The sequence below is a fragment of the Mobula birostris genome, chromosome 2 (genome assembly GCF_030028105.1).
Source record: "Mobula birostris isolate sMobBir1 chromosome 2, sMobBir1.hap1, whole genome shotgun sequence".
Classification (NCBI taxonomy): domain Eukaryota; kingdom Metazoa; phylum Chordata; class Chondrichthyes; order Myliobatiformes; family Myliobatidae; genus Mobula; species Mobula birostris.
Window position 1 is genome coordinate 26,734,417 of NC_092371.1, and position 144,179 is coordinate 26,878,595.

Here is a 144,179-nt window from a genome sequence, read left to right on the forward strand (position 1 = left end):
ATGGTGTTACAGCTGCAGGGAAAGAGCAGTGCAGGCAGATAATAAGGTACAAGGCCATGATGAGGTAGAGTATAAATCTAGACTCCATCTTATTACACAAGGAGTCTATTCAATAAATGTTATAACAGCAGAACAGAAGATGTCCTTGAATCTAGTGTTATATATTTCCAGCCTTTTGTATCTTCTGCCTAACTGGACAGGAGAGAAAAACTAGGGTGGGAGGGATCTTTGGTGACTCTACCAGGTCAATGAGAAATATAGACAGAGCCCATGGAGGAGATCAGCTTGGAGCAATGCCTGTGTCTGGACTGGAATTGGTTACAGATACAGCAACCTGCTAGATTTTCTTTTGTCCTCATCATTCCATAGACTGTCACCTCATTTCTACCCGATCCTCATGATCCTAGGATAGGTCTGAATTAATTGCCATGGAATATTCCATTCGATCAGCCAGTGCCTCAAAAATTGCCCTTTGTAGAAAGGATTCTTCAAGCACCTTTAACTGCAAGTCCATCAGGCAGTAGGCAGCGCAGGAAGCATTCTATCTAAATGCATAGAGGCTTGGTATGGCAACAGCTCTGTCCATGACCGCAGAGCATTGTGGACACAGCTCAGCACATCATGAAAACCAGCCTGTCCTCCATGCACTCTCTTGCTAGTTCTCACTGCCTTGGTAAAGCAGCCAGCATAAACAAAGACCTCAGCCACCCCAGACATTCTTTCTTCACCCCCCTTCCATCAAGGCAGGAGATACAAAAACCTGAAAACTTGTACCACTAGTTTGTAGGACAGCTTCTACCATGCTGCCATAAGACTAGTAAATAGCTCCTTAGTACCATAAGATGGACTGTTGCGCTCACAGTCCACCTCATTATGAGCTTCCACCTTACTGTTTGCATACATTGTTATACTTTAATCTGCATTGTTCTGTTCTACCTCAATGCACAGTGTAATGACCTGATCTGTATTAACAGTAAGGAAGAAACCCAGTGTCTATAGGTGAGACACATCAAAGTTGCTGGTGAATGCAGCAGGCCCGGCAGCATCTCTAGGAAGAGGTACAGTCGACGTTTCAGGCTGAGACCCTTTGTCAGGACTAACTGAAGGAAGAGTTAGTAAGAGATTTGAAAGTGGGAGGGGGAGGGGGAGATCCAAAATGATAGGAGGAGACAGGAGGGGGAGGGATGGAGCTAAGAGCTGGACAGGTGATTGGCAAAGGGGATATGAGAGGATCATGGGACAGGAGGCCCAGGGAGAAAGACAAGGGGGGGGACCCAGAGGATGGGCAAGGGGTATAGTCAGACGGACAGAGGGAGAAAAAGGAGAGTGAGAGAAAGAATGTGTGTATAAAAATAAATAACGGATGGGGTACGAGGGGGAGGTGGGGCATTAGCGGAAGTTTGAGAAGTCAATGTTCATGCCATCAGGTTGGAGGCTACCCAGACGGAATATAAGATGTTGGACAGAACTGAAGCACGATGTCAAGCCCAGTTCTACGGGGATTTCAGACCCGAACCCATCTCCCCGGACACACCTCAGAGTCACTCCCTCGATCCAGTCTGACATTGCGGGACCCTTTGCTCTCCTAACTAGGGTCGCGGAGTCCGAGTCATTCCAGGATGGGCAGGAGTACCAGTCGTGTGTTCATCGCCATCATGCAGCAGAGGTAGGTTGGTGATGTTTGCATCAGGGAGCTCGCCGCCTGTGCAATGAAGTTTCAATGTAACTGATTCCACTAGACCATATCCTAATTAATTATTGAAATGAACATACACTATTCAAAGCGGTCTGATAATGATATGGTTAATTCTGTAATAAAGTATTTTAAAAAAATGAATCGTATCGAGTCTATATATATATTATTGATATATTTCAAGTATTTTATATAAAATGTATTTTTTATATTTAATAAAGGATTAAATGTCAGGCAGCTGATGAACATTCAAGGTGATTTCTCATAGGCTTAAATGGTGTAAAGGAATGTATTTGGACAATCTAAACAACCGGAACAAGAGTGTAACTTTCGATGTTTTCGCCGATTCCAGTGGGCGCAGGAGACGGAAGCTTGGCGATCTGAGTTATGCCGGAGGTTAGGCCGGGTGGGGTGACTCACCGCCCGGCAGCCGCGGCCCGTCAACTGAGAGCCTGAAGATTGCCGTTAGTTTAAAGCCGAGCGCCAGCTCGTACCCATCGAATTATTAGGAGCTCGGTAAGAATAACAGGGAAATAATTGATAAAGTAACTGCAGCAATCGTTTTCGCTAAGACCCGTTGCACGTTCATTTGTGCATCAAATTCAACTGAGTAATTGACTGTTCATTTGGTCACTCCTCAAGCTAGGCGCGATTTGTCATGGACCTGCTGTAAAGCGGTCAAAATATATTGTATACAGAAAGACTAACGCGAATTTTAATGCAAAACAATTCTGCACCAGCATAACATGAGGATTCAATAGGAATGCGTGGTTAATGTTTAATATGTGCGGCCAAAATATAAATCTAGTAAATAGTTCCATTCAATTGGTATAAAGGAATGGAACAACTTATGTAAAGTGAATAATTATACATGAATGTAACATAGAAGCAGAAATTTCTGGAAATGTTCGGAAGGTTGGTTGGGCAGCATTCGCGGAGAGGAAGAATAGTTGATATTTCAGATCGATCACCTCTCAAGAGAAATGAAAAGCCGTGAGTTGAAATGTGACCCTGTTTGTTTCTTCACGGGTGCTGTCAGACCCGCTGAGTGTTCTCCACGCTTATTATAGGTGTTTCAGGGTGGCAGCAACTGCTGCTGTTTGCTTTTTGATTATACCGCGACACAGAATTATAACTACGAAGTAAGTATCATGTACAATTATTTACACCCAATTAATTAATGCAATTTTAAACACTACATGAAACGAGTTTATGTTAAACATGATTGATTTAATTCTTACCAAATTTCAAATATATTTAAATGTAATTAATTACACACTACATATTTAATACTATTAATATACGCGGTTAATTAAATCATTACAAATAGATATTCAAGTGTAATCTAAAATTATTAAACGTTGCTCATAATGAAACAATTATAATATTAAAATATAAAAATAATGTATATTTTAATATCAATTATAGTACATTTTGTGCCACCAATTTAGTTAATAAATGTAATTTGTTTTCCAATACTGATTGAATTATAATTTCATTGCCATCCTGCAGGCTGCGCGATTAATGCGCTGTGCTTAATCGGCCCGTGGTTCTAATGTGTAGTTAATTGTTTGCACGTTTGCAAGGACAGGCATTTTAGTTGAATGGATTCGTTTGAAGCCTCAATTTTGCTTTGACCCAGATTTCCTAATAATGGGATTGTCGCTCTTCGCAAGAATTAGCTTGTAACCGCGCTCAAATTCCACAGAATTGTCATCTGCGGTCAGATAAGTATTCGACTCGGGAGTTTCAACAGATACTGCAAGCAACCGCACCGCTGGGCTCAGGGATTTACAGGAGGCAGGTTCCCGGGAGCGTTTCAGGTGTTATCAAATGACAGGAGATGAACAAATTGCCCACACTACCGTATGAGCGGACAGGTCTGTCTGACCTGCTAAGTGTTTCCAGCATTTTCCGTTCTCAATTCAAAACCCTGTCCGCTAAGCAAGAAGCGACGTTTTCACCGCATCCATTATATTCAACATTATTTATATTTATTCATTATCACGGCACAAGCATAATTATGAATTGCCCTCCTTCGTTAACGCAATTACACCACCAATTAATGATCAACACTATTATATTTCCAATTTACATATGAGTGGTCAAATGCAATTAATTTAACCCGTTTTGCTATCAAATTCATTAAATATATTTTTGGACGTTGTTTAAAAGTTATTTGAAGAACGAAAAAAGTTGTAGAGGCGACTCGGCGATTCTGTGATTTATCCATGCATTTCTGTACCACTGGTTGCGGAGGTAGTGTACATTGGAAATATGTACAGTATCTCGGTCTTTCGCCAAACTCAAGCCTTCGTCACGCAGATTGTTCCATTAAATCCAAGCCGCCCGCGGGTTACAGTAGCAGCACACATAAAAGTTGCTGGTGAACGCGGCAGGCCAGGCAGCATCTCTAGGAAGAGGTACAGTCGACGTTTCGGGCCGACGACGTTAGTCCTGACGAAGGGTCTCGGCCCGAAACGTCGACTGTACCTCTTCCTAGAGATGCTGCCGGGCCTGCTGCGTTCACCAGCAACTTTGATGTGTGTTGCTTGAAATTCCAGCATCTGCAGATTTCCTCGTGTTTACAGTAGCAGCTGGTATTTTTGTGAATAAAACACATACGGCATAGAGTTAGTACGTAATATGCAAAATAATGTGATTGTGCTCGTGTGTGTAAACGAAGTGTGCGTGATAGAGACTACTAAAATTCAGTACTTCTTATTTACTCATAAGTAAATAACTGACATTCCTACGGTCATGGGATAACTCAGCGCCCAAACCCCCCCCCCCCCGACAAATCTCCACTAACGTTTCGGTGATGTTACCGTCCCGCTGAGTTTCTCAGACATTTTCGGCTTTTATTCCAGTTTACATCACAACAGAAGTTATTTTCTAAAACCTTTGTACAGTTCAGTCTCCAGGCTGAGAAACTGCTTCTCTGCTCCTTAGTGGTCAGAGTCCGCGAAGGTTGTTGGCCCAGGTGTGGCTCGTTCGTTCTCAGCGTTCTGACCCGAATTTACCCCATTCTGACAGACCGAACCCGAGTCCTCCATCGCCGGGACTGGGCGGCAGGAGGGTGACCACTCACTGCCTGGATTGACACAAATGCCCCCCGCGAGCAACACTCATGGTGGTCTCCATCATTCCATGGACGGCCAGTTCAGAAAGTGACCCCAGTAATGCATAGGACGGGTCTGATTTGATAGCGGTGGGATGTTCTATCCGATTGGACTACTTGCGCTTTGTGAAAAACGTTTCTGCAGACAAATTTGACCATAATCCACCAGGAAGTGGTCGGCATTGAATTCATCCTGTCAGACTGCATACCGGCTTGATCCAAGGAAGTTCGGGGTCATCTCACGGTGCGAGAGGGAACAATGATCTGAGAACCTCTCTCATATTTACCGTGGCGCGTTTTCAACCTGGTTATGTTGTTGTTGTTCGTCCTTCGTAGTCGAAGATGACCATGGCTTCAAAGTCAAATGGGAGATTGGTGGCTGTGGGTCCGGAGGTGACTGATGAGGCCAATCCGAGCCCTGAAGGCTCGCCCACATGTGGGACACAAGTGGGTGGGTGCTGTCGTGGCAGTGGATGCTGTTCGGGCCTTGCGCACAGCACGCTTTCGTTGCGCCTCGATAATACCTGGTTATACAGTATCTTGTATCCGTTTCCTTCCTACGGGCTTGGGTGCTCAGCTTGGGTTCAAATGTCGTGCCACTCAAAGGCAGCCTTCCACAGAAAGACCGGAGCCACTGCTGTAGCTTATTATTATTTTTATATAGTTCAGAAAATTACCTTTTGTGCATGATAAAATATATACAAAAAGAAAAAAAACTGTGCAGATGGTCAGTACAGTACGTGGTGTAAATTTAAAGAGAGAGAGGGAAAAAACGCAAACGAATATAGCACCACCGCCACGACGTGGCCCCCTAAGGTGCCACACCTTTCATTATACGAGGGGCTTCCTGACCCTCCGTGTACGGTAGCAGAAGGAGCCCACACTGTGATCCTGCCGACAGAGTCAGCAAAGCCCAGCAGGCTTGAACGGGCGGCGATTCCAGTGACCCGGTTAGAAATTGATGCTTGCAAAGTGCCCAGAGGGTTGTGCGGAATAAGAGGTAGAAGTGGTGAGTGTAGCAGAAAGTATCAGTTATCTCAATCACTCCATTATGTAAGTTCAGAAACTTCCATAATGGTGTGAATGGAAGTAAATAGGCGGGCAACCGAGAGATTGGAGTAACGGGGCAACAAAGCTACCAAAAGCAGGAAATACTCGGCATGTCGGGCGGCATCTGGAGAGAAAAGTTCCAGGCTTGACACGACAGCTGCGGATGCTGAAACTCCGGAGCAACACTTGCCGCGCTGGAGAAACTCAGCGGGTCAGGCAGCAGCCATGGAGAGTACACATTCTGTGTCGAAATCCTTGGGCCCGAAAGGTCAACTGTCCATGTTACTCCATAGATGCTGCCTGACCCGCTGAGTTCCTCCAGCATTTTGTGTGCGTTGCTCAAAGTTTCATGTTAATCATTTCTGCCGTGAGTTTAATTATCTGACACATGGGCTATTCTCTCTCTATCATACTTGCTCCGGTATTCTCTGTTTTATGATTCCAGTACGGGTGTTGATGGGTGAGAGACTGCTAGAATTTTGATGACAAGACCGAGAGGAGAAAATCCTGAGGCCGACAGTACAACAGTTAAACCGAGAGACAAAAATAACCGGTTGAAGTCAGAGGCCCAAACCCGAGAGCAGCACAGCGGAGCTCGGAGATGGAAATACTACAGGGAGCGATTAAAGACTCCCTCTAACTTGAAATATTTCCCTTTCCGCGGAGGCAGCGTGACCCGCTGAGTGAGTGGGGGAGACCCTCAGACCCGTCACGTCGTGGCAATGGTGCTATATTCGTTTGTATTTTTCCCTTCCTTTAAATTTTTTTTATTTTCAAGTTACTACAGGTGATAAGTTCAGGGAAAAGTCTGCAGAGCGGCAACAAAGTGGGGACAGAGATTGACTTCCTTACAGAAAGCTATGCCACGGATCAATGTTTGACCGAAACAGTACTTGGCTCTATTGAACGTGACACGCATCCCTCGCCACCCGCCTCCAACTTTTCTCCCCCCACCCCTCGAAAGGCTCCCGCGGCAGTCGGCTCTCTGTACATGTTACTGCTTTGATAGAGGACGTATTGAGTTGAATTAGTGCGCATTCCGCCAGGAATCTGTTAGCGTGTCCCAAACAAAGGTAGACGATAGCCTCCTTAGCGGACAATCAATGGAGCCTGCATGACAACAGGCAGAAACAAAAGGGTGAGCAACAGGAGAGAGGAGCCACGTCTGTGGGCTTGGAGCCTGGCGTCTCTCCCCTCCTCTTTCTTTCAGGTAAATGACTGAGGTGCGTCTAGCGTAGGTGCGCAGGCGCGGGCCGCCACAATTCCAGTCCGGCGGGGCTGGAAGAGGCAAAATACCTTTGGCAGTCGTTCGGGCCGGGCTCCCAGCATGTCGCTGATGGGGAAAGTGGGCGGCTGGCAGGTATGTGGTCTCAGGCCGGCAACCCCCGTTCGAGTGGTAGAGTAAGGGGCGTTGGGGATGGTCTAGACGCCAGCTGCGCGTTTCAGGGGAGGGCTGAGGGGAGGGATTCCTGACAACTTCACCCTCCTCACCCGCCCCCAGCCCACAGTTCGGGGCAGAGGGCTCATTATTCCAAGAGGAGCGGAGGACCTTGAGAACGGGAGGGAAATGAGGAGGACACTGCCCGGAATCTGGTGGGGTGCAGCGGCCTCGCAACCATATATCCTTGGGGTTGGTCGCCCCTCACACACTAACATCTCCCCCCCCCCGCGAACCCTTCCCCCTTCTCGTTTCCACACGCCAGCTCACGGGAAAGAGGGATGCCCTTCATCTCCGGATACCGAGACTTGCCGACATCCCACGAGCGGCCATCCCCCCATACGGGACAGCTCGCTTTGGAAAGCACCGGCGGTTTCTCGGCCTGCGCTCCCCAGCGCCTCCTGCCGCGCGCGGATCGTAGTTTTGGCAGCCCGGTGAGGGGAGGGAGGAGAAGTTCCTCCGCTTTCCCTCCAGTGGCGGGACAAGGGGAGGGCGTGCGATTAAATAGAGTCCCGGTGCCTGCAACACGCTTATTTAAAACGAATTTAGAAGTAACGAAGTATTGATAAAAAGCAACCAGTTTCCACGGACTAGCAGCTTAGCTAGGGGTTTACCGCTGCCTTACCAAGGGTTAGCCTGCAAGCACTCAAATAATCAGCAAAATGATTACTGTACCTGTAAACGTACCGTGATGTTACTTTAGTTCATGGTGTTAGCTCTACGCCTGGATGTTCAGACAGATTGGGGCTGTGAGTGTACAGGGTTAATTGATGACACACTATTAATAGTTTTAGGGATCATTTGCGCTCAGTGTCGAAGTAACCCATTAATATAAAGCGCGTGTATGTCAGTGTGTGTGGAGGAGGACTGGATGTACTGGGACAGGACTGAAATATTCGCCGATGTGATACTGAGATTTTTGTGTAGTCATACAGCTCAGAAACAGGCCCTTCGGTCCTCCACGTCTCTACTGACCGTTAAGTACCCATCTATAAGTATTCCCATTCAGCGGCGCTCTATCTGTCGTCAGGTTCTTGGTCCGGGTATTTCTTAAATACAGTGAGAGTACCTACCTCCACCGCCAAGCTGTGAGTCCTTACAGTTCCATTTCGCCGTTAGTTGGATTGTTACTATCCGGAGACATGAACAGGTGATAAAGTCTGAGGCTGCGCTACCCCGCAGCAGTGGTGAGGATTATGCGCGGGGGTGGGGTGGGGGGGGGAGAACATTTTCATGCAGTTTAAAGTTAAAGGTGGACGATCGGACAGGTGTGATTGTGGTGGACAGACAGCTACACGAAAGTGAGATCCCATATTATGTAATAATCCGATGTGGCTGGATCTTGCATCGGTTGGCGCACAGTTTTGGTGACGGGGATAATTTAGTGCTTTTGCTTATTGCAGGAGGTGACGGTGCGGCTGGCGGGCAATCTCCTCCTTTATCGCTTAAAAATAGGATCAGGCTTGATTAAAAAAAAAATTCCGATTAAAAAGCACCAGATGACGGAGGTCTGGATTTCAGTCTTCTCGGCGGGGGTCCAGTTATAGTCAAAGCTTTAACTGCCCAAGTTATTTCGTTAGCAGCTAATGAGGATGAATTTAATGAGTTATTGGGAGAGCCGTGATGTTCACGAGGAGTAGTTTAAATTGCAGCATTTCAAAAGGGGCAGAGACTGGAAGGAGATAGGGCGCTTTTCCTGTGTTGTGTTGTGGTTTATGTCACTGCAGCCTGCAGGGTAATCTTGAAAGACGACAGGGCAGAGGAGGAAATTATTCGTTAAATACCGATCCGAAGAACCATCTGTAGAAGCGGCAGAGAAAATCCAACTTTTGCTTCTATATTTGCGGTTGCTGCCTAAACTGTACAGAGTTAACCCAATCACGAACCGCGTGATTTCAGTTCGGCGCATCTGACTCCTTGGTGAATACTGTAAAATACAGTAAATGTAGGAGCGGCGCGTCGCGGTTGTAAATGTAGGGACCGTTTAAACAACCCTTGCAGAAAGTTGGCACCTCCTTAAAATGCAGGATAATTGTGAAGGGTTCGGCGAGAATTTATTTTGTAGGATTCACTTTTGGGGTGGTTCAAGGAGATTCGACAGTAATTTTCAAAAGGATATCGGATAGATATTTGAAAAAAGAGACATTTGCAGGAGGAAAATTCACGCGGATATAGGGCGTTATGGACTGTTTCTTTCAAATAACCCCAAAGGCAAGATGATCTGAATTCTCTCTTCTGCAATGAAATAGGTACAAAGGAATTACCGGGCACTTAGTCTTCAAGTTTGCTGTCTCTTTACTGAATCGATCGTTCTGTTTTCCTGACGCTTGTTAATAAGAGAAAATAGATCTATATCAATCCCAGCCTTCAAGCATTAGGTTGACCAAAAGTTAAATGCGGCAAACACTTGACAATCTGCTGGCGAGCTCGCTTGCCAGGCACTTCCAGTACCTTCGTTTTTTTTAAATTTCCGATTTCAGTGTCTGCAGTTTTTAATTCTCAAGGAAGTCGACTGCAGGTTGGGGAAAGGATTCCATCCACTGTTTTGTGAGCAGCCTAACTCTTACGTTAACTTCCTGTCCTCTTTATTCATTTTTTTTCCCAATCATTTGAAACGCCTTAGTTACATCACGCTTCATTTTTCGGCACTGGAGAGAATTTGAACGGCTCTGTAGATCTTAGTCTCGGTAGCCCCAGTATCAAATGCCCCAGCGACCCCCCGCTTGTGTCTGGTACCCATTAAGGAACGCGGTGCTCCAGGTATGTAAAAGGGACACATCTTTCTCACCTTTACTACACGGTTGTCCTGAGGCATATTCCATTATTCCTTTCAAATTATTATTATGACTGCCCGGTGGCTTTCAGTGACTTCTGTTACAGAGGGAAATCTCGCATACCAGGGCTTCCCCACGTTTGCCCGCTCTCTGGGGAGCGAGTAGATCCCCTCGCTGACATTGATAGTCTTGTCCCCGCTTCGGAGTAAGGCAGACACAATATGGATTAATTTGCGGTTCATATTAAAAAGTAAATGAGTCGCGTTTATTAGAGAGAAGGCTGATGCAGTAGAATTGGTTTAATCAATGAGAAGGAATTACAATCCCCGTTCAGACTCCGGTGTAGATAATCTCCCACACTTTAGTAGTTTCATTTACACTGAAGTAACCTTGAGAAATTAACTGGGCGATGGTTGATTTTCCATTGAGTCAGTAACAACGTTCTCAGGTTTGTGTTGAGATGTGCTATTGCGATTCCAGAAGAATCCGAACACCCCTCCCACTAGAAATCCCTTTCATGTTCATTGTAGTCGGTGCAACGCAGAGGCCGCGACTGTACTGGGCAGTTATGCCGACGTGACCAGGAAACTCGAAAGAAGTAAATTTATTATCAACGTACATATATGCCACCATAAACAACCCTGAGATTCATTTTCTAGCCGGCATTCACAATAGAATCAATGAAAGACCACACCGTCAAGATGGACAAACATCAATGTGCAAAACATAAACCGTGAAAATACAAAAACATGATAAGAATAACAAATAAACAATAAATATCGAGAACATGAGATGAGGAGCCCTTGAAGTTCAAGATAGCGCTGGTGAAAAAGGACGACTCTTTGCCGGAAACTAGCGGTCATTTATATGGCCTCCAAACTCTAAGCTAATCTTATCAAAAGGATGGATGGCTTCGCTAATTTCATTCTCCAGATAGCTGCTTTGAAATTCGTGGCTGTTTTCTTGCACTTTTGATGCGATTCCTAGCCGGGGCAATGCCGCTCGTTAATGGCTCAGTTTATAATGCACTCCGAACATTATCCAGGAAAGTCTCACCCTGGAGGAGGCATCCGGCACAGTCTGCATTTACCATCCGCTGATCCTTCCCTGGATACACGTCTCCGGGTTCTTGAACACTGGCAGTGTCATGTATTTTATTTCTGCACAATTCTCCTTCTACAGTCACCATTCACCCCCTTTAAAGCGCAAAAAGTTAGCAACACAGAGCCTGTATGGGTAACCGCAGAGTAGTGAGATCGCGGTATGTAAAACACAGAACAGCACAGTATAAAATAGATAATTGGGTTTCCTGCCATACAGTCGGGGAATATAATACTGATACAAAACAATATAAAGCGATGTCATTTATTTCAGGTATATAAAGCAGAATAATATCATGCATGGAAACATAGCGCGGTATTATAGAATACTGTATAACAGTACAAACAATGCGTGGTGTAACTCTGTGTAATGTTGTATTGTCTCATACAATTTAATGCGGTAGATGATAGCATCGTATAATAAAAGTAAACACAATACAGTCTAATTCAAGAGATATTTTACAAAATGTATAACATATAGATAATTGTAATAGGAAAATATAGAATGCAATGTATTGAAATACAATGTAAACATGGACAATGTAATAGACCATAGTCCACAATTAATACGATACAGCACAGGGCGTGAGATAATATTACCCATTGTAATTACTACAATGATCAGAGTTCCAGTGTTTCCGACGCGTTTCCTAATTGAAGCCACTCCGCTCTAGTGTAGTTCGGAACATTGTTTCAGGGAAGCTGAGCATAAAGTGTCCGAAGACGGGAGAGTTCTGCTGAAACGCTGAAAATCGATGGGCGGATCCAAAACAGTTTTGTGCATGTGTGTTTTTTTTAAATTTTTAATATTGTTTGCGGCAAATTCTTACGTTAAACGGTCGTTGAATTAAGTGCGTTTTCGGTCAGTATTTAAACTAAAATTAAGTATTTGGAAGACACAATACAAAAGGGAGGAACCTGATTACATCTCCAGTTGTAGATCCAGGAGCGATAGTTTCAGTTTCTCTTGCAGTAGAATTCGCCATATCCCAGCAACAGAACAAAAGCGTTGGACATTAAACATAGGGCTGTTTATTATGACAAGAATCTTTATATAAATAATCATACAAGAAAAAATAAATGTAGTAAGCGACTAACAAATTAACACAGCGAATTCTAGGAGATGCTGTTTCAACATTTCAGAATCTTACCGCCGCCGGACTCTCAACGTGAACGAATATGGATGGGCTATTTTAATATCAACAGATATTATTGTTTAATATCAACAGTTCGAGCCTTTGGTTTGACAGCCAGAATAGGCTGGAAGGTGGGAGTTGCGGACGGAAAGGCCGAACATTTGTTACACGGTATTCCCGACTGCGGCGAGGCTCCTCATTGCGAACACCTTATTACAAAACATGTGAAACGATGAGGCGGAGCTGTTCCACTGGTTACTTCCCGCCAAGGAGAAGGGGTTCGGAAATTGATTCCTGCTGAGTATTTCCAAATTGCCAACATCCTCTCATTCAGCAACCCTCCATGACAAGAGGATGCTAAGAGGTGAAGTCTGTTGTCTAGTACTGAGATCGGGGACAGACTCTCTGCGATCACTTTACCATTATTTGGAGTGACAGTTGAGTAATCCGCTCACCGGCTGCAAGAGCCTGTCTCAAATGGGACTGGCGGCGAGCTCCGCCCCACGGCTGCCTGCAGAGGCGCCCGGAGACAACGGCAGATCCCCGCGGGGTATCTGCAGCGGCGGAGCCGGTCGAGAATGAAGCTTCTTGCTGGCGGACGATGTGCCCGGGCGAGATGGGGGTCACACCTGACAGGCAGCCCCCGACTGCGTACCACTCCAACACCGCAGCAGCGCGTCACATCAGGCGCGGGCGGCCAATGGCACGCCTCCTTTCCACCGGACCAATTTGATTGGTCGGGTTGGAGGGGGTGTAATCGGCGTCACTGGCACCCTGCGTCACCCAGGGGGGCGGAGCGCAGCGCCGGCTTCCGCCCGCTGAACTACATACTCATTGTAGTGCGAGCCAGAGCTCATTGACTGTTAGAGGGAGAACAGCCGACGGCTGGCGGTGGGAAATTTCACGTCACCTAGCGCTCGGTTTGGCTTGCCTTGCCAGGCTGGGCTTCTCCTGAGTCCAGTCCACCGCGCAACGAACATGCTGTGGAAACTAGCCGATAACGTCAAGTATGAAGAGGACTGCGAGGTGAGGGAGGGAGACTCACTGCAGGCTGTGGGGTTTTCGCTAAGGATATTTGGAGATAACTTATGCCCCTAGTGCTGTAAAAAATGCTGGTGAAATTTCTTGTCCCGATTCGCCGCGAAATTGGATTGATTGCCCTCTGGTTGAGTACTGCAACCAGGGGTAGTTTGAGCTGTCGACTGTAGTTTTTTAAAGTATGTTCCTTCATCTCTGTACTAATTCACGTTTTCTTAAGACTTTTGTGGTTTACAGAAGTCCTGTGTAGTTATAATTTTTGAGCCTGTTTGCACGGTTTCAGATATCATTTCCAGAGGTCAGGTTGGAATAGTTCCGTGATGGGGATTAATGTTTCCAACAAATGAAACTATAAGTGGCCATTGACGTACCGGGCTAGTAAAGTTCTTCTTAAACCGACTCGAAAGCTGGCGAGGGGAACCGGGGGCCTGAGTGTTGTAGACAGCCCTCCAGGGAGCGGGAGTTCACCAAGTAAGGCCAAGTAGCCGACCACCCAGCGTGAAGGGGCCTGAGGGTAACCACCTGGGTGATACCGACAAGCTAACGTAGCGGGACAGGACAGGAAGTGAAGAGAGTGAGCCAGCGGTAACCCCGCTCGTCCCCCGGAGATCGGAAGGCGCTTCATTGATACCGAGCACTGGAGAAACCGCATATGCTGATCTGATAAAACACCCGGAGAGCGAGAAGGGCTCGCCGGGTTGAACAGCGTCCGTGGAGGCAAGAGGTGCAAGCTGGCATTTAGAGTGAAGATTCTGCCTCCAAAGGTGCTGCCCGACTCATCAGCTCTCAGAGGCGTTGAATCCTATCACTGCATTACACACCATAGGTTAGCAGTTATTTTAGTTCTAGCTTCTCACAATCCCTGCTGGACAAACCACGCTCTTCCCGCAAACAAGAGAAAATCTGCGGAATCTGGAAATCCAGGCAACACACACAACGCTGGAGGAACTTAGCAGGCCAGGCAGCATCTATGTTAAACAGTGTGGTCCACGTTTCGGGCCGAGTTGCTGAATTTGTTTTTTTTTGTGTCCCAGGAAATCGTCCAATTGGTTATAACTATTTTTGTTACTTTGACGTGATATGCAATTGAAATTATGCAAACTCGCTCTCCCCTCGCCCGAAAACTGGGGGCTCGAAGTGGCTGTGTTTGCTCTCTTCATGTTCATCCTCATCTGAAAGCCCCGTCCAGGTGCCCGACGGGAGACTTGGTGGTGGGGTGACGCGGAGCGGTGAAGTCGGCGTCACGCCTCGCCTCCATTGTAATCCCCTGGGCGTCATTCACCGATGGCCTGGCGGACTGCGGGTATTGTCGGGTTCCGAGCGCTCCATCCTGCTCGGCAGCTCCAACAATATTCCTCCAGCGCACTGTCTCTTCGCAACCATGTGCGGCTGAACGGCTGCTATCCAGTCGCAACTGGGCTCTGTTCTAATTCCACGTATTGTAACCGTACACAAAATGTTTTTCTCTTCCCCCCCCCCCACGCCTCCAAATGCTTAAATCGACCCACGTAGGATTCATAGAACATTACTGTACAGGGTTAATCAACCCACGCCGACCTATTATAAATTTAATCCAACCCTTCCGTTCCTCCTAGCCCTCCGGTTTTCTGGCATCGCTATGCCACTCTAAACGTTTACTAAACGCCCTTAGAATATCAACCACCCCTGCCCCTGGCAGCGTGTTCCACGTACACTGACACTCTCCCATACTTTTGTCCAATCGCCTTAAAATTATGCCCCCTTATATCGGTCATTTCAGCCGTGGGGAAACAGGTCTCCACTCGATCTATACCTCTGATCTCGTGAAATCGCTTTTCGTCCTTTTGAATGTCTACAACTCCTTTATCACACTGTATCCGGTTTACAATTCTGGAGAAATTTTACAAATGTTTTTAATCATGATTCAAATGAAAACTTGCAATGGTATCTGGGCAGTGATTTACCTTCAGAAAATTTCATTTCAGCGTAAAATTCAGTAACTACAGCAATGTCGCTGGTTATTGCCTATTACTGTAATTCGCTTTTGATATTGGATTATTGGTTGCAGAAAGTGATCTATCCGTTCTTGTTAGATATAGTTCGCATTTGTGAAATTATTGAAGGTGGTGTCTATTAGAATCAAAATCGTTGAGCATAAAACAGGCTGTTCATGTTCAGCCCAAGTTGTTCACATCAACCAAAGAACATTGAATAACAAAGAGATTATTGTCTTATAGTAGATAATTTAATTGAAATACCTTTAACTCCAGTATTATAGTTCTGAACGTCGACAGGAGAGGGAATCGAGCGTGCTCATCTTGGGTATGGGTGGTTAGGAGTTTTTAAAAAAAATTGGATACTTAATTCTCGGAAAATGGCAGTCTTTCCTATTTCTGCTGTACCTCCCACAGACTTCGCTTTAATTCCCATTCCCATCTGCGAGCGATATTTTGATCTGGGAATGGAATTAAAGATAACTGCGCATTTTAAGTGATAAAGTTGTATTTAAAGTGAGTGCAAACCTCGCGGATGCCCAAATGTAGTCGAGCACAAAAAGAATGTGCGCAGTTAAGTCAGGATGCTGGAAAGCCTAGCAGATCAGGCAATATCTGCGTGTAGAGATTTCGGGCTAATGACTTTTAATTGCGATGCCCTTTACGGTCTGTCTGTTCGTGTACTAGGGTTCAGATGGGCAGTAACCTGAACGTTTTGTCTCTTCAGGACCAACACGACGGGAGCAGTACCGGCACGCCCCGACTGCCACAGCTCGGGGCAGTCACACAGCACCTGTACTCCTCAGCGCCTCCCCTGTCTCACACCCCCAGCTCCGACTTCCAGCCGCCCTACTTCCCCCCTCCGTATCAGCCCCTAACCTACACCCAGTCCTCGGAGCACTACTCTCACCTGAGCGACCCCTACTCCCTCAATGTGCTGCACCACCATCACCACCAGCAGCAGCAGCCGCCGTCGCAGTCGGGTTGGCCGGGCCGCCAGGGTCAGGAGACGGCGCTTGCTCATCACCAGCGGGTAGGGGCGGCCGCGCAGCTCTCGGCACTGGAGCCCAGGAGGGAGATCCGCCGCCCAGACATCCACATCCCGGGCAATCATCATCTGGACTCTGCGCTGGCTGAAAACATCAACATGCAGGAGGTCGTTCACACTATGGAGGAAGTACCGGTAAGAGCAGTCTTCATTTAATTTAGCCGTTTAAGAAACAAGCTCAGTGAGGCATTTTCCTTATTTATTCCAGCGCCTCCAAACCTCCAGGAACAGAAATGGTTCTAGATTTGGATGTAGGGGGCTTGTATTTCTTGGTGAGATCAGTCTGATGTCAATTAAGAGAGAGCAGGGCAGTCGGCCATTCACTGTTGAATTAGAATATTAGATGACAGGCTGTCAGCCCTAGCTGTTAATTAAACGGGCCTCATGCACCAATGGAAAACACATTTTACACGGGAATAGTTTATTTTCACCCGGGTGGATTATTAAATACTAATGTTTACTAATCACTTCTGCTTATCCTCTCAGCGCATCATTACAATTGAAAGTACTCTTGGGGAATGAGTTAAATCTAATTTAATTTGGCAAACTTTATCGCTGCGTAGGAGCCGATCTTCCCCTCTTAACCAATGCTAAAGTGGAATTATTTTCGCGGGTGTAAACGAGTAATTTGTCCACCTCTGACTGGGAAGTATTGTGTGTCTGTGTGTGTACCAAAAGGTTAGTTCTTTGCCTGCTAGGAGAGCTACTACTCTTCTGCCATTCCTGCAGGGGTTGGGATTTTGTGGGGAAATGAGCGGTGGGAAATCACTGGGATTATACGTTATACATCCTATTTGTAAATTGTTTTATGACCCAATTAAGGTATTGTTTACTCTGTTATTTACCTTCATTTCAGGCCTTCATAATATAAATATCACTATGACACGCCTATATTTCCCCAGAATATATTTTCTCTTGCAAATATTTAATTTTTTTAAAAACAAATTGACGTTCACATTTTGCATCGTCATTTTGAGGTTTCGAATGTCCTTCCTCGTTCAAATATATTTGACATTTTAAAAAGTACATTTTTTGTCACTGACAAGTGGGCCCAGTGATCCCTCTTACGCTCGATTCGATGTAATATTCTGATAACTGGAAAAAGTTGAGTGCTAAGGGGGAAGGTCTTGTTAAATCAACGGCGGCCAGCAGCATGTTGGACGCTGACATACACCGGGGTTTTGCAGCGCGGAGACGGCTTAAATGGTGATTTTGTTTGTTTGTTTGTTTCAGCACGCTGACGACTCCAGCATACTCGTACAGGACCACGGAGTAATCAGAAAAGGTAAGGACTACCTTCTGCGGAGTCGCTTCCCACCCGTTCATTCCTAGTTTCCGGACTGGCGGCCCTGTCGGCCTGTAAAGCTCCAGTCATTTCCTGAGCGGTTCCTAGGCAGTGTTAATGCGACATTTACAGCATGAGGAAAATCCGATCGGATGCGGGAAAGAATCTAACTTCTCTGAATTTGCCTCCCAACGAGGTTATTATAAAGCCTTTTACATTAAACCGACTTTTTATAGTACAGTTCGACTGTGCTCTTTCCGAAAGATGGAAATAGACCTCAGAAATGAAGCATTTTAGATAAAGCACCCTCACAGCGCCAGTGACCTGGGTTCGATCGCGACCTGGGATCGTGTCTGTGGACTTTGTGTACGTTTTCTCTGTAGCCGCGCGAGTTTCTTCCATGTCCCAAAGACGTTTAACTGATCTCTGTAAATTCCCCTTGGGGTTGAGGAGCCTTTCACCAGAGGGTCTGGAATTGATAGATGTGTCGGCATAGTCGGGGAGGACGTGTAAGTGATCACTTTTAAGCAATGTTTGAGCAGAGTTGTGGAGCTGCACTGTGTGACAGGATCAGAGGTTTTGCTGGCTTTTATCCACCCCCTCCGCACCCCCCTCCTACCACGCTGATTTCCTTTCAATGTGATGTAGGCATCTGAGTTTGCATGGTTTGACCTGTTGGCGTATAGGTCTTTATTAGGAGTCTGGTTGGGGGTATGATAATTCTATTCGAGTTTGCTGGCTTTTAATTGAACTGGCAATGACAGTGCGCAGAGCTTAGTACTTGTCTCTGGGAAACCGGAGTTTTTTAGTTAGTTCTTCGGACACAGGACGGGAGTTAGTGTGAAACCGGTGTTACTCCCTTTTGGATGAGCCTAAAAACCACTGGCTTTAACAGGGCAATACTGAGAGCAAGCCTAGAGGAGAAAGGATGTAAAACTGGCACTTCTGAGTCTTACTGACTGGGAGTATAGGTTGGCACGTCGGTAGCATAGTGGTTAGCTCAACGCTTTACAGTATCAGCGACTCGGGTTCTATCCCCGTTGTTGGCGGTAAGGAGTTTGTATGTTTTCCCCGTGATCCGCATGGGTTTCCTGGCTGTTCCGTTTTCCTCTCAAGTTCCAAAGACCTGGTAGATTAACTGGTCATTGGTCCCGTGATTAGGCAATGATTGAATTCAGGGATTGCTAGGTGATGCAGTTTGAGGGCTGGAAGTCCTATTCTGCACTATTTCAATAAATAATTTGGTTCAAAGTGATTAAACTGTGATCAGTTACTCTCCCAGCCAACCTTGGTATATGGAGTTGTAAACATTTTCTGATGAAATATTTAGAAACTAGTGTTTAACCTGAAATGGCAAACAAGTACTTTGCCTAAAGTCTTACTAGTATAAAGATATTGCTGCAGCTTAATCTGTTGTCAGCCAGGTTTATTATCACTGGGGTGTGTTGTGAAATTTGTTTTTTTTTTCCTCAGCAATACACTGAAAGACACAAATTATGAAAAATTACTACAAATAGTGTAAAGAATGGGATAGTGCTTGGTTAACTCCACCTAGTGCGTGTATTTAAAGAGTAATTTAATCTGAAAGACTAATTATATGACAATATTGATGGCTTCAAACGGTGTCTCGATCTAATCAAGTTGCTGCCCCTGGGCTGAAGCCCGAAGACTGGAAGCCTGCCCTGGAGTTGAAATCTGTAAGTGTGGGTGAGATGGAGGAAAGGCACTTGTTTTGTTGTTGTTTTTATTGCATTTGTGTTGAGTCATTCTGCTGAGCATTGTGGATATGCTATGTTGGCACCAGCATGTGTGGTGACACTTCGCGGGCAACCCCAGCACATCCTTCTGTGTGTTGGTCGTTAATGCAAATGATACTGTATCTTTTGTACATATGATAAATCTGACTTCTGCTCCTATTTTATGGATGCTTGTATGACATATAGCTCCAGGGTTGTGCTCCCAATGGTTTTTTTTACCTTTTTTAGTAGGGGTTCTTTTTCTTTCAAAAAAATATTCTTTATTTTTTCTTATTATTGATATATTGCTTAGCTTTGTTAATCAGTCATTTGCTAATTTAATTCATTGGTACATATTGACATATTGACTTCATTACCTTAATGTATTTTTGTTGATCTTTAATAATTAATAAAAAAATTTTTAAATGACTTCTGCTATAAAACCAATGGGTGAATTGTACTTCAGTTTAATGCTGGTGTTGATAGGAACAGGGCTCTGCTTGAGCAGTTAATTTCAGCCAATTTAGGAAAGTTCCAAAGTGCGTTCCTGGAACTCATTACTTTGCTACTGTCGGGCAGAGTTTGTGTTCAGTTTACAATCCTTGCTACCATATTCCTCTGCTGATGATGGCATCAGCAGAATAGGAGTGAATGCTTTATTAAAATTAACTGGTTTAATTGGTGACATAGAATATAAGAACCGGGATAATATGTTGCAACTTTACAAACACTGGTTAGTCCGTATTTGGTTTTGGTCGCTGCTCTAAAGGAAGAGTGTGGTTGTGCCAGAGAGAATGTGGTGGAGGTTCAAGATGTTGACTGGACTGGAGGACTTCAGTTGTGGGGAGAGATTAGATGGTCTGCTCTTCTGTTCCCTGGAGCAACAAAGTCAGAGTTTGGTCTTGACAGATGGATAGTAGGCTATAGAGTTCTGAAAACTTTTTCCCTAGTGTAAAAGTATCAAAAATGAGAGGTGATAATTCAAGGTGGGAGGTAGGAGTCTTTACATGGATCTTGGGGGTATGATTTTGAGAGATTTGTATCTGGAACATGCCGTCAGGGAAGGTTGTAGAACCAGATATAATTACTGCATTTAAGAGGAATTTAGTTGGGATTTAAATGGGCAAAGCATAGGATGGTATGGTCCTTATGCAGGCGGATGGGATTAGAGTCAATGGGTAAACAGGGTGTCATAGTCACGGCGGGCTGAAAGCCTTGTTTCTGTGCTGTATAACTCTGGGAGCTTCATAAATGGACGGCTTTTGTGAGACCAAGGTGTGAGTGAGCATAAAGCAGTCACCTGATGTGATAATGAGTCAATACTCCATGTAATCATGCTCCCTCCCTCGTATCTTCCCCTCATGGGAGAGGTTCCTACTAACCCAGGTTAAAGTAAGCACGCCAATACATGGAGGGATTTGGAAACATAACTAAAGCAAGGACATTACACAAACAATAGCAGTGGTGGCTAACATTGTCTTCCAGAGGTGAGACTGGTGAGTGACACTGTCCTAGAAGTGACTCTGACCATTGTTGTTGTTATTTGTTTTGGGCTCCTGGGTAGTTTAAAGGATTGTAGATAATTTTGTGGTTCACAATGTCAGCCCCCACCTGGTCAGATCCCATTCACAATTTTGTGCTCTAGTAATGATTCTTCAATGGAACTACACTGAGCCAAATTGACATCTGCCAAGAAGTTCAATGACACTATTTTCAGAGGCAGTGTATAATGTAGTAATGCAAACATATTGCACATTTAGTGCCACTGACTGGGAAGAAATCACACTTTTCGATGCATTTTTAAAATTCTTGGCACCCACGACTAGTGCAGGCTGTCGGATTCCACTGATGTAACATGCTGCGTTGAGGTACCGTTGAAAATAACAGAATTGCGTTGTTCTCCTGGAAGTTAATTGCATTTGTATAATTATCTGCCTCAAAAGACAGAAGGAGTGGAGGGAGGCATTCTGGGAGCTCTGATGTCATCTCGGGACAGGATGAGAAAGGTGGTTCTGTTTCTGAACCCGTCAGTGTGTCTCCATCTCCATCCAGACAGGATGCCTGGCGCTGGGGGGAAAGCACATTTGGCAGGAATAGACTGCTCGGGGGAATCTTTAAATTGCAATGCTTTTGAAATTTTAATAGCTACCTTTGAACATTCTGCATCATTGGTGCTCTAAATCCGGGTGGAAACATATTGTGGAGTAACTTCTTCCTTGAGCTGGTGTGCTGATGACTGCTTAACCACACCAGCACATTTGCAGTCATCTTTCTCCTACACAGAGGACCTCTGCATACAGCTTGAGTCTTTTCTCCATATCTGGCAGTTGTGACAGTAATTCGGTCTGATACTCAGCAAGCAGTGCTTTGGTCTTGTGTTGCAATCTAAACCTAACATTTCCAAATCTGAAACAAAAGAAAATATGCAGATGCTTGCTGTTCCAACTCTGTTAAGCTTTGGATTAAAATCAAAATCAGCTTTTCATAGTAATCTGTCTGTCAGAGGTATTTCTTGTCATCAAAGTTTCATTTTCAAGTTTAACAGCATTCCATGGTCATTGCATCTCTGTAGGCCTCAAAGTTTTTGTAATAGTCTCAGATCTTTGCTTCAGGACTCTTCCAAAACCAAACATTACCAAAATTAGCTGCAGTGATTGGGGTCCTTTCAATCCTCTTGCTTAATTTGTGTTGGAGGAACTTGGCACTTGACTAGACGATGCTGCTGCGGAATTTTGCACCCTAAATGGTGTACACTTTAGCATTTTTACAAAAAGTATGAAAAGTGTTAAATGTAATTTAAATATGCAAATGCATGGCAGAACCTTTAAAAATTGCAGGCTAGCTCCATGAGGATGGAAGCCCATAAGCCATAGGAACAGAATTAGGCCATTCAGTCTATTAAGTCTGCTCTGCCATTCTTTTATATTATTCTTCTCAACCCTGTTCTCCTGGTACCTTTGACACCCTTAGTAATCACCCTTACTGATCAAAGATTAACCTCTGCTTTAAATATACCCAATGGCTTGGTCTCCACAACCGTCTGTGGCAGTGAATTCCACAGGTTCACCAGCCTCTGGCTAAAGAAATTCCTCCTCATCTCTTCTGAAGGGACATGTGTATTCTGAGGTTGTGCCAACTGGCCCTAAACTCACCTACTACAGGAAATATCTGCAATAGTTGGCAAGGCTAGAATTGTTCATCTTTGGCATCTAGGTGAATGTGTCGTATACCCTTTTTTTGGGCCTGGTATGATGTGCGAGGTCATTGTTGCCACAGCAGTTGTGTCCTCTTGTTGGATCCATGGTTCCTTCAGCTCATTCCTTAGTGTATGAAATGCGTTGGGTTTACTGCCCTGTTGCAAGTAATTCACTTCTTTCTCTCGACTTGTCTTAACATGTCATGGAACACTTGGGTGTGGTGTTTCAATATTCAACAGTCCCTTAAATAGTCTTAAAGTCATTGCCTGTCTCATTTTACTCTGATACCTAAAGCTGATGGCTGGACAATTCTTTCTATCCAGCAGTTGTTGTATAGTCCTGCTATTAATTTTGAAATGTTCAGTCTGCCATTTTACACTTGAATATTGTCTGACGGGGAGACTAGTTTGGTCAAAACTTTGCATTCTTGCTTTAGGTACTGCCGAAGTATAAATGCATTGCATTGTTAATTTAAAGCAGTTGTCAAGCACCATCTTAATGTAACACTACAAGTCACCGCTATGGATGGGTTTGATATCACTGATGACGAAGTCTTATTTCTGTTCTTGTTTTGTCATCTATTGCTCAATGTTTGTGCACAGTGTTGTTTACTGTGGAACATTGATGCAGAGCTGTTGTTCCTTCTGCGTATTTCACATCTTCCCACAGATTGGAGGACATCTCTATTTTGCAAAACTTTCTCTCCCCCTTCCCTTCGCCCTTCTTCCGCCCCCCCCACCCCCCAACTCTCACCACCTCATTAGTTCCATCTTGCTCAAGTCTTTGCACTTTCTTTACTGTTGTCTTGGAATTTGCCTAGACTATCCTGTTGTTAACTATCAGACTGTCAGTCTTTTCAATTGCCACAACCCAAAGTATCTTACCAGCTTTTAGCAGCTTGAAACAGTTTCCTGTGGTGTGTTCTAACCATCAAGCATGCTTTTCGACCAATCCTTGTACATCTCATTTTATCCTCCCCACGCTTCCAAACACGTGGTCCTGGGGCATTCCTCCGGAATTAAGGCATTGAGCCAAGCGAGGTTTTGCAGTGGTTCCCAGTGTTGGCCTTGTAACACCATGCACTGATCTCCGTGTGCCTGTGTGTCTGCCTCTCTTCTCTCTGCTAGTGAAGCTTAAAACAGTCACTACCACTAGGTGTCAATATCTCCTTAAAGAGGAGGCATGCCCTGTATAGTAAGAAATCGTATCAATATTTCACTAAGAAATCAAAATGCTGCAGGTTAATGCAGTGATTACATGAATTTATTGAAGTGTTGCTTGATTAAATCAAGTGTCAACCAACTCTAAAAGCAATCCAAATGTGGTTCAGAATGGAACATCTCCACTCCTGATGTATTTGGGAGCCAGACACTATTCAAACATCACCTTTGCTCCTTTGGCATCGAATTTCACACCGCTCTGCCCCTGTCCGTTTGAGTAACAGTTCCCTACAGTAAGCGGATTAATCAGCTTCTGGACGAGGGGCATGAGCAGTTGTATTTATGGCTGTGTCTCCTGCACATTTGCTGATGCGTACTTTGTGCTGACGCCACAGAATGAAGCAGTTAATACTTGAATAAAAGCTGGGAAGTTTCCTGGTTAATGTTGGCTGGGATCTAACTTGCAGTATTGATCTGAAAACTGATTGTTGGGTTATCACCCAGTGACTGTAATCCAGATTTTTTTGAATGAGAAAATAATTTAATGTAAACTCAATTTCTTTCCGCTTGCTCATGCGTCTGGCTCATAATTTTTGCCAACTTTCCTGGGGGGATAAATGCAGGATTCCTGTCTTCAATTGTCACCTAGTGACCTCTGTTATGAAACGTATGGTGCGTGGCTGCTCTTCAGAACAAGGGTAATACTCTGCTGTAGCAAATTTATTGAAAATACTGGCACATAGAACAATACAGCATTGTACAGATCTTTGGCCCACAATGTTCTGCTGACCTTTTAACCTTCTCCAAGGTCAATCTAACACTTCCCAGCCACATGGGCACCTGATTGAAAGAGAAATGGATGGCTATTTGAGATGCCTCCTAAATGTCGCTATTGAATCAGCCTCTACCATCACCCCTGGTAGGGAGTTCTATGCACCCACTACACTCTGACTTTTAATAAAAAAAAATTCTGATATTCCCTCTTTACCTTCATACAAGCACCTTAAATGTTTGCCCTTTTGTATTAGCTGTTTCCATTCTGGGGGGGGGGTGCGGGGTCAGGGGAGGCACTGGCTGTTGACTCTCTCTATGACTCTTACCATACTACACCACTCGTCCCTCTTACTGCAAAGAGAACAGCCCCAGCTTGCCCAATCTTTCCTCGTATTCACCTGGATATGTTGACGAAACTTTAGAGAAACTTTAGACAGTGGCAATAAAGGCTTGGATTGTTTCTAAATGGGGAGAAATTTGAAAAATTAGAGGTGCAAAGGGACTTGGGAGTTCTTGAGCAGGATTCCCTAAAGTTGAACAAGTTGAGTTGGAGGTAAGGAAGGCAAATGCAATGTTAGCATTCATTTTGAGAAGACTACAATCAAGGAGTAAGGATGTCGTGCTGAGGCTTTGTATGGCAGTGGTCAGACTGCACTTGGAGTATTGTGAGCAGATTTAAGCCCCTTATCTAAATGCCATTCAGTACTCAAAAAGCTTCTCCAATCCAAATCCTGGCAGCATTCAGTTAAATCTCCCCTGCAACCTCTCTAAAGCCTCCACTTTGCTCCCACAATAAGTCCACTAGAACTGGACACAAAGGGCATGTCCCGGATAGCTAGAGACCTTAATGATGGATGCCACCTTCTTGAGGTTCTGCCTTTTGTTCGTGAAGAGGGGAAGGTTTGTATAATGCCTCAGGTGTGGCCGACCCTAAGTTTTATAGAGCTGCACCATTTCCCCCAACTAATGAAGGACAATGCACCCCTGTACGCCGCCTTAACCATCCTGTCAACTTGTGTGGTAGCTGCGTGATTTTTAGAGGTGGACCTTGACCATTCTCTCCTCCACACTGCTAAGGTGCCCACAGGTTAGAGCTTGGAGATGGTAGGGGAGGGGACAACCCTTAACAGTTAAATCCTAATATCAAAGTATCTGAATCCATTGTATCTTGAGTCTTTAGGGAAAGGAGCACTGTTCTGAAAATGTCCTTTGGGACAACTTGACCGAGGGTTGTGCTTGTGGTGGGAGAGAGTGTTAAGGAGATGCACTGGGACGTGGCCTGGATTTGAGCATTTTGTTTGTGGGGGGAGATCGGATGGGTTGGTTTTGTTATCCCTGGGGTGCGAAGGGTAACTGGACATGAGGTGCAAAGGTCGGTCAGATGATTTTTCCCATGGTAGAGATATCAAAAACCGGAGGTATAATGTAAGTGGACAGAGTTTAGGAGGATTTGAAGGGTAAGATTTTTATATGAATAGTGACTAATACCTGAACATGCTACCAGGGAGAATGAAGTGGGATACAATTTGTGTTAAAGATACATTTAGAAAGACACTTAAATAGGCAAGGTATTGAAGGATCTAATGTGAGCTAGTGAGGTTGGCACAAGTGAACAAAATGATCCACAAGGATTTGATGGGCTGAAGGGCCTGAATCTGCAGACAATTTCATCACCATTCATGGACAGTCCACGGAGGGGAGGCTGGTCTCCACGATGTGCTGAACAGCATCCACATCTCTCAGCAGTTTTGTGCGGTCACAGGCCGAGCAGCTGTCATACTGTCACGCGCGTACATAGAATGCTTTAAGTTGTGCATCTATGAACACTGAGGATCGATGAGGACAGGACAAACTTCTGTAGCCATCTGAGGAAGTAGAGGTGCTTGTGTTTTCTTATTGGCCTTCAGTAAGCAGCAGTGGCCTGTCTGCAGAGGGACAATGGGTTCTGACCAGTACAAATATTTTCTCTATTCCTAGTATTTATTTTTGAACTTAATTTTATCAGGTTTGATGTCAAAATTAACATCTCGTCATCTTCAATCACTTCAGGCAGGAATGTTTCAGTAAGATCGGCCCTCATCCCAAACTGGAACAGGCCCTGCATTTTATTGAAAATGAAACCACTCCTCTGCTTCCCTTTGTCATTTGATTAATTTAAATTTGTGTGGTCTAGTGATTTCCACCGTGAAGGTGTCACTTTATTTCTCCTTTGATCATTATTTTGAACAGATTTTAGATCTCCATCCTTTTCTCTCCCTTCACATAACTGCTTCCTCAGCTCCAGAACTGTTTGAAAATCCCCTGAAGCCCAAGCTTCCTCACTAAGTTTGAACCATTTAGATTTGATTTTATTTTTTTGGCTCCAAACTGAATCACCTCACACTTAGAAGGACAGCATGGAAATATGCCTTTCAGTCCACTGAGTCAATACTAACCCTCCCAACCACACATTTACACATCCTGTTTTATGCTGCTCACAATCCCATCAACCTCCCACTCCCCTCAGATTCTACCACTCACCAAAACTCTCGGGCTACTAAGCTCCCTATCTGCATGTGGGTTTAACTAGACTCTGGATCACAGGAGAATGAGAAGGGATCTTGGGTTTACAACGTTGAGGGGTACAGATAGGATAAATGGATGCACCTTGTGTCAGCCTTCTATTTCTACCCCTATATTAATCAAGATTTAAGTTTTGTTCGAGGTAAGACTTTGAAATGTTACCTTTTTATCAGGAGCAGCTTCTTCCCCTCTGCCATCAGATTTTTGAACGACTCATGAACATTACCTCGCTGTTCCACTTTTGCTCTTTTTTTTTGTTTTGTAACTTGTAGTAATTTTTTAAATGTCTTGCACTGCTGCCATTTTTTTAAAAAAAAGCAAATTTCATGGCGTATGTCAATAACAATAAATCCAATCCTGATTCTTCCTCACTTGAACCCTAACCATCTGAACACTAACTAGGGATTGGTTGCAGGACCTAGCTAAACGTACACTCTGATATATTCCTGAGTCAGCCTCATTGGCAAGATTAGATTATTAGATTGAGGACACACAGTTCTCTTTTATTGTCATTTAGTAATGCATGCATTACAAAATGATACAATGTTTTTCCAGAATGATATCACGGAAACACATGACTTAAAAACTAACATAAACCACATAATTATAACATATAGTTACAACAGTGCAAAATAATACCGTAATTTGATAAAAACAGATCATGGCAGGGTAAAAGTCTCAAAGTCACTCGCAAGTCCCATCATCTCACACAGACGGTAAACCTCCAGCGCCGCCAACTTGCCGATGCAGCACACTGGAAACATCTGACCACAGTCCGACTCCGAGTCCGTCTGAAAACTCCGAGCCTCCGACCACCTCTCCGACACCGAGCACATCTCTGCCAAGTGCCTTGACCCCGACCCTGGCAATAGGCAAAGCCGAGGATTTGGGGCCTTCGTCTCCAGAGATTCTTGATCACGCAGTAGCAGTAGCAGTGAAGCAGGCATTTCAGAAGTTACTCCAGGTGTTCCTCTGTGCTTCTCACGGCTGTCTCCATCAAATCCGGATTGTGCACGGCCCCCTAGTTAACACATAAACACTATAGAGAGCCCCATAAACACTACACAAGCTAGTAACATTGTTTTATCTGCCTGCCCAGGTCTATCAAAGCCAAAGCCTGCATTCCTTCCCCCTTTGGGATTAATTAATGTGCAGCAGAACTAATTGTGACTTATTAAAAACACAAGAAGCAGCATATGGAACTTTGTTCACTGGCCTTCTGATCCAAGTTTAATGGAGATGGTGTCTTTTTACATTAACACTTTCAGTTCTAATTCTTTTGCCCTCCATTTTTCAGATTGATGTTAAAACTCCCAACATGTGGCATCCTCTCTTATTTCCCGTTCAATGTTTGTGTCAGTGTGTGGAGATCAGTGAAGCTTTGACCAGTTGTGGAGTTGCATTTGTCTCTTTTATTATGTCTAGTTTGGTCACCAACACCCAAGTAAAGTAGAATGACTCTCTGGTCTCTGATGGATTTGTTCAAGAATGAGGTTAGTTTATCTCAGCTTGATGGTTCTGCCCTTCCAAGGTGTGTCTGTAGGGCCCAATCTGACTGGCCACTCCAAATCTGTTGGGGCTGAAGAATCCTCTATAAAGAGCCACAGCTCAGACAGGAGGTCCAGATGGTGGAGTTGTATACTTCCACTGTTGGTTTCATTGTGCAGATTTGAGGTGCTTTGTGCTTTCTTGGATGTGGCTGCTCTGTTCTTGGCATTCGAGGACCAGCGACTGCAAAAAAAATTTACACAAAAAATTCTATGGATGCTGGAAATCTTGAGCAACACAAAATGTTGGAGGAAGTGAAAAGCTGACATTTCAATGAAAGTTCCGGTCCCAAAATTCCAACTGTTCATTTCCCTCAATAGATGTTGCCTGACATGCTGAGATCCATTGATTCTGCATATGTTCAAGGAGATTTTAGAACATCCTTGTAATTTTTTTTCTGTCTGCCTGGTAATTTCTAACCACAGTGCTTGTTTTGGGAGTTTGGAGAAGAGAGACACTTATTGGGACTGTCTTGAGTGTAGGATCTGGTCCCAGTGTTGGCCTGAGAGATCACTGATGTTAGATTGCTTATCTTTCCAGTGGGCCTAAAGGGTTTTCTATAGAGCATAAACATGGGCCCTTTAGCCCATGATATTGTGCTGACCTCTTCACCCACTCTAAAAATCATTCTAATGCTTCCCACCCATGTGCCTGTTTAAGAATCTCTTAAATGTCGCCAACGTATTTGCTTCTGCCACCACCCCGGCAGCACATTCCATGAACACACCACTTTTTTTAAAAAAAGGAAAACTACCTCTGACATCCCCCTCATACATTTGTCTAATCACTTTAAGAGTATGCTCTCTCATGGTAGCCATTTACGTCCAGGAAAAAGACACTGGCTGTCCAATCTATCATGCCTTTTATCTTGTACACCTCTGTCAAATTACTTCTCTTTGGAGTGAAGGAGGATGGGAAAAGCCTTAGCTCGTTCAACCCACCCTCATAAGACATGCTTTCTAATCCAGGTAAATCTCTTCTGCATCCTCCTGAAAGCTTCTGCGTCCTTCCTACAACGAAACGACCGGTACTGAACACAATACTTGAAGTGCAGTCGAATATGCGAATCATAGAACTGCAATATTACCTCACTGCTCTTGAAATCAATTCTCTGACAAATACGCCTCATGCAATATGCCTTCGTAACTGCCCTACCAACTTGTGCAGCAATCTTAAGGGAGTTTTATGTGTGGAGCTCTGGAGTTCTGAAATGGCTGCTCTAGATTGTTCCTATGTTTAAGCCATTAGGAAGTGAGAGCATCATCTCTACAGTAGACTGTGAGCTGAGTTTAAGATTGGTCTTTCCCTGAGTTGACCAAAGGTTTTGAGGATGCACGGGGGGGGTGGGTGGTGGCGGGTGGGAAGTGTAGCATCTTTGTTCTTCAATGTATATATTCGTATTAGATCATCCTCGTGTTGCTCTTATAGAGAAATGGCTGCACAGTGATCAGGACTGGCTGATCAATATTCTGGGTTATATATTCCAAACGAACAAGTCAATAGGGGGGAGGATTAGTCTCATTGATCAAGGTAGGTACCGGAGCAATGTTGTGTCTGATATAAAGGGAATAGACAGCCATGTAGAATTGGTTTCAGTCAAAAAAAAAAGCAGTAAAGAAGACAGGTGGAAGTAGTCAATAGGCTCCTTGATAGAGTGAAGTGTAGCTGAGGGAGCATGAGATGCATCTGAAGGGGACTGCCATATTCATAGGAGAAATTTAGCAACAGAATGATTGGATAAACTAAGCGGGCAAGTGGAATATGGAACAGGACAGCACAGGACTGACCCCTCGGCCTAGGATATTGTGCTTGACTAACTAAACTTGCAATTAAATGCCCTAACTAAAGTTATCACTTCAACCTGCACCATGTTGATATCCCTCTGTTATCTGTGCATTCATGTGCCTGTCTAAGAGTGTCTTGAACATATCTATTGTATTTGCTTCCATCACCGCCCTGGGCAGTGCATTCCAGACAACCTACCATTCTTCAGAAAGAAACTTTGCCCTGCACATCTTTGAACTGATCCCCTCTTAAATGCTGGTCTTCTAGTATTAGACATTTCAACCCTGGGGAAAAGGATATCACCTGTATCTATGTCTCTCATAATCTTAAGAGACCATTTTAGGTCTCTACTGTGCTTCTGCTACTCCAGATGAAACAGCTCAAGCTTGTCTGATCTCTCATAGAACATGCACTCCCTCACCCTGGTGAATCCCTTCTGCATCCTCTTCAAAGCCTCCACATCCTCCCTATAATGGGGCAAACAGAAATGAATGCAATATTCCAGCTGTGACCTAACAGGAGTATTATTATCCTGCAACATAAGTGCAAGTGCATTGTAGAGGTATTTTGTGGTGTTATTCAAGGATTGCTGCTTAGAAAAGTATGTTACAGAAACCTGGTTTAAATTTGGTTATGAGTAATAGAGAAAGGTGTGTGGCTAAGTACAGCTCCAACACCATATTCAAGTTTGCTGACGACACCACTGTTGTGGGCTGCATCAAAGAGAGTGATGATTCAGCATACAGGAAGGAGATTGAAAATTTGGCTGAGTGGTGTCACAACAACCTCCCACTCGATGTCAGCAAGACCAAGGAACTGATTGTAGATTTCAGGAGAGGCAAACCAGAGGTCCATGAGCCAGTACTCAGCGGACGATCAGGGGTGGAGAGGGTTAGTAATGTTAAATTCCCGGGTGGCACTGTCTGATATGATGGGACCTGTCCTGGACCCATCGTATAAATGTAATTGCAAAAAAATGCACAACGATGCCTCTACTTCCTTAGGAGTCTGTGGAGAGTTGGCACGTCATCAAAAACCTTGACAAACTTCAATAGATGTGTGGTGGAAAGTGTATTGACTGGCTGCATTACGACCTGGTTTGGAAACACCAATGCTTATAAAAGGTGGTGGATTTGGCTCAGTACATCATGGGTAAAACCCTCCTAACCGTTGAGCACACCTACACAAAACACTGTCATAGGAAAGCAACATCCATCATCAAAGGTCCTCACCATGCTCTTTTCTTGCTGCTTCCATCAGGTAGGAGGTACAGGTGCCTCAGGACTCACACCATCAGGTTCAAGAACAGTTACCACCCACAACCATCAGGCTCTTGAACGAAAGGGGATAACTACACCTATCTATTGTGATGTTCCCACAACCAGTGATCTCACTATAGGGACTCTTTATCTTGTTATTTCACATCTCATTATTTATTTCTAGTTATTTTCATTTGCATTTGCAGTTTGTTGTCTTTGCTCTTCATTGATCCTGTTTACAGTTCCTGTTCTATGGATTTGCTGAGTATGCCCACAGGGAAAAGCATCTCAGCGTTGTATATGGTGACATGTATGTACTCTGATAACTTTACTTTGAACTTTGAATAGGGTCCTGAGGTTAAAGATCCTGTAAGAGATAGTGACCACAATAAGATAATTATAGATTTGTTTGAAGCTGAGCACCGCAAGATCAAAACCACTGTTTTAACTTCAGTAAGGGAAATTATACTGGTATGAAGGTGGAGTTGTCTTAGATGGAATGGATAAAGTAAGCTAAGTGATTGTTCAATAGATAAACAGTGATAAATATCCAAATCATAGGTCTAAAAGACTTGGAAACATCTATGGAGGGAAATGGTCGGTTATTTCGGACAGAGATGCTTCATAGATGTTGCCTGACCTGCTGAGTTCCTTCAGCACTTGCGTGTGTTGCTCAACATTTCCAACATCTGTGGAATCTCTTGTTTCCTTTATAAAGTGGAAATTATAGAACACAGGAACAGATCCTTTGGTCCATAATTTTGTGCCAAATCAATTATATTAGTCATCAAATAGCCAACTAAACTAATCCCTTCTGTCTGCACAACGTCCATATCCTTCTGTTTTCCTCATATTCATGTCTGTCTAAAAGCCTCTTAAAATTCCTTAATATATCTGCCTCTACCATCACCCCAGGCAGTGCATTCCGGGCACCACCATTCTGTGTAAAAGATCTTGCTCCTCACATGTCCTTTGAACTTATCCCCTCTCACCTTAAATGCATGCCCTTTGGTATTAGACATTTTACCACTGGGGAAAAAGATTGTCTGTCTGTCTACATTATGCCCCTCATAATCTACCTTTGCCTCCACTGCTCCAAGTTTGTCCAATCTCTCTCCTCGTAGAACATACCCTCTAATCCAAGTAGCATTCTGGTAAACCATTTCTGCACCGCCTTAAGCCTCAACATCCCTCCTGTAATCGGGCAACCAGAACTGTATGCGATACTCCAGAAGCAGCCTAACAAGAGCTTTATGAAGCTGGAGCATAACTTGCATTTGAACTCATTGCCTCGACAAATAAAGGCAAACATGCCATATACTTTGTTAACCACTCTATTAATCTGTGTAGCCTTTTTCAGGGAGCTGTGAACTTGGACCTCAAGATCCCTCTGCTTATCAACACTGTTAAGGGTCTTGCTTTAACAGTATACTGTCTCTTTACATTTGACCTACCAAGGTGCAATTCTTCACATTTGTCTGTGTTAAACTCCATCTGCCATTTCTCTGCCCGTATCTACAAATTATCTATATCCTGCTGTATTCTCTGTCAATCTTCTATGCTATCCGCAATCCCGCCAACCTTTGTATCATCTGCAAATTTACTAACCCATATTTGAACTTGCTAATCGTATTTGATTAAAATTGTTCTCAATTATTGAGAGAATTGATAAAGGGGAGCCTGTAGATGTGTGTTTAGATTTCCAGAAGGCATTTGACAAGGTGCCACAAAAGGCTGATGCATAAATTAAGAGACTAAAGTATTGGCATGGGCTGAAAACTAGCTATCACTAGAATTTTTTTTAAATTAAGATTTTAAGATTAGCTGTGTTTGTCACATGTACATTGAAACACAGTCAAATGTGTCTTTTGCATCAATGACCAACACACAGAAAATGTGCTAGGGGCAGCCTACAAGTGTCGCCATGCTTCCAGTGCTAACGTGGGGTGCCCACAGTTTACTAACCTGTAAGTCTTTGGATTGTGGGAGGAAACCAAAGTACCTGGACCAAACCCATGCAACCATGAGGTGAACATACAAACTCCTTACAGACTGACAAGAGTTGAACCCTGATCTTTCAGTGCCTGAAAAATGCTATGCTCCATACTGCAGTTGGAATCAATGAGTCCTTTTCAGGCTGGAGAGATGTAGCAAGTGGCATATCTGAGAAGTTGTCTCTTGAACCCCAATTGTTACATACATCAGTAACTGAGGAATGAAGCATAGGGTTTACAAGTTTAATGAATATAGGTAGAAGGGCATTTTGTGAGGCCATTGAGAGCCTGCAAAAGGACTGAGACAGATTTGCATGATTTGACTAAGAAGCAGGCAAATGGGGTTTAAGGTGGGGAAGTGTTGCATTATGCACTTAAGTAGGAAAAACAAAAAGACTGTAAATGTGTGAAGTTCAGAGGTATCGAGGTGGATGTAGGAGAATGATGAGATTTTGTATTTGTGCAGGATTTTGTTGAGGCCTCATCTGAAAAACAATGCTTTAGGTCCCTTAGCCAAAAGGGGACAGTGGCATTGGATGTAGTCCAGATAAGACTCACCAGGCTAATTCCTGGTAATGGAGGGTTGTCCTATTTTGAGAAGCTAGACAGTTTAGTTCTGTATTCATAATAGATTAGAAAAATGGGGGATGACCTTATCCAAACCTATGAGATCCTAAGGCAACTTGACAAGATAGATGTTGAGATTTTTATTAGAGACTACTAAATAAGAGGCTTATTTAAAATATTTAGAACGGTTTATTCAGGTCTGAATGCTGACAAGCAGAAGACTGGTTGACATAGATTATATGGGCTTCTGTGCTGTAGTGTTGTCTCTTTGATCTCTATTGAATGGTGGTGTAGGCTAGAAGAGCTTGGTGACCTACACCTCCTATTTTCTACTGTTTTGATTGTGGTCTACTCATAAACCAGAGACAAGGAGTCAACGGGAAGGAAGTAAACTCAAAACTAATTGGGAGTGGGGGGAGAACCAATGTAATTGAGTGTAGAAATCGGCTTTCTAGGGTGGTGTGGTAGGAATAGCCAGTACTGATATACAGTTGCAAATCAGGATAACTTGCAGAAAATAATATTTTATTCAGTGTGTTCCTCCCATTTATGTCCTGTTAATGCAATACCAAAGTGTATCCATCTGTTAAAGAGGGCCATTTCCTAGCACCATATGATGTCTCTAACAGCACATTAAGGCTACGTCCACAATACACTGGATAGTTTTGACCTTCCGTCCACACTGAAACGGCGTTTTCATCCCCTGAAAACGGAGCTTTTCTAAAACACTCTCCAGAGTGTGTAAATTTGAAACCGATTGTTTGGCGTTGGGGTAAACGGAGATATCTGAAAACGTTGTCATAACAACAACACAACAACATGCTTTTCCTGCTTGGTCCTGTGCAAGCACTGCCGGACGGCTATTATAACGCGCAGTCGGTGTGAACGGTGTGAGAGTTAAATTGTAAAGTGAGCTTTTTTGACTAGATCCCCTAAGTTGATTGAGTTTATCTTTAAAAATATTAATGTCAGAGATACTGTGCAGGTCTGGCGGCAGGAGATTCCACTCTGTTGTTGATCTTGGGTAGGGGACGGCTTCATGCGTGTGTTGTTTACTTTATTGTCTACGTTAATAGTTTGTTTGGAGTTAAACATCTCCACTGCTTTGCTGACTTTGTAGTCATTTGTAACTCTCAGAAACAGCTCGACTTCATTGTCTGTCTAAACGAAGAAGTCCGGTCTGGTTTTTCCAGCGGAGGTTTTCTTTGTATTCCTTGAAGATGTTGTTGAAAACTTTCTTTTGCTGTTGTTGGTACTCTAGTTTTTGACCAATGGAAATAGCACAACGCCGCGGCGGAAACATAAATATTATATCCGTTTCCTCTTCACTTGTTTTCTGTAGATGTGTCTGCGCATGCCCAGTAGGAGTAGATTCGCCCAAACATCCGTTTTAGTGTGGACAGAGATATTGTGAAAAACGTGTAGAGTGGACGCCTGTTGTTTTTACTCGAAACTGGCGTTTTCTAGCCTAAGAGTGCAGGTCATCTCATGAAGGCTGTATTTGCTCTTAGCGCCTTGTTAAAGTGCAATTTAACTTGAGCTTCTGCACTATCAAAGCTTTGCAAAGCAAATCTTGTGACATGGTTCTAAGTCCAAATGTACTTCATGGCTGTGTTTGGCTGTTGGCTATCAAACCACTTTGAAGGGATGTTAGAGGCCTCAGTGAGTTTATATAATTGACTTGTAACAATATTGTTTTTTGTTGTTGGATCTAGCCGTTATTTGTGGACGCCTGTTTAAAAATGACGATCAGACCCTTTTCCAAACTCTTCATGCTTCATTAATTCTGAATACCTGATACTGTACATCACCGTGTGACAGTCAGGTTAATGTGAACACCTTTGCTGTTCATCTTGTGGACAGTGTCACAGTAAGATGAGCCCCAATGTAATAAGTATGGTGTGCTTGGGAGGGACAGATGGTTTGGGGCCTGTAATCTCCAAAACTTTTCACTGCTGGATTCCCCCTCTTGATGTGGGTTCTTTTGTTACCTAACCAATTAAACAGTAACTCTATGCTGCTAAACACTGGGCGGATTTTATTTTCCCTTTACCACTTATCCATGGCTTTGCAATAGGAGATGTCGTTGAGGTGATTGAATCAGAAGCAGGTTTATTATCAATGTCTAATATAACATGAAGTTTGTTTTGTACAGCAGCACAGTGCAAAGACCTACAAAATTACTATAAGATACTAAAAATAAATTGTACAAAAGGGAAATAGTGAGGTAGTGTACATGGACTGCTCAAAATTGTCAGAGGGAAAGAAACTCTTCCTAAGACATTGAGTGTGGATCTGCCTCCCTCCCAATGAGAGGGCATGTGCCAGGTGGTGAAAGTCCCTAATGCCGCTACCTTTAGGCACCAACTTTTGAAGATGTCCTTGATGGCATGGATGGTTGCACCTATGATGGGGTTGACTGTATCTACAACCCTTGGCAGCCTCTTTAATCCTGCACATTGGAGCACCCACACCAGACAGTGGTGCAGACGGTCAGAAACTCCAGACAGCATTCAGCAATGCAGATTCAAATGTTGGTGTCTATCTTCTCAGAGCACGGCTCCCTGTGGGATTTCCATCTGGTTTTAATCGTGACTCCTGGGTTGTCAGTGTGGAGTTGCATGATATCCCTGTGACTGTAGGTTTCCTTCCTTTGCTAAATTTCCTCCAATATCCTGAAGGCATGTCAGTTGGTCAGTTGTTCAGTTAATTGCCATCCAGTGCACAGGTGGGTGGTATAATGGGAACTGAGGGGAATGCAGGGATAGTGAAATATTAGCCTCTGCCTAGCATTTTGTTAGCAAATATTCAGTTGCTGGAGAACAAGATTGAGAACCTAAGGGCAAAATTGCTGTATTGGAGGGAAATGAGGAATTGCTGCATTCTGTTTCATGGAGACATGTCTTGCTCCTGACATGCTGAATGCATCAATAAGATCCAAAAGCTTCTCAATGTACAGGATGGACCGAACTGCTGATTTGGAGAAGGCAGAAGTTATTGGGGGGGGGGGGGGGGTGGTCTTTGTTTCATGATAAACACTTTGTAGTGCTCAGACTGGCAATTCTGTCATATTCTTGTCCCCCCCACCCCCCACCCTGGAATGTCTGATGATTAAGTGCTGACCATTCTACTTATCAAGATGAGAATTCTCCATGACTACAGTTTACATACTGCCAAAAACAAGATATTGTTTGTTGATGACAGCCTTCAAGAAACAATCCAACTTGACTCATTTCAAATCATAGTTGGGGACTTCGATCAGGTTTGTTTGAAGAAATCCCTGCCTAATTATCAGCATATAACCTGCAGCACCAGGGCTCCCAACGTACTGGATCACTGCTATTGAACGAGAAGGAATACCTACTGTTCTATGCCCAGACCGCATTTTGGGAGATCTGATTACATGTCTCTCCTTCTACCTACGTAAAGACAAAGGCTTCAGAGAAGGACCACAAAGAGGTGGTTGCAGGAGGCAGAGGAGCAGCTGTGGGGTTGCTTCAACTTGGACTGGGTCGTGTTCAAGGACTCCGAGGATCTGAATGAATACACCACTGTTATCATTGACTTCATAAAAACAGTCAATGACAAGCCGAGTGTGTCCCCATAAAGTCATTGTCTTCCCCAGCCAGAAGCACGGAATAAACCATGAGGTTGGCAATCTGCTGAGGGTCAGATCAGTGGCATTTGGATCTGGTAACCTAGAGATACAAAAGGTCCAGGCATGATCTCTAGAAAGCCATCTCACAGGTGAAGTAGCAACTCTGGACCAAAATTGAGCTGCTGAAGGGCGTTCAATAGCTTTGGTGGGACTTGAATGCTGTCACCACTTACAAAGTGAAGCCAAGTGACACAGATGAAAACAAAACAAAGCTTTGTTCCCGGCATTTTGTGCTTGCTTTGACCATATTAATGTGGAGAAATCTTCACGAACTCCCACAGCCCATGACCCTGTAATTTCTATCCTTGAGGGTGATGTGAGGGCATCCTTCAGGAGGGTGAAACTACTGAAAGCATTTGGCCCAGGTGGGATTCCTAAGACTTGTGCTGATCAAATGGCTGGAATGTTCACTGATATCTTTAACCTCTCACTTTGGCAGTTTGAGATACCGACTGGCTTCATGCAGCCTTCAATTATACCAGTGGCTGAGAAGAATCTGGTAACCTGCCTCAGTGACTATTGTTCAGTTGCACTTGCATTCACTGTGAAGTGTTTTGAGAGGTTGGTGTTGAAACATCAACTCTTGTCTGAGAAGTGAATTGGCACAACAGGTGCCATTTCATTGGCTGTTCACTCAACCCTAGAACATCTGGGCAGCATACATGCATACATCAGAATGCTTTTTATCGATTGCAACTTGGCATTGAATACCATTGTTCCCTCAAAACTAATGAATACGCTTCAAGACCTTGTCCTCAATATATCCTTGTGCAATTGGATCCTCTATTTTCTCACTCGCAGACCCCAGTCAGTTTAGATTGGCAACAACAATCTCCATCGGCACAGGTGCACCACAAGGCTGTGTGCTCAGGCTCCCATGCTATTCACTTTATACTTATGATTGTGAGGCTAAGCACACACAGCTCCATTGCCATATTCAAGTTTTCTGCCAACACCACTGTCGTTAGTAGAATCAAAGGTGGTGACAAATCAGCATATGGGAGGGAGATTGAAAATCTGGCTGAGCGGAGCCGCAACAACGATCTCTCACTGAATGTCAGCAAGACCAAGGAGCAGATTATTGACTTCAGGAGGAGGAAATGAGGGGTCTATGAGCCGGTCCTCATTGGGTATCAGAGGACAAGAGGATCAGCAAATTTAAATTTCTTGGTGTTATTTCAGAGGATCCGTCCTGGGCCCAGCAGGTAAGTACAATTATAAAGAATGCATGACAGCACATCTACTTCTTTAGAAGTTTGCAAAGATTCAGATGACATCTAAAACTTTGACAAACTTCTATAGATGTGTGGTGGAGAGTATATTGACTGGTTGCGTTGTGGCCTGGTATGGAAACATTAATGCCCTTGAACAGAACTTCCTACAAAAAGTGGATATGGCCCAGTCCATCAAAGGAACCCCCTCCTTCCCCACCACCCTCTTCCACCATTGAGCATACCTACAAGGAGTGCTCCATCTGGGACCCCCAGTACCCAGGTCATGCTCTCTTTTCACTGCTACCATCAGGAAGAAGGTACAGGAGCCTTATGTCCACACTACTAGGTTCAAGAACAGTTATAACCTCCCAACCATCAAGCCCTTGAACCAGAGGGGATAAATTGACTCAACTCCACTTGCCCCATCACTGAACTATTCCCATGGAGAAGACTTTATCTCATGTTCTTGATAGTTTTTATTTATTTTTCTTTTGAATTTGCAGTTGACTCTTGCATCATGGGTTGTCCATCCTGTTGGTTGGATCTTTGATTCTATTGTTCCTTGGGTTTACTGAGTATGCCTGTAAGAAAAGAATCTCAGGGTTGTATATGGTGACATATGTTTACTTTGAACTTAATTGTCTGTGCAGTCTTGGTGGGACAAGTATTTCTCTATGGCTTGGGCTGTGTCTATCTGCTTAAAACAGAAAGGCTGGATGTGCATGTTTCCCTCCTCTGTTCCCTGATCATTTAGGCATATTCCCTACTTTTCTTCCCTCTCTTGTCTGCCAAGAAGTGATACCACCAGCTGCAACTACAACTTTGCCCTGTATTCACTGAGCCACCATATTGATCCAGTAGGCTGGATGCTAACTGGTAGTGGTGGGGAGGAAGGAATTTGTTAGATTTCTATGCCCCAGAGGAGCATCGCGCTCTTTCAAAACTGGTTAAGGATGGCTGTCTGGATTGTGTGACTAGGCAGAACTTTCCCAGTGCAGTAATTGTGGTGAGTTTCTCATTGAGAACACCTTGTTTTGTAAGTGGTGTAGTTATTTAACACTTTGTATATGCAGCCTAATTAACTCCAACCATCTTCATAGATAGTTATCTTGGCTGTGAAATTGGTGACTTTTTCACACACCAGTAATTTGGTAGTTTGAGACCTTGGGAACTTGCAACCCTTATTAAAACTTGTCATGCAGTAGGTTTTCATGGGTTTGGATAATATTGTTCACAGAGTGCTCATGAATTCCATGCCTCAATAGAGAAATACATGCTTATACAGAGGTTAACATTTTAACCCAGGAAGGGAGCATTTTAGCTCTTTGCTATGTATTTTCACCTGAGAGTACATAACTCGTTTTCAATGCTTGTGATAATTTTTTCCCCATATTTTTGTAAGACATTGGAGGGAATTTGATCTATCAAATCTATACTGGCTCTTAGAGTTTTGAGTGATATGTCTTTATCATGCTGTATGTCAATTTTTACATTTCCTGTAGAACAATTTATTACCATATTCATTTTTCTATGAGATAGAAGGCCATTCTGCCCATTTAGTCCTTGCTAGCTCTGAGTATTCTCATCAGTCCCATTCCCAGAGTTCTCTCTCTCCCCTGCTCCCCAGTTCAAACACAGAAGTGCTAATTTGCTGCAAGCAACTGTCTTGAAGTTTTGAAAGAGGCTAGATAAATGCTATGAGCATTTTCTGATTTGTTGATTTGCTTTTGATTGATTGATTAATACAAAGACTATAATAGCAATAGATTTGTGCTGAGATGTGAATAGTGTTTACAGGAATGATAGCCGGAGGTTAGCATCCCAGTTATTTCAATAAGGTCCATTTTTTTAAAAAGGCTTTATTGTAGATGTTCAGTGAGCTTTTCATTTGCACCTCGTTATGAAATTTTTCCTAAAATTCTTTGAATTGTGACTGCACTCTCTTTGCTTTGTTCTGGATAGTGTTTCTTCCCACTAACCCTATCAAACTTAATTACTTTAAAAGTCCTCTTCAAAGTTTGTTGACTCTACCTGAGAAATAGAATATCACCAACTCAATCCTTCCTGAGAGCTAATCCTCATATTCAGAGAAACAGCTTTGTATGTCCTTGCTGCAGTTTCTTCCAGACTTTATTATTTTTGTAGCAAAGAAGATGGAATTGTATGCAATCTCTAATGTGTGATCCAACTTGTATTCCAGTATAGTTACATTACTGGCAGCTACCTAGCATCGTGGAAAATTTACCTTTATATCTGTTTCATTAACAAAAAGTCAAATTGAATGCGGGAATTACTGACTGGTCAATCTTCTGTCAATCACGTGCAAAGTGATGGAAATCGGACATCACCCAGGTGGGTTGTCACCAGGACTATTGCCGCCTCATCATGTACTTTATCCAAATGTGGTGCAAAGAACTGAATCCCATAGGTGAGGGCACAGTGTCTGTCCTTGACCATGGTGGCATCAAATGCTGTAGCTGGTAAAACTGGGGTCAAAGCGTATCAAGAGGAAACTGTTCTAGTTGTACTTCGTACAAAGCAAGAAGACTCTGCTTGTGGCAGATCATTTATCCTGGGCCACAGAGTCATGTCCCATGTCCCAACCACTTTCAGCTATCTCATCAACCTACCATTTCTCCAACAGCAAGTTCAAACTGTGGATGTTTGCGAACAAGTACAAAATATTCATGTCCTTTGTCAGCTCCTCGGCAAACAAGGCAACCCATGTCTGCATATAGTAAAATCCAGAGTGATATTCAGACGTGGGCTGATTCGTGTTACAAAAGTGCCACAGTGACCACCTCCAAAAAGAGTCCTATCTCCTACCTTTGACATTCAATGTCATTCCTGTCGTCGACTATCATGAATTCCATTGGACCAGTCACCATTTTTATGTAGCTATTTATAAATACAGTATGGTTTCTGGTTCAAGTCCATCTTGCTTGGTTACAACCATGTGAAGAATTGATCTACCAACCCATAAGTCTTGAATGTGGGAGGAAACTGGAGCACCCGGAGGAAATCTGTGCAGTCACAGGGAGAACATACAAACTCCTCACAGGCTGTGGTGGAGTTGAACCTGGTCACTGGCGCTGGAATAATGTTCTGCTGATCTCTACGTTACTGTGTTGATAATATGGTGGCTACAGAATGGGCCTGAAGTTGAGTATCCTGTGGCAAGTAGTTGCTTTCCTGCACCCACCTGCCTTTCCACCATGTACAAGATAGAAATGTGGCCGAATACATTCCACTTCCCTGGATGGGAGCAGCTCCACCATTCGAGAAGCTCACACCATCCAGGGCATGAAGCCCGACCTCCCAGCACGATCGGAAATGTTCACTCATAGCATGCTGTGGCCGAGGTCTGTTTTGTTTGTAAAATTTGATCTGCCATTTCTAAACCGTCGTTCCCAAAGCTACAGCCTCTCCCAGCAGCAATGTTGATGGCCATGTGTACATGGACACATCACCACCCACAACACCCTTGCATTGCCAGTCCTTTGTCCAGGCTCTAAATGCTCGTACCCTTTACTGTGGCACTCAGGGATTTGAAGATATTTGTATATGAAGGAACCGTCCAAAGGGATGAATTACTTGGCTGATAATGCGAGTAGAGCATTATGTACACTTGCTGTAATTGAGTTTTTTGTTTATTTATCATGTATTGTTGCCATAAATTTCATAATGCTGGTGATACTAAACCTGATTCTGTTATTCCTGAGTAAGGTGTAGTATGTAAATCCTACTCTCTGGTGTCTCACTTGGGAGTTAGTATGCTGTCCCAGTAATGCAATATTAAACTGTGTCCTATGGGCCAGCCTGGACTCTAACTCTGTATGGAGAAGAACAAGGAGCTCCTTGTATGCTGCCTAATGCTCCTCTTGGACCCAGAAATGTGTAGGAGGAATGTTGGACACTTGACCTCAAAGCTCCTTTAATCTTGTGGAGGAGACAGTTTATTGATATTCCTTTTACCTAGGACACTGAGGAGCAGAGCAGGTGGCAGTTTTCAGAAAGTTGCAAAAACAACAGGGTTGTCATGGGTGACTTCAACTTCCCTAAATTGATTGGTGTAAAAATGTAAAGGTTTAGATGGGACAGGATTTAAGTTTGCCAAGAGTGGATTCCTGGTGCACCAGAGGGGAGGCCATACTTCATGTAGTACAGTACTAGGCAATGAACCTGGTCAGGTGACAGATCTCTCAGTAGGTGAGAATTTCAGAGGTGGTGAAGCACGCCTCCCTGACCTTTAGCATAGCAATGGATAAGGATAGAAACAGACAGTATAGGATTTAATTGGGAAGATGAATTATGATCCCTTTGAGGCAGGGAAAGGCATGGTTGACCAGAAAGGTGGAACATCTAGTCAAGAGGAAGAAGGAAGCATACTTTGGTTCAGGAAGCAAAAAGGAAGCCATTTAGCCCTTTGAATCTGTAGCATCTCTCTCGATCTCATTTGTATTCTTCCTATTTCTTGGTCTTGCGTGCTCGTTAGCTTCTCAGCAACTTGTATCAGGGGTATGTCCAGTATAATATATGCAGCCCCATTAACCTACCAGCTTGGGATCTGAGCAATCCCAGACAGCTGGAAGGGTGAACCTTCACCTACTCAATGCCCAAGGTCAGGATGGAGGAGACACGAGTCAGGAACAACTGGGTTGACCCTACACTGGTGAAAATATTGACTGTTTGCTATTAGTGGTAATTTAGCGGTGATTGCTATTAGTGGTAATTTAGCGGTGAACAGGCAACTTTGAGGAAGGGGAGAGTGGGGCGGGGGGAAAGCAGCTTAAGGTACATAAACATTCTTCACAACTTGTACCTTCTGGCATTGTCCAGACTCGCGTTGAGATCCGCAGTGTTTCTTTTCCCACTCTGTAGCTTGGATTGGGCTGTGAAGATGAAGACACTCAGCCCAAAGCTGGGAGAGTAGGGTTGCCTTGTTCCCTTTCACCCCTGCCCTGGAAGAGTCCCTGTCCTAACACCTTACCTGATCCAGCTGACAGGGAGCTGTTCGTGTTTGCTCAGCCGCTGCCCAAAATAGCCACAGGCAGTCCACTTCCACCAGTGTCAGGAGGTTTCTACCCCTGGATCTGCTGTAACAACACACGTGCACATGTACCCCCATAATGCAACATGCCATTTAAACTTTTACCTGTGTTCCAACACTCAAAGTTGTGCTGCATTTAATTTTTTAGGGTTTGTTCTCTTGGACCATTGACAGGATGCTGAGCTGAGAAATGGCAGATGGAAAATTGTGAAGTGAGTTGCTGTGAAAGGTCACATTGGAAGGCAGAGTACAGGGCTGAAAGCAGGATACTTAGTGTGAAGAAACCGGGATCTTGGGGCTCCTGCACAAGCTGATAGGGTTGTTGAGGTGTATTGCATGTTGGCCTTTAAGGTAATAGATGGTTAGACCACACTTGGAATATTGTGTTCTGTTCTGGTTGTTTTGTTATAGGAATGATGTAGTTACTTTAGCGAGGGTGCAGAGAAGATTTACCAGGAAAGCTGCCTGGATTAGAGAACTTGTCTTATAAGGATAGGTTGCGTGAGCTAGGGCTTTTCTCTGGAGCAAAGATAGAGGTGAGAGGTATCTTGGTAGAGGTTCACAAGCTAAGAGGCATAGATTGAATAGTGTGGAGATGTTTTCCAAGAGTGGAAGTGATTTGATACAAAGTGGCACAATTTTAAGATCATTGGAGGAAAGTATAGAGGGGATGATAAAGTTATATTTTTAAACAGAATCGTGGGGTTGTGGAATGCCCTGGCAGTAACTGGTGCTAGAGGCAGATAAATTCAGGAAAGTCTTAGATGCATAGATGGAAAAGTGGAAGGCTATGTAGGAGAGAAGTGTTAGGTTAATCTAAGAGTAGGTTAAAAGGTCAACACAACATGGGTGGAAGGGCCTGTACTGTTCTGTTGTTCTATGTACTCCTGGTTTTGTCTTTGACCATATGCTGGCAATGTGTAAAAGTGCACAGCTTTTCATTGTCTGCCCATCTGAATTTTGAGTGTTCTTTGACTAACCTGGCCTTCACTCTTCTCCCTTCCCAAGGACCGGTGACAATACCCAGGGGCATGGCACTTTCGGCACTCTCATATCAGAAGGACAGTCTGATCGGTGGCGTCACAAACCTCAATGAGGTGTTTTGCTCAGTCCCCGGCCGGCTCTCCCTCCTCAGCTCCACATCAAAGTACAAGGTGACGGTGGCCGAGGTTCAGAGACGCCTCGCCCCCCCTGAGTGTCTCAACGCCTCCCTTCTCGGGGGTGTTCTGCGAAGGTGAGTGGGCGTCAATGGTTAATTCATTCCTGTGTCCTGTTGGCGGGGGGCGGGGGGGTGAACTACTTCAAAACTGAGGAATGCAACAGTACAAATGGGTATGGGCACGCATGAATGGTGCTGTGACATATCAAGTGAATGTGTGACACTGAGTCAGTGAGCTGGCTTTGGAATGCAGTGGGTGATATGTGAAGAAAAGTTTCTTATCTTTCCTTTCCAGTCCTGATGAAGGGCCTCAGCCCACATCGGAACGGCCAGCATGGTACTGCAGTGGTTAGCGTAATGCTGTCACAACACCAGCGATCTGTGTTCAATTCTGCTGCTGTCTGTGTAAGGTTTGTATGTGTGGGTTTCCTCCAGGTGCTCCAGTTTCCTCCCACACTCCAAGGACGTACGGGTTAGCAGGTTAATTGGTTAACCTGATTGGTTACTATGGGCGTTAGTGGGCGGCATGGGCCTAAGCAGCCTGTTACTATGCTGTATCTTTAAATAAATCCTTAAATAATCTTTAAATAACCTGCTGAGTGCCTCTGTGCACCACTCTTTGACTAATGTGCTCAATAGTCTGTGACATTTGACAGGCTTTGCTCCCATCTGTAACCTGGACTACTGCCTGTACCGCAGGGCAGTGTCAGTCTGGATTCTAAGGACTTAACTGTAGGAGCTGAACTTGTGGACCCTGTTTGACTATTTTGCCTTGTAATATGTCAAGCAGCAGGGGTTTTGTGGTATCTGCAGAAAAAAAGACGATTATTTTTTAATTTTAGAGTTACAACATGGTAACAAGCTTAATGAGCACGTGCCACCCAACTAGCCTACTAACCCGTATGTCTCTGGAAGGTGGGGGAAAACTGCAGCACCCAGAGGAAAGCCCTGCCATGGGGGGGGGGGGGGGGAAATATACAAACTCCACAAGCAGCGGCAGGAAGTGACCCCCCCCCCCACACCCCCAGTTGCCTATGCTTTAATGGCATTATATTAACTGCTCTGTTATCATGCCTCTCAAATGAGAGCTTTCTGCTCTTTGTAAAATGTTGTTCTTTGTGTTGGGGTGACGGGTCTCAATTTAACATGGTTCCAGGAGTGGTAACCACTAATGGGTGAATGTGTTGACCCTTGCCGGAGCGTGGGAGGGGATCTGAATGCAGGCAAGAGCAGAAAGGGGGAGTTATTAAGAGGATGTTAATTCAAAATTGTCTTAAATGGAGGGATGGCTTTGGATCGGGAAATCGGGTTGTACAAGCAGTTCGGCGGAGGTGTGACATTGCGTCACGGTCGGACCCCTCTACCTGTAACCCCACCACAGGATGCAGTATAACAGCAGAAGTAATAGACCCTATTAAAGGTGTGGTGATGTGTGTAGATTGAAAAACTGCAATGGACTGAGGAGCTTATGAAGGGTTTTTGCTAGTTTTTTTGGGTCAGCATTCTCCAGAACCAACCAGATAACGAGCTATACTTGGTCTTGTATTGTGCAGTGGGAAAGGAAATTGGCCATTGGGGGTCAATGATGCATTAGTTTAATCTTCCACTGTTCTCTAGATTGGACAAGATTCCATTAGATTGGAAGGAGCAAAGTGAACTCCGTTATTCAAGTAAGGTTGATGATGGAGAAACAGCAGTTAGCTCAGTATTCATCTGGGGGGGGGTGAAATGTTAGAGACAATTATTAAAAGTTGTAATAAAGTACTGGGAAAACTAAAGGTAACTGGGCCAAGTCAACACGGTTTAGTGGAAGGGGTGTCACATTTGACCAGTTCATTAATTCTTTGAAGACATAACGTGCTGTGGATAAATGAGAATGTCTTGATGTGCTGGGATTTCCAGATGCATTGATAAGTTGGAGCCTCAGAATTGTTGTGGAGAAATTAAAGATGGGGGTGCCGGAGGTGATGGAATGTGATGAGCATGTGAAATAGAGAAGCAGGTTGAAGGAGCTCAGGGGCTGCAGCCTCTAATTCAGACATTCTGAGAACCACTGTCAGACCATAGTGAATGGGAAAGGGGTCAGCAAAAACGAGCTAAGGAGGTGCTTAGTGTCAGAGGGTGGTGGGCAAAGGATAATTGTGGCAGGGGGTGATGGTAGTGTGAATGATAGAAATCAAGGGTTTAAGATGAGGGCCCTGAGCAAATGCCACTGTGAGTTAGCCTGGGTGAAGGAGATTTGAAGTGAGTCCAGGTATTTGTAGAAGATGGGAGTGTTTTTGACAATCACACCCAGGTGCTCGGATAAAGGTTTCATCAGCAGATCGGGTGGGCGTGGGGTGGATATAGTTGGTTAGTTTTTGAGAGTGGGAGTAGTGATGTGTGGTTAGAAACACGCCCGAGTTCTTTATAAAACCATTTTGCTGACAGTCCGGTAAACTTCAGCTGCTTGCCAGTGAGAGGGACAGAATCTGGGAACTGGTGGAGTCCAAAACAATAGTTTCAGTTGTTCCAATGTTTGCTTGGCTGCAGTTTAAACAGCTTTGGGACTGGGTGTTGGGCAAGCAGCCTGACAGGGTCGGACTGGTTGATCGAAGGGTGAATTAGTTGGACCTGGTTCACCACACTTGGGAGGCTGTACTGCCACTATTTCTGGCCCATTGAGTCCATCGATCATTGAGCACATGTCAACACTAATCGTGTCATTTCCCGCATTCCCATTGACTCCCTCCAGACAACCACTCAACTACACATGAGGCACAATCTACAGTGACCAGTTATCTGACCAACCTCTGGTTGGGAGACAGTCAGCCTGGATCATAGATTAGCCTTTCTCCTCCTCGTTAATCAACACAAGCACACCTCAAGGATGTGTGCTTGGCCTGCTGCTTTACTCTCTGTACAGCCACGACTGTGTGGCTATGCATACGTGAGCACCATCTGTAAATTTGGTGGCACAACTGCTGTTAGCAGAATCTCAGATGGTGACGAGGAAGCGTACAGGAGTGAGAATGGCTGGTTGAGTGGTTTTGCACTCAACACGAGCAAGACCAAGAAACTGATCATGAGCTTCAGGAAGGGGAAGTCAAGGAAACGCACACCAATCCTCAAAGGGTCTGCAATGGAAAGGAGGAGCAGTTTCAAGTTTCTGGGTGTCAGCATCTTCATAGATCTAACCTAGATCCAAACTGTGGATGCATTTTATGCTCTTTTATTTGGAGTTTGAGGCAATTCTGTATACAACCAAACATCCTAGCTAATTTCTACGCTTGTGTAGTGAAAATCCGGTTACATTGCTGTCTGCTGTGGAAGGGACAATGCACGGGATCAGAAAAAGCTGCAGAGGATTGTAAACTCAGCCAGCTCCATCATGGGCCCTGGTTCTCCCCACTGTTGAGGACATCTTCAATAGGCGATGCCTCAAGATGATGGCATCCATCATTAGGGACCCTCACCATCTTGGAAATGCCTCTTCTCATTGCTACCATCAAGGAGAAGATCAGGAGTCTGAAGACACTCAAATGTTTTAGGAGCAGCTTCTTCCCCTCTGCCATCAGATTTCAGAACAGACCATGACCACTATTTTTATTTATTTATTACTGTAACTTAGTAATTTTTTTGTGCCTTGCACTGTACTGTTCCAATCAATGAGAAGAGATTGGAGGTGTGGGTTGTAGAGGCGCCCTGCCCTATATATTTTAAAACAAAAGGCACACCAAGTCAGGATGTTGGGAATGGTGAGGGTGGAGTGTCTTGGGAGGAGTGTGGGACAACTAGCAGAGGGGTGTCGGGTTGGGGGCGTGTGGGTGCAGACGTCAGTCCTGAGACACGAGGCAAAGTAATCTGATTCCAAACAATTGATTTATTAATAGTTATCGAAGGCCTCTCTGGTCCTTCCTGCTCCCTCCCCTCCCTTTCCCCTTTTTCCCAACCATGATTCCCCACTCCCTAACCCCTTTTCACTCGCAGTTCATGATAGAGACCCATATCAGAACCAGCTTCTTCATCCCTCGTGACATGAAATTTGTTTTTTTTTTGTGACAGTATTGTGCAATAGATAAAATTACAGTACTATACAGGTGGTGGTACAGGAGCCTCAGGACTCTCACCACTAGCTTCAGGAAGTTATTACTTCTCAACCATCAGTCTTTGAACTACCAGAGGGAAGAACATCGCTCGCTCCATCTCTGAACTGTTCGCATAACCTATGAACTCACTTTCAATGACTCTTCATCTCATGTTCTCATTATTTATTAATTACTATTTCTTTCTTTCTTTCTCTTTGTATGTGCAGCTTGTGTCTTTTGCACACTGGTTGAACACCCAGGTTGGTGCGTTCTCATTGATTCTGTTATGGTTATTATTCCATTATGGATTTATTGAGTATGCCCACAGGAAATTGAATCTCAGGGTTGTATATGGTGACATGTACTTTGATAATAAATTTACTTTGAACTTTATTCTTGAAGTGTGCTCTTTAAATGGGCTGTTAGCAAATTTCAGAAATTTCCAGCAGGTGGCTGCTGTTTTTTTTAAATCACTAAAGTCTTGCTCTTGATGGGGATTTAACGCAGTCTCCAATACAGGAATATAAATAAGTGCTGAAAAGGCAAGGTTAGTTCCATCAACAAAACCAATCTAAGCAAATCATTCACTGTTGTCACTGGCTCAAATCCCAAGGGTCACAATCTAAGCATAATATAGCTGGATTTGGAGATTATCTTTTGTGTTGCAAGAGGCATTCCCGAGGAAGTTTGATGAACAACACAATTACAGATGTGTTTGAATAGCAGATCAATGTTGGCAGGGGTAGTTAAAGTATATGAGAAGGCAGTAGGTTGGGCTGATATGCAAGCGTGATAGGCCTTGTCCTGTTTTTTTTTGAATTCCTATGCTCTTAGTCACTACCAGTCAGAGTGGTTTATTTCAATAGAACACTTTTCTTATGAGGCTTGTCTGGTATTTCACAAAGCTGACACAGCAGCCAAAAAGTGTGAATTGAATTAGCAGCTCTTCATATTTTGGGGTGGAGGGGGAAGGGTGGAATGTTGCTGAGGATTACTGGAAGTTGCAATAATCCTCAGCTACATAAAACTGAGATGTTGGAGAGTGGGTCCGTGTGGAGCAAGTGCATACAGTGCACAGTTAGCTCGGTTGCTCTGTTGTGTGTGTGTGTGTGTGTGTGTGTGTGTGTGTGTGTGTATACCTGTTTTTGCCCAAGTGGGCCACCTGGAAGGAGGCTGAAGGTGTGACCAAAGTGTAAATACACACTGTATGGTTTTGCTCAGAAAGAGAACTTTGCCAAAGTTGTGGAAGTCAAGGGTAACTGGGATACCTATCTGAACTGTAGTTTTAAACAGTCACTCCCAAACCCACAGCCTCTGCCAGCTGAAGGTAGATGGTGGTAGTGCCAGCAAAGCTGGCAGTACCCCCATGATCACCCAGGTGGGAGAGGAGCAGTGTGCATTCTACAATCTTTCGCTTCTCTTTGACACAGCAATAGTTTCAAAGAACTGGATTGCTCCCAGTGACATCAGTGTTCTGTAAGAAGGGAGGGGAAAAATCTGGGAAACAGTCCGGTCCTTTAAACATCTGTGGTAGGAACAATTAATCAGGAAGTGAAATGCAAATAACCTGGGGAAGACTAATCAGAATCAGATTTATTATCTGACAAATGCTATGAAATTTGTTATGCTGCAGCAGTGCAGAGACATATATATTAACATATTGCTCTAAGTTGCAATAAGAAATGTATAAAATAGATATAAATATAAGTAAATTAGTAAATGCAAGTGGACTTTTCCAACTGAGGCTGGGTGAGACTCTAATTAGAGGTTATGGGTTAATGGTGAAAGGGGAAATATTTAAGTGGAACCTGAAGGTTAACTTCACTCGGGGTGGTGAGAGTGTGGTACGAGCTGCCAGTGGATGCAGGCTCGATTTAAGAAGTTTGGATAGGTACATGGATGGGAGAGGTAGGGAAGGCGATGGGCCAGATGCAGGACGATGAAACTGGAGAATAGTTTGACATGGTTTAGATGGTCCAAATAGCCTGTTTTTGTGCTGTAATGTTCTATGACTCTAGTGCAGAAAGAACATCAAAGCAGTGAGGTAGTGTTCACGGACTCGTGGACCATTCATGGGTCCCTGACTAAATAGGCATGGAATTGAGAATAAATCTTAGCATCTTCTTGGTGCCCTTTGTGCATAGGTCAGCTGCTGGGTAGTAAGGAGAAAGCTACTTGGGTGGAGGGATCGGCACTTGGAAACCCTGTGGTGCTGGAGACGTCAGTCTCAGTGCATTAACTTTGCATAAAGCCAGGGGACTTCCGTGTGCTGTGCTAGTGCAGGGCTTGAGGAGGAAAGCTAGTAAAGTTTGGGCTGAGGATTAGGAAGGGTTAATGTTATGGAATGGGAGGAATCTATATATGGGCTGAGGATGAGATGTGATTGGTGGGGAGGCAGGTTGTTGGAAGCCTTGATTTGGGTAGCTGGGGTTAGATTAGATGAGTGATGGAGAGAAGCTGAAAGGGAAGACGTAACTTCCTGGGCCGAGTTGTCAAGACTGGATTAAGACCAGTTTAGGGAGATTCTAATTCACATAACTAGTGAAAACAGCAGCACCACAGAACCTGATTGGTTGGCATATGCCTTGTGAGGTATGGGTTGGATGAAAGTGACCTCCGTAATAATGCTTAAAGCAAGGGTTGCTCTGAGAAGGAAATCATTCCACCACGTCTGATGAAAGCAAGTGCAATGGGCAGGAAATGTCTGAGCAATTTGATACTACCCAGAAAACTACCTCAAAACATGTAGCCCATGGAGTGCTGCATAAAGTTGTCTGAAATTCTGACTCGTTAATGACGAGGTGACGTTAAGCAGATGGACTTCTGATTGTATTTTATGGAACAAAAATATCAACTTGTTGCCTGTCATACATAATGAACAGCATTAGCCTGAAGGCCGAGCAAACCGAGTGACAAATAGCCATTGTGCTTTAATAACAGTTCAAAGAGACTGCTGCTTTTGAAGGCGAGAAGTTGGGTTGGTGCAGTTGGCACAATTTTGAAACCTGTAAATAATGTGAAACTTGTAAATAAAGAAGAGTAGGAAGATTATAAAAGGAAGATTGTATAATATTGCAACCTCCTGTTGGCATTGGCACATGAAATGCAATAGAAGGGCCTGGGTTAATGCTTTGATTGGACAAATGAAAAAGGACATGTGGGTTGCAGCAACCATTTAGGCCAGCACGGTACAGCAGTGGTTAGCACAACACTTTGCAGTACAGGTGACCAGAGTTCAATTCCCATCACGGCCTCTAAGGAGTTTGTACCATCTCCCTATGACCGGTTTCCTCCCACAGTGCAAAGGTTAATTGATCATTGTAATTGTCCCATGATTAGGCAAGGATTAAATCGGGATTGCTGGACAGCATGGCTCGAAGGGTCTGACTCTGCACTGTAGCTTTATAAATAAATAAATTCCAGGATCACTGGACTCAAAGTTACTTTTCCCCCAAGCTGTCAGGCTGATCACCTCCACCCCTCTCCTCTATGTACAGGTCACCTAATGTCACTTGAAGTACATACAATCAGTCTGCATACTGATTAGAACAGTTACTTGTACATTGTGTTTTATAGGATTGCTTTTCTATTTGTGTTCTTTATACTTTATTGTGCTTGTTATGCTGCATCGGAACCAGAATAACAATCATTTCGTTCCCCTATACATAAGTGTACTGAAGAATGACAATAACATCTTGAGTAGGCAAAGTGGAGTTTGTCCTCTGAACAAAGATAGGGTGTTGAATAAAAGAACCTGATTGGCATAGGAATGAGAGAAAATGTAAAGAAATTGCAATAACTTAATAGGATTTGGAATGGGGCCCGGCTAATAAAAGATCATTGATAAAAAGAGAGAAGTGTTGAAAGGCAGGGGAAATGGGATGAATTAATCTCTGAAGGAACTTCCTTAAAGTTTACATATGGCAGGATCTGTTGTTTTGGTTTAAACTTCATTTTCTATCTTGATAATTTGAGAGGACCAAAATGTTCTCTGAAACAACCCTGTCATGTCTTCATTTAGAAGTAACTGGCCTGAGGAAGGGAATGGATTCTGGCCAGGGCTTGTGAATTATTATGGGAGAAAGGTCATGTGCAGCAGTGATCTGTAGGGTCAAAGGGTCTGATTCTGTGCTGTAAAATTCCCCCGAGCAGTCTGGGTTGCATAAAGATCCTGAGGCGTTTCAAGTGGGCTCAACATAGAGGGCAATAGGTAAAGCCTAGATAGTTCTAAGGTAGGGACATGTTCAGCACGGCTTTGTGGGCCAAAGGGCCTGTATTGTGCTGTATGTTTTCTATGTTTCTAACCAGTCTGTTACAGACAGAATCTCCCCAGGTCGGTATCACAAAATCCCTTACCATGTGAACTTTTGTTGATCGGTTGCCCATTGTTCTGGGAAAATGTGATGCTCTTGAGCTTTCATCAGAAAAGTAGTGACCGTTCTGCTGGGGTGGCCATTGCTTTGACTGTTTTGGTTAGTGTTTGTGGTCCTGGGTAGATATGAAAAGATACAATCAATGCATGTGGGGTTAGTGCAAAAGATAGTGGTACGGTAAAGATCAGCCGTGATCTTGCTGCGAGGGCAGGCATGAGGGGCTGAGTGGCCTCCTGGCTCTTACATTTTTATTCTGTCGTTCCTTATTACTTGTGCATTGACAGCGCTCAGATTTCGTTGCTAATCCGCTATAACGTGTGTAAATGTGGATATAGATTGAACATGAAACAATTTGGGGCCCTTTGGCTCATAATGTTGTGCGAACCTTTTAACTGACTCAAAGATCAGTATAACACTTCCCTCTCACATAGCCCTCCATATTTCTTTCATCCGTGTGCTTATCTTAAGAGTCACTTCAATGCCTCTAATATATCTGCCTCTATCACCATCCCTGGCAGTGCATTGCAGGCACCCACCACTCTTGCTTACAAGAAACTGGCATCTCCCCTAAACTTTCCTCCACTCACCTTAAAACGATGCCCTCTGGTACTAGCCATTGTTGTCCTGGGGGAAAACACCTTAAAAGTTGCCTCTCGTCCTCCTTTACTATGAAGAGAAAAGCCCGAGCTAGTGATTAACCATTTTTTGAAGATCCTCCTATTATTCTACAAGGCAAGTGTGAGCAGAGATAGAGGACACGAGCTGATCTTGGGGCTATCGTTGGGTCTGGTTTCATGAGTAGAATGTGTTGCTTTGTGATAAGGCTGTCAGCTGCTAGTTTTGGTCATTCCCTCTATCATGGGTTTACTGAGCCCAGCTTTTGGTGAGGTGGACTGGCAGCATAGTGGCATGTCCTGAGCCCCACAGGGCAGAAGGGGGACAGTCCAAGCTCACCTCTTGTGAAATGGCACAAACTTTGTGGCATTCAGAAATAAACCTACAAAATTGCTTTACCTGCAGAGCGAAGTCAAAAAATGGAGGAAGGTCATTACGGGAAAGGCTTGACAAGATTGGTTTAAACCTTCCTGCTGGGAGACGAAAAGCAGCCAATGTGACCCTACTGACTTCTCTTGTGGAAGGTACGTCGGTCTCATTATACTTACTTGGGAATTGAACGCCTGGGCAATATCTCTGCTCTGAGGTGAGCCCATTTCCCAGGATCTTCCTTGGGAACGTTCCTGACTAAACACTGACCCGGACAGAGCTCGTATTCATATAGAACACGGAACAGTACAGCAGAATACAGGCCCTTTGGCTCACAGGGTTGTGGTGATCCTTTTAACCTACTCTAATATAAATCTAACTCTTTCCTCCCACATAGCCTTCCATTTTTCGTGTGCCTGTCTCTACCATCACTCCTGGCAGTGTGTTCCATGCACCCATCTCTGTAAAATAAAAACACTCCTGACATTCCTCACCACCGCCCCCCCCACCCCCCCATATTTTCCTCCAAACACTTTAAAGTAATGCCCTCCCTTACTGGCCGTTTCCGCTCGGGGGTGGGGGGGGGATGCTGTCAATTCTATCAATGCCTGTTATACACCTTTATCAGGACACTTCTTATTCTTTGCTTCAAAGAGAAAAGCGCTAACTCAACATATCCTTAAGTAATAATCTCAATCTAGGCAACATCCTAGTAAATGTCTGTTGCACCGTTGCACCTTCTCTAAAGCTTCCATATCTTTCCTGTAATGTGACCGGAACTGAGCACAACACTCCAAGTATGGTCGAACCAAACTTTTGTAGAGCTGAACGTTACTTCACGGCTCTCGAACTCAATCCCCGATTAGTGAAGGCCAACACACCATGTGCCAACTTAACCAAGGTGATACACCTGAGGGTTGTGGACCACAAAATCCTTCTGCTCCTCCACACTGTTAAGAATCTTGTATACCTTTATCAAAATGTTCCGTCATTCTCCTGTGCTCCAGAGAATAAAGTCCGAACCTATTCGACATTTCCCTGCAACTCGGGTCTTCAAGAGCCGGCAACATCTCTGTACTCTTATGGATATTTTTCCTGTAGGCAGGTGACCAGAACTGCACATAATACTCTAAATTTGGCCTCAGCAACATCTTGCATAACCTTACCATAACATTCCCAACTCCTGTATTCAATACTCTGATTTATGAAAGCGCTCTTTACAAACCTATCTATCTGTGACACCACTTTTGGGGAATTAAAGATCTGTACTACTACACCCTATATCCTATAGACCTACACCCAAGTCTAGGATCTGCCTGTTGCCAATTCGATGTAATACTTTGCCCCTAGGGGAAGCTGTGCACCTCGCCCGTGACTTTGGTTACGTCTGTGAGACCGAGTTCCCCGCGAAAGCAGCGGCAGAGTACCTGACCCGACAACACATAGACCGGAATGAAATCGCCAGCCGGAAAAGCATGCTCCTTGCGGCCAAGTAAGTTTTGCCTCTTGAGATGGTGGGCAGAAATGGGACATGAGGTTTGAAACGTCTGAACGATTAAATTAGAACAACCTTTTCTGACACCTGTGTGCTGGCTGAGTGGAAGTACTATGGTGAGGAAATGGTGCTCAAAGGGAATATCAGTGATGCTTGCCAACATTTTGAGAATGGGCTGAGGGGACCGTAATTCGTTTGGATTCATCCTGAGCAGGAGATGCCTGGGTAAATATTCACATTGATGGGTGGGTCCTGGATCAGCCTAGCTGTGGTGAAGGTAGTTCTGGAGTGCAGGCCTTCAGCATCGGTCTAGTTCTATAGTCTTTGCTGTATCTAGTGCTCTCAAGTATTTCTTGATATTATGAAAACTGAACTAAATTGGTTGAAGACTGGCTTCTGTGATGATGGGGATCTCGAGGAGATCGAGATGGATCATCCACTCAGTACTTGCTGCTGAACATGTTTACGAATGCTTCAGCCCCGTTTCTCGCACCGGCACTCAGGTGCTGGGCCTAGGACAGACCCTCTGAAATGATAACGGCGAGGAATTGAAAATTGCTGACCCTTTCTACCTCCCTGCCCTCGTCGGGGGATCGGTCATGGACGTCCGGCTTCCTTCTCCTGAAATTAATAATCAGCACCTTGGTCTTGCTGATGTTGAGTGAGATTTTCAATTTCCCTCCTATATGGATTTGTCACCCTTTGATTCAGCCAATGACAGCGGTATCCTCAGCAAACTTGAATATGGCATCGGAGCTATACTTCGCCACAGTCAGAAGTGTAAAACAAGTGGAGCAGGGGTCTAAGCACACAGCCTTGTGATGCACCTGTGCTGATGGTGGTTTGGCGGAGATGTTGTTCCCAATTTGAGCTGACTGGGGTCTGCAAGTGAGGAAATCACGGATTCAGTTGCACAAGGAGGTGTTGAGACCAAGGTCTTTGAAGCATATTAGTTCTGAAGGGATGATAGTATTGAATGCCAAGCTGTAGTCGATAAAGAGCATCCTGATTTATGCATCTTTGTTGTCTAGATATTCCAGGATTGAGTGAAGACCCAGTGAAATGGCATCTATGGTTGTCCTGTTGTGATGGTGGGCAAATTGAAATTGATCAGTGACCAACCTCTCGAAGCACTTCATCTCAGTGGCTGTAAGTGCTACTGGATGATGGTCATTGAGGCTGGTTCTTCTTAATCACCAATATAACTGAATACTGCTTGAAGCAGGTGGGTACCTCAGACTGCAAAAGCCAGAGGTTAAAGGTAACAGTGAACGTTCCAGCCAGTTCATCAGCACAGGTCTTTGGTACAGCCAGCTGGACTGCCTTCCATGGGTTCACCCTCCTGAAGAATGCTCTCGTGTCGCCCTCAAAGATGGAAATAGCAGGATCATTGGGGGCTGTAGGAGTTCGTGAAGGCTCCTTCATGTTTTGATGGTCAAGGCAAGCATAGAAGGCATTGAGCTCATCTGGGAGTAAAACCTGGTCACCTATGTTGCCTGGTTTCACTTTGTAGGAGATGATGGCATTCAAGTCCTGTCACAGCTGTTGAGCATCCTTCATTGATTGAAATTTGGTCCAGAATTGCCACTTCACATGTGAGGTGGTTATGGTTTTTTTTTTTTTTTTTTTTGGGAGATCATACCTAGGCATCTTGTATTTTACTTGGTTGTCAGACCTGAATGCAACTGACCTGGCTCTCGGTAGGTTGTGGATCTGATAGTATATCCAGGGCTTCTGGTTGGGGGAGACCCTGAATTATTTTGTGGGGACACACTTGTCTGTGACTCTATTTGTAAAGTCTATGACAACCATGGTGTATTCATTCACATCCTCTGAGATCTTGAATGTGGCCTAGTCCACTGTCTTGAAGCAATCCCATAGCTGCTCCTCTGCGTCCCACAGCTGCCTCTTAGTTTTCCTTGTGTCTGGAGTCGTGCTCTTTAGCCTCTGCCTGTTTGCTGGTAGGAGGAGGATAGCCAGACCATATTTCCTGAAATGCAGTCTAGAGGCGGGATTCCTAATCGCAGTGGTCAAGTACTGCATGTTGGGGCCCCTTGTGCTGGAGGTGACATGTTGGAGAACTCCCTTGGTAAGTAGAATGGTCAGCACTTCATCCTAAGATGTTCCAGATTGGGAGAACAAACATATGAATGAGAGGGAAAAGCAGCTGATAAGAACAGGTATGTTAGCAGAAAACCAGTATGGCTTCAGAAAGGAAAGTTGTGTTTTCCTAAAATGGTGTATTTCTATGAAGAGGTAACTAAAATTTATGATAATAGAGTAGTTTATATCATTTACTTGGATTTTCACAAGGCTTTTGACAAGGTACTTCACAAGAAGTTAATAATCAAATTACAGGAGGTAGAGATTCAGGGTAAGGTGTGAATGGGTGCAGAATTGGCTCAAAAACAATGAGTTATGCTGAGAGAGGTACAGTTGACGTTTTGGGCCGAGAGCCTTCATCAGGATTTCCTTGTGTTTGAGTTATAGTGAGAGGATCATTTTCATACCTAGAAGATGTTAAAAGAGGGGTTCCACAGGGATCAGTTTTAGGGCCACTGCTGTTTTTAATTTATGTTAACAATACAAGTGCATAATAAATAAACTAGTAAAGTTTGCCGATGACACAAAATTAGGGGGATGGGCTGATAACATTCAGGCAGCAAAATCAATACAGTTCGATCTAAACAAAATCAGATGTGGGTAAATGGCAGACGAAATTTATTGTGAGTAAAAGTAAACTATTACATAGAAAATGGAAATATTAATATAAATATACGGGGGGGGTGTCTTGACTTGGAAAGTGCACTGTATGAGAAGGATTTGGCATTCTGGTAGACTCATCACCATCACATCTAGACAATGCACAGACGCAATTTGGAAGGCTAATGGAAAGTTGGGCTCTATAATGTGCTCAGTGACATTCAAGTCCAGAGACATTCTGCTTAAGCTGTATATTGCACCTGTGAGGCCACACCTTGGGTACTGTGTACAATTATGGTCTTCATATTTTGTGAGGGATCTGAAGGCACTGGAGCGTGTTCAGAGAAGGACAACTGGACTCATTCCAGGTCTGCAGGGTATGGACTATGAAGAAAGATTGAAAGACTTACATCTTTCTTAGCTCAAGTAGATGTAGAATGAGAGGAGACATGATAAAGTGTATGTGAAGAGCAAGAATCGTGTGAGAACAGGACCAATCAGGTATGATAGTGGAAATGTGTGCATGGAGTCAGAGGAGGTACTTCATGAATATTTTGCTTCAGTATTCACCAGGAAAAAAGACTTTGGCAATTATGGGAATGACTAACAGAGGACTGAAACACTTGAGCATAAAGACATTAAGAAAGAGGATGTGCTGGAGCTTTTGAAAAGTATTAAGTTAGATAAATTGCCGGGACTGGACAAGATATACTCCAAGTTACTGTGGGAAGTGAGGGAGGAGATTGCTGAGCCTCTTGAGATCTTTTCATCATCAATAGAGATGGGAGAAGTACCGGAGGATTGGAAGGTTGCAAATGTTGTTCCCTTGTTCAAGAAAGGGAGTAGAGATAACCAGGAAATTATAGACCAATGAGTCTGACTTCAGTGATGGGCCAACTGTTGAAGATCCTGAGGGGCAGAACTTGCGAGCATTTGGAGAGGCATAATGTGATTATGGATAGTCAGCAAGGCTTTGTCAAGGGCAGCTCATGCCTTACAAGCCTGATTGAATTCTTTGAGGATGTAACAAAACGCATTGAAGGTAGAGCAGTAGATGTAGTGTATATGGATTTCAGTAAGGCATTTGATAAGGTTCCCCATGCTAGACTCCTTTAGAAAGTAAGGAGGCATGGGATCCAGGGAGACCTTGCTTTGTGGATCCAGAACTGGCTTGCCCACAGAAGGCAAAAGGTGGTTGTAGATGTTCGTATTCTGTGTGGAGGTCGGTGGCATTTGGTATGTTGACCTTCATCAACCATGGGATTGAGTTCAAGACCCGTGAGGTAATGTTACAGCTATGTAAGACCTTGGTCAGGCTCCACCAGGAGTCCTGTGCTCAGTTCTGGTCACCTCACTACAGGAAGGATGTGGATACTATAGAGAGAGTGCAGAGGAGATTTACAAGGATGTTGCCTGGATTGGATGGCATACCTTATGAGAACAGGTTGAGTGAACTTGGCCTTTTCCCCTTGGACCGATGGAGGACGAGAGGTGACCTGATAGAGGTGTACAAGATGATGAGGGGCATTGATCATGTGGATAGCCAGAGGCTTTTCCTTTGGGCTGAAATGGCTAACACAAGGAGCATAGTTTTAAGGTGCTTGAAAATGGGTACTGACGGGATGTCTGGAGTAAGTTTTTGACACGGTGGGTGCGTGGAATGCACTGCCGGCGGCGGTGGTGGAAGTTGATTCAATAGGGTCTTTTAAGAGCCTCTTAGATAGGTACATGGAGCTTAGGGAGGTAGAGGCTTTGAAATTCTCGGCAGTTTCTAGAGTAGGTTACATGGTTGGCACAACACTGTGGGCCAAAGGGCCTGTAATGTGCTGTAGATTTCTATGTTCTATGTGTAAGTAAGGTGGGTGCCAGCTGCTACCTCAAAATTAATCCATCAGTGAGGACACGGGGCCATCGGTGGAGACAGGTTAAAGGGAGAATTCAGACTAACATCAGGACGCACTTTACATGGCGAATTGTGGACACATGGATAAAAACTACCTAGCTCTGTAGTTGAGAGTGCCCTAGAGACTTTAAAATCTAAAGTCAATAATTATTTCAACACTATGTGAATAGGAATTTGGCAAGCAACACACATCCTGACGAAGGGTCTCGGCCTGAAACGTCGTCTGCACCTCTTCCTAGAGATGCTGCCTGGCCTGCTGCGTTCACCAGCAACTTTGATGTGTGTTGCTTGAATTTCCAGCATCTGCAGAATTCCTGTTGTTTAGGAATTTGGCAAGCTTTGTTAGGCTGAATGGCCTGTTCTTATCAAAAAAAAAAAAATTCTAATGTTTTAAAAACCATTATGTCTAAGCTCTACGAAGATTTTATCATGAAACACTGATCCCCAATTTTTGCCTTCTCTAAATTGGTCCAGTCCTTCCGGTGTTTTGAGAATCCCTTGGGTCTTACTGATGTATCTAGTATGTCTGAGATGAGCCATGTCTCTGTGAAACACAAGGCAACAATTCCCCATTTCCCTCCGATGCAGCAAATGTGTTCTTGGACCCTCGGTCTTGTTCTCCAGTGATTGTACATTGAATGAATTAACAATTGTCCCTTTCTTTTCTGTTTGCAGGCAAATCTTTAAAGAGTTCATGGACATGTTGACTCAGGATCGGTCGCCCCTGGGAAATGCCCGGCCTAGTCCAATCCTGGATCCTGAAATCCAGAGCTGCCTGACCCACTTCAGCCTCATCACGCATGGCTTCGGGAGCCCTGCCATATGCGCTGCCATGTCCTCGCTGCAGAATTACCTGAACGAAGCGGTGAAGGCCTTGGACAAAGTGTATATGGCCAACAGTGGCCAGAACTCCCAGGACAACAACCCAAATAAAACTGTGGACAAAGATGAAAAGCACAGGAAATGAGCTGCTGGCCCTGAATCCATGAATTTTTAACCCTCCTCTCCCCTTCTTTGTCTCTGGGACAACCTGAACTTCCTCAAACCAGCAACAGCAATGGCACCCAATAGCCAAAGGGCTGGACTAAACTCCTGCTAATTTTGATTTGCAGGGCTGCAGATATGCACTATGCCTCCACGATCAACCATTTTATTCATGCTCCAGGTATCAAATCCGTTTGGCACCTCCAACATCATGTGACTCTGCGCAGGAGGTCACTTTTGCTGGGGTAACTGTCAATGAAACAGCCATGCTTCCATTGCCAGAAGTTTATTGAAGGCCTCAGCCCTAAGGTATATTCTACTTGAGCACCTCTCCCAAAGCAGGGTCAGTTGCATTGTACCCCTAAGCACTGACTCCAAGCTTCTTCCCCAACTGTGATTCCAGCTTTGTTGTATGTGTTGGTGAATCTGCAGGGGGAGAAGAGAAGAAGCTACTGCCCTATGATGAAGCCATAAATTTAGTTTTTAGGGCCCTTTTACTTGCACTGTACCTGGCAAAGCTGTCTCCCAGTAACTTTGCTGACTTTTCCCAGATAGTAATAAGCAGAGCGACTCTCAGCTTCGCTAACATCAGGGACAATGAGACGGAGCCCTCGAAGAAGATGGGAAGACGTGCCTAAATGGTGTCACATTGTTGGAAGAGGGCATGTAGTCACAGGATCTTGCCGTGATGCCCGTGGTTAGAAGCTGTCCTGTCTGTCTGTGGGTCTAAAGCCCAGAAAGCTGACATGAACAGTTTGCTGGACATTAGCATCTTGGGCTGGGCCACATGTTTATTTGCTAACACACAGGGGCTCCCCAACATGCTTTACTTAAGATATAGGTTGTGTTCAAAAACACTTGGAGGAAAGCAGAATGATGTTTCATGCTCTCCATTTACTGCTAGTTGACTTTTGGTACCCTGAGCACTGGAGACCAAGCAGATTGAACTTTTTTGAGCAGTTCAATGCCAGCTCCTATTATAGACTGAATCCGCAGCCCATTCAGGTCAGGAAGGAGGGTTTTCTAGTCTTCAGTACTTTCTTGGATCTCTTCTCATTGCACCCCACTGGGTTTAATCAGTCCCTTTGGACAGCTTACTTGGTGGGCTCTAATCAGGGACTTGCAATTTAACTGCGCTCTGAGCACATTTCCAATGCCCATCATTTGGGTGCTGTGTAAATGTGAACTCTCTTCACTTCCATCCAGTTACAAAGTCATTCTCAGTTGGACTCCTTTTGGAACAGACCAAATCCATTCCTTACAACAAAATTTAATGATCTGTTTTGAAAGCTCTGCCAAGGCCAGGGTGGGAAGTGTACATGTATCGGCAGGGTAGCTCAATGTGCAGCGCTGCCAGCGACTCCGTTATTAACAAAGCTTAAGTTCCATTGCTCACATTGTAAGGTAGGTTCAATCTTTTTAATTGACTCTTGTTCCACAGGTGGAGCAGGCTTGGAATTATTTTAAAACAAAGTCAGCATGTTTGAGCATGAAAATACAGATGAAATTATTGAGAAGTACTTGAGAGGGGTGTTAACCTACTTGCATAAACTGGTTAGGGCAGTCTGGTTAATATATCTAGCTGAGGAATACAATGCAATCATGTATAAGTATATTTTCCTGCAGTTTTATAATGTGAGTAACTAATTTTCGTAGTAATTTCTGAGGCTGCCACTAAATCTTAAATTTCGGCTATTAAACCTGATCTCGCAGAGCTGAGAGAACAGCTACACAGCTCAGTGCTGCTGCTAACACAGTCTGGAAGGAGATGGTAGCCAAATGTCCTCCTGCTTGCTGCTTGTGTGAAAAGGAGATGTTGAACTGGGACTGGATTGAAGCTTTGTCTAAAATTTCTGTTTTGATGGAGCTGACTTTAAAGGGATTAACACCTCTGAGCCAAAGACCAAGCATCTGAAAGTATCTCAGGAAGAGCCTCTCCAGTTTGGTTTTGATTCTGGCTAACAATGATCTTCCAGGCTTATAATGACCATTGCAATGGCGATGCCCACAGTCCAGGCTTGTGGTGCTCAAAAGCAAGTCAGATGCACCTGCCTCTGCGCTGATCAAAGTGGTGACCGACCTGTGACAATTCTGACAAGTCTACAGGTGGAAGTCTGCTCAACTCTGCTACTGACCTTGCCGGATGATCTTGCGTGCCCTCTGGATTGTCAGCTAAACATTTGTTGTCTGGAGGCCAAACTCTGCCCAGTTACAAACCTACTTGAAAATTGGGTATCGACACACTCGTATTTTAAGAGAGTCTTTAATCAGTCTTTGGGAGAGTTTCCTTTACAGGGTAAAAAGGGAACAGTGTTTTGAATGTACATATTTATTTATGTGTAATTTAATGGGTAATGTAAATATGGTGCAACTTTGAAACCTTTTTTAAGAAAAGCTCGTTTACCTCTTGTAAATAGGGTTTAGTCTTCCCATTTTCCTGTTATTATGGAGAAGTGTTTCCCTGGTAATGGGTAAGCTAGGATATAACTCCTTTCGTGTTCCTGCACAGTTACAAGAAGAAACACAAAACAGGGTATTAATGTCTGCTTGAATGTGTGTTCTTCCTCAAAACTCACCTGACTCTTCTGGCGGTTGGGAGGGGTGGGGGGTTGTGGAGAAAGCAATAATTATTCTTGGTGTGAGTTGTAAGGTACTTTCTGTAAATCCAGTGGGTCAGTTTTCTTAAAACTTTTGTCAGTGAATTTTAAACGGATGGATGTCTAGATGCAGCTTCTGAAGTGTGGATTTGGTGTCTCAGTTCTGTAATATAATGTCAAATGAGAAAGAATAAAGATAATATTCTGAATTTAAACCAGTGTCTGCTCACCTGTCTGGCCTTTCCTTCTGTAATTTGGGACTGAGAATTGGGTCAAATCAAAGACCAGTGGGGGCACATGTGAGTTTGATCCCAGCTCTCATGTTGACCCAGCTGCTGTTTCTTTTGAAGGACAGTGGGGTAAATGGAAACTCAATGGCCACTCCAAAATTAAACCCTTGAGCTTCTGGTGATCCTTAGCCTCCCACTAGTTAAGTTTCTGCTTGGAAGCGAATACAGTTAATGTGGTCTAGGAAGGTCTTGACTTTGGGAAGCATGCGTGTGAGACCTGTTCAGGATTTCTTGCATGTTTTATCTATTGCAAAGTTGCAGGGGTGGATATTGCAAAGTTGCAGGGGTGGGCCTCATTGACCCTGGTATTCTTGTTGCCTTCTCAGCAGAGCAGGTTAAAGTTTGGAACACCACATAGCTGACGTTTCTGATTAAAATTACACGTACTTCCAAAGTAATTCTTGAACCTCCAGGCTTCTGTACCTCATGCCTATTGGTAGCCATGAGAAGACGGCGTAGCCTGGATGGTGGGGATCTGTGGCTGTGCCTACTGTAGATTCTACCAATGGTGGGAAGGGGTAGTAACTCCAGATAAATCAATTAAGGCCAGTTTCATTGATCTTTAGGGCAGTACATTCACAGCAACTTCCAATCATTTTGAAATTGCTCCAGGTAAGACTCCAGCTATGATTCAAACCCAGGGCTGGCTCTTGCTTTAAGTGTAGTAACTTAACGCTCTGACCGCAGTTGGTGCAAAACCCTGCTGCCCTTGAAAGTGGTTAAGCTGTTTCAGTCACAAGGTGAATGCATTCCAAGGGATTTTGACCGAAATGCTGAAGCAACAGATTTCAGTTTTGGTTAATAATGATTCATTGAATGTTCATGGTGAGGAGTTTTTTGGTAAACACCTTGCTATGATGCAATGTTGACCTTGCATCAAGATGAGATGAGCAGTTCAATGCAAGGTGAACATTTATAACTATCTGGACTGTATTTCTGGCAACATTTATGGACCACTATCAGATTGTTGAACGGTCAATGAACCCATGAACATTACCCCACTATTTTGCTCTGTTTGCACCACTTATACTATAAATTACTTTAAGATGTATGAAAATTAAATATTTTTATATATTGCACTGTACTGCAGCAGCAAAATAACACATTTCAAGATGTATATCAGTGACAGTAAATCTGATTCTGATATCAATATTTCTTGAGTTACAGTATTAGCTAGATAAACACGCAACATGCTGGAGGAACTCAGAGGGCCAGGCAGCATCTATGAAAAAGAGTACATTCAATGTTTCAGCCTGAAATGTCGACTGTTGGGTCCTCCTGAAGGGTTCTGGCCTGAAACGTCGACGACTATTTTCCATAGTTGCTGCCTGGTCTGAGTTCCTCCAACATTTTGTGTGTGTTGCTTGGATTTCCAGCATCTGCAGATTTTTTCGTTTGTATTATTTAGATCATTGTTGTTTTCCATTTGGACCTTCCAGTGACCCTTTTATTTCTTTACTTGTCTTGTTATTGCTCTTTCACCTTCACTTCCACCCTGCTTTTCATCTCTCCTACCTTCCATCAAGTTGGCAAATCTCATTCATTTCCTATGTCCCTTCTCTGAGTTTACACCTAAAAATCCATGTTTTTCTCTTTTTTTGAAGCATTTGTGTGTTTCTAACTTTTTTTAAAATACAAATTAGCCTTTTTTGAACGGGCAAAACCCTATCCTCTTCCTCTTTTCATGGGAATGTTGGCAAAATGTGGTGTGCATTTCCTTCAGTTTAGAAGGTTTGCTAATAGATCTAATCACAATGTTTTAAAATTTGGATAACAGATTTATTTCTTCTGACATTAGTAGTCTTAAAATTCATGACATTTCACACAATGCAGGACCCAGAATTTACCAATTAGTAGACATTGGCTGTCTTCACTGCTTGCTTGCCTGCCTGCAGGTCTTGCCTTGAGTAGTCAGTCTCTCCCTTTATCAGAATGAAGTTTATTATTAACAACACAGGTTGTGATATTTGTTGCAGCAGTGCATTGCAAGACATAATGAACTTGCTATGTAACAATAAAAAGTGCAAAAGAAGGTGGTATCCATCATTCAAGACTCCTGCCATCTGGGACATACCCTCTTCTCATTACTACCATTGGGGAGGAGGTATAGGAACATGAAAACTACATCAATATTTCAGAATGGCTGCTTCTGCTCTGGTCAGTGAACACTACTTCATTACTCTTCATTATTTATCATTTTCCTTTTCATTCTAGCTTGTTTGCCTTGAACTGTACTGCTACTGTAAAACAAATTTCATGATATTGGTCAGTGGTAATAAATCTGATTCTGGGGTTAGTGTTTATGGACTGTGAAGAGGGCATGTCCAGATGGGGAGGGTCTCTATGATGGATGCTGCCTCATTCAGGTGTTGCCTTTTGAAGACTTCCTTGATGGTGGAGAGGGTTGTGCCCATGAGTGGAGTTAGCGGAGTCCACCACCACTCTTCAGCCTCTTATGATCCTGCACATTGGAGGCTTGGTGCCAGGCGAATGTAGGATCCTATGCATGTGAACCCTCTAAAGTGGTGGGGACTTGGACTTCCCACCCACAAGAAAGCTGGACAGCTTTGATTGCCAGCTAAGCCAAGCCCACAGCAAACCTGGCTGTCCCCAGACTTGGATTGCAAAGGATTGTCAGAAATAAACATTTGAAGACTATTAAAATTGTTCAATATTTACATTTTTAAAATTCATAAAGAAGAAATTTAGCATTATCCAATTTCTTAATTTTCTGAAGATTGATCTGGTTCCTCACTAGACCACCACATATTTTCTAGCAGGGATTATTGTGTTGAAATCACAAGCAGGAATGTTGTTCAACCTTTGCTCCTTACCCAGGGTAGTAATGCTGTCCTTTTGCTCTTCCATCTGGCACCTGCGCAAACCACAGAAATGCTAAAAGGTTTAGGACTGCATGAACTAAAGATGAGACTTGGCCTTTTGAATCGCTGTGAGCCAATGGCTCTGTTTAGAATCGGGGCAGCATTCCCTCCTCTCCAACCCCTCCCATCCCTGCTCCAGTTCCCTCCATCCATAAGGTGACCAGATGGCATGGAAGCTGCTTAACTCTTCGAATGTAACTAATTTACAAAGCTCAATGGGAGGCAAAGCCACAACCAGATCAGCAGGAAATGTGGCCTTGTGGTTTGGGAGTGACCTCCTGTGTGGGAAATGATATCACTCACTAAATGTCTGAACAGACTGGGCCTCTTCCTCTAGAAGGGGCTGACAGGGAGGCTTGGATGAACTCCTGAAAATACTGAGAAATCAGATGTACAAAAGATACTTCTACTTGAAGGATAAGCAAAATGAGAGACAATAAACATAAGGGTTGATCTATTATTGAGTTAATGAAGATATGATTAGAATATGGAGCTAGCTACCACACTGCACTTGAAAAACTAATTTTCCAGCACAGATGTTTCAAACTTGTGTGGGCTTTTTGTGATCTCGCCTGGGGACCACTGCTTTCTCTAATCTATATTAATGACTTGGATGTGCAGGGCACTATTTCGAAGCTGCTGTGGAGACAAAACTTAACAAAGTTGTGAAATATGAAAAGAATTTGTGGATTTGCAGGAAGGTGGTGGATGAAATCTAATGTGGAGGAAATATGAAGTGTAATATCTTTTGTTGGAAGAACAAGAGGCAATATAAACTAGAGCGCACAACTCTAAAAGGGATACAAGAACAGATCTGGAGATGTACAGTATGTTGGAGGGCGGGTCGAGAAATTGGTTTTAAAAGGGCATCTTGGTCTTGAGTACATTTTTTAAGATAAAATTTTTAAATAAATAAGCAAACAGTGCAATATCTTTATTATTGCATTTATAGTTAATGATTCCTGTGATGTCCTATTGTATCTCTTAAAACTAATAGTGCTGTGGCCCCCTGGGGTGGTACACTATGACAATAATTGAGGGACTTCCTCGTCCAACCCAGCCCCCCCCCCCCCAAAATTAGCGGAAGAGGCCTATGCTGTGGTTCTTCCGCACTGGGCCCTTGCAGTGATTGCACCAAGCATCAGTGCATCCTTCAGCAGGTACACCTGAAGCCTGGAACAGGCCAGTCGGCAGTGTTCTTCCACAGATGTCTCGATGTGCTGGCAGATCAACAAGTTTCAAGCTGACCGAAGGGCATCTTTTGCAGTGCTGACGATCTGCCAGCAGCACCTGACGTCCGTCTGTGTCCCTGGGGACAGCCCATAGATCAGACAGTCCTTTATAGAATAGGTGAAAAGGAAGCAATAGAAAATGTATGGCACAATACAGGCCCTTCGGCCCACAATGCTGTGCCGAACACGATGAAAATACTGGCTGAACTACAGAGCAATAACTGTCCATTTCTGTGTGTTACATTTTGGGACAGATATGAAGGTTTTAGGGTGCAGAAGTGGTCAATTGAAATGAGGTTAGATTGGGGAAAAACTGGGTCTTTTTTGCACTGGACACAGGTTATGAGGAAACCCAATACTGGCTGTTACAATCTGATAGATTAAATAGAGTGAAGCTATTTCTATTGATGAGGTATCAAGAACTAAAAGAAAGAATGGAGGCGATTAGCTAAAACAAGCAAGAGGAAGTACTCTTTTATGGAGCAAATGGTTAAAATCAGGGATTGTAGCACCAAAAACTTTCTTTCTGATTATATCTGACTATGAGGAATGTTTGAAAGCTACTTAAAGTTGCTCAATCCCTATATTTTTAAAGTTAAACATTTTCAGTACTACCCAATTTCAAGGTTCAAATTTATTTATCGTGTATAGGTATCCGTTAGTCTCATGAGACCATGGATTTGCGCCTTGGAAGGTTTCCAGGGCGCAGGCCTGGGCAAGGTTGTGTGAAAGACCAGCAGCTGCCCATTCTGCAAGTCTCCCCTCTCCATGCCACCGATGTTGTCCAAGGGAAGGGCATTAGGACCCATACAGCTTGGCACCGGTGTTGTTGCAGAGCAATGTGTGGTTAAGTGCCTTGCTCAAGGACATACACACTGCCTCAGCCAAGGCTCAAACTAGTGACCTTCAAATCACTAGATGAACGCCTTAACCACTTGGCCATATCATGTGTGCATCAAGATGTGCAGTGAGATGTGTCATTCACGCTAAGAGCCAACAAACCTGAGGGTGTGCTGGGGACATCCACACATTCTGGTGACAACAGAGCTTACCCACAATGCTCAGCACGACAAATGGGAACACAATAGGCAACAAAAAAAACAACACAATTTAGCCCTTAAGTGTATGAATGGAATGACGTTAAAGTACTGTGGGAAAGTGCGGAGAAGTAGAGCTAACTGGGTTTGAGCTAAGTGAGTTTGGATTCAATGGGCTGAATGGCCTCTCCCAGAGCTGTAACTACTCCGTGATTACCAATGACAAGTCCTGACTCCCCACCATCCACAGGGCACAAACTTGGACGTGCAGCAGTTCCTTAGATGAATGCACTTGAGGGCTTGGAAATTCATCGTCCCTCCCTCCATCACCAGTTTATTATCGATGGAGTATTGACCATTGACAAAATATGCAATTCAGTTCACTACAGTTTTGACAGCATCCCAAAGGACAAGATAATCCAGTGTATGTGCGCATGCAGGTTTTGCCTGCAGTCACACACGATTCCCACTTGGAGATGTATCTCATGGTGGATCGGTATCCTGCAACTTTTTATCCCAGGGCACGTGGCAGTGTCGTCACTACAAAGACTAAAGGTGGCTCCCCACCATTGTTTCTCGTCAACTAACTGAAAGAAACATTGCCCATTCCACTACGTTTCCAGCCATACATTCCTCGTATTGCTAATCATGTCTGCCTAACCCTAACTAGGCAGAACCAACTCATCATCCAAAGGTTTATTTGTTATCAAGGAAAGGAGAACACCATTGGGATCCAGTAGAGAGAGAAGCTGATATGTTTCTATCTTTGGTTTGGCTGAGGGAAGCTTGGGGCTTGAGATCTGAAAACGTTGATGGAGTTTCTCAAGAGGCAGAATGGGAGGGTGCAAATATCTTGGACTGATGTACGGTATAGGGAGATTACAGAGGTGGGGGCTCACTATTTCAGAGGGAGCTGTAAGCAATGCATGGGAATTTGAAAATTGATGCTTTTATTTATGGGGAGTGGGGAGAATGAGAGATATCTATGGTAGGAGAGGTGAGGAAACATAAACATTAGATCACAGGCAGCTGAGTCTGATTACTTCAAGTTTTCAAGAGTTGGACTAGTGAAACTGGCTGGGAGTACATCATATTGGTCTAATTATGGAGTGCAAGAAGACAGAAGGTTTATGAGCAAGTGACTTGCGGACATGATGGAGTGGTAGAGCAGATTAAACGGCCAAATGGCCTAATTATGCTTTTTTTGTGTCTTATGGTCGTATAGCAGAAGTGCGTTAGATTTTAATGACACAGCCATGTAACCTGAAGCTCATATTTAAGTCAAACGTTATAATGGGTTTCAAATATTCCATTTGGAGTTGCTAGGGACTGCTGCATGTCAGAGCAAAGATAAGGCCTCCGCTTGAGCTAAATTTGGTTGAAGAAATAACCTGCTCGTCCATTGCAGGATTTCAGACAAGTAATGTACCAAATTAGTGATGTTGGAGGGAATGGGTGGAGTTGGTGGTGAGGTGAAGCTTGCTTGCAGACACTGGTAGGTTCCTGGGTATATGGTTCCAGAAGGCAAAATTCCTGATCGTCAGAAAGATTCTGCTCAATTAGTATCTACTCTGCTTTCTAGGTAGTGTGAATGAATCAGCTGCCCTGCCCCAGGCAGAACATATGTTACATCGCCAGATCCCTTGGCAGCTGTCTGTTGGTAATGACAGCGTACGTTTCCCTAGATCAGGCGCCAGCTGAGTGTGGGAAGGAACTGGAAGTGTAAGTGAGAGGGTGAAGGAGAGAGGCACACATACATTAAAACTCTGAGATGGCCATGCAATCCAGGATTTATGGACTTTATGTTTTTGTGCGAATGGGTGTCAGTGAATTAGCAGCTTGCTTTCTGTGTTGGTGATACTGCGTGGAATTAAACCGTAGAGAGTTGCAGAGGAGAGCTGTAATTCACCAGCACCCATTTTATACTCCCAGGAAAAGTATAGTCCAGTGCACAGAGTCAAGAACAAAGATCTCAGCTGAATTTGCAACAAATGATTTGTAATGGTTGGAAAATGGAAATAAAGAGTAACCAGACTATCCTTTCACAATGTCTATGAACACATTATGATGAACATGTGTATCTGTGTGTGTCTGTAAATGTATGAGGATTTACATGCACCAATCTAGTGTAGTAGTGTGTTACTGCTGTCTGTGGTTGTCTGTCTTTGTTCAGGCATTTCTAAATACAACATAGTGTGTGTGTGCACCTGTCTATGCGTCTGTTTGTGTTTGTACATGTGTGTGTGTCTGTATGTAGCTTGTGTGTGTGTGTCCCTGTGTATGTATGTTTGTGTTCGTGATTGTATTTGCATTTGTGTGTGTGTGTGTGTGTGCACATTTGTGTTTGTGGGTGTGTTTGCATGTGTGTGTGTGTGCCTGTGCATGAGTGTCTGTGTTGGTACATGTGAGTGTGTTCGTGTGTTCGCGCAGTGCATGTGTATGAGTGTGTTTGCATCTGTATGAGTGTGTTTGCATCTATGTGAGTGTGTGTGTGTGCACCTATATGTATCTGTATCTGTGTGTGGATGTTTCTGCATGACTACATGTGTATGTGTGTGTGCATGTGTGTATAAGTGTGTGCCTCTGTGCATGTATATGTGTGTATGAGACTGAAGTGGACTTTACAACACCATTATCCACCTGCCTTGATCTGTAATGAACATCCTACCACAGATACTCCGTGCCTCCTCCTCCTTCATTCTGCTTGTCATTGCCACTGCCTCAGTTGAAGACTTCAATGTTTGACCTCTTGAGCATGCTCCTTCTGTCAGTTCCATGGCTAATCTTTCATCATCTACACCCTCCTGCTGTCATCTCTTCATCATATAGTGTCCAAGGACCTCTTGACCTTGGCCTCGCCTTGACAAAATTGGGCTTCCACTGCCTTGGGGGAGAGAAATTTCCAAATAGCCATAACCCTCCAAGTGAGGACATTTCTCCACACTGCGGTCCCAGGCGGCTGGAGCCTGATCCTGACTCTATGCTGACTGGTTCGAGACGCTCCCATAGGGGATACCACCCTCAGCACCCACCATACCAATTCCCATCAGAATCTAAAGTTCAAGGTTCAAAGTAAATTTATCGTTAAATATGTGTATGTCTCTATATTCTACCTTGGGATTCATTTTCTTGCAATCATTTACCATAGGACAGAGAAATATAACAGAATCAATAAAGTTCGAATGATAAACAACCGCTGTGCAAAAAAGCACTCTAAACTTCAGCCAGAGTGGGCTAATACCATTCATGGGATGATCCTCTTATTCCCGGAAACAAATTAGAGAATAAAACAAAGCAGATTATAAATGTATGCTTTTGCTTCTGAACATATGTGTCTGCTAGATCTGCACTCAGATGTGAATGAATACTGGGCCAAGCATACAGTGTCAGCTTTATTTCTAACTCAAGTCTGACTATCTCACTGAGTTCCGGGCCCATGTGCAGTGTCTTTGTCTGTTACCCTGGAGATCAGTCTGAGGGAATGAACAGGCTTGTGGACAGGCCCGGAGAACACATTTGCTCCAAATGCCCTCTACAAATTTGCCGATGACACCACTGTTGTTGGCGGAATTTCAGGTGGTGATGAAGAGACGTACAGGAGTGAGATCGATCAGCTGGTTGAGTGATGTTGCAACAACAACCTGTGCTGCACTCAACAGCAACAAGACCAGGGAATTGACTGTGGGCTTCAGGAAGGGGAAGTTGGGAGAACACACACCAGTTCTCATCGAGGGATCAGAGGTGGAGAGGGTGAGCAGCTTCAAGTTCCTGGTCATTAAAATCTCAGAGGACCTATCATATTAATGCAATCATGAAGAAGGTATACCAGGGGCTGCATTTCACTAAAAGTCTGAGGAGATTTGGTATGTCACCAAATGTTTACAGATATACCATGGAGATAATTCTGACCACCTACAGAAGGTTGTAGGCTCTGCCAGATCCATCGTAGGTACGTCCCACAATCTTCAAAAGGTGGTACCTCAAGAAGGCAGCATCCATGATTAAGGAGCCTTATCACTCTTCTCATTGCTACTATCAGGGAGGACGTACAGAGTCCTAGAAATCTACATTCAATGTTTTAGGAACAGCTTCTTCCCTCCCGCTAACAGATTTCTGATTAGTCCATGAACACTATTTCACTATTCTTTTTTTACACTATTTATCTATTTGTAATTTATAGTTCTTTTATATATAATGCATGATTCTGCTGTCACAATACTACAAATTTCATGACATATATCTGTCAGTGATAGAAACCTGATTCTGATTCTGATAGGGTGGGTTGTTTCCCATAGCGAGCTGGCTGCTACCAACTCTCCAGTACTAGGCTGAGGCCTTTCTGTCCTTCCCCCAATGCTGTCACCATCTGTCTGTTCCCACTGTCTGCCTGCTCCCTCCAGACGCCATCCTTTATCTACATGTTAATGCCACTCCCTGTCCTTCTTTCCCCTGACTTCCATTTCACGTCTCTCCAATCTCCCTCACACACCCTATCCCCAACAGAGTTCGGGGATGGAATTCTTTCTAGAGTAATTCAACTATAAAGAGCACAGAAAAGATATATCAGCATGTTGCCTGGACGACGAGGAGAGACTGCGTGGACCAGGGTTCATTCCTTGGGAGGTAGGTGACTGAGGGATGAACTGATAGAGGCGTATAAGATCATAAGGGGCATGGCCAAAAGACACAGTCGTTTTCCCTGGGAGGCACTGCTAAAAACAAGAGGAGGTTTAAGATCAGAGCCGAGAGATTTAAGCAGGACATTAGGGGCAGCTGCTTACACAAAGGGTGGTCTACATTTGAATGAGCTGCCAATAAGAGTGGTTGAGCCAGGCACATTAGCTAGATTTAGAAATCATATCGATAACTACATGGATAGGAGAGGTTTAGAAGGCTAAGGGCCAAATACAGGCAGATGGGACTTGCTTGCTGGGTAATATAGTTGGCATGAGTTGGGCCAAAGGGCCAATTTCCATATTGTATGACTTCATGATACTGCGATCTGAACCCCCAAGTCCCCACCCACTCTCCACCTCTGAGCTCTCTGCAAACTGAAGTGTTCTCTCCAGTTCTTAATACACCCACTCCACTGTCTCCACCCTGCCGACCTCATCACTTCTAACTAACCTTCCCACCCTTACGCTCCTCCTATTCCCTCTACAGTACTAGGATTTACTCTGCCCGCCTTTGGCTCCTGACATTCCCACCTCCTCTGATTCATTCCCATTTCTCCCCTCCCCTTACCTCCACTCCCTACACACGTTCACAGCCCCGTCCTCTCACTCCCTCTGCTTCCCATATCACCCTACCTCTCTCTCCCACATATGTGGGAGAGGGAGGGTTCCAGCACCACCATTTTCTCTCTCTCTCTCTCTCTCTCACTCACACATTTATCTCTCTCTTTCTCATTTCTCTCCCACATTCTTTGCTCCAGCACCACCTCTTCCCTTCTCTCTCTCTCTCTCTCTCACACACACACTCTCTCCCACTTACTCTCTCTCATTTCTCTCATCTCTATGCCATGTCATCTGCTCCAGCACCACCTCTCCCTTCTCCCTCACACTCATATCTCTTACTCATCTCTCTCTCTCTTTCTCGTCTCTCTCTGTCCCTGACATTCCCTGCTCCAGCACCACGCCCCTCTCTTTCCCTCTCTTTCTCTCACGCACACACACACTTCCTCTCCCATTACTGTGTGCTTTCCCACGCCACCTGCTATCACAGTTACTTTTCTCTGACCTCCTCCCCCCCCCACTAATCTCATGCCTCCCACCCACACCTTCCCCCCCCCCCCAGCCTCACCCCTGAGGTGAGTGCATTCAACTGGCATTCCCCTGTGAGAGCAGGGAAGCCTCCCTGATGACTGTCCTTATGTTCGTCCCTCCCTGACTCAGCCTAATTCAGGCTGGCGTTTCGATGGGGAGACAGGCATAGCCCATATGTTTGTACAAGGTGTGAGAGCAGAGGCAGGTACCCTGCTGGGTTGCTGGGACAGATGTCGCCTTTCTCCGACTCTGTTACCTCATTATTATGAATACTTGAACCTTGCACTATTAAATAATTTAACTTGCACATCTCTGTTTTGTGAATCTGCCTCATTGCAAAGCCCCAGTGATAATAATCTTAACTTAATATGAGATTTGCAGTATTTGTCCAGTGAGGGAGTTGGTTGTCAAATCAGTGTTGTTGGATAATGGAACCAAAAGCCTGCGGGGGAAGCACAATAGACAACCGATACCATCTGAAGGGTTAACTGCAAGCACTAGGGACAGGCGACATACATCCCGGAACAATACCTGAGTGGGCTGAGAACGCCTAACCTTCACAGATGCGCACATAACACACATTTTAAAACACTCAACATCAGTAGATACTTGGAAGCCCTCAACAGCTGAATAAAGATATTAATATGTACTCAGGTGATCCACGTCCCCATTGAAAAACACGTGAGCAAAGGTTCAAAGTTCGAAATAAATTTATGATTAAAGTACATATACCGTATGTCCCCAAGAATCATTTTTTGCAGGCATTCACAGTAGAACAAAGAAATACAATAGAATCAATGTAAAACTTCACAAAATCATTTTGACTTCCGGTCAAGATGGCGCCAGTGTAGAATGCTCCTTCGGTCGACATCTCCCAGATAGCCCATGAAAATGTCTATTTTACTTCATTTATGTCTGTTTTTCATCTTAAATGTGTTTCTGGGACTGTTAAAACCTACGACTTACAGTTTGGAGATCGATTGAATGATCAGCACTTTGCTGTCTCCGAGAAGATTCCGGGAAGTGAGCACGTACTCAGACGGCCTCAATGCGAATAAACTTTCGAGACTGGGTGCGAGCTGATGTTCGTCTCCAGTTCGCTGATCATAGAGTCCATTAATCGCCGATTAAAATGTAGAGGAGGATTGAGGCATTGAGACGAATACTGAAGGGGAGTGACAGCGCAGCACCAAATGCCTCTCTTTTGACCTCTGTCCAGAAGGAGTCTGTGCGCGGCCTGTCACTGCGTGGCTTGCAGTGGTGGACGGGTAGGCCACTATGCTCATGTGGTGTCCCTCTCTTCCATCAACTATCAGTGATATCGGAAGCTGGTGTTGAAGCTCTGTGTTATAGATTGGACTATTGCCTTTATGGACTGTGGACTTTTTCAGAATTATGGTTTTTATACTCTGTGTTTTTATTGCCCATTCCTTTTCTATTTTGTTGTGCGAGGGGAGGGTGTTTGAGGGTTGTTATTCTGTTGTGCTCTGTTAGTTTTTTTTGTGCAGGGGAGGGGTTATTTTTGGGGGTCGATGTTTGAGATATCAGGATGCTGTTCTTTTTTGTACAGGGTTTGATGTTTCTCTCTGAACGACTTTCACGTTCTTTTTTGTTTCATGGCTATCTAGAGAAGATGAATTTGAGAGTTGTATATGGGTATATACTTTGATAATAAATGAAACATTGAACAAACACTGACTATCCAATGTATAAAAGAGGACAAACTCTACAAATAAAATAAATAAATAACTAGATACTTAGATAATGAGAACTTGAGTTGTAGAGTATTTAAAACTGAGTCCATAGGTTACGGAATCAGTTCAGAGTTGAGGTGAGTGAAGTTATCCGCATGGTTGAGGGGTAATAACCGTTCCTGAACCTGGTAGTGTGAGAGCTGAGGCTCCTGTACCTCCTTCCTGATGGCAGCAGTGAGAAGAGAGCATGATCTAGATGGTGGGCATCCTTGATTATGAATACTGTTTCCTTGTGACAGCATTCCTTGTAGATGTTTTCAATGGTGGGGAGGGAAGATATTATACTAAAGAAGAAAGAAATTGCAGAACAATTGAAACAATGTTTCATGTATTCACCCTATCTATACTCTCAAAATGTTGTTTACTTCTGTAAGATCTCCCCTCATTCCCCTGCACTCCAGGGAATAAAGTACACACATATTCAACCTTTCCCTGTAACTCAAGTCCCGACAATAGCCTTCACACTTACAAGCTTAGTGAGTGGAATCAGTGACAAAGAAACAATTTAAAATTATGACATTACACAATGCATCAGACAATAACACAGAGAGTGCTTGAATCATAGAGCACTACAGCACAGAAACAGACCCTTCAGCCCATCTAGTCCATGCCAACCTGATCTTCTGTCTAGTCCCAATTGAGCTTAGCCACCTCAGAGAACAAGCACATTCATCTTTTAATTTCCCTGTAACCTTTTCTCTTCACATTCCCCGCAGAACCAGCCCTGCAGATTCACACACGTTCTGCACACTTGGGCAAGTTGCAGTGGCCAATTATCCCACCAACTTGCACTCCTTTGGGATGTGGGAGGAAACCAGAACATCCAGAGGATACCCACAGGGTCACAGGGTGAACGTGCAAACTCCACACAGGCAGTACCCGAGATCAGTGTCGAACCTGGGTCGCCGGAGCAACGAAGCAGCGGTACTCCTAGCTGCACCCCCGTGTTGCTCTGAAGGAGCTGGAAGTGAATCAGGAGCTCAAACATATTAGCAAAGAAAGGGAACTTCTTCGCCCAGAGGGGGTGCGAGTGTGGAACGAGCTACCAGCAGAAGCGGTGGATGCGGGTTCAGTTACAAAATTTAAGAAAGGTTTGCATAGGTAAAGGGATGAGAGAGGTATAGAGGCCTATGGTCCAGTTTCAAGTAGATGAGACGAGGCAGATGACCTGGCCAGCACTGGATGGGCTGAATACTGTCACTCTCTATCACTCTGTGACTGTATTAATTAATGTGAATTAAATGCAATAAATCCTTTGGACCTCATGACCTGCAGCCTAGGTTTTGATAAAGGCTGTTGTGGAGATAGTGGGTGTACATCCAGATTTCTATCTATCTTACAGATGCTGCCTGCAGGCTGTAAGGTCACAAAAGGAAGAGGGGAGAGAAAAAGTAGCGAAGCGTCGACCAATTAGACTGATATCGTTACAGAGGGAACGGTGGGATCTATAATGGCAGCACAGTGGCTAGCGGTTGGCATAACGCTATTACTGCACCAGTGACCCAGGTTCAATTCCGCCGGTGTCTGTAAGGAGTTTGTACATTCTCCCCGTGATCGTGTGGGTTTCCACCAGTATCTTCCCATATTCCAAAGGTTAGTAGTTAGCCACGTGGCCAGGTGGTTAAGGCATGGGACTAGCAACCTGAAGGTCGTGAGTTCGAGCCCCAGCCGAGGCAACGTGTGGTGTCCTTGAGCAAGGCACTTAATCACACATTGCACTGGTGACAGGTCATTAGGTCCAAAGGATCTATTGCATTTAATTCACATTAATTAATACAGTCACAGAGTGATAGAGAATGACAGTATGCAGCCCATCCAGCACTGGCCTGGTCATCTGCCTCATCTCATCTACTTGAAACAGATGACACTGATGCCAAGCTGTATGGGTCCTAATGCCCTTCCCTTGGACAACATTGGTGTGGTGGAGAGGGGCGACTTGCAGCATGGGCAACTGCTGGTCTTCCATAAAACCTTGCCCAGGCCTGCGCCCTGGAGAGTGAAGACTTTCCAGGCGCAGATCCATGGTCTCGCAAGACTAACGGATGCCTTTGAGTAGTTAGCTGCTCACATGGGTGTAATAGGGCATCGTGGGCTTGTGGGCTGGAGGAATAAAATAAACAAAAATATTACTAGAAAATGGTAAAGGACGCATTGAAAGTACTGTTAGTACTGGACAGATTCAACATTGATTTGTGCAAAGAAGTCTATGTTTGACAAATTTGTTAGGAGCTTTTTGAGGTTGTAACTTGCAAAACAGATTTGGGTGAGCCAATTGGCACAGTGTATTTGGACTTTCAAAAGGCGTTTGGTAATTGCGACACAAGCTTTTGGTAATAAGGTTAGAGGGCACAGTGTTGTTGGTAATGGTGGATGTTACCATCAGTGTCCAGGGATCAGTGCTGGGGCCCCAGCTGCTCACAACTTATATTAGCTGTCGAGGTGAGCGGGTCAAACTTGTGGATCCAGTTTTGTTGGCGTTACAAAGTTAGGTGGAAGTGTATGCTCTGTGGGGGATGCAGAGAACGTGCAGGGAGATTTCAGGTAGGTTGATGCATGAGGGTATGATTGATAGAATATAATATGGAAAATTCAACACCATCCACTTAGGTGGAAAAATAAGAAGGCAGAATCTATCTGGAAGATCAGATGTATAGAGAGGGATATTACTCTGTAAATTATAACAGCGGTCCCCAACCACCAGGCCGCAGACCGGTACCGGGCCGTGAGGAAACGATATGAGTCAGCTGCACCTTTCCTCATTCCCTGTCACGCCCACTGTTGAGTTTGAACGCATGCGAGGTCATTATCCGCGCGTCATCCATGTCAGCACAGGAAGAAGATCAACTCCTCGAGCTTGCAAATGACGGCGGGCTGAAAAGTATGTTTGACATAACATCTCTGCCGGCATTCTGGATCAAAGTCAAGGCTAAATATCCTGAGATAGCCACGAAAGCACTGAAAATGTTGCTTCCATTTCCAACATAGAAACATAGAAACATAGAAAATAGGTGCAGGAGTAGGCCATTTGGCCCTTCGAGCCTGCACCGCCATTTATTATGATCATGGCTGATCATCCAACTCAGAACCCCGCCCCAGCCTTCCCTACATACCCCCTGACCCCCGTAGCCACAAGGGCCATATCTAACTCCCTTTTAAACATAGCCAATGAACTGGCCTCAACTGTTTCCTGTGGCAGAGAATTCCACAGATTCACCACTCTCTGTGTGAAGAAGTTTTTCCTAATCTCGGTCCTAAAAGGCTTCCCCTCTATCCTCAAACTGTGGCCCCTCTTTCTGGACTTCCCCAACATCGGGAACAATCTTCCTGCATCTAGCCTGTCCAATCCCTTTAGGATCTTATACGTTTCAATCAGATCCCCCCTCAATCTTCTAAATTCCAACGAGTACAAGCCCAGTTCATCTAGTCTTTCTTCATATGAAAGTCCTGCCATCCCAGGAATCAATCTGGTGAACCTTCTTTGTACTCCCTCTATGGCAAGGATGTCTTTCCTCAGATTAGGGGACCAAAACTGCACACAATACTCCAGGTGTGGTCTCACCAAGGCCTTGTACAACTGCAGTAGTACCTCTCTGCTCCTGTACTCGAATCCTCTCGTTATAAATGCCAGCATACCATTCGCCTTTTTCACCGCCTGCTGTACCTGCATGCCCACTTTCAATGACTGGTGTATAATGACACCCAAGTTTCATTGCACCTCCCCTTTTCCTAATCGGCCACCATTCAGATAATAATCTGTTTTCCTATTTTTGCCACCAAAGTGGATAACTTCACATTTATCCACATTAAATTGCATCTGCCATGAATTTGCCCACTCACCCAACCTATCCAAGTCACTCTGCATCCTCTTAGCATCCTCCTCACAGCTAACCTTGCCACCCAGCTTCGTGTCATCCACAAACTTGGAGATGCTGCATTTAATTCCCTCATCCAAGTCATTAATATATATTGTAAACAACTGGGGTCCCAGCACTGAGCCTTGCGGTACCCCACTAGTCACCGCCTGCCATTCTGAAAAGGTCCCGTTTATTCCCACTCTTTGCTTCCTGTCTGCTAACCAACTCTCCACCCACACCAATAACTTACCCCCAATACCGTGTGCTTTAAGTTTGCACACTAATCTCCTGTGTGGGACCTTGTCAAAAGCCTTCTGAAAATCCAAATATACCACATCCACTGGTTCTCCCCTATCCACTCTACTAGTTACATCCTCAAAAAATTCTATGAGATTCGTCAGACATGATTTTCCTTTCAGAAATCCATGCTGACATATCTCTGCCATGAATGCAACGAAAACTAAACTGCAGAATAGACTGGACATCAGGAACCCCCTTCGAGTATCGCTGTCTCCCGTCACCCCTCAATAGGACAGTCTTGTTACAGGGAAACAAGCCCAGGGCTCCCACTGATTCAGCGATATTGGTGTGTTGCAATGATTTTATATTTTCATGCGGGGAAAATATGTGCTGTGCGTTTAATATCCAAACGTTACTTAAAATGTTATGATGCTATTGGCTTAGAATTGACTTATCACTATATTCATGCGAGGAAAATATGTGCTGTGTGTTTAATATTAAATTCGTTAGATAAACCCTTTTAGAAATGAAATTGAGTGTATCAGCCACTTATCACCTATATTCCAGTTGTGATTAACACCTCCCCCCAAACAGGATCGCCAAAAACGATTTGTAGAAAAAAATTGGCACATGCGCGCATGCACACTGGTGCCTGCGCACGGCTTCATGGTCATTGTAGTCTTTCTCGGGGTAAACACAACGTATTTGACTGCTACTCTTGTCCTTTGGCAACCCTACCCCACCCTCCCGGGTCGGCTGGTCCGCAAGAATGTTGTCAATAATAAACTGGTCCACAGTGCAAAAAAGGTTGGGGACCCCTTAATTATAAGAATCTTAACAGAGAGCGTTCTTGGGATCTAGGTTCATAGTTCTCTGAAAGTGGCTGCCCAGGTTGATAGGGTGTTGAAGAAGGAATACAGTACGCTTGCCTTTATTAGTGGAGGTATTGAGTTCAAAAGTCAGGAAGTTATGTTACAACTTTATAAACTCCACCAGAGTATTACATCTAGTTCTACTTGACCCACTATAGGAAGGATGTGAAGGTGTTGGAGAGAGTGCAGAAGATGTTCACCAGAATGTTACTTGGATCCATGAGATTGTGTTATAAGGAAGGGTTGGACATACTTGGGTTGTTTAATTTAGAGCAGCATAGGCTGAATGGTCACCTGATAAAACTATATAAAATTATGAGAGGCATAGATAAAATAGACAGTCAGTATCTTTCTCCCAGAGCTGAAATGTATAATCCTGGAGGCAAATGTTTCAGGAGAGAGGGCATGCACTTAAGGTGAGAGTTCACAGGAGATGCGGAGGGCTCGTTGCACAGAGAGTGGTGGGAGACTGTGGTGGAGGCAAAGGTGAGAGAGGCACATATGGATGTGCAGACAGTGGAGGGATATTGGCATTGTGTAGGCAACAGGGATTCGTTTAGTGAGACGTTTAATTAGTTCAACACTACATCATAGGTTGAAGGGCCTGACCCTGTGCTATACTAATCCATGTTATATTTTCAATGGTACTAGATTGAAAGGTGTTGCTGTCTTGAAGGATCTGACTATCCTGTATGTGAATCACTGACAGTTAACAAGCAATGGCAGCAAGCAATTGGGAAGGCAGAGTATAATGTTTTTTATTGCAAAAGGGTTTGGATACAACATGGGATATCTTGTTCCAATTACATTCGGCTCTGGAATGTCTGTGCAGATCTGGTCTCCCTGCCTAAGGAATGATATACTGTGCCTGTGATGGAAAGAGTCCAGCAGATTGATTCCTGGATTGGTCAATTTATCGAATGGAAAGAGATTAAACAGAGTAATCTTGTACTCTCTGGAGCTTGGAAAAAAAATAGGAGGTGATCTCAGTGAGTCATGACTGAGGACATTCACTGCCGCAGCCTTCCTCTGTCTTTACGGCTGTTGTGATGTATTCTGTTCCACTTCTCAGGTCTTGGTTGGATCGCTCTTTGCCTGGAACCTCTCCCTTGACCTCATCACCATGGTTGACCCTACCAGGAGCTAAGTGCCAGAAGATTAAACTCCAGATCGCATTGCTCTCAGGAACTCAATAACTCACAAGCCTGTCCACCATGACAAGATGACGATCCTCGGAGGAACCGTAGCACATGAGGAGTCACCAACCAAGATGAACTGAGAAACGCAAAATATCATCACACCTCAATGAGCAGTAACTCTAACACACAATATGGAGGAACCAGCAAATAGCGTAAAATATTTTTTAACTGAGAATTAGCCAAAATTGATGGGGTAAAATTCAAAGTTAAAAGACTGTAAAAGAAATGAATTATCTTCAGACTGAGCAAAGCATATTGTGTAGACAGTAATGGAAAACCACGCAGAGAACAATGCACAGATGTCCACTGGGAGCAGACCAAACCTGCTTTTGCTCTCAGCAAACACCAAACAAAAGGCTACAGTTGCAATACCTAATGATAGACTTGCAGAATGTTCAACAGCTAGAAGTGTTGAGAAGTGTGTTACTCTTGCCAACTGAGAAGGGAAAACACACTGACTGCCTTTCAAATTCCTCTTCATTCATGTTCTACAAGTCCGTCTTTCTACACTGAGGCTGTGCCTTCTGGTTCTAGACTCCACAGTGTAGGAAACATCCTCTCCACATCCACTCTATCTAGGCCTTTCAATATTTGATAGATTTCAGGTTTCCCCTCATTTTTCTAAACTCCGGAGTGTACAGGCCTAGAACCATCAAGCCCTCCTCATATGTTGCTTCCTGTGATCACTCTTTGAACCCCTTCTGGAGCCTCTCCAATGCCAGCGCATCCTTTCTGAGATACTCACAATGTTCCAAGTGTGGTCTGATCAAAGCCTCATAAAGCCTATGCACTACATCCTTGCTTTTATATTCTGGTCCTCTAGAAATAAGTGCTAACTTTGAGTTTGCCTTCCTTACCATTGACTCAATCTCTAAGTTAGCCTTCAGGGAATCCAACTCGATGACTCCCAAGTTCCTCTGCATCTGTGATTTCTGAACTTCCTCCCTGTTTAGAATTAAGTCCACGCCTTTATTCCTTCTACCGAAGTGCATGACCATACATTTCCTGATCCTATATTCCATCTGCCACTTCTTTGCCCATTCTCTGAATCTGTCTTAAATCTTCCTCAACACTACCTGCCTCTCCACCTATCTTTGTATCATCAACAAGCTTGGCCACAAAGCAATCAATTCCATCATCAAAATCATTGATATATAAGATGAAAAGAAGTGGCCGGAACACCAATCCCTGAGGGATGTCACTAGTCACGGGCAGCCAACCAAAAAAACCTCCCTTTATACTCATTCTTTACCTCCTGTCAATCAGCCAAATTCTATTCATGATAGTATCTTTCCTATAATACCTTGTGCTCTTATCTTGTTATGTAGCTTCGTGTGCAGCACCTTGTCAAAGGCCAACTGAAAATCCAAGTAAGCAACACCCTCTGACTCTCCTTTGTCTAGCCTGCCTCTTCCTTTCACTTCCCAAGCACCTTCTCCTTAGTGATAGCAATGACATTCACTTCTCCCCCCGGCACTTTTGAATTTCTGCAATACTGCAAAATACTTATTCAGTTCATCCACCATTTAATTGTCCTCCATTACCACCTCTCCAGCATCTTGTTCTAGTGATCCAGTATCCACTCTCACCTCTGCTTTAATATTTATATATCTGAAAAAACTTTGGCATTCTCTTTTATCTTATTGACTAGCTTTCCTTCAGATTTCATGTCTTTTCTGCTTATGGCTTTTTTATTCACCTTTTGTTGGCTTTTGAAAGCTTCCCATTCCTTTAACATCCCACTAATTTTTGCTCTGTTATACTGTATGTCCTCTCTTTTGCTTTTATGTTGTCTTTGACTTCCCTTGTCAGCCACAGATGCCTCATCCTCTTCTTAGAATACTTCTTTTTTGGAATGTATTTATCCTGTGCCTTCTGAATTGCTCCCAGAAACTCAAGCCATTTCTGTTCTGCTGCCATCCCTGCGAGTGCCCCCTTCCAATCAACTTTGGCCAGCTCGTCTCTCATGCCTCTGTAGCTCCCTTTACTCCACTATAATGCATCTGACTTGAGCTTCTCCCTCTCAAAATGCAGAGCGAATTCTATTATATTATGATCACTACTTCCTAAGGGTTCTTTTACCTTAAGCTCCCTAATCAGATCTGGTTCATTACATGACACTTAGTCCCTGGATGTTAATCTCCCAACTATGATCTTCTTTCAGGCACAACTCAGTGATGTCCTATTTCATGACTGAACTGTCAAAGTGTAATACTGTAAAAGCTTTAATATTATTTTGCGGAGCAGTAGCAAGCATTATTTGGCATGCACAGACAGGAGTTATAGAGTCATAGAGTCAGAGGAGATCACAGCACAGAAACAGGTCCTTTGGCCCACCTAGGCAACACCGAACCCACTCCCATCGACCTGCACTGGGACCATAGTCATCCATATCCCTACCATCCATGTACCTATCCAAACTTCTCTTAAACATTGAGATCAAGCTGGCATGCCCTACTTGCACTAACAGCTCATTCCACAATCTCACGGCCCTCTGAGTGAAGAAATTTCCCCACATGTTCTCCTTAAACTTTTCACTTTTCACCCTTAACACATAACCTCTAGTTGTAGTCCCACCCAACCTCAGTGGAAAAAGCCTGCTTGCATTTACCCTATCTATGCCCCTCATAATTTTGTATATCTCTATCAAATCTCCCCTCAACCTTCCACATTCCAAAGAATAAAGTCCTAACCTATTCAATCATTCCTTATAACTCAGGTCCTCCAGTCCCAGCAACATCCTTGTAAATTTTCTCTGTACTCTTTCAACCTTATTTACCTCTTTCCTGTAGGTAGATGACTAAAACTGCACACAGTACTACAAATTAGGCCTCATCAATGTCTTATACAGCTGCAACATAACATCCCATCTCCCCTACTCAATATTTTGATTTATGAAGGCCAATGTACCAAAAGATTTCTTTATGACCCTATCTACTTGTGACAGAACTTTCAATGAATTATGTGTCTGTATTCCATGATCCCTTTCTTCTGCAGCACTATTCTGTGCAAGACCAAGCCTGGTTTGTCCTAGCAAAGTGCAACACCTCACACTTGTCTGCATTGAATTCCATCTGCCATTTTTCAGCCCATTTTTCTGGCTGGTCCAGATCCCACTGCAAGTTCTGATATTCTTCCTTGCTGTCCACTACACCCCCAATCTTGGTGTCATCTGTAGATTTGCTGATCCAGTTAACCACATTATGATCCAGATCATTGATATAGATGGCAAACAACAATGGACCCTGCACCGATCCCTGCAGCACTCCACTAGTCACTGGCCTCCAGTCAGAGAAGCAACCATCTACTACCACTCACTGTCTCCTCCAACAAAGCCAATCTCACATCCAATTTACTACCTCATCTTGAATGCCGAATCAATAAACTTTCTTGACTGCCCTTCTATGTAGGCCTTTATTAAATGCCTTGCTAAAGTCCGCATAGAAAACATCCATTGCCTTGTCCTCATCAACTTTCCTGGTAACTTTCTTGAAAAACTCTAAAAACCCACCATGCATGAAGCCATTCTAACTGTCCCTAATCAGTCCATGTCTATCCAAATACTTGTACACCTGGTCCCTTAGAATTCCTTCCAATAACTGCTAGGGCAACCTCATGCCCTCTTTTAGCCCTCCTCATCTCTTTCTTAAATATCCTCCTGCATTTCTTACACTCCATAAGTGCCTCATTTGTTTCTACCTGCTTATACATGCTATATACCTCCTTTTTGTCTTAATTTGGGCCTCAGTATCTCTTATAAAACAAGGTTTCCTGAACCTTTACGCTTTATTCTGACAGGCACATACAAGCTTTGTACTCTCAAAATTCACTTTTGAAGGCCTCCCAATTACCAAGTACACCTTTGCCAGAAAACAGCCTGTCGCAATCCACACTTGACAGATCCTTCCTGATTAAACCAAAATTGGCCTTTCTCCAGTTTAGAAACTCAACCTGCAGACCAAATCTATCTTTCTCCATATTTACTTTGAAACTAATGGCATTATGATAGCTAGATGTAAAGTGTTCCCCTAGACAGACTTCTGCCGCCTGCCCTGTCTCATTGCCTAATAGCAGATCAAGTATCATACACTCTTTTGTTGGGACTTCTACGTACTGATTAAGAAAACTTTCCTGAACACGTTTGACAAACTCTATCCCATTTAGTCCTTTTACAGTATGGGAGCCTCAGTCAATAAGTTAAAATCACCTACCCATAACAACCTTATGTTTCTTGCAACAGTCTGTGATCTCTCTACAAATTTGTTCCTCTAAATTCGACGGACTGTTGGGTTGTTAGTAATATAGCCCCATTAATGTGGTCATACGATTTTTATTTCTCAGCTCCACCCATAACGCCTCACAAGGTGAGTTCTCCAGTCCGTCCTGACTGAGCACTGCTGTGAACTTTTCCCTGATTAGTAACACCACCCCTCCCCCTTTAATCCCTCCCACTCTGTCGCATCTAAAACAATGGAACCCTAAAATACTGAGGTGACAGACCTGCCCCTCCTGCAACCAAGTCTCACTAATGGCTACAATATCATCATCCCATGTGTTAGCCCATGCCCTGAGCTCACCTGCCTTTCCTATAATATTTCTTGCGTTGAAATATACGCAGTTCAGGACATTAGTCGCACCATGCTCAACCTTTTGATTCCTGACTTTGTCTGAGATCCTAACAACATCTGAGTCCACAATCCACAAGTCAAAGCTGAGGGAAATAACCCAGAAGAAGAAGCCACTATTTTTAATGCCCTTGCATGAGGGAAGACTTGATTGAAGTGTGTAAATTCCACATGGAGTTTAATTGGTTAAGTTGAATTTGTTCCCATTAACAGAAAAGGTAATTCTGCAGGAAAGCTGCACTTGGTTGTCGACTCAAGCAGCTCCAGCATGGGCTGAACTGTTCCCACCACAAAGGCATCTTCAAAGAAGTGGTATCTGTCACTAAGGACTGTCACCATCTGGGACATGCATTCTTCTCATTACTACCATCAAGGAGAAGGTTTTGGAGCCTGAAGACCCACGCTCAACATTTCAGGAGTAGGTTCTTCCCCTCTGCCATTTATCTATTATTTATTTATTTGTTTGTTTGTTTATTTTTATTCGAACTTATAGTAATTCCTAACGTTTTGTACTGCGCTGCTGGCATGAAATAATGTACTTCCCCACATAGGCCAGTGATAATAATCCATCCATATCAACCAATGTTTATTCAGAAATAAAAGATAAACTCAGGTCAATTAGTCATAGAAGTCAGTTACCACAGGCAACAACCTTCTGAAAACAGTTTTGTAAAGCTCTTATCTCTTCTTTAGACAATAGGTATGAAAATCATCCATTAAATTAGTGCCTATTAAATCACAATGCATAAAGATTCTATCTCCTCCAGCAGTAACCACAAAATAATTCTTATCTTTTCCACTGGTGTCTAGTAAATTTGGTTCAGTGATCCCTTGGAGCAGTCAATGACACATGGGTGTGTGTGGCATACCTCACAAACCTTTCTCTGCCCATGGATCTAGAAGATCCCAAGGCTGTATCTTTTGTAACCCAACCAGGTAAGCTGATATATCTTTTGCTTTGGCCACGAGACAAAGCCATTTTCAGAATGTCATTATTGCATGTTTGAAATCAGGGTGTGGACATGTGCCAAGTGCAACACCACAGATCATCCAGGAACATTCACCACCTCCAAGATTTTTTTCTAGCAAAATGCATCGGTCAATTATCACAAAAACATCTTTCTTCTGGTGCGCAGCAGACTCCCGGGGATTCACCTGGGTCCTTCACCCCTCTTTGATTACTTTCTGGGATCTGCATCTTTTGCTGGTAGACCCGGTATTTACTGCCCACCCCTAGTTCCCTTGAGAAGGTGGCCTCTTTGAGTTACTGCCGTCTTCTGGTGAAGGTGCTCCCACTGTGGTGTTGGGGAGAGAGTACCAGGATTTAGACACAGCTATGACAAAAGGACGTTCAATTTATTTCCAAGTCTGAATGTTTGCCAGCTGCAGGGGAGTCTTTGAATAGTAATTTGCAGTCTTTTATAAACATTAAAGATCTCATCTGAAACCTGGCATCTTTAACAATATAGAATCTCACTCCCTGTGTGGTAGAGCCCCGTGAGTTCTGTTATACCCTGAATGAAACACTTAAGTCTACTCAGATCTTCTTGGTAAACACAAGAGGTTCTGCAGCTGCTGGAGATTCAGACCAACATTCACAAGATGCTGGGTGAACTCAGCAGGTCAGCCGGGTTCTATGGAGAGGAATAAATGGTTGACATTTTGGGCTGAGAATCTTAATCAGGATCTTCATCAGCCTTTTGCCTTCTCCACTTATCACATCCCAGCTTCTCACGTTAGTCCTTTTCTGCCTCCTCCCCCACCCTCCTGCCAGTGGCAGAAAATAGACAGTCGACACCTGCAGTTACCTTTTCGATATTCTCCAGGCAAAGGCATTTCGGGATTCCGTATTTGATCTTGTATTGATGGAGTCCTGATTTGCTCTTTTCCAGACCTCTCTACCTGGTCACCCCTGAGCCTCTTCATTTTGTATTTCCGACACTATCCTTGTAAATATTCTCCGGGAGAAGGCTCAGGAGCTTGAAGACTCATATGGCCTGATTGGGGAACAGCTTCTTTCCAACTGTGATAAGACTGCTGAACGGATCCTGACCCAGATCTGGGCCGTGCCCTCCAAATATCCGGACCTGCCTCTCTGTTTTTTTGCACTACCTTACATTCCATTTTTCTATTTTCTATTTATGATTTATAATTTAAATTTTTAATATTTACTATTAGTTACTATTTTTAATATTTTAAATATTTAATATTTGTAATCCAGGGAGCGGGAAGCGCAGAATCAAATATCGCTGTGATGATTGTATATTCTAGTATGAATTGTTTGGCGACAATAAAGTATAAAGTATAAATATTCTTGTGCCTTCTTCAGCACTCCCGTGCCTCCCCCCCTTCTCCTTCAGATTACAGCAACAAGGAGTTTTCTGTTGTGAAGTTACTGACCCCAGCCGGTCAGAACAAGTACAAAATCTTATTCAGTTGAGTCCAACTTAAACTATAATTAACTTGCACCATGGTAACCTGGTATTATTTGTAATTTCTGTTTCAAACACAGCTGGATTTCGGAGGAAATTTCTTTTTTGACAAGTTATCTCTCCTCAACACCATGGTGAAAGGTTCCTGTCGCCACATTTCAGAGGGAAGGTATGTCCCAGTCTTGCCTCGTCCCAGCTCTGCAGTGATGAAAAAGCTGAGTCGGCAGCCTCAGTGTGACCATGCAGGTTCTGCAGACGTTGATTCTATGCAACACACATAAAACGCTGGGGGAGCTCAGCAGGTCAGGTAGCATCTCTGGAGGAGAATAAACAGTTAACATTTTGGGCTGAGACCCTGCTGGGTGCTCTCTTTGCCCAATCCTCACCATCCAGGACATGCCCCCTTCTCATTACTGCCATCAGTGTGGAGGTACAGGAGCCTGAAGACCCTCACTCAGCATTTTGGGAGCAGCTTCATCTCCTCCGTCACCAGCTTTCTGAATCATCCATGAACCCTTGAATAATGAACTACCTCATTATTCATCTTTTGCACAAGCGATTTATTTTGTAACACAGAGTAATTTTTATGTATTGTACTGTACTGCTGCCACAAAACATGAAATTTCATGGCATATGTCAGTTATAATTAACCTGCTTCTAATCCTGAATCATTTCCCTCCACAGATGCTGCCTGACCTGCTGTGTTCCTCCAGCATTTTGTGGGTATCAGTAGAAAATCCTGCTGCAACTTTAGTTTGCAGGTATCTGAGGTGACAAAGGTTTTCCTCACTCAGATTCGCTCCAGGAGACTCGGTAGTTTTTTCTGCTCTTTAGACTGAAGGAAGGTGGTGGTGGAGTTTGAAGAGCTTTGGTTTGTTGACTAAAAGACTTGAAAACTTCTATAGATGTACCACAGAAAGCACTCTGACAGGCTGCACCACTGTCTGGTGTGGGAGAGGGGGAGCAAATACGGCTCAGGGTCGAAAGAAGCTATAGGAAGCTGTAAAATTAGTTAGTTCCAACTTGGGGTTCCAGCCTCCGTAGTACCCAAGACAACTTCAAGGAGCAATGCCTCAGAAAGGCGACGTCCATTATTAAGGGCCCCTATCACCGAGGACATACCTCCTTCTCATTTTTACCACCAGGTAGGAGGTACAGAAGCCTGAAGGCACACACTCAGTGATTGAGGAACAGCTTCTTCCCCTCTGCCATACGATTCCTAAATGGACATTGAACCCGTGAACACTACCTCACTTTTTTTTCATATTATTTCTGGTTTTGCACTATTTTTAATCTATTCAATATACATACATACACTTACTGTAATTTATTTATTTATTTCTAAATAATCATATATTGCAATATACTACTGCTGCTCAGTTAATAAATTTCACGACACATGCCCGTGATAATAAACCTGATTCTGATTCTGATTCTGAACACCGCACAAAATGGATCTGATTTAGCCCGGCACCTTGCAAATATCTGCTGAGCTCTTGGGGTACTTTTGAGCTATTGTAGCCTTAATAAATATGTTAACCACTTTGTGCTCAACGTGCTCCCGCACTGTAGGGAACTGATTATCTGTTTGCATTTGGTTCTGTGCTAACCAGAATGCAGGGAAAACCTGAACACCAGAGATGTTGGAAATTTTGAGCAACATACACAAAACACTGGAGGAACTCAGCAAGTCAGGCAGCATCTATGGAAGGGAATAAACAGCTGACATTTCAGGAAGGGAAATATTGACTGTTTATTCCCTTCCACGCCTGACTTGCTAAGTTCCTCTAGTATTTGGGTGCGTTACAGGATGAATCTACAAACAAATGATTTGATCTTCACCATGACCCTAGTGGCATGCTCCAACGTGTGAGGGTTGTTTCATGGTTTCCACAGACAAGAACGATACGAACGGGGTGTTGGATAAGAGTCTAAATTGTCATTTTATTTTGGAGTTTAACTTTCTTTATGGTTCCTTCTATGTTTGTGTAATCATCTGTTAGTCTGTAAATGTTCAGTGGACTTTTAAGAATTAGTAGAATACCTAGCTCTGAAATTGTTTTGTAGGTTCTTTGTCTGCAGCTTCTGTCATTGAACATAGGACAATACAGCACAGTACAGGCCATTCGATCCACTATGTTATACCCACTTGCTAACCTGCTCCAAGATCAACCAGTCGCATACCCCTCCATTTTTCATTTACCCATGTGCCTCTCTAAGTCTCTTAACTGCCCCCAATGCATCTGCTCCTACCATCACCCTCAGCAGTGTGTTCCACGATCTTATCACTCTGTGTAAACACCTACTTCTGACTCCCCCCAATACCACCACCCTCAGTAGTGTGTTCTACGACTTTATCACTCTGTGTGAAAAACCTACCTCTGACTCTCCCCCACCTTCCCCCAATCACCTTAAATGAACTTCATCTGCCACTTCATAGCCCAGCTCTGCATCCTATTACTGCCCCATTGTAAATGGTGACAATTTTCTACACTATCTACGCCACCAACGTTTGTGTCATCTGCAAACTTGCTAACCTACCTTTTCACTTCCTCATCTAAATCATTGGTAAAAGTGACACAGAGCAGGGGACCCAGGTGAGATCCCTGAGTCACGGACTTCGAGGTAGAATACACTCCATTTACTACCTCACTCTGCCTTCAGTGGAGAAGCTGGCAGAAACTGAATTATTTCATAGGCTGTTCTTATCAAAACAGTTTTCTTATTTGTCAAGTCTGAACTAGTTTTCGGAGTAAAGATGACCCCCAAGAGCTATCTCTCAAAAATCCCATGATGTTCCATGTTGAGCACCATCCTGTCCTCTAGCATACTCGCCCTTTCCTCACTGTTGTCTGCTCTTGGGGCAATCCATCTTAATACCTGGTGGCTGGTAGGATCCCGAGAGACTGATGCCTCATACCCTTACATCAGGGAGCTGAAATATTGAGCCCTGGATCCTGTAATGGATTGTTAACCAGATTCATGGACTCCAAACCTACCCACAATTTATGCAGCCTGAAGGAATTTGTGACTCACACTCACACGACCAGGGAGAGGTAACAGCCTCTCAATGAGAACTTCGATGAGCACTTTAGGGGTTTGGATGCACTTTACTCCCAACTGCTGAACTTTGGATTTCTGATGCAGATAATGAAGCTGTTGGCAAGGTTGCAGGCAACTGAAAGAACCTTAGACTTTGGGAAGGGAAAGTCTTCAATGAGGGGTCAATGGTTGAAAGGGTGAGCAGCTTCAAGTTCCTGGTCATCAACATCTCAGGGGATCTGTCTTGGCCCAACGTATTGATGCAATCACAGAGGAGCCAAGCCAGTGACTTTAGGAGTTTGAGGAGATTTGGTATGTCACCAAAGACTCCAGTAATTTTCTCTGTGGCGAGCATTCTAAATGGCTGCATTGCCACCTGGTATGTAGGCTCCAAATCACAGGATTGAAAGAGTTCTCAGAGGGTTGTAGTCATGGGCACTACCCTCTGCACCATCGAGGACATCTTCAAAAGGCAGCATCCATCATTAAGAACCCTCTCTATCTGGGGCGAGACCTCTTCTCATCACGCTATCAGGGAGGAGGTATGGGAGCCTGAAGAGGCACAGGCGATGTTTTTAAAACAGCTTCTTCCCCTTTCCATCAGATTTCTGAATGGCCCATGGACTCGTAAATACTTCCTCATTATTCTTCTTCTGCCAGGGAGGAGAAGATAGCGGCGCAATGCAGCACGCGCGGCCGTTCCAAATGATATCCTATGTGTTAACTAGGGGGCTATGCACAATCCTGATTTGATGGAGACAGCCGTGAAAAGCACGGAGGAACACCTGGAGAAACTTCTGAAATGCCCGCTTCGCTGCCGCTGCTACTGTGCGATCCAGAATCTCCGGAGGGGAAGGCCCTAAATCCTCAGCTTTGCCTATTGCCTGTTGCCAGGGCCGGGGTCGAAGCGCTTGGCAGAGATGGTGCTCGGTGCTCGGTGTCGGAGAGCTAGTTGGAGGCTCGGAGTTTTCCGACAGACTCGGAGTCGGGCTGTGGTCGGATGCTTCCAGGATGCTGCATCGGCAAGTTTGCAGCGCTGGAGGTTCACCGTCTGCGTGAGATGATGGGACTTTCGAGAGACTTTGAGATTTTTACTGTGCCCATGGTCTGTTCTTACCAAATTACGGTATTGCTTTGCACTGTTGCAACTATGTGTTATAATTATGTGGTTTTTGTCAGTTTTTAAGTTGGTTTGTCATGTGTTTCTGCGATATCATTCTGGAAAAACATTGTATCATTTATTAATGCATGCATTACTAAATGACAATAAAAGAGGACTGCGTGTTCTCATAATCTAATCTAATCTAAACTATTTATTTTTTATTGTAAATTATAGTATTTTTATGCCTGGCACTGTACTGCTACCGTAAAAGACGACAAATTTCGTAACATACATCAATGATAATATTGTAAACCTGATTCTGACTCTGACCTCCATGTTGGACCTGGTTGAGGTAATCAATCAGAGGCTCAGGCAGTGAGCTATCAAGAAATTGATCTGTCTTGACTGCTTAACTCTTTGTAGGGTTACGTTCATGCGCAGATATCCTAGGAGACGGAACATGACTTCATGTCTTTGTTGGTGAGCAGTGCAAGACTTTGGCATGCATCTGAGTAAGCAACAGAATAGACATCCTTACATTTTAAGTTAGTTTAGAAAAGCTCACTAAAAAAAAGCAAGACAAAATTGTTCCCATCAAACATTATAAAGAGTGCTCATGTCAACCTGAAATGCTGAGAGTTGATGTGTAGATTCAAAGAGAAGTTTTCAGAAAGAATAACTGAAATTGTGAAGGAAATTGCAGTGGCTTTATGCATTGGTTGTTAAGTTACTTTAGGTTAGGCACAGAAGTACCTCGGTGGCTCCAGAGAGCTTTGGCCTTACAGAAACGTTATGGGACAGCCTTTATAAAATCGCCTGTTCGTTGTTTGTCTTTTAGCAACAACTACTTTTAACCTTGTGTTTTTTAGGGCACATGACTGTTGTAAACAGATTTTTACCTCCAGGGCTGTGGCAATGATTTAGTTGAAAAACATTTGCTGAATCATTAAATCTAAAGCCATATCTCCCACACTTCACAATGGGAGCGTATTTTTTTCCCTCAGTTATAAGCTCCACCTTCGAATGAAGATCAAATGATATGAGTTGCATAATAGCTCTGAGCAACTTTGCCACATTTTTGTGGTGTTATGTTGTTACTACAGATCATTGAATTAAGGGTTTCAGAAAATAACCATTCAAAACAGAAGTGAATTGTAGTGAAACGGCTATAGCAAGTCTACCACCTACTGCCCAACCTTGATTGACTGGTTGGTTGTTGGGTTTATTGAGGGCATGTGCTGAAGGACTTCACACAGGGCTGTCACTTATCCTTGTCAGGTCTGTTTTCCATGAGCCCATAAGATTGTAAGACATAGCAGCAGAACAAGGCCATTCAGCCCATTATGTACACTGTGCCATTCTAGCATGGCTGATTCATTATGCCTCCCAACCATTTTCCTGCCTTCTCCCTATAACCTTTGACACCCTTACTAATCAAGAACCTATCGAACTCTGCTTTAAATACACCCGATGCGATGAATTGCACAGATTTACCACCTTCAGTGTTCCGACTGGTGTGGGTGGAGGGGGATTTTGGGCATTGATGAATGGGATGCCGTTCTTTTTTGTGCTGGGGGGGGTGGTGTTGGAGATGGGTTCTTTGTTTCGCGGCCATCTGGAGAAGACAGATTTCAGGGTTGGATATGGATACATGCTTTGATTTAAAAAAAAAAGAAACCTTTGAACCCTTTGAACAAACCTTTAAACCAAGGCTTTTCCGAACAGTTAGTCTGCACCCTCAAGGGCATTGGGGAGGGGGTGCAGGAGCCTGAAGACCCACACTCAGCGATTCAGGGACAGTTTCTTCCCCTCCGCCAACAGGTTTCTGAACAGGCCATCAACTGATGAGTGTAACTTCTTTACCCGTCTTTTGCACTATTTATTTAATGTTGTAACACAGTATTTTTTTAATGTCTTGCACTGCACTGCTGCCACTAAACAACAGATTGGACAAGATATGTCAGAGATAGCAAACCTGATTCTGATTCTGACTCTGACTGGGAGTTGGGTGGGCCTGAAGAGGAGGAGGAGGTGTTGAGAAGTGGAGTCAGTTTATTATTCCCACATGTAGTGAGGTAGTGCAAAAAAAGCTTGTCTTGCACGCTGCTCGTAGAGATCAGTCATTACACAGTGCATTGAGGTAGAACAATGTAAAACAATAACGATGCAGATTGATGTGCAACAGCTACAGAGGAAGTGCAGTGCAGGCCGGCAGTAGAGTACAAGGCTATGAGGAGGTAGCTGTGAGGTGAAGAGTTCAACCTAACATATTAGGGAACTATTTAATAGTCTTGTTGCAGCACAGCTAGATGCTGTCCTTCAGCCTGGTGGTACATGCTTTCAGGCTTTTATATCTTCAGTCCAGTGGAAGAGGGGAGAAAAGTTCACCAGCAACTTTTATGTGTGTTGCATGTCAACAGTGGGGTGCCTTTGGTTATGCTGCTTTACTGAGGCAGACAGAAGCATAGACAGAGTACGTGGGAGGCTGCTTTCAGTGATGTGCTGAGGTGTGTCCACAACTCTGCGGCTTCTCACAGTCACATGCAGGGCAGTTGCCAGACAGGATGAATTTAGGCTGATACCACCCACCAGGACAAGCTTCTGGGCAGACATCCCGTCAACAACATCGGATCTCAAATAACAGTCAACCTTTGGAGACCATAAGTTGCTGACGTGGTCTTCGAGAGTCTGAGAGGGCCGCATCTGGGATTGAAATACTCAAACACACTGTGCAATCAAGTGGGTTTAAAGGAGCATTCGGAAACTGGCTTGCAGCACCTACGAGTTCACAAGGGTGTGTAATGAATGTCAGCAAGATACTTACAGAAGTCCTTGCGTCCCTCCTGACCTGGCCCCAGTGCTGGTTCTTCTGCCAATACCTGTTTCCTTGTTCTTGCACTCACACCCATTGGCCTCTTGACACAAGAACAGCAAAGCGAATCGATAAAGAGCTTCAAGCAACACACATCAAAGTTGCTGGTGAACGCAGCAGGCCAGGCAGCATCTCTAGGAAGAGGTGCAGTCGACGTTTCAGGCCGAGACCCTTCGTCAGGACTAACTGAAGGAAGAGTGAGTAAGGGATTTGAAAGTTGGAGGGGCAGTAAGGGACCGATAAAGAACTTGTTACACAGACATTCAAAGTTGTTGGGGGGGCGGGGGCCTTCACAACTATGGACAGAGTTTTCGAATTATTCATGTACTAGCAAAGACATGTTGAAGGAAGTGATAGGGAATCAAATTGATAAAAAAATTAGACCAACAACCAATGTGCAAAAGAAGACAACCTGTACAAATACAATAAATAAATAACAAAACATGAGTTGGAAGGTCCTTTGAAGTGAGTCCATTGGTTTGCAAATCAGTTCAGTGCTGAGGTGTTTGAAGTGATTCACACAGATTCAGCAACCTGATGGTTGAAGGGTAATAATTCTTCCTGAACCTGTGGTGCAGGACTTAAGGCTCCTGTACCTCCTTCCCGATGGCAGCAGCAAGAAGAGAGCCTGGCCTGGGTGGCGGGCTTGCTAGTTGATGAATGTTGCTTTCTTGTAGCAGTGCTCCATGTAGTTGTGCTCAATGGTGAGGAGAGCTTTGTCTATGATGAACTGGACTGGTCGTTGGTGTTTCCATACCAAGTCCTGATGAAACCAGTCAGACTTCTCTCCACTGTGCATCTATAAGAAGTTTGTCAAAGTTTTAAAAGACATGCTAAATTCACACAAACTTCGAAGGAAGTAGAGGTTCTGTCATGCCTTCTTTGTAAAGGCACTTAGTTTCTGGATCCAGGACAGATCATCTGATATAATAACTCCAAAGAATTTCAAGTTACTGAACTTTTCCACCTCCGATCCCCTAATGAAGACTGGCTCATGGACCTGCAGTTTCTTCCTCCTGCACCCAATAATGAGCTCTTTGGTTTTGCTGACATTTAATGAAGTTACTTCTGCAGCTCAGAAAGACAGGTTGTTGTCGTGGCAACATTCAACCAGATTTTCAATCTCACTCCTATATGCTAATAATGGGTGTGTTCTTTTGTATGAAATTGTCCTAGAAGGAATGATTTTCAGATTAGCCATCTACATTCTGGTGCGTAACAGAAGAAACATTTTCAGTCAGGACTGGATATAATGACGTGTAAACTGAGCGGAGATAATTTGATGACATAAGAGAGACTTCAGATTCTGGCATCTGTAGCAACATGCAAAAATGCGGGAGCAATTTAGCTGGTCGGGCATCATCCGTGGAGGGAGATGAACAGTTGACGTTTCATAGAACAGTACAGCACACTACCAGCCCTTCAGCCCGTGATATTATGCTGAGATATGTAAACATACTTCACAATCAATCTAACTCTTCTGTCCTACACAGCCCATAAACCTCCAATTTTCTTTCCTTAATGTGCCTTCCTAAGAGGTTCATAAATGTCCTATTGTATCTGCCTTCAGCACCATCCCTGGGAGTGCGATCCAGTTACCAACCACTCTCTGTTTTAAAAGAGCTACCCGTGACATCTCCCTTAAATTTTTTATTGCTGCCCTGGGGAAAAAAAGAGGCTAGCAACTCTGTATGTGCCTCTCATAATGTTATACACCTCAGTCAAGTTGCTCCTCATCCTCCTTTGCTCCAAAAAGAAAAACCTTAGCTTGCACAACCTTTCCAAATAAGACATGCTCTCTAATCCAGGCAACATCCTGTTAAATCTCCTTTGCACCCTCTTTAAAGCTTCCACATCCTTCCTATAATGAGGAAGCTAGAACTGAACTGAACACAAGCCTCAGGATGAAACTTTTCATTCCAGGACGAAGAAGATGTCTTCCTTTTTTAAAGAAAGGGGCTTCACTTCCTCCACCATCAACTCTGCTCTCAAACACATCTCCCTCATTTCACGTACATCTGCCCTCACCCCATCCTTCCACCACCCCACTAGGAATAGGGTTTCCCTTGTCCTCATCTACCACCCCACCAGCCTCCAGACCCAACATATAATTTTCCATAACTTCCGCCACCTCCAACGGGATCTCACCACTAAGCACATCTTTCCCTCCCTCCCCTTTCTGCTTTCCGTAGAGATCGCCCCCTACGCGACTCCCTTGTCCATTCGTCCCCCCCATCCCTTCCCACCGATATCCCTCCTGGCACTTATCCTTGTAAGTGGAACAAGTGCTACACATGCCCTTACACTTCCTCCCTCACCACCATTCAGGGCCCCAGACAGTCCTTCCAGGTGAGGCGACAGTTCACCTGTGAGTCGGCTGGGGTGATATACTGTGTCTGGTGCTCCCGGTGCTCCCGGTGCGGCCTTCTATATATTGGTGAGACCCAACGCAGGCTGGGAGACCTTTTCATTGAACACCTACGCTCTGCCTGCCAGAGAAAGCAGGATCTCCCAGTGGCCACACATTTTAATTCCACATCCCATTCCCATTCTGACATGTCTATCCACGGCCTCCTCTACTGTCAAGATGAAGCCACACTCAGGTTGGAGGAACAACACCTTATATTCCGTCTAGGTAGCCTCTAACCTGATGGCGTGAACATTGACTTCTCTAACTTCCGTTAATGCCCCACCTCCCCTTCTTACCCCATCCCAAATTTATTTATTTATTATTATTTTTTTCCCCCTTTCTTACTCTTTTTTTCTCCCTCTGTCCCTCTCACTATATCTTCCTCTGGTGCTCCCCTCCCCTTTTCTTTCTTCCTCGGCCTCCTGTCCCATGATCCTCTCCCTTCTCCAGCCTCGTATCCCTTTTGCCAATCAACTTTCCAGCTCTTGGCTCCATCCCTCCCCCTCCTGTCTTCTCCTATCATTTCGGATCTCCCCCTCCCCCTCCCACTTTCAAATCTCTTACTATCTTTTCTATCAGTTAGTCCTGACGAAGGGTCTTGGCCTGAAATGTCGACTGTACCTCTTCCTAGAGATGCTGCCTGGCCTGCTGCGTTCCACCAGCATTTTGTGTGTGTTGACTGAACACAATACTTCAGCTGAGACCCTTCATCAGGACTGGAGAGAAAAAGGTCAAAAGCCAGAAAAAAAACTTGGGGGAAAGGGGAATTAGATAAGCATTAAAGACAATAGAGTTGATTGATTACTCTATTGCAAATGACTGGGATTGCTTATTTTGCATGTAATTATCGCATGGAGTGCATTCCTCTTTAGAAATGACTTTACTGGGAAGAGCTGCTGTTGCTCCCTGCACTCGGTAAAGGACTATTTTCTGAGTTTATAATTTTATATGCTGTGCTATCAACTATTTGAAGTGACTCCTCCAGCTTTGGCAATTTGGTGACGATAGTATTCTGTTCATTCAAGATAGTTTGGGACCAGTTCAATACCTTTCGTAATGTGATAACTGCTGTAAATGGGAGAGAAAAATCAAGAGTTACATTTGATCCTGCAAAGTGAGATAGATGACCAGGTGCTTTAGCAACGTTGATTAAAATCCTGAAAGAAAAACTGTCCTTCCCTTTCATATCTCTTGACTATGACTCATTCAAAGGATAGGACTCCCAACAGTGTAGCACACTGGCACAGCACCAATGCTGCATCAGGGAGTGAGTGGGAGCTGGGCACTTAGTTCCGGCTCAGAGATGACTGCGATATCACTGAGTCAAAATTGGCACAAAGTGAAACATATTAACATATTAAAGCAAATTTTTGCTTCAGTCACACACACACACACACACACACACACACACACACCCATACACACTATGTAAACACACACATTCGATATGTGCATGCATGTGTGTGACACACTACATACACACACATGCACACATCCTCACCATGTAAATACACACGCATGTATGCATGCACATCGTATAAACACACACACACACACACACACACACACACACACAAACACACAAACACACACGAATACCTCTGGTAAGATCTTGGCACACTTGGTTGCAGTGGCCTCTCCGGGTCTGACAGATTGTGAAATTGTGTGTCTTAAACGTTTTTATCGCGATTGCAAGGCCCTGTTGTGCGTTGATAATGTAAAATACTCGTTGGTTCACTGGTGAGACCAATGGTGGGGGAGCTGCGTGACCTCAGTTGTTGCAAGGACCAGGCCCTCATGCCCTGGTGTTGCCTGTTACAGCCACCCAGAAGAGGAGGTGCCGGAGGTGGTTTGGGAGAGAACAGAGGCATGGCGGGTGTGCTGGGCTGGGGGCTGGCTCCTGCAGGCCGGCTATCCCGTTGGTACTGCTCTCCAGTGTTGCCTCTCTGGAAGACAAGGTGGATCGTGTTCGCCTGTGACTGACTAAGCATGAGATGTTGAACTACTGCTTTTTGCCTCTAGAGGCGCTGTTTGTTTTGCACGCAGTTCATTTTGTACAAACGTCACCTGCTGCTTGGCAGAGACACCATCTCTGCACATAAGGTACATGAACAGTGTACTGGTTAGTACAATGCTCCTTACGTCCAATGATTGGGCCTGGGTTGGGTCGTAATGGGTGAAGGCTGATTTGATGGTGCTCATCAGCCCACTGTCAATACATTTAAGACTAATATCCTGGAGAATGGGTGCCAGAGTCGTTTTAGACCCTGTGTGAGTACTATCTATATGAAAGAGAAGATTGTAGGAGAAGCCAAAGACAGCCTTTGCAGTTGGTGGGACACATTTGTAAAGCAACCGCTCGGCGCAGAGAAACGGAATCAGGCAAAGGTTAGAATCCTTCAGAATGTATGCAGGGGAAGGGCAGTGCACCACAAAGCAGTAATTCTTCCATTCTAAGGTTACCCTAGTGAACTCTGTCCCTCTCTTGACTCTGAGGGGCTACAGAGAGTTGGAGGACATATTAAGAGAGCACAACCCACTTCAGAGGTACCTCAGCAAATCATCATCCTGAGTGAGAATCGTGTCATCGGACTGCCCACGAGACGCCACCACGAGCAAGTATGTCATCAAAGATGGCATTTGCGAAACAAGAATGGTTAAATACTGTGCAATAAGACTGTTTCAAGGTCAGTCCCTGAGACTGTCCATTCTTTTGCCAAAGACTTTGTGAAATAATCATTTGACTTTTAGTTTCAGTAGTTAAGTTTGACATCATGGATGTCAGGTGGGGAGTGCTCTGCTTCTAAGGGTGCAGTTTGTTTTGTATGCAGTTCCTCTTGCACAAACATCACTTCCAGTTCGTAAGCTGTTTTCACATCATCTCCCGCCGAGGTTAATTTGGATTTCAGCTTGGAATAAACATGGTAGAAAGACATTTATCTCCATCCACTTTTTACTTGCCTTTGAAATAGCAATATCTGTGCATCTTGAGCTTCTTAATATTGGTAAACATTTAGTAGATGTACCTTAAAGGAAGTATGTTTATCATTCATCGCTATTAGGTTATCATCATGTCACAAGTTCACTTTAGTCCGCAGCACAGCTACTGAATGTTGCAAGTGTGCATTACTTCGTTTAATGCTGATCGTGAGAATAATTGATAATATTAACATACTCAGGCACACAACAGTTTTGTATTGAATATCATACATGTTTTAATTTCTGCAGATTCAAGAAGTCTTCTATTTAAAAGACTTCTGGCTCGGGTGATTTTTAAGAAGGTGTTTAACTCCCTGCATAGCTTTGTACACAATGCACTGCCAGGGTAGTAGATGCTGGATACTTGTTCTTGCAGAAACATGGCTCCAGGACAATATCCCTTGCACCATCAATCTTCAGCCCATGCCACTCAGGGCCTTGTGCCAACGTTAATTTATGTGACTCTATGTGCTATCGTAACTATAAGACCATAAGACAAAGGAGCAGAACTAGGCCATTCCGCCCATCCAGTCTGCTCTGCTATGAGCTGATCCATTCTCCAATTTAGTCCCACTCCCCCGCCTTCTCACCATAACCTTTGATGCCCTGGCTACTCAGATACATATCAATCTCTGCCTTAAATACACCCAATGACTTGGCCTCCACTGCAGCTCATGGCAACAAATTCCATAGATTCACCACCATCTGACTAAAAAAATTTCTTCGCATTTCTGTTCTGAATGGGCGCCCTTCAATCCTGAAGTCATGCCCTCTCGTACTAGACTCCCCCATCACGGGAAACAACTTTGCCACATCCACTCTGTCCATGCCTTTTAACATTCAAAATGTTTCTATGAGGTCTCCCCTCATTCTTCTAAACTCCAAAGAGTACAGTCCAAGAGCGGACAAACGTTCCTCATATGTTAACCCTCTCATTCCCAGAATCATTCTAGTGAATCTTCTTTGTACCCTCTCCAACGTCAGCACATCCTTTCTTAAATAAGGAGACCAAAACTGCGCACAATACTCCAAGTGAGGTCTCACCAGCGCCTTATAGAGCCTCAACATCACATCCCTGCTCCTATACTCTATTCCTCTAGAAATGAATGCCAACATTGCATTCGCCTTCTTCACTACTGACTCAACCTGGAGGTTAACTTTAAGGGTATCCTGTACGAGGACTCCCAAGTCCCGTTGCATCACCGAACTTTGAATTCTTTCCCCATTTAAATAATAGTCTGCCCATTTATTTTTTCTGCCAAAGTGCATAACCATACACTTTCCAACATTGTACTTCATTTGCCACTTCTCTGCCCATTCTTCCAATCTATCCAAGTCTCTCTGCAGACTCTCCGTTTCCTCAGCACTACCGGCCCCTCCACCTATCTTTGTATCGTCAGCAAACTTAGCCACAAAGCCATCTATTCCATATCCAAATCGTTGATGTGCAATGTAAAAAGAAGCGGCCCCAACACAGACCCCTGTGGAACACCACTGGTAACCGGCAGCCAACCAGAATAGGATCCCTTTATTCCCACTCTCTGTTTCCTGCCAATCAGCCAACGCTCTATCCCACGTATGTAACTTTCCCGTAATTCCATGGGCTCTTATCTTGTTAAGTAGCCTCATGTGTGACACCTTGTCAAAGGCCTTCTGAAAATCCAAATATACAACATCCACTGCATCTCCCTTGTCTAGCCTACTGGTAATTTCCTCATAAGTGCTGTGTGTCCTGCACTGTGCTTTGAACCTTGGACCGAGAGGAATGCTGTTTCATTGAGCTGTATACATGTGTATGATTGAATGACAATTAAACTTGAATTTGAACAACATATAAACACACACACACACACGCACACACACACACACACATCCCCCCCATGTTGCAGCTCTACAAAACTCCAGTTAGACTACACTTGGAATATTGTGTTCAGTCTGGTTGCTTCATTATAGGAAGGATGTGGAAGCTTTAGAGAGGGTGAAGAGATTTACCGGGATGTTGCCTGGATTAGTGAGCGCGTGTTATGAGGATAGCTTGAACGGAGCTGGGGCTTTTGTCCGCAGTGAAGGAGGATTCCTTCCCTGGATTCTCCCCTGTGTTTGTCTGTCTTTCACTTCAAACCAGGTTGAAGATTCCTATAGACATCGAAGTTGATGGTGAACGCAGCAGGCCAGGCAGCATCTCTAGGAAGAGGTACAGTCGATGTTTCGGGCCGAGACCCTTCGTCAGGACTAACTGTGTGTTGCTTGAATTTCCAGCATCTGCAGAATTCCTCGTGTTTGAAGATTCCTATAGCCCTCTCACCAAGAGTGAAGGAGCTTTTCTCTTCCCTCCTCACTTCTCAACAAAGTGACAATTTCTACATTAACAAAACATTGTTTTTGATGAACTGCTAAATAGCTCCCATTTTATATTGTTATGCAAACTTGCTGATATTGGAAGGTGAGGAATTCATTCAGAGCCCAACTAGTTACCAAGGGCCTGTGTACCTATTCCAGGAGAGTCTACCCAGGGTGTATGTATTGTTGGAGATGTGCCTTTTCAGAAAAGATACTAAATTGGCTTCCTCTGCTGAACATTAACATTCATTGAACTATCAATGGAGTTTTTTGGCCAATTTAAAGCAGGTAAACTAATCAGTGTTGTAGGCGACACTTGCAGCCACTTATCTACGTTACAACAATGACTGATGTTCAATACATAATTCAATGGCCTTTGTGTGCTTTGGTCTCACTTAACAATAATGATAGCTGAAATATTACTGCAAGTTCTTCATTAACTTTTAAAAAAGTCAATACAAACTCCAAGCTAAATTAAGTTGAAGACAGTGAACAAGTATGTGAAGATTTTTAATTCCCACTCTTCTCATGTCCTGAATTACATTGTGCTGTTTTGAGATCCTTCAATGCTAGAGTGGCCTGGGTCCTCTACAGTATGTGTGTGTGCGCGTGCGTGTACTATCGTGTTTATCCGGTGTGTATGTGTGTTTATATAGAACAAGAACATAAAACATTATGACATAGTACAGGGTTTATAGCCCATGGTGTTGTGCTGACCTTTTAACCAAACCTAACCCTTCCCTCCAGCATGGCCCTCCATTTTTATATTATCCACGTGCTTATCGAAGAGTTTCTTAAATGCCCCTAATGTATTTGCCTTTACCACCGCCCCTGGTAGAGCATTCCACGCACTCACCACTCTCTGTATAAAAAACTTTTCTCTGACAATCCCCTCCCCCCAATACTTTCCTCCAGTCACCTTAATATTATGCTCCCTCGTGTTTGTCATTTCCACCCTGGGAAAAGGTTTCTGGCTATCCACTCAATCTATGCCTTATGATTTTGCTCACATCCATCTAGTCACCTCTCATCCTCCTTTGCTCCAAGGAGAAAAGTCTACCTTCATGAGGCATACTCTCTATTCCAGCCAGCATTCTGGTAAGTCTCCTCTGCACCCTCTCTAAAGCTTCTGTGTTCTTCCTATAATGAGGCAATCAGAACTGAACACAATACTCCAAATACTGTCTAACCACAGATTCACAGAGCTGGAATATTACCACACGGCTCTTGAACTCAGTCCTTCGACTAATGAAAGCCAACACACCATATGTCTTCTCAACAACTTTATCAGCCTGCACGGCAACAAAGACTGGATATTGGACGTGGCACTAAGTATCACTGACTTCCTCGCACCACCCCTCACCATCCCTACTCCTTCCTTCCTTACCTTTCATGCCTCCCCCTCAGCATGTTACTCCTCTTTTCCTGCTCTTCGTTGTCCCCTCCTTCATTTTGTTATTTCTCTTCTTTTACCATCTTCCATATCAACAGAGAAAGAGGCCGTTCATCCTGTTGAGTTGTGTGGGCTCTGAGAGAAGTCCCATCAGCTCCGCTTGAGGAGAAAGAGCTTTCTCAAATGCAATGGGCTTCAGTGGAGTCCCTGGGGCTACCGTGAGCAGGAACCACATACATACATGCACACAAGAGATTCTGCACACGCTGGTATTCCCGAGTGACACATTCAAAATGCCGGAGGAATTCAGCAGGTCAGGCAGCGTCTATGCAGGGGAATAAACAGTCAACATTTTGGGCCCAGACCCTTCATCAGGACATATATTCGTACCTTGGTATTAGTATTAGGTTATTATTGTCACATGGACTGAGATACGGTAAAAAGCTTGTCTTGCGTACCTTTTATACCAATTAAATCATTACACAGTGTATTGAGGTAGAATAAGGTAATACAATAACAATGCAGATTAAAGTGTAAAAGTGCAGTGCAGACAAACAATAATGTGCAAACTCAAAATAAGGTAGATTGTGAGCCCATCTTATTTTCAAGGTATCCGCTCAAGAGTCTGATAACAGTTGGATGGGAGCTGTCCTTGTGCCCGGTGGTGCGTGCTTTCAGGCTTTTGTATCTTCTGCCTGATGGGAGAGGGGTAAAGAGAGAATGTCCGGGGTGGGAGGGGTTTTTGATTATGCCGGCTGCTTTATGGAGCCAGTAAGAAGTGTAGTCAAAGCCCACGGAGAGGAGACTAGTTCCTGTGATGTGCTGAGCTGTGTCCATGACTCTCAGTGGGTTTTTGTAGGCACATGCAGAACAGTGCCATAGCAAGCCATTATGCATCCAGACAGCATGGTGTCTATGGTGCACCGATAAGAATCGGTAAGAGTTGACGAGGACATGCTGAATTTCTTTGGCTTCCAGAGGAAGTAGAGGCATAGGTGAGTTTCCTTCGCCATCACATCAACGTGGTTGGACCAGAGCAGGTGACATTCACTCCTAGGAACTTGAAGCTCTCAACCCTAACACTGTTGAGCCTGTATACGGTCCCTCTTTCTGAAACCCATGGTCAGCTCTTTTGATTTGTTGACATTGAGGGAAAGATCAATGACGTACATCAGCTGCTGATGACTGACCTCCTACCTGTGGCCTGGAGGCTTGGTGTGATAATGTGGGGATCATGTGTCGGGACCTCCTTCTGCAGGAGGTGACAGATCTCCGAAAGCATTACTCCTGGGTGAAAGCACAGTAAGCTAGAGGAAGGAGAGGTGCTTCCCCTGCAGGCTGCCCTGGCAGCAAAACTGCCTTCAGCCTACCTGTCATCGCCCCTGTGGACTCTATTGACTATGAGCACCAGCAACAGAGCAGGGAGTTGTCAGTAACAGTTCAGCTTTTGTGTAGCAGCACATGACCTGCTCCTGCAAGGATTAGTTCAGAATAAACTAATCATCACAGTACATATATGTCACCATATTCATTTCTTGCGGGCATTCACGGTAGAACAAAGAAATATGGTAGAATCAATAAAGAACTGCACACCAAAACTGACAATCTGTGGAAGAAGACAATCTGAGCAAACAAATAATAAAAATAGATAGATAAGTAAGTAAGTAAATACATAATACTGACTGAGAACATGAGTTGCCGAGCCCTTTAAAATGAGTCCACAATGGAATCAGTTCAGAGTTGAGGTGAGTGAAGTTATCCTCACTGGTGCAGGAGCCTGATTGCTGAAGGATAATAGCTGTTCCTGAACCTGTTGGTGTGGGACCTAAGACTCCTGGACCTCCTTCCTGATGGCAGCAGTGAGAAGAGAGCATGCCTGGATGGTGGGGTCCTTGATGATGGATGCTGCTTTCCTGCAATAGCACTTCTTGCGGAGGTGCTCAGAGGTGGGGAGGACTTTGCCTGTGATGGTCTAGGCTGTGTCCATCTCTTTCCCATACTGGGGCATTGGTGTTTCCATACTAGGCCATAATGCAACCAGTACTCTCTACCGCACATCTACAGAGCTCTAGAAGACTTGCTGAATCTGCAAAAACTTTTGAGAAAGTAAAGGCACTGCCGGGTCTTCTTTGTAACGGCATTTATGTGCTGGTCCCAGGATAAATCTTCTGATGTGATAATGCCAAAAAATTTAAAGTTACTGACCCACTCCACCTCTGATCCGGCTCATGGACCTCCAGTTTCTTCCCCCTGTAGTCAATAATCAGCTGTTTGGTTTTGCTGTTGTTGAGTGAGAGGTTCTGGTTGTGGCACCATTCAACCAGATTTTCATTCTCCCTCCTAAATGCCAATTTGCCATCATCTTTGTTTCGTCCAGCAACAGTGGTGTTGTTAACAAACTTAAATATAACATTAGAGCTGTACTTAACCTCACAGTCGTAAGTATAAGGTGAGTAGTGGTGGCGGGGTGGGCGGGAGCAAGCACAGTCTTGTGGTGTAACTGTACTGATGGAGATTGTGGAGGAGATGTTGTAGCCAATCCGAACTGACTGGGGTAATCATGGATCCAGTCACATGCACACACGCACACATGTGCATTCATAGTCTCTTCCTCACACATACTCTTACAGACACACAAAACACATTCATACACTTTTGTTCCGTCACCGGTGACGATGGACTATGGAAGAAGTGTCTGTGCGCGTGTGCGCGTGCGTGTGTGTGTGTGTGTGTGTGTGTGTGTGCGCGCGTGCGTGTCTGTGAATCTGACTGCATCTGTGTGTATACGTTTATGTGTGTGAGGAAAGACCAAGAATGTAAACAGGTGAGAGAACAGACGTGTATGAGTGTGCAGCCCTCCCCCTCTCGGTTTCACCTTTCACCTTGTGTTTCTCTCTCCTCTCCCGCATCTTTTAAATCTACTCCTTATCTTTTTTCTCCAGTCCTGCTGAAGAGTTTTGGCTTAAAACATCGACTGTACTTTTTTTTTCCATAGATGCTGCCTGGCCTGCTGAGTTGCTCCAGAATTTTGTGGGTATTGCTTGGATTTCCGGCATCTGGAGATTTCCTCTTGTTTGTGATTGGAGTACCGTGAGCAGCTTTGGGCCCCCTATCGAGGAAAAGATGTGCTGGCGTTGGAGACGGTCCAGAGGAGGTTCACGGGAATGATTCCGTGAATGAATTGGTTAATGTATAAAGAATGTTTGATGGCTCTGGGCCTGTACTTGCTGGATTTTAGAAGAATGCTCATTGAAACCTATTGAAAATTGAAAGGCCTAGACTGAGTGAATGTTTCCTGTAGTGGGGGAATCTAAGACCAAAGGGCACCGCCTCAGAGTCGAGGGGTGTCCCTTTAGATCAGAGATGAGGAGGAGTTTCTTTAGCCAGAGGGTGGTGAACCCTATGGAATTTATTGCCACTGACGGCTACGGAGGCCAAGTCATTGAATATATTTGAAGCAGAGGTTGATAGGTTTGTGGTTAGTCAGGGCATCAAAGGCTATAGGGAGATGTCGGGAGAATGGGGACAGGGGGATAATACATCAGCTATGGTGGAATGGAGGAGAGACTTGACGGGCCGAGTGGCCTAATTCTGCTTCTGTGTCTTATAGTCTTGTATGCATAAGTGTGATTGAGAAAGTGAGTATGAGGGAGTGTGTGAGAAAGTGTTTGTGTGTGAGTGAGAGAGGTTATATATACAGTATAAGTTCCTGTGTACCAAGCCTATGCAGCTGAACATTCTCTCCCATCTCCCATCCACTTGGTCCCCATCACCAGTGGAGCAACCCCGCTCTTCCATGTCCAAGGGACAGCTGGCGTGCAGCAGCCTCCCCATGTTTGAGTGGAACGAGTCATCCTGGACTCCGAGGGACGGCCTCAGGAGATGAGGAGGAGGCTGAGCTGGGCCGAGAGGATGACCACGTGCACTGGGGGACAGCAGGTCCCCCTAACAGCCTGGTGTGGGTTTCAACTGGTACTGTGTGAAGCTGGCAGCGTGCTTCCCTAACTCTGGCAGACCGTGCTTGAGTAAAGTTACAGCCCTCGGAAACCTCAGGCAAGCACATCAGCTCTTGCCTTTTAGAAACATTTGTCACAAGTCTGAGCCTGGGGAAACAACGAGACAAAGAGGCTGATTTAATGATAATTATTTCATTATTCACCAACAGGTGTTTGAAATTGTTCATCATTACAGGATGAGGGCCGATCCCACCATTTACTGCTTTAAGAGTTGATCAAAGAGAATCACTAATGAAATTCAGTCTTCTGCTAGCCACATCTGTGAGATCATTTAAACTGCCTTGCAATTAGAAGGCCCCAAAGAGATTAATTCTACCGTTCACAAGAGGGAAAGGAAAGACTTCTGTCTTAATGGAAATGCACAGAGTGAGGCCTGGAGAAGGATTTTGTGTTGGGATTGAGGAGAGAAGGAAGTTACTGCAGGAAGAGTGAGAATTTGGAAAGTGGTGAAATCATCTGACAAAGTCAGCATGGATTTGTGAAAGGAAAATCATGTCTGACGAATCTCATAGAATTTTTGAGGATATAACTAGTAGAGTGGATAGGGGAGAACCAGTGGATGTGGTATATTTGGATTTTCAAAGGGCTTTTGACAAGGTCCCACACAGGAGATTAGTGTGCAAACTTAAAGCACACGGTATTGGGGGTAAGGTATTGGTGTGGGTGGAGAATTGGTTAGTAGACAGGAAGCAAAGAGTGGGAATAAACGGGACCTTTTCAGAAAGGCAGGCAGTGACTAGTGAGGTACCGCAAGGCTCAGTGCTGGGACCCCAGTTGTTTACAATATATATTAATGACTTGGATGAGGGAATTAAACGCAGCATCTCCAAGTTTGCGGATGACACGAAGCTGGGCGGCAGTGTTAGCTGTGAGGAGGATGCTAAGAGGATGCAGGGTGACTTGGATAGGTTGGGTGAGTGGGCAAATTCATGGCAGATGCAAATTAATGTGGATAAATGTGAAGTTATCCACTTTGGTGGCAAAAATAGGAAAACAGATTATTATCTGAATGGTGGCCAATTAGGAAAAGGGGAGGTGCAACGAGACCTGGGTGTCATTACACACCAGTCATTGAAAGTGGGCATGCAGGTACAGCAGGCGGTGAAAAAGGTGAATGGTATGCTGGCATTTATAGCGAGAGGATTTGAGTACAGGAGCAGGGAGGTACTACTGCAGTTGTACAAGACCTTGGTGAGACCACACCTGGAGTATTGTGTGCAGTTTTGGTCCCCTAATCTGAGGAAAGACATCCTTGCCATAGAGGGAGTACAAAGAAGGTTCACCAGATTGATTCCTGGGATGGCAGGACTTTCATATGAAGAAAGACTGGATGAACTGGGCTTGTACTCGTTGGAATTTAGAAGATTGAGGGGGGATCTGATTGAAACATATAAAATCCTGAAGGGATTGGACAGGCTAGATGCAAGAAGATTGTTCCCGATGTTGGGGAAGTCCAGAACGAGGGGTCACAATTTGAGGATAAAGGGGAAGCCTTTTAGGACCGAGATTAGGAAAAACTTCTTCACACAGAGAGTGGTGAATCTGTGGAATTCTCTGCCACAGGAAACAGTTGAGGCCAGTTCATTGGCTATACTTAAGAGGGAGTTAGATATGGCCCTTGTGGCTACGGGGATCAGAGGATATGGAAGGAAGGCTGGTGCAGGGTTCTGAGTTGGATGATCAGCCATGATCATAATAAATGGCGGTGCAGGCTCGAAGGGCCGAATGGCCTACTCCTGCACCTAGTTTCTATGTTTCTATGAATGTTCCCCCACCCAAGCACTTCTCCTTCAATTGCTGTGCTGTCATTGGGGGAAATTGCAGCATTTTTCATAAGGCAAGATTTCAGCACTCAATTTGGTTTTGGTAGTGTTGAAGGCAGCTGGAACTGAACCAGGCCCAGAACTTTGGTTAATCTGCCACTGAAGTCGCTACCCTGACACAGAGCCCGTTGGAATGCAAAGTGGGTTGGTCAGTCAGCTTCCAGAAGAAGGATGACAATTTGAGGAAGGACATTCTTGCTATTGAGGGAGTGCAGCGTAGGTTCACAAGGTTAATTCCCGGGCTAGCAGGACTGTCATATGTCGAAAGATTGAAGCGACTGGGCTTGTATACTCTGAATTTATAAGGCTGAGAGGGGATCTGATTGAAACATATAAGATTATTAAGGGATTGGACACGCTGGAGGCAGGAAACATGTTCCCGCTGGTGGGTGAGTCCAGAATCAGAGGCCACAGTTTAAGAATAAGGGGTAGGCCATTTAGAACGGAGTTGAGGAAAAGCTTTTTCACCCAGAGAGTGGTGGATATATGGAATGTTCTGCCCCAGAAGGCTGTGGAGGCCAAGTCTCTGGATGCTTTCAAGAAAGAGATGGATGGAGCTCTTAAAGATAGTGGACTCAAAGGTTATGGGGATAAGGCAGGAACTGGATACTGATTGTGGATGATCAGCCATGATCACAGTGAATGGCGGTGCTGGCTCGAAGGGCTGAATGGCCTACTCCTGCACCTATTGTCTATTGTCTATTGACAAAGCAGACATCCCATGCCACTGCGGATTTTCACAGGGGTGCCTTCACTAACCGAAGGGGTTGGTCCAAGTTCTGTAGTCAAGAGGCACCGTTGATGTTTCAGGTCATAGGCACTTAGTTCTAATGCACAAGTTAAAACTGAATATCTTTGGACTGAAACATCAGGTTTTTTTCTCTTCTCTTTCCACAGATGTTACCTGACATTCTGAGTTTCTTCAGCAATTTCTACTTTTATTTCAGACTTTTGGTATCTGCAATATTTTTAAATTTCATTTTGCATGCTCAGATTGTACAAGCAATGTTAGCTGAGAGATATGTGTGAGGATGTATAAGATTAATTAATAAGGATTCTATAGGAAAAGTATAATCAGAACATGGCAGAATTTTAAATTCAGTTGTGAGAGTGAGAAACAAACATCTAAAACTGGTGCCAAAGCTTGAATAAAGACCATTCTAATGGAATGAGGACTGGTTGCACCGTGACTAGGTGTGGAAACACCATGCTCAGGAATGGAAAAGTTTACAAAAAGTGCTGAATACAGCCCAGACCATCACAAGAAAAGCCTTCCCCGCCATTGAGCACATCTACAAAGAGCGTTGCCACAAGAATGGAGCATCCATCATCAAGAACCCCCACTATCCAGTCCATGCTCTCTTCTCACTGCTGCCATCAAGGAGGAGGTGCAGGTGCCTCAGGTTCAGGAACTGTTATTACCTTTCAACCATCAGGCTCCTCAACCAGTGCGGACACCTTCACTCACCTCAACACTGAACTGTCTCCACAACCTAGGGACTCACTCTCAAGGACTCTACAATACTTTATACTTCATTGTCACCAAACAATTGATACTAGAATGTACAATCATCACAGCGATATTTGATTCTGCACTTCCCGCTCCCTGGAGTACAAATCGATAGTAAATATTAAAAAATTTAAGTTATAAACCATAAATAGAAAATAGAAAAGGGAAAATAAGGTAGTGCAAAAAATAAACCGAGAGGCAGGTCCGGCTATTTGGAGGGTACGGCCCAGATCCGGGTTAGGATCCTTTTAGCAGTCTTATCACAGTTGAAAAGAGGCTGTTCCCAAATCTGGCCGTACGAGTCTTCAAGCTCCTGAGCCTCCTCCCGGAGGGAAGAGGGATGAAAAGTGTGTTGGCTGGGTGGGTCATGTCCTTGATTATCCTGGCAACACTGTTCCGACAGCGTGCGGCATAAAGTGAGTCCAAGGACGGAAGATTGGTTTATGTGATGTGCTGTGCCGTGTTCCCGATCTTCTGCAGCTTCTTTCGGTCTTGGACAGGACAACTTCCATACCAGGTTGTGATGCACCCTAAAAGAATGCTTTCTACAGTGCATCTATGAAAATTAGTGAGGGTTTTAGGGGACAGGCCAAATTTCTTTAGCTTTCTCAGGAAGTAAAGGCACTGGTGGGCCTTCTTGGCAGTGGATTCTGCATGGTTGGATCAAATCGGGTCATTTGTGATATTGACCCCGAGGAACTTAAAGCTTTTGACCTGTTCCAATTCCACACCACCGATGTAAATAGGGTCGTGCGATCCGCTACTCCTTCTGAAGTCAACAACCAATTCCTTTGTCTTACTGACGTTGAGGGATAGGTTATTGTTTTCGCACCATGCCACCAGGTTCTTAATTTCCTCTCTGTACTCAAACTCATTATTACCCGAGATATGGCCTACAATTGTGGTACAACTCATGGTCTCAGTACTTTTTCTATTATTTTCACAATTTGTCTTGCTTTGCAGATTGGTTGTTTGTCAATCTTCATTATTTGTAGCTTTTTATTCTATTGTGTTTCTTTATTTTCTTCTAAGTGCTTGCAATAAAATGAATTTCAAGGTAGTATTAATAAATTTACTTTGAACTTTGAGTTATTCAAAACAAACTGGGAAAATCAACTTAAGGTCAAAACAAAATCTGCAGATGCTGGAAAAGTGAAATAAAAGCAGAAAATACAGGGAAAACTTAACAGGACAGGCAGCATCTGTGGATAGATATTCCATTTACGCAGTGGTTCACGACCTCCGGGCTGCGGACTGATACATTGCTGTGAAGAATGCAGCAGTGCAGTGGTAGCCGGGACGCACCCAGCACATCTTTAAGGAACAAGCGGAAATAAATGAGCTAATTAATTAGGTGCCGCCTGGCACATAAATGTCGGCCCAGATCAGAGGGGACGCAATCAGCAATCGCCTCTTATCTGGGCCGACATTTATGTACGGGTGGCACCTAATTAATTAGCTTGTTTATTTTGGCTTTTTTCTTAAAGATGTGCTGGGTGCGTCCCGGCTACCGCTGCGTCACTGCATTCTTTGCGGCAATGTATCAGTCCGCGGCCTGGAGGTTGGGGACCACTGCATTAATGGTTTGTGTAATGACCCTTTACCAGGAATTTTTTTTTCCACTGGTGCTGCCTTCCCTGCTGAGTTTTTCCAGTACTAGTATGGGAGAATACATTGACAAGTTAGAGAGGAATCAGTAAGAGTGCATATTTATTTCATAAATCTCTGCAAAAGTATGTACTGCTGAGGAAGAAAGTCTATGAGAAGAAACCGTCATCTGCAGCGAAGTAATGAAGCTAAGAATGGTATTAGATTGAAAGAAAAGACGTACAATGTTGTGAAGATTAGCTGTAGGACAGAAGATGGGAACATCTTTTGAATTCAGTGAAGACACTTTGTCAGGGATTGAATTAAAGGGAGAAGTTGGACAACCTCGATGGAAGCCAAGTTCAAGTTCAATTCCCGATACTGTCTGTTAGGAGTTTATACAGTCTCCATGTGGCCGCGTGGGTTTCCTCCAGGTACTCTGGTTTCCTCCCACAATGCAAAGGTAAACAAGTTCGTAGGTTAATTGGTCATATGGGTGTAATTGGTTGGCATAGGCTCATTGGGCTGGAAGAGTCTGTTATTGTACGGTCTCGAAATAAATTAATTAATAAATACTTTATTTCTTGGAGTGTAGGAGTCAAAGAGATAATCTTATAAAGGTGTATAAAATCATAAGAGTCATGGATGGCATGAATTCACCAGATCTTTCTCCCAAGGTTGTGGAAACAAGAACCAGGGGATGATCACTGAGAGGTTCATTGACATCGTTCTTCCAGCCATTTGAGGAACTTATCAGGAGCATTGAGCACATGAGGCCCTTATCAAATGCACCTTATTATTTGTTAAGTTATTTGCAGTAATATTACCTTATGTGTGAATTATATGCACTGTGTTGTGCACCTCGGTCTGGAAGAACGTTGTTTCATTTGGCGAAATACATGTATACAGTTGAATCACAACAAACTTAACTTGAACTAGAAAGTGTAGGTTTAAGATGAGAGGGGAAAGATTTAATGCAACTCGAGGAGCAACTTTTTTTACACAAAAGGTAGTATCTATGTGGAATGAGCTGTCAGACAGATGCAGTAAAGCAGATACAATAAGAACATCTTAAGAACAGTTGGATGGGTACATGAATGGGAAAGGATTAGAAGGTTTTGGGCCAAATGCTGGCAAATGGGACCAGCTTAGATGGGGCTTCTTGGTTGTCCTGGATCAATTGGGCCAAAGAGCCTGTTTCCAAGTTGTATAACTCTGACCAATGATAACGAAAAGAATTCTTGAGTGGGAGAAAATTAAGAATGAAAGTGAACTAGCATACAAGGCAGAAACCATTACAACTTCTGCAGTTATAGGAAAAAAGAAGGGAGTTCTTAAATGATGTCTGTTCTGTGGAATAGAAACACAAGAGATTCTGCAGATGCTGGAAATCCAGAGTATCACATGCAAAATGCTAGGTGTGCTCAGCAGATCAGGCAGCTTCTGTGGAACAGAATGAAGAGTCGACAGTTTGGGCCACGACCCTTCATCAGGATTGGAAAGGAAAGGGAAGAAACCAGAATTAGAAGGTGGGGGAAGGTCAAGGAGTGCGAGCTGGAGGGTACTAGGTGAAGCCCGGTGAGGGGAAAGGTTGCTAGGTGGGGGAGGGGTGTTGCAGTGAGAAGCTGAGAGGTGATAGGTGGAACAGGATGGTGAAGGAAACAAGTTCCTAAGGACACATGTGTGAGATAGAAATGGGAGATGTATCTGAGGGAGGAAAGGGTTTGTGGTGAATTTCCAATGGGAGAGGGGAGAGCGTGTGAATTCCCAGTGGAACTGTAGGTTTTCACAAATAAAATGAAGCAAAGCTTTTTATGTTTGATGAAGCGCATAACACATTTTTATTAAACTCCAAAATCTAAACATAAAAGGCACTAAAAATTCTTTACGTAGTAACGGCATCACATCAAACCAGCCTCTTAAGTGAAACCCTAACTTATTGAGTTTCCTCAATAGTGAAACATTGTCAGCACATCTGCTTTAGAAATCTCAGTGTAAAAGCATAGCATAATGACACTTCAAAACATGCCTTTCGTGCAATACTTACATGAAATATACACGCAATGTGTGTGTGGGAGGGGAGGATGTGAATTCCCATAGGGAGATGAGTCTGAAGGAGGGGAGGGATGTGAGTTCTTAGTGGGAGATGTGTGAGGAATGGAGGGATGTGAGTTCTTAGTGGGAGATGTGTGAGGAATGGAGGGATGTGAATTCCCAGTGGGATATGTGTGAGGAATTGAGGGATGTGAATTCCCAGTGGGATATGTGTGAAGGGGTGTGAACACCCAGTGGGATATGTGTGAGGAATGAAGGGGTGTGAACACCCAGTGGGATTTGTGTGAGGAATGGAGAGATGTGAATTCCCAGTGGGATATGTGTGAGGAATGAAGGGGTGTGAACACCCAGTGGGATATGTGTGAGGAATTGAGAGGTGTGATTTCCCGGTGGGATATGTGTGAGGAATGAAGGGGTGTGAACACCCAGTGGGATTTGTGTGAGGAATGGAGAGATGTGAATTCCCAGTGGGAAATGTATGCAGGAAAGGAGAGATGTGAATTCCTAGTGGGATATGTGTGAGGAATTGAGGGATGTGAATTCCTGGTGGGATATGTGTGAGGAATTGAGAGGTGTGATTTCCCGGTGGGATATGTATGCAGGAAAGGAGAGATGTGAATTCCTAGTGGGATATGTGTGAGGAATTGAGGGATGTGAATTCCTGGTGGGATATGTGTGAGGAATTGAGAGGTGTGATTTCCCGGTGGGATATGTGTGCAGGAAGGGAGAGATGTGAATTCCCAGTGGGATATGTGTGAGGAATGGAAGGGTGTGAATTCCCAGTGGGAGATGCATGTGCAGGAAGCTAGGGTTATGAATTCCCAGTGGGACATGTGTCTGAGGGCGATTAGAGGTGTGAATTCATATTGGGAGATGTGTGGGGTAATGAAGGGAGGCCTATTCCCAGTGAGAGGTGTGTGTGAGATAGGGGAGGACTTTGAAGATTTGACCATGGTTCTGGTTCCCTTGCGTGCTATTGCCACCAGTTTCTAGGTGATTTTTCTTCTCTTCTGTTTTAAATATATGCTTCCTATAAAACTGAAGCTCTTTGGTGCTCTCAGGGATGTCATGTAATGTTTTTTTCTTTGGTACATCTTTTGGTGGTCTTGACAGACTGGCAATGATTAGGAAATTTGTAAATTGGCATCTTGTGGTCAAATGAACCGTGATGCAGCTAAAAGCTTGGTTTTATGTGCCATCCACGGAGATCACTTCATTGCAAAAGCACATTGAGGTAGTGCAAAGGGAAATAGCATAAGCAGAATAAAGTGCAATGCAGGCAGACAATAAAGTGTAAGACTGTGACAGGATAGAGTGTGATAAGAACCAGATCAACTGCAGCAGGTAGTGTGGGAGGTTTATCCTTGCCCAATTAGCTCAGCCTTTGCTCATCCATGGACGTGGTTGATGGTTGGTGGGGGTGAGACCGCAACTATCCACACACAGTGTCTCTGTGGAGAACAGCTCTCTGCTGATGGACATGAGGCAGGTAGGACCCTACATCCTTATGGACACAGGAGCAGGTAGGACCCTACAACCTGATGGACATGGAGGAAGGGTGCAGGTGGGACCTTACATCTTGATGGACACGGGAGCAGGTAGGACCCTACAACCTGTTGGACATGGGGGGGGGGCAGGTGGGACCCTACATCCTTATGGACACAGGAGCAGGTAGGACCCTACAACCTGATGGACATGGGGGGGGGGCAGGTGGGACCCTACATCCTGATGGACATGGGAGCAGGTGGGACCCTACAACCTGTTGGACATTTGGGGGGGGGGGAGCAGGTGGGACCCTACAACCTGTTGGACATTTGGGGGGGGGGGTCAGGTGGGACCCTACATCCTGATGGACATGGGAGCAGGTGGGACCCTACAACCTGTTGGACATTTGGGGGGGGGGGAGCAGGTGGGACCCTACAACCTGTTGGACATTTGGGGGGGGGGGGTCAGGTGGGACCCTACATCCTGATGGACATGGGAGCAGGTGGGACCCTACAACCTGTTGGACATTTGGGGGGGGGTCAGGTGGGACCCTACATCCTGATGGACATGGGGGGGGGCAGGTGGGACCCTACATCCTGATGGACATGGGGGAGGAGTGCAGGTGAGACCTTACATCCTCGACGCAGTCTGGTGAGACCTACAGTCTCAAGCGAGCTGAAGGAATATTTCCTGCACCCTCATGGACTCGCACCAGCACAGCTCATTCGCATTCGGCGCATGGGCCTGTACCCTCTCAGCTCTGTTTGCAATCTTCTCCTTGTTGACAAGTAGTTTGATTGCTTCGAAACAGAAACCTGAGCCCTTTGCTCTGTGACCAAGGTGCACGGGCGCCCACTGCCCTTGATTTAGATCAGGTACATTATTGTGATCTTAGTCCATCGGTATAAGTTTTAAGTGTGTAAAGCTTCCTTTAAGTTCTCAGTACACGAGTCTCGACCATTAGTGAGTCAGTTCGTGCACCAGCCAACTCTATGCTGTGTGGAGACATCTATCACACCCATCTGTCTTTGCCTCCCTTCCCCACCTAGCTCCATTTGTCCTTCATTCTTCACCCCTTCTCAGTCCACCAATCACCTTTGACTCCTGTCTCTTCTCTCCCCTTCTCCTCTTTATACTGGCTATGTGGACTGCTGATGTAAGAGTCTTGCTTGAGATATTGACTGTTTATTTCCCTCTGTGGACGCTGCCAGATATCATTAGTTTAGTGTGCTGCCTTATTTGGTGTTTGAGAGTTGGGAACAACATGTTTGAACCTGGTGCAGCCACATTGACTGTGACAAAGTCAAGATTTAGCCCTCCTCCAGCAGACGTGTCTTTCCTTTCTAGTAACCTCAGACCATTACTCAGCTTCTTCCATGCACTCCCCTCCTAGATCTCGTCCTCTCACTCCTTCACCAAGTACTACCCCCACTTTATAGCTTTGTTGGCCATGGCGGATTTAAAATGGGGAAGAAAGTGTCAATCTCGAATGGGTCAAGGACAGTGGAAACAGACAGATCTGCCATGTGCTCGGAGATGGGGGCTGCCATTTTGTGGAACTGTTTTACATCCTTCATTTTGTGAGATGAAGTTGCTTAGCTTTGTAGATACAATGATGCTTCAGGTAATCTGTTGAATGAGAGATCATTTCCAAATAAGAAGTTACTTGTGAGGTATTTTTGATATAATGCAACATGCAGGTTTGTGAATGTTGTGGTTTGTGCCTGTCTGGAGTGATTCAAGCTGGTTACTGAAGAAAACAGAGCAATGAATGACTAGTTGTCACTTCTGGATCAGAGCCAATAGCAAGGTGTTAAAGGTCAACCAGGTGACTTATCGACAATGACACTGAAAGGCAATATTTGAAATGATAAGGCATGAATATAAAAGTGGACACTTTGATTGCGCTATCAACAACAATTCTCTGAAGAGACCCACGATTACAAGGAAGAGCCCCCACGCCAGGGCTGGGAGAAGAAAGGATCGATTGATTGTCTGGTCAATGGAGATCCCTTATTTCCGTGTTATAAATTGGAAAAGTTGTCTGAGTGAGTATTGGTACAGAGAGAACAGTAGATTTATGTTCAAACTTGTTGGCCCGGGGTCACGTGGTTATTTGTGCAGAGACAATAAAGTGCAAGCTTCTATTAATGATGACTTGCACAGTGAGTTTCCTAACCTAGTTCCGTTGATGACCGGTCAACAACTTCTTCCTGCCTAAATCCTACCACATGCCTTCCCTTGTGTCCTCTCCTCATCCCTCCCACTCGAATTGCCTATGTCTCTGCATCTTTAAATTTGTTTGAGAGATTATTGAAGGGCTGACGGCTTGGTGTTTAGTGCATTACTTTACAGTGCCAGTGGTCACCGATTAGGGTTCAATTCCTGTCACTGTCTGTAAGGAATTTCTACATTCTTCCTGTGGGTGATCCGGACATTCCAAAAAGGACATGCGTGTTAGGGTTACTGAGTTGTGGACATGCCATGTTGGCTCTGGAAACATACTGACACCTACAGGCTGCCCAGCACAAGCCTTGCTGGTTTGGTTTGACACAAACGATGCTTTTCGTTATGTTTCGATGTATATGTGACAAATAAAGGCAATCTCTTAGACCTGAAACATTAACTCTGTTTCTCTCTCTTTCGGTCACCCCTCCCTCCCTGAGGCATGTTGTTTTACTTCATACTTCCAGTATCATTAACTCTGTCTGCTCTTCCTGCTGCCTCGAAAAAGCAGCCAACACAACATAAAGACCCTCCACTCTGGAAATTTCGTCTCCCCCCCACCCCTTCCACTGGGCAGAAGATACAAAAGGTTAAGAACATATTCTCCAGGCTGAAGGACAGCTTCTATCCTGCTGCCATGAATGGACCTCTTGTAAGATAAAGGTGACCTCTTGATCTCTCAATTGACCTCGTCATGGCCCTCGCACTTTATTGTCTACCTGCATGGCACTTTCCCTGTAGCTGTAATGTTATTGTAGTACCTGAAACATCTTCAAGGAACGGTGCCGTAGGAAGGCAGCGTTCATCATTAAAGACTCCCACTACCCAGGACATGCCCGTTTCTCATTGTTACTATCAGCAAGAAGGTACAGAAGCCTGAAGGCATGTAGTCAGCGATTCAGGAACAGCTTCTTCCCCACTGCCATCTGATTCCTAAATGGACATTGAATCCACGAACACTACCTCACTACTTTTTTACTTCTGTTATTTTGCATTACCTATTTTAAGTTAACTATTTAATAGACATACTTAATGTAACAGTTTTTCTCTATATTTATTTATTATCTATTTCATTGTACTGCTGCGGTAAAGTTTACAAATTTCACCACATATGCCAGTGATATTAAACCTGATTGTGATTCTATTGGTTATTTTGCATTCAGTTACTGTTTTGCTGTTGTACTGCCTCAATGTGGAAAACTCTCTGCATGGCATGCGAAGAACACTTTTCATTGTATAAACCAGTTACCAAATATACTTCTCTTGGATGAGAACAGAGTCTCATACCTTGCTGAATCCCAACTATTTGCGGCAACGTAGCAGAAAGAATTATGAACATAAAGACTTCCAGCCTGACAATATTGAGATTGGTCACTCTGGAGAAAATAATAGAGACATGTAACAGGGATGTAGGCCCTTCAGCCCATCTGCTCCATGCTGACCAATATTCCTTTCTAAGCTAGTCCCATTTGCCTGGATTTGGCCCGTATCTATCTGAAACTTTCCTATCCACGGTCTTTCTGACATTTTCATATTAGTTATGGAACACTTAACCACCGCACTCCTCTGCAAGGATCCTCAGTAAGGCCCATTGATCGACTAAGTGCTTCCATTGGGTTGTTTATGAGTACAATTTATGCCGCTGAGGCCACCCCTATGGTGCCTCTCAATAAAGCGGTACCGGGGGCATGAATAGCTGTTCATTTCCCAAAGTCTTATCATTGCTGCTTTGGCGTCAAAAGAATGCCTTGTTCCTTTGTGGAAACTGGGCACTCTGCAACACAGACAGGAATCTGAAGGCAGGAATGGAGAGAGAACTTCCTTCCATCAAGGAACATGGTAGCGATAAAAGGAACTGTCAGAGAATAACACGGTCATGTCGGTTCCCCAGGTGAAGTGCACTTTACTGTTTACCTGCACTTCACTTCCTAAGTAACTGAAACACTATATTCTGCACCTTTCCCTGATCGGAACCTGCTCGATCTGAGTTCGTCCGGCAGATGGTTTGCTGCTAGCACCTTAATGTATTTTATTTATTTGTTAAGATCCAGAGTGGGGTAGGCCATTCTGGCCCTTTGAGCCACATCACAAAGCCTAATCCTGGGAAAGTTTACAATGGCCAACTAGCCTTCCACCCAGTATATCTTTGGACTGTGGGAGGAAACTGGAGCACCTGGAGGAAACCCATGCGGTCATGGGGAGAATGTACAAACTCCTTACAGGCAGCAGTGGGAAATGACCCTGGGTCGCCTGCTAACCTCTCCGCTACCGTACCACACGTGACAATAATAAGCCAATTACTAATGACCAATTAATGATACAGGGTACCAAACTGCAAACCACAAAGGCCGGTAACCCCTCATGTGCATTAGTCAGTGAGTCTGGTGTTCAAGGCCTGGAGTTCAGGGTCCTATCATCGGTGAATTCTGGGGTCAATGTCGAAGATCAAAGCCCGAAGGTCGATCCAAACTCCAGAAGCCAAGGCCCAATAGCCAAAGCCCTGGGTCCGTGAGTCTGTTAGACCAGTGGGGAAGGCTTGAGGGCTGACATCTACAAGTCTGTGAGTTTGCTGGAGGCCTGGAGGCAGCCTGTTCTGGGGCTGGCAGACTGTCTGTGTGTGTGAGTGAGTTGGAGGAAAGGGGGCTTGTTTTGTTGTTCTTGTTGCTTGTGTTCTGCTGAACATGGTGGGCACACCAAACTGGTGCCAGAATGTATGGTGGCACTTGCAGGCTGGCCCCTCGGGGGGGGGGGGTTATGTTGACGCATTTCACTGAATGTTTTGATGTACATGTGACAAATAAATGGATCTGAGTCTATCTCAAGAACTTCCTTCTTGCTCAGTCATTGGTTATAGTGCACGAACAGCTGTGAGTAAGTGGAAGACTATCCTTGTAACTTGCAGTCTTACGCAGTGCCAGTCTCAGACTGAGTCATAGTAGTCATACTTTATTGATCCCGAGGGATTCCGAGGGAGTATGACAACAGTCTCCATAACAAAGTGTGGGTGACCTTTAGCTCATGGAGGTGTCTTTCCAAACGAACTGCATAGTCAAGTAGAAGGCAGCTGTGATTTTGTAACATGTTTAACAAGAATGCAGAAACTGATCTTGTTCAAAGCGGCAGAACGGTGACCAGGGTTTGATCCCAACTTCTGGGGCTGTTAGTGTGGAGTCTGCATGTACTCCCCCCGGCATTACTGTCCCCCTCCATCTCCTCCGGTTCCCTTCCATGTCCCACAGGTGACAGGTTCATTGATAAAGATGAGCTGAATTTGTCACATGTGCATCGACACATTGAAGCATACAGTGAAATGCAGTGACTGCGTCATTGGTCTGCATAGTCCAAGGATGTGCTGGGGGACCAGCCCAGCAAGTGCTGATATGCGTCTGGCTCTGACATAGAATGGCCACAACTTACTGTAAATGACCCTTAGATGTGTGAGTGAATCTGGGGGGAGTTGATAAGGAATCAGGGGTGAATAGGTTACTGGGACATGAATGCAGGTTTCGGTCTGATCTGTGATCTGGCACCAAATGGGAGTGGGTCGAAATGTCCTCCTACCACACAGTACTGAGTTATGAGTGAATGCAGTCCATTCCTCCCCAGCCTTCAGGAATCCATGTGTCCACGTAGCTGGATTCCTTCTGTTCCAGGGACAGCAGGCAATGTCCCTGTTCTTTGAGTATCAGGCAATTCCCCAAAGCTGGGAAATCTGGTTTGGATCAGCCCACAGTGGCTGGGATGATCCGGAGATCGGGAAGTACAGGGTGACCCTAGCCTCTGCGGGCAGGGCTGCCCGTGCATGGGGATCCCTGGGCAGATTCCTCACCCTTACCTCAGAAAAAATTGGTCCCACATTATGTGGCTGGCTCTCTTAAAGAGCCTTGTGAAACAAATGAACAAGCACTTAGATCCAGGAGAAATTATAGATGGCCAATCAACACCAGCCATAATTGAGAAAATGAACAGTTAAGCTGAATGTTCTGAATTACATCAAATTAGAGAGACAGGATGTTTGCTGGAAAAGTTTTTGGTGACTGTCACGGCTGGATGCAGTTGACTCATTATGTGGGATTGTTTCTGTCTGTGCAGACTCTCTGAAGAGACATCGTTGAGATTTGGGAATTGGGTGGACTTTACATATGACACATCAGGTATTCATTCCCTGTTGATCCTATCAACAATCCCTTCGTTTGCATGACAAATTGATAGATGTTATTATTGTGAGGACAGCACCCCCATTTTGGGCTAGATTCCAGGCTGGAGGAGATAGCTGCACCATTTAAAAGGATATCATCATTTTAATTGTGGAATGAGCTGCCAGATTATAACAATAGTACACATTGTTTTGTTCAAACATTTTACACACTGCATGCTATACACATGGCCAGATTTACACACTCCCTGTCTCAGTTAACACACACAAATGCTGGAGGAAGTCAGCAGGTCAGGCAGAATCTGTGGAGGGAAATAAACAGTCGATGTGTTGGGCAGAGACCCTTCATCAGCACTGAAACATTGTCTGTTCATTTCCCTCCACAGTTGCTGCCTGACCTGCTGAGTTCCTCCAGCACTTTGTGTGTGTTGTTCTGGATTTCCAGCATCTGCAGTCTCTCGTATATCTGTCTTAGTTATTACTGGTTTACACACTACCAGATTTATACACCAGCTCATGGACATGCTGGCCAACATGTTCCAAGACACAAGCGATTCTGCAGATGCTGGCAATGTTGAGCAACACAAACAAGATGTTGGAGAAACTCAGAGGTCAACCTGCATCTATGGAGGGGAATAAACTTTTCACCTTTTCACCAGGAGTGGAAAGGAAGGGGGAAGAAGCCAGAATAAGAAGGTGGGGCAGGGGAAGGAGTACAGGCTGGCAGGTGGTAGGTGAGACCAGGTGAGGGGGAAGATGGGTGGGTGGGGAAGGGAGTTGAAGTGAGAAGCTTAGAGGGGGGAAGAGGTAAAGGGCTGAGACAGAAGGAATCTGATTGGGGCTTTGCCCTGTGGAGGACAAAGTGAGAGCTATTAAGGAGGCCCCAAGCCCTAAGACTGTCACGGAACTCAGATCATTTTTGGTCATGGTGAGTTATTATGGCAAGTTTCTTCCTGACCTCTCAAGGGTTTTGACCCTATTGTATAAACTTCTTTACAATGACACTAAGTAGCAGTGGGGTGAAGAGCAGGAGAAAGCTTTCAAGGAAGTGAAAGAACTCCTCTACTCAGCGAAGCTGTTTGTTCACTATGACCCAGACAAGGAGATCACCCTTGCATGCCATGCCTTGCCCTATGGAGTCGGGGCAGTTCTCTCACATGTAAAGGAGGACCGTTCAGAGAAGCCTACTGGATTTGCTTCACGTACCCTGATAGCTGCTGAGAAGGGATATTCACAGCTAGACATAGAAGGTCTGGCCATTGTTTTTGCGGTTAAACGCTTTCACCAGTACCTTTATGGACGCGTATTTACAATTTATACAGACCATAAACCACTGATGAGCCTGTTCAGTGAGACTAGATGCATCCCACCGCTAGCCTCAGCCAGGATACAGCATTGAGCTCTTACATTATCAGCCTACCGGTACACTATAGTGTACAGAGCGGGTGAGGATAATGCAAATGCTGATGCACTGAGTCGACTACCTTTACCTGAGACACCTGTTACTACATATGTGCCTCCAGAGACTGTGTTTATATTGGAGCGGCTGTCAGAGACACCTGTAAAGGCGACCCAGATCAAGCAGTGGACAGAGAGGGACCCAGTCCTGTCCCAAGTCAAGACTTCTCTTTTACAAGGTTTGCCCAGAGCCGTGGAAGGAGGGGAACTGAGGCCTTATGCCAAACGCAAGACAGAACTCAGTCTGCAGAATGGCTGCATTTTCTGGGGGGCGAGGGTCATCGTGCCTCCCCCTGGCCGTTCACAGATTGTGGAGGAAATTCATGAGACTCACCCAAGGGTGTCTCGAATGAAAAGCCTTGCAGGATCCTACGTTTGGTGGCTAAGAATGGATCAGGATCTGGAGAACAAGGTAAAATCATGCACGCAATGTCAGACTAATCAGAATATGCCACCACCAACTCCTTTGCACCCATGGGAGTGGCCAGACCACCCCTGGTCTAGGCTACATTTGGACTTTGTTGGCCCTTTTATGGGGCAGATGTTTCTTGTAATGGTGGATGCGCATTCTAAATGGATCGAAGCTCACATCATGAGCAACATCACAGCCCCCTCAACCATAGACAAACTCAGGCAAGTGTTTGCAGTCCATGGGTTGCCTGACACTCTGGCCACTGATAATGGCCCGACGTTCACCAGTGAGTTCATACAGCAGAATGGCATTCATCACATTCGGACGGCCCCTTTCCACCCAGCCTCCAATGGCTTGGCTGAGCAGGCTGTGCAGACAGTGAATGAAGGCCTGAAGCGGATGACAGGGGACTCTCTTAGCATTCGGCTTTCACGTTTCCTGTTTAAATACCGCCTCATGCCACAAACTACAACTGCCCGCACCCCAGCAGAGATGCTGATGGGGCGTAGGTCCAAGTCAAGATTGGACCTGCTGCGCCCGGACATGAAGGTGAAAATGAAGGGAAAGCAGGAAAAGCAGAAGGAGGGACATGATCAACATGTGCGAGAGAGACAGTTAAAACCAGATGACAATGTCTATGTGAGAAACCATCAGCAATGGCTGCCTGGGGTTATTCTTAAGCAGAGTGGTCCCGTCTCCTATGTTGTTAAGCTGACTGATGGGCGGGTTTTCTGCAGACATCAGGACCATGTGCACCTGCGTCATGATACCGGCTCAGAGGCAGACAGCTCCATGGAGTTTCCATTTGTGAGACAGACTACGGTGGAAGCAGGTCCACCAGTGACTTTGCCAGAGGGTGAGACGCTGGCAGAGGGGTTGGAGTCCCCTGAGGAGGATGGACATTCTCACGCAGACACACAGACCCCTCTCATGCCCCCAAAACCAGATCCACCCAAAACACCCTCACCAGCGGTGCCTGCTGGGTCACCAGGGTAGTGAGCAGATCACAGCGCACTCGTAAACCTCCTGACAGACTGAATCTTTGATGGGACAGTTTTCTTCGTTGTTGTTAGATTGAATGTTGAATCTGTCACATTTTCCAGATGAATTGTATTGATAAACTGTTGCTGAGATACTAGTATAAGTTTTCAGGGGTATGCAAATTAATAACACCACTGTTTTTATTTCCTAGTTTTTAACATTTGGGAATGCTGGGTTTTAGAGGGGGAAGAAGTATTGTAATGTGAGCATTATTGAAAGTAAGTTAATACTGATTAGGATAATGGAGGGTTTTACCTCTGTTCTCTTTTACTTCCGGTGGGCTTTGTATATAGTGTGCCTGCCATGCCGTACGGGTTGTAAAAAGCCTCTGTATATACATAACGGTTTTGAAGTTTGAGATAAAGTTGTTTCTTGGGCATGAAGTTGTTGAGTGTGCCTTTTTCAAAGTAGAAGTTACTACGGAGAGGAGACTAGGTCATGCAATAAAAGGAAGGGGGTGGGGAATAGAAAGGAGGTGATAGTCATGAGTTGCGACGCAGACTGGGAGACCGCTTTGCTGAACACCTACGCTCTGTCCGCCAGAGAAAGCAGGATCTCCCAGTGGCCACACATTTTAATTCCACATCCCATTCCCATTCTGATATGTCTATCCATGGCCTCCTCTACTGTAAAGACGAAGCCACACTCAGGTTGGAGGAACAACACCTTATATTCCGTCTGGGTAGCCTCCAACCTGATGGCATGAACATTGACTTCTCTAACTTCCGCTAATGCCCCACCTCCCCCTCGTACCCCATCCATTATTTATTTATATACACACATTCTTTCTCTCTCTCTCCTTTTTCTCCCTCTGTTCCTCTGACTATACCCCTTGTCCATCCTCTCAGTTCCCCCCCCCCCCGTCTTTCTCCCTGGGCCTCCTGTCCCATGATCCTCTCATGTCCCTTTTGCCAATCACCTGTCCAGCTCTTGGCTCCATCCCTCCCCCTCCTGTCTTCTCCTATCATTTTGGATCTCCCCCTCCCCCTCCCACTTTCAAATCTCTTACTATCTCTTCCTTCAGTTAGTCCTGACGAAGGGTCTTGGCCCGAAACATCGACTGTACCTCTTCCTAGAGATGCTGCCTGGCCTGCTGTGTCCACCGGCCACTTTGATGTGTGTTGCTTGATGGTCATGTTATGTGGTTGGGAGAAGGGGAGAGGTGAGAGGTCACCAGAAAGGGAGAAAAACAAAAGGCCAGGGGATTGTGATGTTAAACAGAGGGGAAGTGGTTACCAGAAGTTAGAGAAATTGATGTTCATGCCATCAGGTAGGAGACTACCCAGATGGACTATGAGGTGTTGTTCCTCCAAACTGTGTTTGGCCTCATTGTGGGAGTTGAGGAGGCCATGGACAGACAGACCTGCCTTATTTACACACACCATGACTGAAATGCTTGTCAGTTTACACTCTGCTAAATTTCTTCATGGCCTGGTGAACAATTATTTTACACATATTACATGTACCCTAGTTGACACTGTTCACACATTGCCAGTATAACATGTGAACAAGAGCTGTCGCTTTAAGGCTGTTCCTGCTTTAAGGATTGTGTCATGCTTACTAATTGCTATCAAGCCGCTGAGAAGCAGTCTACCAGGAACACCTGAATAAAGAGGACACACCTTCTCTTGAGCTCCTGACCTCTCTGATGTACTTGGCTGTACTGGGATGTCATTGGCTAGGATGAATCCACCCAGAACACCTCCTCCATGCTGGGAAATGAGGACAGATGCCGATGATCATCACTGTCCAAATATGCGGCAGTCCAGAAAATGCACGGAGAGTGTAGATCTGAGATGCTGACCTGAGCACTGGGGAGAAACAGTCGTGCACGCATCATTGCAAGCAAAGGGCCCGATTATAACTGTCAGAGGACAAGGTGTCCCACAACGGATATCTCAGGGGCACCACAAAACATGAGAATGCTACATTCAGATTCAGATCCTGACTGTCATGCACACCTGGGTGTGAGATTACTTGCTCACAGAGCTCACGATAATAAAATAAATACGATGTTGAGTTGTTGCTACCATCGAGGAGGAGGTACCCCCTAGGAGCCTGAAGACCCACTCACAATGTTTTAGCAAACAGCTTCTTCCCCCCGCCATCAGATTTCTGAAGGGACAATGAACACAGCCTCTTTATTTCTCGTTTGCACAATATATTTCTTTTCAACTTACAGTCACTTTTATGCCTTGCAGTGTACTGCTGCCACAAAACAACAAATTTCCGGACATATGTCAGTCAGAATAAGCCAGAGCAGGGCACACAAAGTGCTCAGCAGGTCAGGCAGCAACTGTGGAGGGGAATAAACAAACAACGTTTCTGGCCGCAGTCCTTCAGGCAGCGTGGTAGTGCCGTGGTTAGCGCAACGCTTTACGGTACCAGCAACTCACGTTCATTTCCCACTGCTGCCTGTAAGGAGTTTGTACCTTCTCTCCGTAACTGGGTGGGTTTCCTCTGGGTGCTTCGGCTTCCTCCCACAGTCCCAAGGCGTACCAGTTGGTAGATAATTGTTCATTGTAAATTGTCCCGTGATTAGGCAAGTGTTAAACCGGGGGCTAAACCGGACGGCGTGGCTTGAAGGGCCGGCGGGGCCTACCCTGCACTTTATCTCAAAAATAAATAAAAAGATAGATCAGGATTGGAAAGGAAGGGAGCTTAAGCCAGAATAAGAAGCTAGGGGGAGGGGAGGTGTACCAGCTGGCAGGTGATAGGTGAGACCAGGTGAGGGCAGCGGTGGGTAGGTAGGGGAGGGGGATATGTATGGAGTAGGGAGAGGATAGGTGGAAGAGGTAAAGGGGTGAAGAGTTATCTAATAGGAGAGGACAGCAGACCATAGGAGAAAGGAATGAAGGAGGGAAATTAGAGGGAGATGACGAGGTAGGAGAAGAGAAGGGGTGAGAGGTAAACCAGAATGGAGAAAGAGAAGGAGGAAGGGCAGAGAAATTACCAGAAGTTAGAGAAATCAATGCACATTCCATCAGGTTGGAGGCTACACATATGGAATACGAGATGTTGCTCCTTCAACCTGAGTTTGGCCTCATCGTGGACAAATACTAAACCCAATTCTGATTCTGAATGCAAAACAACAGAGTGGTGCAAATCTTGAAGTAGTGTGAGCAGAAATGACAATAACAGAATAATTGAGAGGGGTAAAATTTAAGAGTCCAAGAATGTGGGTTTGGTTTCAACATTTCGCAGAGGTTTGTATAGGTACAGGGATAGGACGGGTATGGTCCAGGTGTAGCTTGGTGGGACTAGGCTGAATAACATTTGGCTTGGACTAGATGGGCTGAAGGGCCTGTTTCTGTGCTGTGGTGTTTTATGGCTCTGACTCCAACATGGCAGAAGGTGGGGCGTGAAAATGGTGATTAGTTCAGAGGGGGAGAGGCTGTTCCTGAGTCTGGTTATCTGTAAAGATAGGGATACCTGTGTGAATCAATAACATTATTTAAATTGAGGGTGAGGCTAAGGTTCTTATGTTGAGTACAGTGCAAGAGACTACAGATGCTGGATACTCCAGGTAAAAATAAAGCCCCAGAAGTTCTCAGCAAGTCAAGCAACATCTGCAGAGGTAAAGGGCTGGTCAATGTTTTCGAGAGATGTGGAAGGACGCAGATTATTTCAGCAGTTTAGCTTTTGCAAAGGAAAACAATCCTGTTTGTAGAAATAGGTCAAGCTCCAGCTGAAATGCATGCAGAGCTACAGGTGTCCCATTGGACTTTCAACAACGTTGTGAGACCACCTGTAGTCCAGTGATCTGTGGAGATGCAAGTCCAGGGGTCATAATAGGGGAAATAACAGGGCTAATAACAGAGTCAGCTGCTGTGTCCTAATCACCGTTGACTGTTGGAGTGCACCGAGAGATAACTTCATGGCCAGTCATATGATTGCACAGAACCATCTGGACTACCAAGCATGCACAGTCTAAGTAAAGCAAGATAAAGTAGGCTCTGTGCACAGGGACTGACAGGAGACAGCCTCAAGCAGTGCAGAATGGAAATCGCTGCTTACGAGAAGCCCAGATAGTTTACAAAAGTGAAGCTGGATGAGCAGTGAGAGGAGAACAGACTGGAAAACATGTGTCCCACTGACAAACAAAGACAGTCAGCAGCCATTTCTGTGTCAGAGTCTCACAACCTGAGCTTGAATCAAGTCTTAAAGTCCTTATACGAGTACAGGTCATTCTCAGGTTATGAATACCTGATTTACAGACACCCTCTCCATATGAATCAGCTCCTCTAATACTATTCAGTTCAGAAGTCTGAAATATGAATGTATATTTGTTCGTATGAATGGCAGAACTAGATTCCTCTCTCTCCGAAGTTCAAAGTAAGTTCAAAGTAACTTTATGATCAAAGTAAAAATATGCTACCACACACCATCTTGAGATTCATTTTCTTGTGGGCATTCATAATAAGAACAAAGATACACAATAGAATCAATGGAAAATACACACAAAGACAAGTATCCAATATGCACAAGAAATATGTAAAAGACAATAAACTTTGCAAAAATAATAATGAATAATATTGAGAGCACGGGTGGTAGAGTCCTTGAAAGTGAATGCATAGGTAGTGGAATCAGTTGAGACCTCAGTGCTGGGGTGAGTGAAGTTATCCACTCTGGTTCAGGAGCCTGATAGTTGAGGGTTAATAACTGTTACTGACTTAAGCCTCCTGTACCTCCTTTATGATGGCAGCCGCGAGAAGACAGCAAGGCCTGGAAGGTGGGGGTCCCTGACGATGAATGCTGTTTTTCTGTGACAGCGCTCCTTGTGAATGTTCTCAATGGGGGGGTGGGGGAGGACTTTACCCATGCTGGACTGGGCCGCATCCACTACCTTTTGTATACTTTTCCGATCAAGGGCATTGGTGTTTCCATACCAGGCTGTGATGCAGCCAGTCAGTTACTTTCCACAGTGCATCCATAGAAGTTTATCCAAGTTCTAGATGACATGCCGTATCTTTGTAAACTCCTAGAGGTGCTGCCGTGCCTTCTTTGTCATGGGACTTCCTCCACTTTTAGTAGTTGTTCTTTCTCATCAGTCCCATGTGTTTTTGATGCTGTGGAGGTATGGTTACTATGCTGAATGATTTTTGTATATTTTCCAATTTATAGCCAATGAACGTCTGTAGCAGTGAAGCCTGTTTATTACCTAGGAATGGCCTGCACTGTCAAAGCAGTGGATTCTTTTGTAATGAAGAGGGACTTGTACCATGAGTTTAAGCAGGGGCCTTTATGAGAAGTGTTTTAGAATTCAGAATATGTTCTGGTAAGATCTACGAATCCGGGGACACGAGGAATATGTGGACCTTTATACTAAGCACAAGGCAGTTACCAATTAGATTAACAGACTAATTTAGAACATAGAACAGTACAGCATAGGAATAGGCCCTTGGCCTACAATGTCCTGCCAAACGAATTAAATTAGTAACTGAATGCATAACTAAACAAATCCCTGTAGTCTACACAATATCTGTACTCCTCCATTGTCTGCACATCCCTATGCATCTCAAAGAGCCTCTTAAATGCCTTTGTCGTACTTGTTTCCACTACCAACTCTGGCAGTGCATTCTCGGCACCCACCAACCTATGTGTTAAATATTTGCTTGGCACATCTCCCTTGAACTTCCCACCCTGGCTGACTACTCTGCCAAAAACCAGAAAATCTGCAGATGCTGGAAATCCAGGCAACACACACAAAATGGCAGAGGAACTCAGCAGGCCAGGCAGCGTCTATGGAAAAGACAGTCGACATTTCAGGCTCAGAGCCTTCATCAGTCCTGATGAAGTGTCTTGGTCCAGAACGACAACTGTTTACTCTTTTCCATAGGTGCTACCTGGCCTGCTGACTTTCTCCATCAATTTGTGTGTGTGGCTGTCTACTCTATGAATCTCTCTATCATACAAACTCCCCTCAGCCTCCAGGTTTGTCCAACCCCTCCTTATAGAACATGCCTTCTAATGCAGGCAACATCCTGGTAAACCTCTCTGCACTCTCTCCGAAGCCTCAGTGTCCTTCCTGCAATGTAGTAACCAGAAATGAACATAATACTCCTGATGTGGCTTAACCAGTTTTATAACGCTGGAACATAACTTCCTTGCCAAGAAGAGTTCAGTTTAAAAGAGCGGAGGATGAATTAGAAAAATCTAGTCAATGTGAATACATGATAACTAAGTTTGAATACTCTATCTGTAATCGTATGCGGATCTTTAAAGTTTCAAAAACGGTTAGTAAGGGAGCATCCTAAAACCAGATGTCAGCTCTGAACCCTGACCTGCACAGATGCATTGAAGGTGCTGATAGAAGAACAAAGCCAAACTGAGTGGCATGGGATGTTGATGAGAGTGGCGGGGATAATGTCTACAAGGTGGATAAAAGTGTCTCCCTGCAGACGGTCAAATGTCGGAAGTCCTGCCATAGGTCTGTGTACAATATTCACACCAGTGCAGTGTTTGCTGAAGTCCTTTGTACTGCTGTCAAGTTCAAGTGCAGTAAAGAATGAGTGATGCTCTCTGCTGACATCCCAAGACTTGTGTGTTGAGCTGACAGGGCGGAAGGTTTTGTAAATCCTGGACTCTCTCTGGAACATAAATGATGAAAGTCAGCACTTCTGGCTGATTATTATCCACTTGTTAAAAAAAAAACTCTCGTATGAAGTAAAAATGACGTGAAAGCGACCAGTGATAAGATGCTATGCATTGTTTAGGCAATCAGGATGAGAGCCTGGATGCTATATCTTAGTGACAGGGACAGATCCTCATCAATTCCTATTGATACACTACAGAAAGCTTCCTATTTGAAGGCGTCACACCTTTATATGGCAAATGTTCTGCTTGAGACTGCAAGGAAGTGCAGGAAGTTGTGAATACAGCTTAATCTTTCATGAAAACCAGCTTCCCCATTATGGGCTCTGTCCACACAGCCTTGGTAAAGCAGCCTCCACCCTGGACATTTTCTTTTCCCCATCCCACTGGGAAGAAGACAGAAAAGTCTGAAAGCACTCTCCATCAGACTCAAATTCAGCTTCTACCCTGCTGTTATAAGAAAATTGAACCGGCCATTTGTATAATAAGATGGACTCCTAACCTCATAATCTTCTTTGTTATGACCTTGCAGCTTACTGTCTGCTTGCACAGCAATGTCTCTGTCACTCTGACTTTTGTGGCTGATTTTCCCTTGTTCTGCCTCAACGTACTGACGTTGTGAGATGATCTGTGTGGATGGCATGCAAAACAAAAGTTTTTCACTGTACTGCGGTACATGTGACAATAATAAACCAACGATTAATTACTTCCAGACACAGAGGAGCTATTCAGAAGATTGCAAAGCTTAAGCAACACTAAAGTGCCTTTGTCCAAGAGGTGAGGATTCACGAGCCTGCGAGTAAACGGCAAGGGGTTGTGGCCAGTTTAGAGAGAAAAGTGAGCCCACCATCAAAGCCAGGAAAGCTGACAATGTTTCTGAGCCTGCGTTGCCTCGAGTAACATCGAGCCCTGTATCCCACAGTGCGGCATCACCACTGGCAGTGGAAGGAGGAACCGTGGAGGCTGGAGTGAGGAACAGAAAACCGCGCCAGGAAAGCCTCAGCAGCGGTTCACCTTCGCCACACTGGGACACAACCATCGGCTGAATCTGAGTAACACAACAGAGTCTGCACACTGGGGCCTCACCGCTGATCCACACTAGATATCTTCAGTAAAGAAAGAGCCACACTATCAGGAAATAATCATTTTAAAAATTAATTTTCATTAGTAGAAACATAGAATACCTACAGCACAATACAGGCCCTTTGGCTCACAATGCTGTGCCGAACATGTATTTACTTTAGAAATTACCCAGGGTTACCCATAGCCCTCTATTTTTCTAAGCTCCATGTACACCCAGGAGTCTCTTAAAAGACCCTATTGTATCTGCCTCCTCTACCGTCGCCGGCAGCCCACTCTCTGCTTAAAAAACTTACCCCTGATATCTCTTCTGTACCTGCTTCCAAGCACCTTAAAACTGTGCCCTCTCATGATAGCCATTTCAGCCCTGGGAAAAAAGACTCTGACTATCCACATGATCAATGCCTCTCATCATCTTATACACATCTGTCAGGTCACCTCTCATCCTTCACTGCTCCAAGGAGAAAAGGCTGAATGCACTCAACCTATTCTCCCCAATCTAGGTAACATCCTTGTAAATCTCCTCTTCACCCTTCTATAATTTCCACATCCTTCCTGTAGACCAGAACTGAGCACAGTACTCCAAGTGGGGTCTGACCAGGATCCTATATAGCTGTAACATTACCTCTCAGCTCTTGAACTCAATCCCATGATTGATGAAGGCCAATGCACTGTATGCCTTCTTAACCACAGAGTCAACCTGTGCAGCAGCTTTGAGTGTCCTATAGACTTAGACCCAAATCCCTCTGATCCTCCACACTGCCAAGAGTCTTACCATTAATACTATATTCTGCCATCATATTTGACCTACCAAAATGAACCACTTCAGACTTATCTGCGTTGAACATTTGCCACTACTCAGGCCAGCTTTGCATCCTATCGATGTCTCGCTGTATATTTGACAATCCTCCACACTATCCACAATGCCCCCAACCTTTGTTTCATCAGCAAATTCACTAACCCATCCCTCCACTTCCTCATTCAGGGCATTTATAAAAAAATCACGAAGAGAAGGGGTCCCAGAACAGATTCCTGAGGCACACCACTGGTCACTGACCTCTGTGCAGAATATGACCCGTCCACAACCACACTTTGCCTCCTGTGGGCAAGCCAATTCTGGATCCACAAAGCAAGATCCCCTTGGATCCCATGCCTCCGTATTTCCAATAAGACTTGCATGGGTACTTTATCAAATGCCTTGCTGAAATCCATATACACTACATCTACTGCTCTACCTTCATCAACATGTTTAGTCACATCCTCAAAAAATTCAATCAGGCTCGTAAGGCGCAACCTGCCTTTGACAAAGCCATGCTGACTATTCCTAACCATATTATGCCTCTCCAAATTTTCATAAATCCTGCCTCTCAGGATCTTTTCCATCAACTTACCAACCACTGAGTAAGACTCACTGGTCTATCATCTCCTGGGCTATCTCTACTCCCTTTCTTGAATAAGGGAACAACATCTGCAACCCTCCAATCCTCCAGAACCTCTCCTGTCCCCGCTGATGATGCAAATATCATTGCCAGAGGCTCAGCAATCTCCTCCATTGCCTCTCACAGTAGCCTGGGGTAAATCTTGTCCAGTTCTGGAGACTAATCCAACTTGATGCTTTCCAAAAGCTCCAGCACATCCTCTTTCTTAATGTCTATATGCTCAAGCTTTTCAATCCACTGTAAGTCATCCCTACAATTGCCAAGATCCTTTTCCGTAGTGAATACTGAAGCAAAGTATTCATTAAGTACCTCTGCTATCTCCTCTGGTTCCATACACACTTTTTCACTGTCACACTTGATTGGTTCTATTCTCTCACATCTTATCCTCTTGCTCTTCATATACTTGTAAAACGCCTTGGGGTTTTCTTTAATCCTGCTCTCCAAGGCCTTCTCATGGCCCCTTCTGGTTCTCCTAATTTCATTCTTAAGCTCCTTCCTGCTAGCCTTATAATCTTCTAGATCTCTATCATTTACCTGGTTTTTTGAAACTTTCGTAAGCTTTTCTCTTCTTCTTGACTCGATTTTCAACAGCCTTTGTACATCACGGTTCCTGTACCCTATCATCCTTTCCCTGTCTCATTGGAACGTACCTATGCAGAACGCCACACAAATATTCTCTGAACATTTGCCACATTTCTGCCATACATTTCCCTGAGAACATCTGTTTCCAATTTATGCTTCCAAGTTCCTGCCTGATATCTTCAGATTTTCTCTTACTCCAATTAAATGCTTTCCTGACTTGTCTGTTCCTATCCCTCTCCAATGCAATGGTAAAGGAGATATAATTGTGATCACTATTTCCAAAATGCCCTTCTACTGGAAGACCTGACACCTGACCAGGTTCATTTCCCAATACGAGATCAAGTACAGTCTCTCCTTTTGTAGGCTTATCTACATATTGTGTCAGGACACCTTCCTGAACACTCCTAATAAACTCTACCCCATCAAAACCCCTCACTCTAGGGAAATGCCAATCAATATTTGGGAAATTAAAATCTCCCACCACAACAGCCCTTTATTATTACACCTTTCCAGAATCTGTATCTCTATCTGCTCCTCGATGTCTCCGTTACTATTGGGTGGTCTGTAAAAAACACCCAGTCGAGTTATTGACCTCTCCCTGTTCCTAACTTCCACCCACACAGACTCAGTAGACAATCCCTCCATGACTTCCTCCTTTTCTGCAGCCGTGACATTATCTCTCATCAACAGTGCCACACCCCACCTCTTCTGCCTCCCTCCCTGTCCTTACTGAAATATCTAAAGCCTGGCACTCTTAAGTAGCCACTCCTGCCCCTGAGCCATCCAAGTCTCTGTAATGGCCACAACATCATAGCTCCAAGTACTGATCTAGGCTCTAAGCTCATCCACTTTGTTCATGATGCTTCTTGCATTAAAATAAACACATCTCAAACCATCGGTCTGAGCGTATCCCTTCTCTATCACCTGCCTATCCTCCCTCTCGCACTGCCTCTGATCTTTCTCTATTTGTGAACCAACTGCCCCTTCCTCCGTCTCTTCAGTTCAGTTCCCACCCCCCAACAATTCTAGTTTAAACTCTCCGCAATAGCCTTAGCAAACCTCCCTACCAGGATATCGGTCCCCCTGGGATTCAAGTGCAACCCGTCCTTTTTGTACAGGTCACACATACCCCAAAAGAAGTCCCAATGATCCAGAAATCTGAATCCCTGCCCCTTGCTCCAATTCCTCAGCCATGCATTTATCCTCCACCTTACTCTATTCCTATACTCACTGTCGCATGGCACAGGCAGTAATCCCGAGATTACTACCTTTGAGGTCTTGCTTCTCAACTTCCTTCTCGACTCTCTGTAGTCTGTTTCCAGGACCTTCTCCCTTTTCCTACCTATGTCGTTGGTACCAATATGTACCACGACCTCTGGCTCTTCACCTTCCCACTTCAGGATATCAGGACACGATCAGAAACATCCCGGACCCTGGCACCTGGGAGGCAAACTACCATCTGTGCTTCTTTCCTCTGTCCACAGAATCGCCTGTCTGACCCCCTAACTATAGAGTCCCCGATCACTGCTGCCTTCTTCCTTTCCCTACCCTTCTGAGGCACAGGGCTAGATGCACGGCCACTGTTGCTTCCCCCAGGTAGGCCCCCCACCCCCAGCAGTACTCAAACAGGAGTTTGAGTACTGACTCTTGTCCTTCCCTCTCCTGACTGTTACCTACTTGCCTGTCTCCTGAGGCCCTGGTGTGACTACTTGCCTATAGCTCCTCTCCATCACCTCCTCACTTTCCCTGACCAGACAAAGGTCATTGAGCTGCATCTTCATTTCCCTAACATGGTCCCTAAGGAGCTGCAGCTCAATGCACCTGGGGCAGATGTCACCCAGTACAGAACACGGGCCTCACCGACATGCTTCCTGTTTCTATTCCTCACAGGTAACTTACCTCGTCTCGACCTGTTATTGCGGAAGCCCAAATGAGTCAAAGCCCTACCTCTCTGCCTCAGATCACTCCATCAATGACCGCTCCTTTGATATCCGCTCCACTAGGCAGTGTCTCCCTTTTATGCCTGAACCTTCCCTGCTATCTAACTCACGATTGGTGCTCTGGTTATAGTCGCTGATAGGCCATGTACATTGGACAAATGCTCTTGAAGCTCCCTTTTTAAATAACTGCCGCCGACCTGTGAGAAATCCCTCTTGGTAAAGCTCTGTCGACACCGCTGATAGGCCACGTACAATCTTGTTCCTGTTTATCTTCGATGCACCCTTCCTCTGTGATGTTGTCAGAAGTACACAGCCCATGTGTGGAGTAAGTCACAGTGAGACTAGCTTCTTAGTAATAGGTTTTGGAGGCGGAGTCTCCTCTGCTGAACTATTGTCCCGTGTTTGGTGAAGGTGTTCCATATCTGTGGAAAGGGTGCTCCAGGATTAGGGATGAAAAGTGAGGTTATGATCTGTTCTGCACTGCAGGTGATGGGCCCAGTATATTGGTGCAATTTCGAAGAAGGCGCGGCAGTGACTATAGCTTCATTTTGAGTTTCAGCAGATTTGATATGTCACCAAAGGCTCTAGTAAATTACTGCAGATGTACCGTGGAGAGCATTCTAACTGTTGCATCACTGTCTGGCACGGAAGGGCCACGGACAGGATCTGAAAAAGCTGCAGAGGGTTGTAAACTCAGCCAGCTCCATCATGGGCACCAGCCTTCCCAGCTTTGAGGACATCTTCAAAATAGAATACCTCAGAAAGGTGGCAACCTCAATAGGGACCCCCACCACCCAGGATATGCCCTCTTTTCATTGCTACCATCAGGTAGGAGGTGCAGACGGCTGAAGACACACACTTATTATTTTAGGAACAGCTTTTTCGCCTCTGCCAACAGATTTATAAAAGTCGGGAGGTTAATTAAATGGCTGCTTTGTCCAGGTTGGTGTGGAACACCTTGAGGGTTGCAGGATTGGCATTCATCCAGGTAGGTGGAGAGGATTCCATCGCATGCCTGACTTGTGGTTTAACACTGGAAAGGCTATGGGGTAACTGGAAGCGTGCTTGTCTGTTTTCCTTTGTATTGATTAACAGGTTATGATGTTCACTTGAACACCAGACCAACCAGAAAAATTATAGAATGGCACAGCACAGAAACACCATTCAGCCCACAATGACCAAGCTGATCACAATGCCCATCTACACTACCCCCACTTGGATTAGGCTCAATAGCCCTCCCCACCTTTCCTATCCATGTGCTTGTCCAACTGCCTTTTAAAAATGTTAATGTCTGGAGTTTTACTTTGAATTGCTTTCTCCTCTGAAACAGATGTAGGGTAAGATGTGGTATGATGTAGCACCAATATAGCTCTATGGGACTTGGCCCAAAACATTGACAATTCATTTCCCTCCGCAGATGCTGCCTGGCCTGCTGAGCTCTTCCACCACTTTGTATGCGCTGCTTCTTAGCTAACGTGTGTATTTGCTGTAACACTCACAAAATGTTGGAGGAACTCAACGGGTCAGGCAGCATCCATGGAAATGAACAAACAGTTGACGCTTCAGGCCGAGACCCTTCTTCAGGACTCAAAGGAAGAGGGAAAACACCAGAATGTTTATTCGTTGTCAGGATGTTGTGGGATTGAGTCCTACACCAGGAGTTGAACACCAAATGCCAGCAGATGACAAAGTGCTGTGCTCTTGGAAGTGTCCTTGGATGTGCCTATCCAAAAATCTATTAATTCACTCTAATATCTCTGCCTCTACCACCATCCTTGGCAGTGTATTCCATGCACCCACCACTCTCTGTGTAAAAAACCTACTTCTGACATCCCCCCCTTTCCTTTCCTCCAATCAGCTCTCTAATCCAGGCTCATCCTGGTAAATCTCCCATGCACCCTCTCTAAAGCTTCCACATTCTACCCATAATGTGGCCAGAACTGAACACAAGTGTACTCTGTCAACTCAATACACTCATGTCACGGCTGTCAAACTCAGTACACTGACTCACCATACTCCTTCTTAACCAACTTGTCAATTTCTGCAGCAACTTTGAGAGATCGATGGACATGGAACCCTAGGTCCCTCTGTTCTTCCACACTGCTGAGAATCCTTCCATTTTGCCTTCAAGTTCAACCTTCCAAAGTGTATCACTTCATACGTCTCTGAATTGAACTCCATCTGCCACTCCTCAGTCTGTCTGTGTTCCTATCAATGTTCCATTGTAACCTAGGACAATCTTCTACACTACCCACAACACCAATCTTTGTGTCATCTGCAGTCTTACTAATTTGTGTCATCTGCAGTCTTGGAATTTAGAAGATTGAGGGGGGATCTGATTGAAACGTATAAGATCCTGAAGGGATTGGACAGGCTAGATGCAGGAAGATTGTTCCCGATGTTGGGGAAGTCCAGAATGAGGGGTCACAGTTTGAGGATAGAGGGGAAGCCTTTTAGGACCGAGATTAGGAAAAACTTCTTCACACAGAGAGTGGTGAATCTGTGGAATTCTCTGCCACAGGAAACAGTTGAGGCCAGTTCATTGGCTATATTTAAGGGGGAGTTAGATATGGCCCTTGTGGCTACGGGGGTTAGGGGGTATGGAGGGAAGGCTGGGGTGGGGTTCTGAGTTGGATGATCAGCCATGATCATAATAAATGGCGGTGCAGGCTCGAAGGGCCGAATGGCCTACTCCTGCACCTATTTTCTATGTTTCTATGTTTCTAAACTATCCTTCCACTTCCTCATCTAAATCATTTATGAAGATCACAAGAGCAGAGCTCCCAGTACAGATCCATGTGGAGCACCACTGGTCACAGGTCTCCATGCAGAATACACTCCATCTACTAACACCCTCTGCCTTCTGTGGGTAAGCCAATTCTAAATCCATGCACCAAGTTTCCCTGACTTTCTGAATGAGCCTACCATGGAGATCTTTGCCAAACACAGAAACATGGAAAACCTACAGCACAATACAGGCCCTTCAGCCCACAAAGCTGTGCTGAACATGTCCTTACCTTAGAACTACCTAGGCTTACCTATAGCCCTCTATTTTACTAAGCTCCATGTACAAACACCTTACTAAAATCCATATACACCACATCCACCAATCTACCTTCATCAATTTTAGTCACCTCCTCAAAGAAGCCAATGAGGCTAGGTAGGCAAAATTTGCAGCTTGCAAAGCCAAGCTGATTATTCCTAATCAGACTATGCCTCTGCAAATGCTTGTAAATCCTCTCTAAGAATCCTCTCCAATAGTTTGTCCACTACTACTGTAAGACTCACTGGTCTATAATTTCCAGGATTATCCCTGTTAGCTTTCCTGAACAAAGGAATAACATTTGCTTTCCTCCAATTTTCTGGTACTACTCCTGTGGCCAGTGAAGACACAAGGGTCATTGGCAAAGGCACAGCAATCTCTTCCCTTGCTTCCCATAGTAACCTGGGGGATAAACCATCCAGTCTCAGGGACTTATCTATCCTAACGTTCCAGTACATCCTCTTCCTGAACCTTGGCATGTTCCAGCATATTAGCTGGTTCTACACTGACCTTACCTTCATCAAGGTCCCTCTTACTGGTGAATACTGAAGCAAGGTATACTCAGTACCTTCTGTACTTAATAAAGTGCCACTGGATGAATGCTCAAGGTTGTCTGCTGCTTTAGCCATCCACTTCAAGTTTCTATGTGTTGTGCATTCAGAGATGCTCTTTTGCAGAGCTGTGTTGTAACGCATGGTTATTTGAGTTACTGTCACCTTCCAGTCAGCTTGAACCAGTCTGGCCATTCTCTTCTGACCTCTCTCATTAACAAGACATTTTCACCCACAGAACTGCTGCTGGATGAATTCTTTTTGTCTTGTGCAACATTCTCTATAAACACTAGATACTATTGTGTATGAAAATCCCAGGAGATCAGTAGCGTCTGAGATATTCAAACCACCCCATCTGGCACCAACAATTATTCCACAGTCAATGTCACCTACATCACATTTCTTCCCCATTATAACGTTCGGTCTGAATAAGAAC

The 144,179-nt window shown here is 44.5% G+C and overlaps 1 protein-coding gene across 1 annotated transcript; it reads left to right on the top strand.

Annotated features, from left to right (window-relative positions):
* The first annotated feature begins 13,166 nt into the window (after positions 1–13,166).
* Positions 13,167–64,606, top strand: tfap2c (transcription factor AP-2 gamma (activating enhancer binding protein 2 gamma)). Its single transcript, XM_072239067.1, has 7 exons — positions 13,167–13,338; positions 16,051–16,506; positions 17,605–17,656; positions 45,169–45,394; positions 54,780–54,898; positions 56,094–56,235; positions 61,520–64,606. Exons 1-7 carry the CDS (start codon positions 13,291–13,293, stop codon positions 61,809–61,811), a joined length of 1,335 nt encoding a protein of 444 aa, XP_072095168.1. The 5' UTR covers positions 13,167–13,290; the 3' UTR covers positions 61,812–64,606.
* Positions 64,607–144,179: the final 79,573 nt, after the last annotated feature.

Coding starts and splice junctions, on each gene's coding strand:
- tfap2c (XM_072239067.1), top strand. CDS start 13,291: ATGCTGTGGAAACTAGCCGATAACGTCAAGTATGAAGAGGACTGCGAG. Junction 45,395..54,779: donor CTCGGGGGTGTTCTGCGAAG/GTGAGTGGGCGT, acceptor CTTTACCTGCAG/AGCGAAGTCAAAAAATGGAG. Junction 54,899..56,093: donor ACTGACTTCTCTTGTGGAAG/GTACGTCGGTCT, acceptor CTTTGCCCCTAG/GGGAAGCTGTGCACCTCGCC.